The following is a 144,179-nucleotide window of genomic DNA, read 5'->3' as shown; positions in this document are numbered from 1 at the left end:
AAAGCAGTGTCACAGAAATATGAGCTTTGAGGAGACACTCTTAGCCCATAAATTAGGTTCTTGGCTATAAGGTTTCATCTATAGCTTACTAGGTGAGAGTTATTTGGTGTCGCTTTCATTAGTGCAGAATTTAGATCTATTCTGTTTCCTGGTGGGATTATAATTTTTTGCTTTATTCTCTGGTATGTGTGACCCTCTGTAGATGTGATATACAGCTGCAGCTGTTAAGTCTTTGCAGATCAACATGGACTAAAAGTTTGTCTTCCTCAGCACTTGATGCACTTTAGTGTGTAGTGTCATCTTCAGAGAAAGAAATTGCTGAAACTCTAAGCTGCTTTACATTTATTTTGCTTTAAGACATTACCTCGCTCCTTGTCATGTAAATTCAGATGCTTCCTGAATAGTAGAAGTAGTTCAGATGCTTGTGTTTCAGAAAGGATATTCCCTTTAAAGATCAAATCCAAAACAATCTCTTAGAAAATCTCAGAGTTCTGCTTCCCTCCCCTTCAGTTGTTCTAGCTCCCCTACCCCACAACTCTTCCTTCTGCCACTGTTCCCAGGAATATATTGCAAAGGTTGCAAAATGCTGGAATTCAGCCTGTACCATTAAAATCAATATTAATTGTCATTGGTGACATTAATGAAAACTTATGTTTTACTAGTAATGCTGGCTTAGTGACTCCTGTTCCCCATCATTTGCTGTATTTGATGGGAAAAGAAGCCCAGTGGAAGCAGGTAAAATCTGTATACTTATTTATATTTTTCTTCCTATCATTTACCTGTATTTATTCCATGCATCCATTTTTCTTTGTTTTGTTTTGTTTATTTATACATATAATATATAATTTCTTTACTGTGACATTTGAAACCTGGATTAGCTGGTTGATCTCTGTGGCCACGCAGCCTGGCAAGCTGAAAGAGCAGCAAAGAGACAAGTAATTAAAACCTGGGAGGAGGGCTTTTTAAGTACTGCAGCTGGAAGAGCAATGATGCAGTTGTGAATTCAGTGTGTGATTCCATGGTTATATTTTGACTGGGAAGGAGACTAAAGATGGTGCCAGTCCCAGTTTTCCCATAAGCTCCTGCTCTTGGTTGCTGTTTATCTCCTTCTGATAGTTGCCAATAACACTGTGGGACTCTGCTATAAAATGGTCAAGGAAATGAGAGAACATGGGGGTTTTAGAAGCTAATTTTTCACGATGAGTTTACAGTGCAGCCTCCCAGAGAGTTGTATCAGCACAATTCAGGGTGACAGCGAGCTGTGGGTGGGGGATGCACGAGTGTACAGGAGATGATCTTGGAAGGCAGTTTACAGCCAAAGAAAATGCACCCAGACCCACATCCTGTCCCCTGGCCCAGGTGAATTTGAGCCATCATGCACCTTTAATGCATGAAATTCACTGGTATTAAAAAGCATCTGTTTCTGCAAAGCTGTTAATTAAACTAGTCCTATTTAACTGGTTATGTAAAATAGCTAACCCATCATTTAAACTTCTGGTTGCACATTAAAGGCACTCCTTTGTAGGAGACACACAAAATACACTTCAGTGGCACCACTCAGTATTGCTAACGTTTCACAAGGAATTTGAGCTGCAGAATTCCCATTTATTTCCAATGGAATGTAGACCCCAAGTCATGTAGGCTCTTTCGAAAACTTTCACCCTTTATTATTTTCTTTGGGAAAGTTAAAAAGCCCACACGCCACCAGCAGTTGTTTAGAGAGAATGCTTACTGTGTTGGATGCTTAGTCACAAGGATTTAGCATTAGAAGCCTTCCTGTGTCTCTGTGTGTGCGTGTGGCTTTACCACACATAAATTATCCAGCTTTCCTTTTTCCTCCTACGTGCAGAAAAACATACGGATATTCAAAAGACGAGCAAATCACCCGAAACACAAACCCATTCCTTTTATTCCCACTCCAGATTTAGCCTGCAAGATAGCTACAGAACCAGCCCCAGTACAAGAGCTGCTTTACACAAAGCGAAAGGAAAGTACAGTTAAAAACTATTGAGCTGTAAAAGCAGTGGAGCTACAACTCTTTAACATTCAAGCAACTATCTCTGGAAGGGGAGCAGATTATGTGGTATCATATTGCAAAAAGGCTGTTCGACCCCGTTGCACTTACTCAGAGCTACATATTTACTTTTGTCACTGTATAGCAGCGATTGCATTATATCCTTCCTGCCAGGACACTAGGAGAAACAGAAGGTTAAGTGTAAACGGGGGAGGGGAAAAGAAGGAGGGAGCAGCAGCAGGAAAAAGTCTAAAAAGGGAGAAAAGAGCAGCTGAAGAGAAAAGAAAAAAGTTCCTCATCAAGGCAGGAAAAGATCCTAAAGAAACAGAGAGAAACAGATCAAGCACTGCACATATGGGATTACTAATGCAATTGTATTTCATCCCTGATATGACTGGAACCAAGATAGTTTGGTCATAAGAAAAGAGATCCATTTTATTAAGCGTACATAAAAGTGGGAGGCACAGAGTCTGGCACCAGCATAGCCTAAAGGAATTTCCATGATTTGTGCCATGAATGCTGAATGGGAGGCTTGTAAAAAGCACCTTTCTCTTAAGGATAGCTTGCTGGAATTTGTAAATATAGCCAAAAAAACAACAGACCAACCCTGAAGTAAAATGGTCCAAAGTGATGAAAATACCAAGGGCCCTTTCACCAGATATAAAACCTGCAAACAAACACCTTTTCTTGAGTGGAGCTCAAGCAATGCAGAGGTCACTTGGACTTATGGGTTTGGGGTGGGGGGCAGGGGTCTCAAGATGTTGGTGAGTAGTAGAAATGGCAGAAGATAACGAGGTCTGGTCTCATAGTTCAGGGTTTCCAGAAATGAAGCTTTCATGGGTGGGGCTGTTGGGGGAGCAGGTCTGACAGAAGGCATCCAAACTGGGCTCCTTACAGTCACTGCCACTTTGGCCAAGGCAGGTCATGGCATCTTTCTAGTGATTTCAGAATTCATCAGATCAGGCACTGTTGTCAGGTTTGACAACCAGACCTCTCATGTTTCATTCATTTTATGGGGGACCCACCATCCTGTTATTGCCTGGCCATCACTCTCCTCCTGAGGTGCTTTTACAGTGCTGTGCCTCAGCTTCTCTCAGTGTTCCAGTCAAAGGGTCAGCTAACCAGTGGGAGAGGGATTGCCTTGCAGCCAGCATGGTCCCACATGTGGCAGGGCTCCAGCCAAGGGCACCTGGCCCCGTTTCCATCCCCCTGTGAGGCTCAGCTGCTGTGAAGCACTCAGCCATAGCCCAGCACACTGCAGGGCAGAGGAGCTCTCCATCTCCTCACACAGTCCCATGGGCCAGCCCTCTTGCCTCTCCTATTGTGTGAGCCCATGCTAGAGGTCTGGACAATGTAAAAACTATGTTCCTTTTGCTGCAGAAAGAGCTAGAAGGAATATTCAACTCATTAACAGAATGTCTTGGCTTGAGTAGAAGTGGCATTTTTCTCAAAAATGTGTTAGCTAACTCATTTTAACTACTATATTATGTATTCTGGTGCAGGCTTAGCAAGAAGTGCTTTAATATGTCTTATGAAGTGTACATGAGTCCTAGGAGCGAGCCAACTAAGCCATATTAAAGTACAATTTATCCTGCAGATAACAGGAATCTAAAACCTGTTAGTCAACACACCTGAGAAAAGAGAAAGAAAACAAAACTCCTTTTATTCCCATCCACCAGCAGCTCTAGCACTGAAGTAGGTTTGTGGATCTCAAGATGGTTTCAACATGGGAAACAGTGACAGGCAGCCAAATGGGTACATTAAGTTGCAACTGTCTCTAAAAATATTGTTTTATAACAGCACAGAAGCCTTTTGAGTCTGGCTCTTCCAAATTAGCTGTATGAAAGGACTGGGAATTTCCTCTAAGTTGATGGGACATGCTTTAAAAAAACCCTGGGCTCTTCCTAGACTTTGATGGGAAGCATGAGTCCATAATAATCTAGAGGGTGATGAAGAGGAGAGAGACAGAGTGGTACTGCTTTGGCAGTGAAAACAAAAATAACTCCACTGAACCCAGCCAAATTTAGTCCAGGACAATGAAGAGCAGCATCCTGCAGCTGTAGTGCTATAATCAGCTGGATAACCAAAACCGTCTATGCAAGATAAATATTAATTGGAGAAAGAAACTCAGAGAATCATTGAAGTTGGAAAAGGCCTCTAAGACCATTGAGTCCAACCATTGACCCAGCACTGCCAAGCTCACCACTAAACATGTCCATAAGTGCCACTCCTGCACATCTTTTAAATACCTCCAGGGATGGTAACTCAACCTCTTGACTGGGCAGCCTGCTCCAATGCCTGACCACTCTGTCCACAAAGAAGTATTTTCTTATGTAAAATCTCAGCCTCCCCTGGTACAGTTTGAGGACATTTTCTCTTGTCCTGTCTCTTGTTACCTGGCAGAAGCAGCCAACCCCCACCTGTCTAGACCCTCCTTTCATGTAGTTTTAAGGAGCAATACGGTCTCCTAAGCCTTCTTTTCTCCAGGCTAAAGAGCCCCAGATCCACCATCTGCTTCTCATATGACTCGTGCTCCAGCCTTGACCAGCTTAATTTACCTTCTCTGGGCACACTCCAGGGGCCAAAACTGAGCATTGTATTTGAGGGCCAGTCTCACCAGTGCTGAGTACAGGGGACTGTCCCAGCTCTCCCTGATCTGCTGTGCTCTCATTTGCTGCAGGGATAGCACACTTGTTGAGTGTCACAGGGCTGTGGGTATCTCTGTCAGAAGTGCTGTAATCCCTGGGCAGACAGGCTTACTGCCTCCAGCCCTCTGAACCTGTGCTCTTCCACATTGAGTTACTCTTTTCCATCACATTGGGACAGCACCCACTATTGACCAGTGTAAGTCTTCTCCATATATTTGTATACCACACAAAGCATGCATCTTAAGTAACTAAAAGATCTTACAGCACTACCTAGGCTTAGCATAGAAAAGGATGACAATAAACAATGGCAGGAAAGAGGAAGAATGAAGGGAAGAATGAAAAACCATGATGAATATTCTATACACAATATACTTTACTCAATCTTTTCTTCCTTTTATAGCAAGTGCTTTATTTAAACAATAGTCAAGTACCAAAAGCTTGAAAGTTTATGAATATTAAGTTTGCCTATAGAGTATCAGCAGACTAAGGAATTGTCCTAAGGCTGGATATGCAAAGCAAGATCAGTGTGTTGTATAAGAAAGCCTACCTAGTTTCTGGCTTGTAATTGTTACCTGTAAAAAGTCACCTCACTTGCCCCTCCTAAGCAGCAAGCAAGCAGGGATTAAATTTTTTGGCCATATGCCTCCTTGTTCCACATCTCAGATGCTTATTTTTGAGTGGGTAAAACCCTACCCCATGTACCCTCTTTGTATTGGTATGAGAGGACAGTAAAAGATAGTGAGTTTCAGTAAGCAGCTGCCTTAATGCAGCTTAAAGAAAGAAAATCCCAGTTCTTTCTTTGTGTCCATGTATGTGGTTAAAGCACAGCAAGTGGATGGAGAAGCTCAGGCAGAAACAGGTGAGAGAAGAAGAACAGGTAGTGTTGCTGACAGGAAACACCAAATGGGATGCCAAGGAGACATAGAAAAGATGGTCATAGCACAGTGTCCTAATCTACTGAGGGCAGGCACAAAGGGAAAGGTCATGGAAAAACCACTCCAGGAAGAAACTATTGGAAATTGCTTTTATGGTATAGACAAAAACTCTGTATGGATGTTCCCAGATCCAGATCCTTTGACCAGACTGACAAGAAGAGGCCCCTCATGAATGGTGTTTTCAAGATCTTACAATAATCCCACCTTTGCCAATGGGGGATGGTGTGCAGGCCCTTCACTATTGCTTCTTCCTCCTCTGTCCCTGACTTATCAGAATTAACATGCTCTTGGTGCACACCAAGCTGAAAAAATTTTCCAGGAATTTATCTGAAGTGGGAAACTGTTAAGAAACTACTGCAGCAAGGAGCCACAACAAAGTAGAGAAGAGGAGAGATATGGCTGGCAGAGAGGGAAGTGGCAAGCATGCTGTCTCCAATATCAGGGGACTTCCCTGCAGCACAACTGTAGGAAATGACAGGTACTCTGTCCTTGGCTGGATTTGCATCTGCTTTTCTATTTGACTCAAAGATATTCAGTCAAATACCTCAGATATTGGATGGTACAAATGATTTTGATTTGGTTTTTATCTTCACTCAGTATTTAGGACTGAAACCTAGTTTTCCCAGGCCATGGTATATTTGCTTTGTATTTGCCAGGAGGGCAGCAGTTTGACCCTGGTGAGTCATGTGGGGTACATGAACCAGCTGGCCCACAAGTGGAGTTAGACTTCCCGTCCAGTCATACCTGGAGAGCACTTTTGGCTCATTCCATTGCCCACTACTTGATTCAGTTTCACCACCTGCATAGTCAATAACTGCACCCATGGACCTTCCCATCCAAAAGGATAACATTAGGTTTAGGAATTCACCATTTCCATTGTGACTTGGTAAATGCAGGGTTCCATCAGCTCTCCCTGCTTCCCCCTACCCTCTGGAAAGCAGGAGTCCTGAGTGTTGTTAGGATACTGCTGGGAACAAAGAAAGCAGCCTTTCTCAAGGACAAGAAATTACAACAATGATTAAACACCTGCTGGAGACATGATGTTTTTCAGAAAGCATGTTTTCAAAGAGGTGTTGCCTTCTTGGACCAATGAGCCTTTTCTATTCTGTTTTGCATGAACTACCCTATATAACTATAGTGTTTCTTTAAATAAAGCTCTCTCTTCTGCTTCTCCATTGCATGAAGAACTATGTTGCATTGCTCTTTCAGGTGCTCCTATAGCTAAAACACAACACCTGAGAAAGATTTATCCTGAAGAAATGAAGAAATAGAAAATGGGTCACAGTTACCGGTGTACTGACGATTGCACTCAATAATTCTCACAGCACAAATCTCCTGGGCTGCCATTCTAATAGCATCACCCCAGCAGCCAGCAATGTCCACTTTGGCCAGCTGCAAGTTCCCTGGTCCCCTCACACATTCACCCCCTAGTCAGCCCTGCTGCCACCAGGTCCTGGCTCGGTTGTGCCAAAGGATCCCAGGGAAGTGCCAGGCTCCGTGCCTGAGCTGGCTCTGGCTGAAGGGAAAGCAGTGTGCACACAGGGCTGCAGTGGTGGATGGATGGTACTCCTCCACAGGCAGAGACAGTGGTTCTGTACAGACCCTGCACTCTCATCTCCCTCCCCACTCCAGGATGCTGCACACAGTAGGTCCTCCCAGGGGCAGGCAGATACCTCGGGATTGGCTCAGTGTTGTTTGCTTTATCTAATTACCCCCAGCAGCTCAATCAATACAGGGAAAAGATGTAGTCTTACACTAACAGAGTCTTTTCTGGGTAGTATAAATTATCTTGCTTAGCTGTGATTTAATGAAATTCTGAAATTAATCCCTCTGTATAATTAATTTTCAAAAGTAACCCTTATTGTATTGTGTTTGCAAAACTAGGGCTGTTTGAAAATATTTAATAAAGATATTAAAAGAAAGAAAAAAAAAATCTTTCTTCTGTTCAAAAATATTTTCAAATAATGTGACCAGACTGAATCTGTGGGAGGTGCCACCTGGCAATCTATGAAAGAAGGAAGTCAGATTTGGTCTTCTTCCATTACAGAAACTTTTGCCAATGAATACAATTCTAAATGTTTTATAAAACATTGTTTTGTCAGCTTGCTTTGGTAAGCAAAATCTTTCAGTTGATTTAGCATCTGGTACAGCAAAAAAATCTAATCCAATAGCACATCAGGTAGTGCTGACTTTGGTATCTAGTGTTCCTATCTAATACTGCAGAGAGTATACATGCTTAAAATCAGTGTCTGTCACAAGATAATTTGCTCTCATGGCACCTCTGTTATTATCAGCCAATATCACATGAAAATGGCCAAGATAATTACTAATAATCACAAACTTACCTGTCACCAAGGTACCCTTAATGCAGCTGAGAGGGACTGGATCAGAGATGGCTTCAACCATCTTCTCTTTTCCTTTGCATTCTTAGGCTACTCAGAGACCTTTTTTATCCCTTCTTAATTTAAAGTCTTCTTGTCCTTTGGATCAACAGGAAAGAGGAAATGGCTTGAAATTCTTCAGGCCCAAAATGTCTTCTGCTTTCTGGTTGAACAGCTTTAAAACACCTTAGAATCCACACTGCAACACCTACAGAGAGAAACCTGGGCAATGTGTTTCACTGTCTCAGAGACATCCTAGGAGAAACTTAGTTAGATGGAAGTGTTTTGTAAATATCTCATGGCTATTGTAAACAATCATCAGTGTGCACCAGCTTGGCCTGAGTCAATCAAAATGCTACAAAATCCCACCCATGCCTAAGGAGGACCTATCTCTGACCTCATCTCTGGAGAGTGGATGGGAGGTGGCTTTCCTGCAGCTACTGAAGGGCAGCCTGTGGCTGATGCCTCATTCCCAGCACAGAGAGAACATGGGAAGACCTGTGTGACCAGAACAGAAGTCCCAGCTGCCCATGTCTCTCTGAGAGCCAGAGAATGGGTCTGGGTTGAAATGAGGGCAGTAACATCTGTGGCTCAAAAAGGCTTCCTTCCTTATCTCACTCAGCCTTATCCTCAGAATACGGAAAACACATATCTTAGGACTTAGGGCTGGTACTAAGAGGGAGGCTCCTCTTTGGCCTCACGTTCTGTGAGGCCAGAATGAGACTCCAAATGTGGGAGGTAACAAGGGAATCAGCAGAAGTTCATGAAGTGCTCAGACTGAATCATTCCTGTGTGACCCGGGGCCATCATCTCATCAGCAGCAATCTCTCACCCTTAGTTCTGAACCAGCTGGATGCATATAGGTAGAATGTTGTCAACATGTGAAAAATATCTTCAAATAAACTTGGTTTTGGAGGCTCTGGGCACTGGCAGAAGAGTCCATTTCATTAACTTGGTCTGTCAGAGCCTGTATCAGGGCTTCCAAAACTCAGTGCTGGTTAAACTCTCCTTCTGCAGCTTCCTTCCGTTCAGGAGCTGCTGTTTTTGCTGCCATACTCTCTTTGTGAGCACAAGACCTCAGAAGAATTAAGGACAATAAGAAAATTTGCATATAAGTATAAATGTTTAGCTATAAAGCTGCATTGGTGGTGAAGGGTCTGGAGCACAACTGTTCTGAGGAGGGGCAGAGGGAGAAAACGAGAATCAGAAGAGACCTTACTGCTCTCTACAGCCACCTGAAGGGAGGAAATTGCCTCAAGTTGCACCAGAGGAGGTTTAGATTGGATACAAGGGAAAATATCTTCACTGAAAGGGTTGTCAAGCACTGGAACAGGCTGCCCAGGGAAGTGGTTGAGCCACATCCCTGGAGGTGTTTAAAAAATGTGTATATGCAGCACTTGGGGACATGGTTTAGTGGTGGACCTGTCAGTTCTAGGTTAATGGTTGGACTTGATTATCTTAGAAGTCATTTCCAATCTAAATAGTTCTATGATTTGAGCTGAAATAATCAGGCATAACAATTAAAAGCTCTTTCTTCACTTTATTTTTTTTTTTTAATTCACATAGCTTGTCTGAAATATTAGTGGCTAGACCAGCAATTAACACAGTTAACAGAAGTAAGTGGGAGTGATTTTTCCTCCATAATGCAGATGTATTCGAGTTTTATAGATGCCACTTGTCTGCTTCTTGCACTATCCTCCCTTAAAGAGAAAGCATCATCCTCCAGGCTGCATTTACAAAGATGTGTGGCTTGGATGTATCTTACAATATGAAAATTACATAATTACTTTGCTTCTAGCCAAGTCTATGGACAAAGTAACCCAAAGTCTTGTACTTTAAGAAGTAAAAATAGGTTTACATTATTTCTACTGTCCTTGGTTTGACAAAATACCATATGCCTCCAGTCACTGTGAAGGTTACTAGAATAAGGATAAAAATTTAACCCACACATAGTTGACTAACAGTCTCTAACTAGGAAGTTTCCTTTCCAATAAATCCATTGAGATTTTTTCTTTTTTTTTCAAACCAAGTTGAATAATTTTAACAAAAATTTTAAAAATCCTGCATTGCTTTATATTTTTATCTTTCCTTCCATTTTCCAGACACATGAGGAAGGCACCAAGTAAAATCCTGGCCTTGAGTTGATTGCAATGTTGACCTATAACTTAGCCTGCAGTTGTAATACTGGTTTATAACCTGCTAGATCCAATTCATCCCCCTTTACTGTTAAAGACAAATGATGGCTACTGGCTGAGGCACAGAATGAGAGCATCTCCATTTAGTTCTCTGCTTTGCCATGGCCCAGAGAAAGCCACGTGGTCAAAGAGCCTTTGAGGGATTTCATTCCTCTTTTGCAACTCCTAACCTCCATTCATTTCCAAAACACAGGTCAGACATCTCAGAGGATTTCAACACTGAGATTTTAACAGCAGTTCATCCCCTCTTTGGGAGGATTATAACTTCTCCCTCCCTCACAATAAGGAATTCATAAATCTGCAGAACACTAGTGGATTGCAGTGATGGGGTCAGAGTGATCATTCTTCAGCCACAAAAATTAGGCAAAAACAAATAAATAAGGTTGTTTCTCTGTACAAAAAGATGTATACACTTAGCTGGAATCTCAAAAACCTCTTTTCCACAGATGGGGAAATAATCCATAGAAGCATTTTAGTAGTGAGTATTGCTTTGGTGTCCATGTAAAAAAATATCCCTCCTCTGCAACAGCATGTATGCATCTTAAAGGTCCTTTCCAACTGAAGTGATTCTATGAGTTTGGTTTTTTTTTCCAAATGGCTGTCCTAGAGGTAACTACATTTCAGTAATTCCAAGTGGGCAGCACAGGAGGAGCCCTCTGAGCCTGACAGCCAACCATTACAGAAACCCAGCAACCATGCACATGGGTAGATGTCTTCTGTTTAAACCTGCAGGTAATTGCCTCACCCACTTACCCGGGCTCTACCAGCTGTAAGCATTTTTCATTCCTTGGGGTAAAAGGTAGAGCAGGAATTCCAGCTTTAGCCCAGCTCTTGTGGATGGTGCTCTCAGAATTGCACATTGCAGCCCCCACCACGTTGCTGCTGCCAAGCAGCATCAGACATCACACAGAGCTCATTAGTCAGCTTAAAGACAAGTCTTCTAACCTGAAGTGTGGTTTGAAAGAACTGTTCCCCAGTGTTCATGGCTTCAGATGGAGATATTTCATGAGTAAAGTACACTCCAGTAGTAAAGACTGGCTGTTTTCAAAAGAGCTTTACAGAATATAGCAGGAATGATCTGCAGGTATATATATAATTTAATTTTTAAATTATGTATGCCTTTGAAATGGACAGGGACAGGGACTCCCTCCAATAAGAACTTACTGCAATTACTATTTATACTTTTAGCATATTGAAAAGTAAAATCATAATATGATTTAATGCTGCTTGATATAATGATAAACCAGCAAAAAACCCCATAAGAATTCTAAAATTCTCATAAATTCCCTAATAATAAAAAACCTAAAAAAATTCTCATAATAATTTGTTTTGCAAAACTAATTGCATATTGCTGTCTGCTAGATGTTCTTCTGCTTGTATATACACATTTGACATCACAGTGAAATATAAAAAACACATATGTCTTTTCTGTGCTTCTCCAATACTAAAAGTAGTCCTGAGTCCTGTGGGTTGCATTTTGAATCCAAATTTTAAAAAAAACCAACCAATTCATACATCCTTTGTTGGTACACATTGCACAAGTCAGATGTCAAGAGTAGAATTATTCCCTGCCAATATATTTTCACTTTATAAAATTGATGAAGATACAGAAGGGAAATACATAGGCCAATAATTGCATGATATAATTTAGTGTAAATAGTAAAATGAGCTTCTTATTTGTAGCTTCCCATGGGACATGAGTACAGACAGGGAACTTCCTCTTGTTTCTAAAGCAGAAAATGAAAAAGGAGGGATGGAGTGGCACCAGTTACTAATCTGCAGAGCAGCCATTAAGATAAAAGCAGATGGGGACCTGGCTCAGAGGACTGGTAATAGGATATGGCACCTTTGCCTTCTAAGTTACTGACTTTAATCAAATTTGGGTTGTTAGCTACTGAAGAAATGTGGTATTACCATTCAAGGTATGATCAGTGGTTTTCATCACAATGTTTGCTGCAGTCCAGTTTCTTGTAGTTTCAGTCGAGGTGGCACCCCAGGGTTATTCAAGCAGAGACACTAAGCTTTGGGAACAGAAAATAAAATTCCCACCCAAACTAAGTGTCAATCTCCCAGAAAGATGAGGAGATTGAGTGGAGCTGCCACCACTCTGCTGACTTTGCTACACCTGTTTTCTGGCCAGACAGGAGTTATTTTCAGCTACAGACCTTCAGTATCTTTTAGTGACAAATCTTCTACTAGTGTAGCATTCTCTGATGATGATGCTGCATAATTTACTCCCTTCCTAATGTGAGAACTGCTTCCTGGACACTGTGATGTCCCTTCCCTACCCTTTCCTACCCTTCCCTCTATCTTCTTCCCAGTCCTACTTCTTCTCTATGTTGTTCTAGTCTATTGACATGCTTTATTTAAAGAAATTGATAGAGATCATGAATTAACATCGTTGCTTCTGCCATTTAAATTATCTAGGTTTTGTCTTTTTGTCTTTTTGTCTTTGGCTCTTTTCCTTAGTTTCATTTCATCCTGCCATCTTTTCCCCATTGAACTTAAAGCTTTTAGGTTTCATCAGGAGGGCTGTGGGCAGAGGTGAGGGTTCAGAGGCTGCTCTGATGTCTGCAGCTCTCACTGGGATAGGCAGGACTCTACTGAGCCCCACTGGGGGCCTTGGGGACATTGCCCTCTAAAATGGCAAGCCTGAAACATGCAGAGAAATACTTCTATCTGCATGAAAAACATCACAGGAATGAAGAGCTCAATCTGATCATTGCAGTAGTTTATTTTAACTAATAGTGGCTTTGTGTCTGTTGAAATTCCTTATGTGATTCTTCTTCCAACACATTTTGAGGTGTCTTTTTTATTTATTTATTTTTTTCTTCTCAGGTCTTTGGAATAAAGTATATTCACCTCACACCAGGGTGGGGTCTCAAGCCAGATTAGTGGCAACTACCCTAATCTCACCTCAAAGCCCAGCAGGCTGAATAAGTCAGAGAAGGTGCTTGGAATACCTGAGAAATAAATCTCAACTGTTATCCAGTTCAACAAAGATGATTTTTCATTTCCTGAGTGACTTGGTCTTTTGAAGAGATACATCATAAAAGGAGAACAAAGGTAAAACTTTTCAGTCTCCTCTTAGTGATGAATCTATAACTGCCAAGATGCAAACTAGCTGGGAAAGCAGCAAAAACTAGATTCTCCCTCCACCTTTTTATTTTTCAAGTAACTTTAAATTTTAGAATTGAAGAAAAAATTGTTTAATGCCCCACTGTCTCTCTGTCCCATCTCTCACTCGTATCTAATGTTTTTAAACACACTATAAAGTTAATCCAAGAATTCAGTAGTGATTTAAATTCTTATAACAGCCACTAATAATTACAATTCTGCTACTATTCAGGATTTTCATCTATTTATCTCAATGATAGAATAGGCAGAAACACACAAAGTAAACAGAGAGCCAAGTCTGATTAGAGAAGCAGGCACTGAGTTTCATTTCCCAAGGACATTACATTTGTAAAATTAGTATCTGAGAAATGTCTTCAAACTGAGAAACTAATAAGAGATTTTTTTTTCCATATTTTTTGTAGAGTTAATACATCTGGAAATGAATTATTCAACATTTCTTTAATGCTTGAAAAGATAAAGAATATCCTTTTAGCTTTGCAGATATGGGACAGCAGAATATCTTCTCCTATAGAAATAAAAAAATGTACCTACTTTTTAACTGTTTCCACAATCTGTGTGACACCTGCATATCAGATAAAAAATTCCTTCAGATATGCATTTTGATATGCAAAGATTGCTAATTGCCTTAGTAGGAGATATTGCATCATTATACAGGATATAATAGAAAATACAATACTTTCTACAGCATTTTAAAACTAACTGGGAAATGTAAAAATGAACTTAAATACAACTTTACAAAATATTATGTTTTATCCAGACATCAATCAAAACACTAAAACATTTTTCATTGCTTCTTTTAGCTTTTTTACAGTAATATTCTGCAGGCAACTTGTTTCCTGGGAGCTTAATTTTTAAAAATGTTCTTGTGTTTTAATATTGATACAAAAGTCAGGTTAAAAACAATTAATTAATTTCTAATTATCATTGCTCCAGACAGTATGACAGTACAGATTTAGCACTCACACCCTCTGGATTAAGTATGAAACCTTGGATCTCAAAGAATGTATACAGCTGGTAACAGGGAATCAAGAAGGCAATATACTGTAAAGGGAAAAGCAAGAAACAGAAAAAGAACTGCATAATGACTGTGGTTTTACTTAGCAAAGATGTGTGCAAACAGTTGCTGTTGGCTTTTACTTTGAATACCTGTTGTGGGTGTGTTGGAAGCTTTGAATGTTTCTCTAAAAATCAAAGCAAAACAAAGTTTATATTTGGTGCAGTTGGGTTATGGTCTCAGTTTTGCTCTGAGAAGCAAATTATCACACATTATGCATTATGTCAGTGTAAATATATATTGGCTTGGATGAATTTGAGGGAATCTTTTTATGTATCTAGTCTGAATTTCAAGGTTATAATGAAGAAACAAACCAAGGTACTCTGAAGCATTTTGGTGTCTCTGGCCAAGGGATCTGCTTACTATTGACTCTGAATATGCCCTAATAATATATCCAAGCTGTAAACCTTCCTGTACATGTGCAGCAGAGATAGAGATAAATGCAATGCTTTCACCATCTCAGAAACGTGGACCTTACTTGGATGTATATGGAGCTTTCCAGATCAAACTCTCTGCAGACATAAGGAGCAAAAGTCATTGAATGGAAGGCAAGGCACACAAGCCTGGGGTGCTCCCAGCTCTGCCTCTGATTCACCTGCTGACCCCAAATTAGTAGCTCTGCATCCTCAGATTTTTTTTTTTTTTGACTGTTTAATGAGCATTTCTGATATTTGGCTACATATGAAAGGTGCCTAGAGGTCACAGTGCAGAAGTACTAAGTTTTATTGGTGCCAGGTCTTCTCTTGAACACTTAAGTGTTCAATGAACTCCTGGTAGAACAGGCTAGTGAGCAAGGCAGGAATAGGACACCTGGAATACTAAATAGATAAGATGAATTAATGGGAAATTTAGACTAAAACTGAGCTAAAGAAGGAAAACCATAAAAGAGGAACAGAAAGGAACTGAGAAAAAAGGGTCAGTAGAGATGGGAACAGGAAATGAAAGCCACACCTCACATCTTGCAAAGTGTAATCCTTTCAGGATGGCATTATCCATACCCTATTATCATGGACTCACTGCTGGAAATAAGGTACATCCTTGTGGTAGGCACCTACCCAAAGAAAACCACAAGTGCCACATCACTTTACTGATGACTTGCCATTACCTTTATCAGGTGAGATGCAGGAGACACTTCAGGTCAGGCACTGAGGGTGCTGAAATCTCACTTAAAACAACAATGGGAAACCAATATGAAAAAATTCACATTGGCATGGCCCATTTCTGTAGATCACTAAAGGTTTGAATTGTGACTTTTTAAAAATATGGAACAAAAATTTTGGTTTCACAGTACATTTTTGTATAATTTTTAACTTGTGTACTAGTTAATGTTAATTAGGCTCAGATTCTTGCCTACAGGATACTTTCCTTGCAGGTAAAATCAACAACAATTGATGAGAATATAAAAATAAAAAATGTAATATACCAACCCTATAATTTTCTCCAGAGTGAAACAATAATATTATGCTTTGCTACAGCCTAAATCAGATTTTTTTTTCCTATTCCACCAAATTGTATGGTTTATAGAGATAGCTATCATCAAGATGGAGAAGTATATGTAAACTGGCTATCAGGCACAGAATAAACCATATTTTGTCTTCCAGTAAACACCTAAGCCTCAAACCATCCGATTATCACCAACAGAGAAAAATGTGAAGTTCTTGACAAGTTAGTAAAAGCATCTGGCAAAGGATGGAGATTTTTAATTTTCAATTTAAAGACCAACTATCATTCTTACTAAAAATATCTCGAAACAATCAGGTGATCTTCCACACTCCAGATGGGTTAAAATTTTCTGCAGAAAGCTTTTACCAGTCTGCAGTAATCTGTCATGACTCTGCTCGATATGAATAGTGTGGATGAAAAATGTGTGGTTTATTGGTTCACATACAAAATGTGTAAATAAGGAAGCAGAGAAGAATGTGTGGGCATGTGTTTTTATCAAACCTTCCTTGCTCATACACAAAGATTATGGTCTTGAATATGGCATGCAGCCCCAGTGAGTAAAATGTCTAGGGTTCATTTCCTAGGAACTCAGCAATTTACTCATTTGCCTATGTAGGGTCCAGAGCTGCCTCTTTATGTGTTTGAGGACTGCAGTAAGAGGAAATCAATATTTGGTATTTCCAAGTCTTTATTGTACACAAGTCAAGATCTGCTTTTATGTAAATAACAGTGGCTAAACCAAGGTCTTAGTCCTTTTTTTTGTCTCTGTGTCTTCCATTCCTTTTCATAGGAATATCATAGAATACCTCCAGTTGGAAAGGACCCTTCTTCTTCTCTCCCTGAATTTAAAACTGTATGTCCATACACCTAAGGAACACTTTTTATTCAATCCTATCCATCTAGTCACAGTTCATTTCCATTGTTTCATACAATCTTGAAGACAATGCTTGTCTCTGCACTAATTTAATTGACAAATCATTAGAATGACATATGTTAATTTCAAAGTAAGGAATATGAACTAGGTGTATTTTTAACTTAGCTTAGACATCTAGAATGTGCCACACTAAGAAAGGCTTTTTTAGATCTCAGAGAGCATTTTTAAGCCTTAGATGCCAAAACCTGTATTTTGGCCCTGAAACAAAAGACAGCTTTAACTCAAGACAGTGAGGTCGATGCAGGCTAATTCTGTTTGGATGTCCAAAAGCTGGTTTGGGAGGGGAGCATTCAGCACACAGCTGTGTTAGCAAGGTCTGTAAGACAATTGGAGGAGCACTGTGGTGCCCCTTCCAGCTTTGCAGAAAAGCTGGTCCATCACACCTGCAGCAGCCCATGGCACCAAGAAGATGCTGGAGGGCTGTGGCAGCAGCAGAGGCTGAGCTTCAGTGTGTCGAGGAGGAGGATAATGAGCCTGCTGCAGAAGCAGATTTCTGCTGGGTAAAAGGGATGATTTCTGCCTTAATGAGAGCACACCTTCATGGATATCAGGGGAGTTTATAAAGCCTTGATAGCAAGCTAACAAATCCTGGTGTCTTTCCCTTGTGAATCGGGTTCTTAGAAGGGAGAAGACACTTTATCTGCTTAAATACTTCATTCAATACTTCCTGATGTGTTCTCAGGGGTGCTTGTTCCCTTGTCCCTTACTCTGCACACTGGATTTAAGGGCAGGGTGCTTATGGCCTTAGGAGAGCAGGAGTTAAGCACTGAGACACCTGCCAGGGCTTATCCTTCTGTCTCCTCATCACACAGGCACTCAGGGAGCACCACAAACACCCTTCCCTGCCACACATGGAGCAACGCCAGGGAAGGCAGGTGGAATATTTGGAGAAACCTTTAGCCATGGACTTAACATCATTCCAGCACTGGGCAGGCTTTTCCTCCACATGAACTTTTGAATGTCTAGTCTCCTCTTAATGATAAAGGACTAGGGCAGTAATCAAAGCAAGGGGAAGGAAAAGAGTTCAGAGAGAGGTGTTATTAAGGCTTACTTGGATTTGAGATTTAAACTCTCTTTTTAATTTACAAAACCCGAGGCAAAGAGTGTGACAGAGAGTGAAAACAGGCTTGTACCTAAAGCTGCTTGAAGGAGGTACTAGAAAAACAGCCAAAAAAAGGTCTTCCATTTCCTAGCTATGCCTTTCTAAGTGACCTTTACTAAGACCTGTTTGCAGTCCCCAGGTCAAATCCCTGGCACTGGCAGATAGATTTTCATGGTGTACATCAGATGGACACCAGAAAAGCAGGTGGAGGGAGACAGGAAAATCTGTGGTCACTGCCTGTCACTGCAGAAGAAATCTCCACATAAATTATGGCTATAACCTTGGGAAAGTTTTGCTTTTGTTGTCCCAAAGGGTTAGGTATTTTGTTAAATAAACAGGAATTAAGCACATGTATTTTTTAATATCCTAAGAATTCGGTACCTTGCAATGAAAGTGGGAGTATTAGCTTTTTTTTTTTTCATGCTAGAATTCCACCTGCACACAGAGCAGTAGCAAGTCCATATCCTCAAACATCTGCTCAGGACAGGGTGATGATTGTGTGAATCATGATGGGTACTCAGTCTCTGCCAACTCACACTGAAATCCACTTCATCCACAGTTTGAAGAGGTGTCTACATAGTGGATTGTGTAAATTCTGCTATTTCTTGGGTTTATGGGAGCTAGTATACCTTTGGAAATCACCTTTATTATACAATATGCCAATCATAGGAAGGTCTGAAAATGAACACATTATGATCTGGACTGTATTAATATTAAATAGTTATATATTGTTTAATGAATATAAATATCTTAATGTTTTTCTTATCAGAGAAAGAAAACAGATGTATCTTCATTTATGCTTTTCTGTGAAATTTTAGGGAAATGATCAAGGGCGAGAAACTTCAATTTTGTATTTCTTACATAAAAAAAACCACCAACACAACAAACAAACAAATTGCATGAGGTCAGTGAGGATTCTTCCTGTTGCTCCATCCATTCTCTTCACTGTCAGTGATATAACAGAAGGAGTTTGTAGGAATATGCTTTGTAAGTGAGACATTTTTCTAATAGTTGAGGTCATGGAACAAGTTGAAAAGCATGAAATTCTGCTGCATAAATTATCATTAACAATGTGCTTTATTTTTCTTTGGCAGTTGAAATTTTAATGTAATGTTCTGCTAAAATTCTGAGATTCAGTCAAGTTTTAACAAGCTACTGCTAGGAGATTGCATTATTTTTTATGCATTTGTTATTAAAATTCTTGATAAATGTTGCAAAGATTCTACCTGTGAGCTGTTTTTCAGTCTCTAGCTGATATTAAACACTTGCCACCAGAGCTGCATTTTTGATGGTGATTTGTCACATGGTATTATTTCTGCTCCTAGACTGAATGAATGCAACCTTCATCAGGATCCTTGTCTGAGGCCTCACAAGAAACACATTTCAAAATGGAAGTCATCAGTATGTATGTGCATAAAATTTTCCATAAATATATACTAGTACTCTTTTCTTGCATGAATGTTTATGACAAGAGGATGCCACGGCTTTCAGCGTGGGAGAAATTGATACATATTTTAATACTGAGCAAAATTTAATAGAAAAAGTTTGTGTGTTGTTCACCCAACTATCTTTTGTTTTAGTCAGCATTTGTGCAAAGCTTCAGGAGCCTGAGGAAAACCCACATACAAGGTTCCTGTGACTCCTGAGCCTTTGGCCCAGCCACCCAGGCTGGGAAGATGGGAATTCTGCGGGCTCTGGGATGCTCTCCTCAGAGCTTATGGAGGTACAGTTTAAGATCTGAAGGGGAAAAACTGAATTTTTGTAACTTTTCTCTGGATCACTTTCTAACATCTTAAGCTAACAGGTCCCCAGCTTGCTTCCAATCCTGGCTTATAGCTGTTCTTTAGGTGTTAAACAAACTGCAATGCATTTCTTGCATGCAGGGCTGCTTTCCTTAAATCACCAGCAAGTCAGCATGGTGGCAATGGGCAGGCTCCAGGCGTGCCAGCCTGGCCCCAGCCCCTGCAGCCAGCTGCTGCAATGGGAGATGCTTGCACAGCATTTTCTGCTGCAATGGGAGATGCTTGCACAGCAGTGCCTCTGTGCACCCTTTTGCCTCCAATGAGAGCAGAAAGGTGGGTCAGTGGCTCTGTGAACATGGACCATGGTCTCTCTGCTGGTTCTCTGAGCCTTACTGGTGCAGCCAGACCACTGAGCTCAAACCTCAGCAGGGTCTTGCAGGTGTGGATGAAGGTGTTTGGTGGTAAAACTCGTAGAAAGGGAGTAGCACAAAGAGAAATCTCCCCAGTGGTTCTTCCCATGTCACATAAATGGCCATGCAAACCTTAACCAGCCTGGGAGCCCAGGAGGAATGTCATTGGTGCTTTCTGTGACCCCAGCCACCCTTCCACAAGATAGTTTCCATGGAAAATCAGCTTTTACCAAAATGGCTCTTCCCTGGATGGACTCCTGGGAGTGCAGACCACAGCCACAGAGTCATTGAGCCTGTGAGTCATTTCTCCTGCCTGTCATTCCAGGTGGACCCAGGGGGTTTCTGTGTTATTCTGGGAGGGTGGGTGGCTGGCCAGGGGAGCCTGACTGAGAGAGGAGGGTGGAAAAGCCTGCAGCACCCTTCCACATGAGGATCTGCTGCTAGTATCTGACCCATTCCTGTGAATTGTCTTAATATGCAAAAACAATTAGTGCTTCATTTACAGATTTTGTATATGTGGCTGCCAAAAAAGGTTGTGTGCCAGGTTTGAGTTTGATTTGAGGAGGAGTGGGACCTGAAATCTGTAGATGCTGTTAGAAAGCTTTTCTCCAGCACTGATGGTAATGAATGATGTAAGCCGTTCCTTCGGACTGATGATTAATCCTGATGAATATGTTGCATACGTATGTTTCACGGCTGTCATTAAGCTTCCATTTTAACTGCTCTTCCCCTTTTCCCACTCCCACCCATGCCTGCAATCTGCAAACTCTTATTCCCTGTAGGTATTTTGATAGAGAAACAGACAGGTAACGATCCCGATGTCAGACTGTAAGCCATGCAACTGTCAGTTCATATTGTGTCTGACAGCCATTGACAGCTTGCTTCTTCAATTTTACTAAGATTAATATTCTTCACATGTTTTATTTATATTTACTGATCTTGCTGCAGTGAATTTTTAAAGAGACGTTTTCGTATTAAAACCCCCTGTTAAAAATCAAATCTGCAAATTCTCTTCAAAATTTGGGTTTAAATTTCATAATGCTGCTTGTGGAATTCTTGCACATTGCTAATGGCATGATCTCATGTACAATGCTTTATCCATACAGTGGTCAATAAGGCTTATTCCTATAAACCCCCAAGATCATCATCTGGGAAGCTCCTCATCCCTGGAAGCACATCCACACATGGTTAACTTGACACAAGGCAGTAGTTTCACAGAAGACAACTGCTCAGATGCATAAAATTATTCACACGTGCAAGAATTTGAAAGATCCAATTTCTGTAAGAGCAACATTGTGGCCAGAGTAATGCTATTGAGCTTCAAAATATTCACACCAGCAAATGCCTGCAAGATTAGACATTGGGTTCTCTGGTGAAACTCTTGTTCTGATCTGTCCATTTGAGGAGCTCACCATCTCTCTGGATGCTTGAATTGAAATAGAAACACATTGGGATGCTGGAATTGTAAATACAATGGGGGAAATTGCACTTAAACCAAAATAATTTTAAGCAAGACAGAAATACTTAGAAATCTGGAAAAAAAATTCTATTATTATAAACATTTTTGTACAAATAGCAATAGGGTATTTAGCTAATTTAAATGAAAATAATGTTTGAAAAATGTAAAATTTATATCAAGGTATATAAATATATGATTTTACTTTGTGTAAATACAAAGACAAAAGCTTAAACTTCATTTCTATGTATGTCTGCTTTAAAAGGCATTAGTCAAATCTCCCACTCCTTGCTCAAAGATTTTGATCACGTGTCCTACCTGAGTGCAGTCTGACTTGCTTGACCCAATTGAAGGAAATTCAGATCTCCATCTTCACGCATTTATAAATGGGAAAATTTCCACTTCAGGTCTCCTTTTAACCTCTCTGATCTTTCAAACTGCATGTCTCTTAACTTCATAAATTAGCCAATTCTGACCTCATCTAGCCATGAGATTACAGTGGTGGTTTATCTCTTTTTTCCCTTCCTTTCTTTCCAAATCTGTATCATCATGTTTTTCCTATTGCCATGGCAATACAGCTAAGTGTACAGAAAAATGCAACAAGCCAACAGCATGTAAAAAAGTTTGCACAAAGACAGAATTGCTAACTAAACACGGAGCATTGCTGATACGTGGCTCCTGCAGGGGTATTAGTGGTGGGGGAGAATCCCTTTTTATTACCACTCATTACCAGCAAAGGGAAAACACAAAGAAAGACAAGACATATCAGGATTTTCAGAACCGCTACAGGAAGGGATATCAGCATCAAGTAGGACCAGAAAGATGGAAGTGTGATGTGTCCTGCAGATCATACAGAGCTCCAGCAGCTTCTAATGAAAATATGGGTGATTTAGCACTTCACCAAAAATAACCCTGCCCTGGACCTCGGAGAGGGGTGTATTGTTAACTTAGAAACAGTGGCACAAGCAATCAAGGGCACAGAATAATCAATGAATCAATGAAAAGCCCCTCCATTTAGCTCAATAATTCTCTCCATACACTTACATATAAAATTAATAATAATTCGTCCTTCAGTGACAAATCAAGATGACGTTTTAGCCCAAATAATTGTAATAAAGTAGTTAAAACAGAGATGCCTTTGATTTTTCCTAATGTAGGAGGAAAAATTAGATGAACAAGCTGTAGTTTCTTACTTTTTTTTAAATTTCATTTCATTTACATTTGTTAATTGATTATTTTTTACAGAGAAGAGGTTTGTCTTATTTTCAGCAAAAGGAATGCTGATTGTTCTCCTAGGGATATTATAAGATTGTCAAGGAAAGCCATAAATATTTTATAAAGACTGATAATAGAGTTTTCTGTGCTAAGGAAAAGTCAATGATTTTTGAAAAAGGATACATAATGATTTTCTGACTAACTGCAAAAATGAGATGGCAGTAATTTTAGTATTAGCTAATAAATATTGACATATGTATTTCAATGAGTGTAATCAGGCTTTGGTTGGATATGGAAAGTCATGATTTTTTCATTGCTATTATTATAAAAGCTTGACTATTTCCACCAAAAATATTAAACGATCTTTGCAGGAAGCCTCAGTAACTTCTCAGAATAAATCCAGTAAGACTATGCAAGAAATGGCATGTGCATCAAATTGAGAGCTCATCTATTTTGCTCTTTCATTTAAAAACAACATTGTGCAACAGGCATCCTCACACAAAAGCAGTCTGTATGCAAAATAATCTGGTTAAAATGAAGCTTTGGGCATAGAGGTAACCTGATGCCCTCAGCATACTTCACCTTGTTTTATCTCATAGCTATTCAAATTTACCAGTTAGGGAAAAAAAAAGACCTAAAAAACACCCAGGGGTCACTCAGAGTCTGAAATGTCAGCTGTTGTTCATGGTGGAAGCCTATTATTGCAGAGACAGTCAAAAAAAGTCATTATTCTCTGATGACTTCTCAGATTTTCAAAAGCTTTTAGTCCTGAAGTTACCACACTTCCACCAAAGCCAAAATCCCAAACTGGTTTCAGAACTGCTACGTTTCTGGGGAAGGATCCCCCTGGGACACCTGGTATTTGATGAATTAAAAATGACATCATTCTTGTTGGCTTTAGGGCTGGTAATTAGTGTCTGCTGAGAACACACAGCAGTGAATGGTGGCAGAGGGGAGCAAGCTGAAGCCCAGCGCTTCGGTTGCAAGTTCATTAGCAGACACGTCTGAAACAAACAGACCAGGTTTTTAAAGTTGACTTGTTCTTGCAATGCAGACAATTCTCAGCAGAAGATTCTGGAGCAGTGACACTGTTTCCTCACAAAACAGCCCCAGTTTCCATGCAATGTATTTTTCAGGGCAGCACATCTGTCTCCTTGGTTGCCCACTCTTCAAAAGTCTCTTCTACAGAACTGGCAGAAAATAGCCCATTTTGGATAATCTTTAGCTGGATTAATTTCCTGATCCAGGTGAAATTTTTAAAAGTAAGCCATGGGAGTGGGAAAAGTGAAGCTAGCTGGTACAAGAAATGCTGCCTGCTGATGGGGAGCCACGACCCCGTCTCTGTCAGTGCCACTGCACCATCCTCACCTTGGACTTGGTGACGTATTTCCAGACCTTGCCCTTTTGCTGGCCCTGGTGCTCCCCTGACCTCTCTGTGACTCAATTTAAAGTCTGAAATCAACTGAAAACACAGGGAAAAAAAAGGAAAAAAAAAAAAAAAAGAAAAAGAAAAAAGAAAAAGGCTATTTGTTTAAATTGGCTCAATAAAGGGTCAGATAAGCAGCACTGCTACTGCACTTCTGTGCATCAGCAACATGTGGCATGGTCCAGGGAAAAGGGGGGAGGACCCTCACTAGCTTGGCCAATTTAAACTGTCTTGAAACAGCTCCCTGGATATCTTGCCAGGGGCTGTGTAATAGAAAGAAGAGCATTTCTCCATTGCAATGTTTAGTCCTGGCTAATTTTAAAACATAATGTAAAAAGGCTTCCTTCCTTTAAAAGCATGGGACTCGTGACCCTTTATTTTATAAATACACAGGCACACACAGATACACAGAGTATAAATTAATCTGGAAAATGTGTTGATTTATAAGAGGGAGGGAACAGAGGGAAGAGGAAATCTAAACAACCTCAATTAGTCTTGGCAATATCAAGAATGCCAAAGCTAGTTTTCCCGTGCTTGTGGATGAGGAGGTTGGAAGCTTTTGAGGGGGGGCTGGGATTTTATTATGAGCTTTTTCACAGTTTAGATGAACTGAGGGTGATACTGGAATTTTAAGGAAAGGTTTTTTCCTCCTATATGATTTTGTATGCTGAAGTTTAACAGCTGTTGCAAGCAAAAAGAAAACATATTTTTCCCACTACATCTTTTGATTCCACCAGATGAACTGAGTTTCTCTGGCATTATCTCTTTTTAAGAAAATTCAGAAAACCAGGCAGCTAAATTTAACCCAGATATAACTCTGCTGATTCAAAATTACATCAAAACAAGGGTCAGATTTGGCCAAACCTTTTAATTGCTCATGACCCCATTATTTTCTGTCCCCCTTTCCTCCCCCTTAACTGGCTGTCCCATTGTTTCACTAGGGATTGAAGTTAGATTTACTGGCTGGCAAATACAAGGATTGCTCTTTTGCCCCTTTGCCCCATTCTCTGATTTAGAAAATAACAAGAGAGGGGATGGGTGTAGGGAGAAGCCTCAGAGGGGTTGTTTGTTTGTTTGTTTTTTCCCAGCATCCCTGTAGATTGCTCGTGTTATACCATGAGGTTTTAGGAAAAAAAAAATGGGAATACAAGCCAATCAATTCCCTTCAGCTCCACAGGAGTGCACTTTCCTGGGACAATGTAAACACCCAATTGCCCTGTGAACTCTCCCATCTGATTTTATTAGGTTTGTTTTTCCCTGTTTTTCCCTGTTTACCATAATTTATATATATGTTTGTCCTCGTGCTATATTTTGGCTGTCAGCTAGAGCAGCAAACAGATTGTTATTCTCCTGTGAGCCCATGCAGGGCAGTGGGAGGGGGCAGCACCCAGCACACAGCATCCTCTCCTGCCTTACCCGGGCCCCTGAGCCACATGGGATTCACTCCCTAAGGATGTGCAGCTCCCCTGGGTCCTCCTCCCCCTTCAGACTTTGCCCTGGCCTGAGTGCAGGCTTTGCTTTGGTTTGTGGCTGTGAGCAGGGACTGTGGGGGCTGTGCTGGGTCAGCACATCCTGGTGCTGTCACTGCCCTGTCCAGCAGAGCCCACCTTGGGGGCTGCTGCCATGCCCAGCAGCTCCAGGGTTATGGGTATGGTTGGCATGGGTTGGGGGTTATTGTGGCAAATTTTTCTACCAACCGATTTCCCACCTCAGAGGCCCCCTTTGGGGGTTTGTATCACCAAAAGATAGAACTGACTGGGATTGAATCTGACCCCTATTTATGTCCAAACAGCAGTAAAGCTGCAGACAAACATAAATAACACATGCTTGCACCTCCTCTGCTGTGTTGTGATTCCAGAACTGCTGAAACTCGTGTCTGAGCACTTCAAACCCTGCTTTTAGAGAATTTTAAATGCATGCATTAAATTGCAGCTTTTGCTGAACCTGTCAAGAAGAGTTTCTGCCCCAAATGGAAACTGTCCAAAAAATTATGCATGGCCATTTTAAAGTTATGCAAGGTTAGAAAATACAAACAAAACAAGCCAAAACAAAAGAGGGGCAATTGAATGGCTGCAGGACAAAACTGTGAGCTAGGAGAGTCCATCCCCTTCAATTATGCCCACTTAGCCACGTGAAATCAGGGCAGTGGTGAGCTGCACAAGGATGAGGTGGGGGTCATCCCCTTCACAATAGAAATTTGGATTCCAGTTTTCTAAGTGTTCTGAATTTTAGGCTAATAGCTAGAGTTAAAAAAAAAAAAAAGCTTCATTGAATAAGGTGTGTGTGTGGAAGGGTTCTTATCTGCTGCTTGGGGGGAAACAGGAGGACAGTCTGGGATTCAGTGCTCACATCAGTCCCTGCTGCTGTCTGCAGCAGATGAGTGTCCCACTATCAAGGGCCAAACACGAGCCACAACAACTGTGTTGAGAACAAAGAGAAATATTAAGTGTCCTCTGATTAATAGGTGGGTGTTTTTGAGTTTTGTGCCCTGATGAATTCTAGGGGTGCCTGGGAGACAGTTGTGATTCCTAGCTTTGCTGGATCTGTTTTCTGGGACACTTCAAATTAATAAATCTCCAGAGCCATTAGCAGCTCCTCATTCCTTGGAGCCCTCTTTTCTCCACTGCCCCCCAAACTGGCCCTCTGACATACACTGCAGCTCCTGGTTTTTAGTGTTTTTCCCCTTCATTAGCTGAATTCTAAGCTCAGTTAATCTGTGCTTGCTGGATTAGTAAAAACTTTTTTGTCTTCTTGTGAGCTGCACTTTTTCTGATCTCTAATTTTGAGTGCCCAACGAGCGAGTCAAAAAAGAAATATTAAGGTTTCCTGGCTATGACTGTGAAATCAAATCAACCATGAGTGACAAATCGATTTTATCTGTGAAACTTGTTAAATGCAATGACTAATTTTTAATTTTTTTTTTTCATTTAGGTTCTTTCATTTAAGAATTCTGAAAGGGTTTTGCAGAAAGTCTAAAAAAACCTCCCATGTCTCTATATAAAAACATGTCTCCAGAGAAAATTCTCTCAAAATACAGAAAACAGCCATATAATTTAGAACCTGTGGGTTTGACTTCGACAAGGCATGACAACCATTTTGCAAGCTTGAAGGCGTGTTGGAACCATTGTAAACCAAAAACACCAAGATATTGAAAATTAGGGCTCCGAGCCCAAGTACAAACTGTCTCCCTGTGTACCTAAAACATCAACTCCCTCTCTGTCCAGGGAAGACTGGGAAACAGAGATGCAGCAAGGCATGAAAAAGCTGGAGTTTGGCTGTAGCCTCTCACAGAAAGGGGATTCCTGGTTAGGAATTAGAATACTATGGTTTGTCCTGGTATATTTTTGACAAACAACTTTTCAGGAAAACTCCTCTTCCCTGTCACCTGCCACAGCTTCATCTCGGCCTTGGCTCTTAGTGGTTTGTCCTCCCTTACAGTGAAATGGGTGAGAGAGCTAAAACCCTGGGAAAATCATAATTTATTCTTGTATTTTCTATTTGTTTGTCTATTTTATCTTTCCTGGGAGTTTTTTGTTTCCAGGGAATGAGGTCCAACATCCAGCCTCCTACAGAACCAGGAAAAAAGTGCAGGATGGACACGGGAGGCAGAAGTTGGTGGTGAGGGTCAGAAATTGCATAAGGTAGCTAAAGCATCCTCCAGCTCATTGAGTACCAGGTAACACCCTTCCATCTGGTGACCACAGCCTGCTGTGGTTATCAGGCCTATATATTCACCTGAATGTCTGCAACCACTTATTTTCTGCTGAATTGTCCCTAACTTACACCAAAGCAATGTGAATGCAGCCTGTCTGTGGAACACTGCTGCCTGGCTGCTGTTTTGACTTGCTTTGCACAGCTGTGAATACAAGGTAGAAGGCAACAAAAAATTACTAGCAGAGTAGCTAAGAACGTTATAAACAGTGTCTGTGAGGGTAATTTAAATTTAGCTTAAGTTTCTCAAGAGTCATTAGTGATAGATTGCTTTGCATTCTTTGAAATATGGAGTGGGGGTGAGGGGGGGAGAGTATCCATGTAAATTGACACTGTTATCAAAACAACAAAAGAAATCCCTGGAGGCCATTTAGACGCTGTTGAAACCAGATTTCCAAAATAACATTAATGGTATTCTTCCCTGTTTGTGTGTTAAAGCATGTATGCAAAGGTAACAGCAAGAATAATAGAAGACACAAGAGTTGCATGCAAGCAATGTGCTGCACACTCTTCTTGCTCCTCTTCCTCTTCCTTTGCTTCTCCAGATACTTACATGTGTGCTGCTCTGATGTGACTCCTTTCAAAGGAATAATTGCAGACAACAGACTTCACTCTGCTTTATTGGCAGCTTAAGGCATTCAAGCACCGCAAGGATTAAGTCTTATGTCTTGAGGGACACCTTTCTGTTTCATGTGCTTGGGAAAATAGTGGTTTTCAGAGCTGTATGGGCAGGTATGTTACTGCCTCAAATATGAAAGATTTTTTGGAATGACTCAAATTTTATCTTTTCATGCTCTGACTTTCACTTAAGTTACCCTGAAAACCTTTTCCCCCCACAAATACTCCCAGGTGCAAGGTTCTTTAGGTGCCACCTTAACCCAACATCTCCTCCTGTGCTCTGCTCCTTGGACACAGTGCTGCCTATCACTGCAGAACATAATGGACAAATGCTTCTTATTCTTATTATGTTTTAAAGGCATTTTCCAATTATATGAATATATAACATTTTCTAAACAAATAGTCTAATTTTGTACAGATAGGCAGCTTTTTAATAGGATGCCCCAATTGACAATTACCATACAATTCCTAAGGCAAAGAATCACAAACATGTCATTAATCTCATAATGAAAACATCTGATCTCCTCCATGCTTCACTGTAGAAATCCCTGTCTTTTTTCTTTTTTACTTTTTACTAGGTGCAGGTTGCTGATTGTTTTGGACTATTGGAAACAATTAAATCAAAGTCCATGGGGCTTTCTACAGCTGTACTTAATAGAGAGAGGCAGAATCCTTCCTGCTGGTTAAATTGGTTGCTGCAATGCACAGCTATTTTTATTTTTGTGTGAAAGTGAGGTTTTGAAACCTTAAAAATAACTGATGGATTTGGCAGAAGAAAAATACTTGCTTATAAATCAACACAAATGCAGTGCCCTGTATTTACTTTGCTGTGTATATCTAAATTTCTATTTTGATTCAGGGACTTACCCTGATAGATTAGTCTATGTTTAGTGAGAGAAGAAATTCATGCTACCTGTTTCAACAGTGAATTTGCATTAAATAGGATGGGTAAGAGGAAAGCTGAATACCCCATTTGCACATTAAAAGCTGATCATTAATCCTATATTTTAACTCTAGAACTGTCAGGAGCTATTATTTCCCAAAGAGCCTGACAGTTCAAGGGATAAACTGGAGTGGGTCCCATTATAAAGGTCTATGAATAGACGTCAGAATAGTTTGTGCATCAAACCCCAAAGGCTATTAGATGTGATACTTTAAGAATCAATTTGTAGCTAAATTAAAATGAAGGAATGTGAATCCTTGGACCGATTTTAATAAAGCAGAAAATTTAACATATAGAGAGGCATTTAAAATAAAATTAGACAGATGTAAAGATTTTTAAAAATATGTGTTATTAAGCATAAAATAACTCCCAACATTGATTTTCAGCCTACTGCTTGGAAAACTGTGCCACAGCAACGAGATCAAACAAGGAGAGGTGCTGAAATGCTGCTTTCAAAATTATGTTTTCAAGTGACTCTAGAGTAGATCAATAAGAGAGCTGATAGCTTACGAGCTTCTGAGACAAGCCAACAAACACAAGGCAAGAAAAGAGGACCAAAGAGCTGTCTTAGTACAAAAAAATTAGTTTCCAACAGGACATCCTGCTGAGTTTTATCTGAGTTCATTAGGCTTGAAGACTGAGATTTGCTAATTCCACATGAAAAGTTCCAGACATTTGCAAAACCAAATCAAATGTGATGCTGTACTTAAGCTTGTTAAGAAGTTGAAGTTAACACTAAAACCTGCTTAAATAGGCTCTCAGGAAATAACGCTGCACAAGCTCTACCGTACTCATCCTTTCATGAAACCAAAAGAAATCACATAAGCTCTGTGCAGTTCATGTGAAGCTTTTAAGCACCACACTAGACTGGCCCTCCAAAAAACAAATGTTGGGAGAAGAACACGATCCCACAGTATGTTACTTCAGTTTTCCCCCAAGGGGTCTCAAATGAAGTCAGGCAATCAGGCCCAATGCATACAATTACAAGAGCAGGAGTACAGAAAGACTGACAGCCTCACTGTACTGGGAACAACTTTGTTCTCTCCCATTTATTTCTACAATTTCTTGCTCTTAGGTAGTTTAGGTCCTGAAGTCCTTGAAACAGGATGTGCCTTAAAAATTATACATCTTCCCTGTGCTCTGAAAGTTAATTGTCGTTTATTATTCAAAGTAGGCTAGTGAAATTAGATCTCATAAAAATGAAATGGTTCATTTCCATAGCTGAAAACGGAGCTCCTTGCATACTGAAGCTGGAAGAGGTGAAGACAAAGAGAAGTTTATTGTAGACAGTTCCCCCTGGTTGTTCTGTTAAAAGCCTGCTGAGACATGAATGGAAACTCCAGAAAGCCCCTTACTCTGTACTTCACTGATATCACAGATTTTAGTATCCCAGGGAGGATAGCTGAAAGCTCTACACTGTGGGTTGCCCATGATGTCTAGTAAATCATTGTTTCCAATAACTTCAGATAAGCTACTCCTGCCTTTTTCATATTGTTAAATGCAATTAACTATTAACCCCTTGTCCACCATTATTTTATTATTTCAAACTGGAGGCAGGCTAATTATAGACATGTGGATGTGTGAATGTGCAAATTAAAGGAACTAGACTTTTTTCTTAAGTCATGTAGACAAACTAATGTAGAAAGTTCCAACAGTCAGGATTCCTATACTCAGTCTGTTCACTCAGCCCCTTATATGCATGCTTTATGGTATCATCTTTAATTGCACAGCCACATAATAGCTTTATTCAAATGCTTCTCTCAAAAAGAAATAATTAAATTCCTTGTGAGCTTTTCTGTGGTGACCAGTTCTGCAGTATTTGAACGCTTCATGAACATAAATTAATTTATCTCCCTCTTGGCAGCTGCCATTGGAATTCATCCCAACGTTACTGCTCTGAGTTCGTAGTATAGTGAAATTTTGGCTCTGCCCATGTAATCTACCCTAGAATAATATATTCGAGCATGAAATAGTGGGACACTGTAGTCTGTAACTGAGGACGTGGCATATGTGGTTCAGTCGGCGCTACCAGCTGTGAGAAACCTGAGCATCCTCAGTTACAGCAGAATCTTAGAATTTAGCAACTCCAGTTGAAGAGGTAGTGATGGAGCATTGCAAACTGTGATTTTTCACAGACTTATAACACAGCCAAACGTGTAACGAGAATAGCAAAAGGCAAAGCCCTAGCATAGGCAAACTTCAGATTTTTCTGACTCTGGCTTAAAATTGTGAAGGTGCTAGAACAATTCCCAGAGAAAATCCAGACTGTTTATTGATAAGCAAAACAACCTGTTTTCTGTTTCAGAAACAGCTAAACACTTTTGGCTGAAATTGTCATTAGCATTTGGGCCTAAATTGGATGCTGCACAAAATGACAGCAGAAAACTGATAAAATTTAGCTGTCTGTGAAGACAGCCCTATAAAGGTAGAGCATCAGGCAATTCTTCCTTTTCCCAGTGCACCTACACAAACGTGTAATAATCTCATTACACATAATGCCGTGTGTTTGATATGAATGTGTATGTGTCTGTGTTTGCACGGGGGTGCAAATGTGCTTGTGCAAATATACACAGAGAGATCAAATGTTTTGTCATGTTCAAGATCAGCACCTATAGATAGTCACCATGTGTAATTTGGGATCAGTTATGCAAGCACACAAGCCTGCTGCTCGTGAGCCACTCAGCAATAACGCTACCTCCAACTGCAGTCAGAGCAGGGCAGTCAGGATCATAATCTTATTAAAGGAGAATAGATGCAGAAATCATGTCCTACTTTTGTTAAATGCAGCACTGGTGGGTTACACGACTTGAAATGCTCGTTGTGTGCCTGGCTTGCAAAAATGGCTTGATTCATTTGTGAAGTTCTAAATTTTACCATTAACAGAATTTTCTCCCTTAGGCCTATAAATCCAGGTATATATTAAAAAAGAAGGCTCGTGTTTATCATCTGTAAGAAATTCTTGCTGTCTTTTATTGCAGAGACCCAAGTGTAATCACCACAAGAGGAAGCAATCCAGCTCTGCAGCAGCCTCGGCAGGAAAGCTGACTGCCAGGTGCATGAAGTGTAAGGATATCTGTGCTGGCTATGTACGCACCAAGGGCTTGATTTGCATTAAAACAGTGCTGACTTGGAGGGAGAAGAATGGAAGGGAGGACAGGTAGGCACCTACCCCACCACCATCCCTCTGCCTGCTGAAAAGGTTTGGGTTTCACAGCAGAAACACAAATACAGACTGAAGATAAATAATTAAAGCCTGGCATAATGGGCCAAAGTAATTTCTTGTTATCGGGAGAGTATTTTTTTTGTGTGTGCAACAGATGAAGCTCATTTTGAAAAATTTAGATGTGTTAAAGCATTCTAACATTCTTCCAGTATTGGCAGAACTTGTATTACCTTGGGGAAAAAAAAAATTACCCAACACCACTGAGCACATGGGCTTATCTGCAACCTAATACTGTTATTGTAAGGGTTTCTATAGCTCACTTCCTGCCTTTAGGCTTACACAACAGGATATTTAAATTACAAAGACAATGAAGAAATGAGGCAAAATGCTCTTGATATTAAAAATTTTCTAGTTGTTCTAATTCCCATGAAGTGAGTCTCAGAATTAATCAGTAAACACAAGGTCGTTCCTGGAAACAAACTACTTGCAAACTAAAGGCAGCAAGGCAGGTTCAGGGTTTATCAGCTGCCCCACTATGCTGTGAAAAGCGTGTGTGATTATAATGGCAGCTACTACCCTTTACTACTGTTAACTGCCTGTCACTGTTTCCATTGCTAACTTTGTCTTCAGGGTTTAATATCTCACCTATATCAAATTGCATTGAAACTTTGTGTGTGTCTGGATGGTATACTTAAAAAAAAAAAAAAAAAAAAAAAAAAAAAAAAAAAATTTATAAACCAGAACTGGGATCAGGACTATTTAAAAAAAAAAAAAAATCCCAAATCTGAACACAGACATTTAACTTTTCACTGAAAAATCCTCTAAATATAATTCAATTGGTCCATTGAATCTTTTCATTAATATTCAATTTGTGTTGACAGAGAGAATTTTGTCTTGGAGGTCATTTTCTGAGTGGGCTCTTCCTTCTTACACTTTCCTGATCTACCATCTTGGAGCACTGCAAGAAAACCTGCACTGGATGTGCAGCAGACCTTGTTTTTTTTTTTTTCTCTAGTGCATGTTTGGGACAGAGTCTCTGCTCTATTCAAAGTATATTTGTTCTCTTTCAGCTGGGTGACTTGACTCTGGTTGTGCAGCCAACTCAAATGTGCAAAACCACTCTCAGCAGAGATTGCTGGATGGATGTAACCCTTGCTGTGTGAGGTACAAATGCCAAAACACAATTCCAAGCACAGGTACCAAGCATGACTTGTGCCACTGTTTGCTGTGCCAGGGTCAGCAAAGGTCTCAAGGTATTTCATTACAGCAGTAGTGAGCACAGCTCTCAGAAAGTACTGACCCAATTTATAGCTACAAGAAAATGAAGCTCAACTAGAAGAAAAACTGGCTTATGCAGCGAGTGGAGTGTCCTTCCCAAACCCAATATATACAGCTGCAGTGGGGGTCAGACCAGTGTGGTGCTCTGGGAGCAGGGCAGAGATGTGTTATTCCTGCATCCCCTGCAGTGACACCCAGGCAGAGGGGACCATGGCACACCTGCTGACAGGGAGGTGCAGATGCAGCCACAGGCAGCCAGTAATTGCCTGGGATTGAGATCAGCCCCATCAGTTCTGCTCAGGGGTGCAGTCCTTCTCCTCACTCACCTGTGCTGCATGAGGTGGAGAGAGGATGAGTCCTGCAAACCCTTGGTAAGGAGTATCCACTCATGAGCAGTTTGAGTGAAATTCAACTTGGATTAATAGCTGGAGTTTAAACCTGTTTTGCATTAGTGATGGAAAAAAGGCACATGTGGATGAATGTAACTTATTCATGGGTTTATGGGCCCTAATGTCAGGGAGTGAAGGACTCCACAATAGCTTTGATGGTTACATTCTTCCATTCATATCTCTGATTAAGTGTAAAACTCATGGAATTTCCCATTAACTGTACATCTGAGGAAGCTGCTGAATGCACTTAGGCAAATCCAGATAAGAAATTTAAGTTATACAAACTAGTCACACATCCCCTTGCTTCTGATAAAGCAGAAGAAGGACAGAAGGATTGTATGTGTGCTAAATAAATGACATTAGATGAAGTAATGCCTTTTTTGGACATTTTCCACTTTGCATTTGGAAGACAGGAGCATCTGGAAAACCACATTTTTTTGAAATATGGTGGGAAATGATTAAATAAGAATGTTCCTGTCAGTCTATTGCGTGCAAATCTTGCAGGGTCTGGAAATTACCAGTGAACTTTGGAGAGAATTTTACCCTTAATATGGACTAAACACATTTGGTAGTCAAGGAGAAAACACTTGGCTACCAACCAAGCAAATACTTCCTTTTAAAAATGTTCTAGTGAGCAAGTGAAAAATGAGGTCATTCATGCAAATATCCCATTCACCAGCACTTTTTTAATAACCACATTATGGATACTATGCCTGCCCTACAGCAGAATGGCATGAACTTAGTAGAAAAATCCTAAGTTAATGTAGTTATATATTCCTTGCAGAAGCACTTATGAATGAAGTAAGGGGTGTGCAGAGGTACTGTTAATGTTCTGCCAAGTAGCTTTCTCCAAAAAAGCAAAGGTGGGAACACCAGGAGCAGATGTAGAGCCAGGCAGTGGGTAGCCAAAACTACCAGCTTTGTCCCAGGTCCCAGAGCAGAGCTCCTGGCTGTGACCCCAATTCAGTTCCTGCAGCTTGGGGCAGCGGTTCATGTTCAGCTGTTCACACCAGCTTCCAGTTGCTGGCCTCTCACAGGCTTGGCACTGGAACCACAACATTCATGGGGGTTATAAGGCAGGAGAGCACTTCCAGAGGGCTCCTGGCCTTTCCTCACAGCCCAGGGACCCCTTCTTCCCACTTGTGCCTCATGGTGTCTCTCCTGTGGATAAAGATGCAGATGCTTGTGTTGTGTCAGTTTTCTACCTGGTGGAGCTTTCAGGGAGTTTAGCACCAAATGGCGAATCCAACTCTCTAACACAAGTTAACAACTCTCTAACACAAGTAAACAAACAAACCAGCACACACTTTAGCCTTAGTGACACCAAATGGAGCTGACAGCACACACTGACATGCATCCTTGCATTCTCTGGAGAGACAAAACATTGGCTTGGACAATACTAACAGCATCATTCTGCGAGCATTTTTGGCAGCATTGTTACCACAGTTATTTTGCAATCTATTATTTTTATTACCCCAACTTCCATCAAAATATATCGGATCTTGGACTCCTTAGATGATAGAGGGGTTTGGCATGAAATGTTCTTATGTCTCAGGGAAAAATATGTGGAGTATTACACAGCAACATACTTCATAGCAATAAAAGTATGACTAGTGGTATATCTTGCATTGAAAGAACATTGTCATGCTAGTGATGTGAAATGCAGACTTACTGCATTTGACTTTATAAAGCATAACCTTTTTATTATATAAAGCCCCTAGGAGCAAACAGGATGTTTGCACCACTGATATTAATGGGATTCTTTGCAATAAAAACAGTTCTTGGGAGCCTTTTGAACAGCAGAAGGAATCTAAGAGTTGCTGGTGTATGTGATAACTGCTTTATTGAGTGAGTACATCTCTGCTTTTGTCAGAGAAGCAAATGAAAATGTAAATAGAAGGGGAAAAAAACCCAAACAGATAAGGTATTGCTCCACAAGAACGTGTTTCAAAACAAAGAAGCATCTTCCAAATAGCCTGTTCTCTTCAGGAAGCTAGATAAGTGTTTTAGAATAAAAGTGCTGCTTACTCCTGAATGAGGTACCCACATAGGGAGCTGCTTTAGTTTGGTTATTCTGCAAACAATTCCGATAGCAAAAGCTCTGCCAGCCGGCTTCCTTGGAGAGGAGGGGGAGGAGGTCTTCCCTACATTAGGAGCCTTTTGTTGGCCTGATATGGCTATATTCCCCATCACACTGGCGTTCAGCAGGGTTTCCAGGATAAAACAGAAATCCAAACAGAAATCCAAATACCCCTTTCTGTCTGCTTGAAAGTTTTTTTTCTGATTTGAACAGAATTTGTGTACTTACCAGACAATTGAATAGTGTAGTTTAACACTCAGCCTTTTCTGTGCTCGTTTTAAAACACAGAGGGGGGAAAAGCAAAGGGGATTATACTGTAGGAAACAGAGAAGCAAAAGTGCACTGCATATGACTAAAATATCTTCAAATCCTCGCCACAGAAGTTTCTCAAAACCTTGCCGTCTCTAAGTAAGGTCTTTGTTGACATGAGTGCCTTGCTTGTTACTGAATGCTCCGGGTTTATTAGCTTTGGAGTTTAATGGGGGAAAAAAGGCAAATGCCTCACAAATTCTGTAGATCCATAGTAGACAAATTTCCCTAACTCACTTCTGTCTTTCAAACCCTATGAAAGCAACAACTGAGAAGCCGCCTGCAACTTGTTGTTATAAGTCAGGATAATTTTATGCTAATAATTCTATTCTAATTATCCTGAGTGTTTGTTTCAGCCTCTTTCTCTCACTAGAACAAATTCAGTTGGTTGATTTGTGGATCCAAATGTGAAAAAAGGAATCATGAATTTCACGTAATTTATGAGGAAATTAGAAAAGTAGCCAATTTGGCATAAAATTGTGCAGGGAAGAAAAATGGTCTATCAGCAATGAAAGAAATAGTGGGAAGTTTTTGGAAGAGTTCCTGTTCTCAAAATAATTTTCCCCAAAATTCTGTATATTTATTGTGACCTATAATGTTGCAAACTACTGCAGCTTCAGATGTAATCATTGTACTTTTACTCATTTTTAATTTATGCCAGTTCAGAAATACAGGCTGGCACACACAGTTTCAGGAGTAGCAGACACACAGCCACATCTTAGCTACCCACCCCAATCTAGTATTTCCTGATTTTACTTTAGGATGTGGGCAGCAGTATGCTAAAACTAGGCTAATGACACACATTTCTGATTTGAATGAGATCCAGAAGGTAGAAAAAAGGTTTGGGAGCTTCTGAATGCTGAGTTTTTGTCTGGCTCACTGAAAGGTTAGAAGGCTCTGGCAAACTTTTACTCCAGCCTGTGAATGGATCTGTGTGGATGGACCTCGGTGTAAGTTGCAGCATCTCTGCAGTGAGGCAATAAACTCTGGGATTTAGACTCTAAGGCATCTCTATTTCTCATCTGCAAGTTCCTGTGTGCTTTTAGCCAAGTAAATATCTGATGCTGGTTAACTTTTCCTGCTTCTTCTGCTGCTCGTCATTGCAGATCCACATCTGAGTGCTTACGGCATATTATGTTACAGCCAACCAACTAACTTCCTCTCAAACATGTTACTTCTACTCTGTTGCTTGTGATATTGATGGCTATTTTGACCTTTGCAGTTCTCTAATTACTGAAGCCTTAAAATAGTACACGTCAGGTAAAATATTCTCTTTTTGAAGTTCCTTTTTCCTCGCATGCCTGAGCTGAAAGACCATATAAACTAAGATTATTCAACCACTTTAGACCACTGCACAGAATGTCAAGGGGAATTTTGTTAGCGAGGACAAGTGACTGTTTTGTTCCACTTTTACTTTTGAGGTATTTTTTTACTCAGCAGAAGATAGTACAATGATGCATTTGCCATGCCGTTCCACAAATCATTTAAATTCTTCTCCTTGCTAAACTGCAGAAATGAACACTTGTGAAACTATTGTTTTTCTGTAGTCCTTTATTTAAAGTTTGTGTAACAGCCCCAGATAACACATTGTTCAGAGCTGCCAACCAATTTCCCCAGTTTTACCAAGCGGCGCATTCGCTGTAACATCACAGGTCATTTTCAGCTATTGTACGTCTTTGTCTGGTCCAGTTAGAAAAGCGCACAGGCACTCCAGTACTATCAGTTATGCTTGGAGGAACATAAGAAGGGCGAGGGGGAGGGGAGAGGAGCGACACAAACCCAGAAATACCCCGTTTTTCTGCTTTTGGGAGGGCACAGCCCGCTAACAGCCAGGTCCAGCCTGCCAGAAAATCTGTGTACTGCAGTGTCGGTAGACAGAATGGAAAAATGCAAGCCACAGAAATATGCCCTCCCAATGATCTCTGTCTCAAAGAAAAAAAAAAATCTTAAAAGTCGCATCCTTATTGAATTTGTCTTCCTTGAAATTATTTCTACTTTGTGGCCTAGTTATTTTTTATTTCTGAACCTATTATGGGCCACATCTGTGGAAGTCTGTATCAACTATTCTGAAACCAGCTGCTGCTGAGATTCTTTTAGTTAAGCTGAAATTAAGAACAGGTTTGTCGCTCCCTACCTGCTGTGAAGCCATGATGTAGTTTATAAAATTACATATGAGTGAGAAAATCTGACTGCCAGGGCTGGAAAAGTTGGTACATTTAGCATGAACCTAAAATAGCCATGTATGCTGAGGCTGTACTTATTTGCAATATTAACTTTTTCTGCTTTCTTCCTCAGTGTCATTCGAAAAGCAATATTGGATAATGCAGTTTAAAAAAAATGTAGGTCTGAGAGGATCAAAGCACAAAAAAATCAAAATCAGGCTATTTCCTAGCAACTGTGTTGGCGGTAGGGGCAAATATGAAAGACATTAGTGTTAAAAATGTTGATTCTTCAAGAAAGGTCTCCAGATTATTTCTGCCATAAGGAAAAGCTCATTACATGCCATAAATGGGATGATGGAAACAAACACCAGTCATCTTTTATCATTGATGCAATTACATTGATAGCAAGGGGACAACTTGCATGAGTAGAAAGTAAAGAGGTTATGACCACATCCTGACACCTGATACAATTTGTCAACAGATATGACCAAGTTGCTTATTGCTGTTACACATTAATAGACACATCAAATCATGAAATATGTGCATCTCTCCAAATAGAAAAATATTTTCAAATCCATTTGCTTGATTTATGCCTGACTAAATTAACAGGGTGCAAGAGCTCGACCTCAATCCATGCAGACCCAGAGTATGCTGGTGTGCAAAACTTTGATGGGTGGGGGTGTGTTTTTATAGTACAAACTCTGGAAGCAGCCTGACACTGCACAGCTACTGAGGCACAATTAGAGAGGAGAGAAAGATTGTGTGGTGCACATCAGAAGTCAGTGTATTTAATCTAAGTGTATAAGCTTGTTATTATGTGAAACCATTTTTTTTCAGAGTGAAATTTGTGCCACTCTAAGAAACTCTGGAAGCCCACCAGTGTTAGAATGGCCCATTTTAACTGGAGTCAGAAATGAGAGTTTCTTTTTTAAAAGCATTACTGGAAATGCTTCTGTGTAGTGATCTGCACACAGAGATGGGTATCAGAGCTGCCTGTGCCTTCCAGTTGGTAACTTCTGCACATTTTTTGTATCTCCAAGAAAAAGTCTGGTTTAGAACGTAAAGAGTGGTACAAGATTATTTGTCATCAGTTTGTGTGCCCTTTTTTCTGACCAAGCACAGTTTGAGAGCAAAATCCCTGTCTTAGATTTAAATAGAATTTCAGACAGATTTGTAGTAACTGAAAATATTAATTGGCACAAAACCTGAGTAACTCTGAGCAAGCACACAGAAAGAGACTGACTCCCATAGACTACATTTCACAGACCGCATTTGTGTTTGTGACATGTACACGCACACATATGCAGACACATATATATGAAATGTAATCCAAACTTGGCTTGTTTGCCTGTCTTGAAGTATTTATCTGTGCTTTCAGCCTTGCTTTTACAGAGATGGTCTTTTCCCTCACTACTCTACCACAGTGTTTCTTGGGAACCTTTTCTTATCTAAACTTCCACCAATCACTCCTAAGGCTAAGTTATGCAGACAAGTCATTGCACAGAATTTCATCAAACTGCCATTTTCCTTAACTTGAGAAAGCTTGGTCCCAAATGCTGAACAAATAATTTATTAGACCATAGCAAAAGTAAATAAATGCTTTCCTGCTCCAAGTATTTCATTAGCCAGAATTATTATACATGCAAGTCTATAAATAGTAAAACATGTATTGAGCCATTAATATCGCTGACATTCTTGTACAAAATACCGTAATTTAAAGAATTTGAAACTGGAGGACATCTCCTGGAAGATTTCTGGCAAAGATAAAATGAGTAAACTGTCTGCAAACAAATTAGTCACCCATGGCAATGGTACATTACTAACGAATTGAAAATTAAGAATATCATCTCTACTTGAAATTTCTAATGACATCGATGATATTATGCAGATACATCCTCATATCTTTTGAGTCAATAAATTCTTACACTGTTTCAGTTTTGCTTTTAAAATCCAGAAGCGCTGGGCTCAGCAGAAGAAATGTGAGAAAATCTCCTATTTAAAATTACATGGACAGAGGAACTCTGCTGGTGACTTTCCGTGAAATTAATATACCGCTTGATTGTTTTTAAGGTCTCTGCATCTTCTGAATTTTTAATTGCCTTTCCATTAAAGTGGAATACCCCTTGTGCACTAAGCTTCAGATGGGTTCTCCAATCCTTTCACTCCTGTAGCCTCCTATTTTCTTATGAGAACAAGGAGTATAAAATTGGGCCCTAAGGAAACCAAATATGGAAAATATTAAGCATTTTAAGCATTACTCTGTCAAGTAATAGAGCAAACACTGTGTTGTGTATTCTCATGTTTTACTGTCTAAGGAAAAGAATCTGTACAGGCTCCGAGAGAAAGGAGTAGGTCATAAAAATCACATTTTTAGGTAGAGGAGTTGAGAAGTCTCATGCACCTTTCATTGCTCTGACTTGTCAATTTTCGCCATATGGAAATTGTTAGCTTAATACTGTAGTTCTAAATAGTGCCCAGGAATGCTGATTTATAATGGATTTCTTACTCTTTGTGTAAAGAAATGCTAAAGTACTGTATACACTGTGATTAGAGAATCTACACGCTTGTGCTATAGCCGTGTGCCTGGGGTAGATTCTTCAGGCTCGGAGGGGTGACATCTACTCTGGTCCACTCATAGGTAAATCTGGCACCAATGAACTCGGAATTTCCACAAAATGCTGCACTTCTGGAGTAACTGGGAACCCAATTTGGCCTGCAATTGAAAAAGTGTGCAGGAAAGATGCTGATGCATAAGGGACAAAATCCAGACATTCCAGATGCGTTATTTACTATTGAGGCACTTAAAGACACCACATTAATGTAACGAAGCTGCTTTTGAAGAACAGGCAACGTGCATTTTTTAAAGTGCGTCCTCTATATTTTGACCAGCTGCTATGCACATCTAGTTGGTTTTCTTTCTGTAAATTAGAATTAAATTTGATTGTCCCAAATACATCCCGCTCAGGCATTCATGCTGAAAGCAGCAACAATTGTCAATGACCTTTAACACGCCTGCTATACAAATTAGTGCAGATCATTAATCACACATAGCTTACATTTTATGATTCGTGTATCCTTCATTACCAACTTTCCCCTCTCGCTCGCTGCCCCCCACCCCCACCCCTTTCCTTTATTCCGAGGGTTCTTGTAATAGGCACTGGAAAGGGCAGGATTTGAAGCCTCCTCCCGCCCCAATTTTGTTTTCTCCTCATTGCGGGAGCAGTTCGCATCCCAAGTGCAGGACGGAGGGAGGGGAGGGCTGGCCGGGGGCGGGGGGCTCAGAGCCGGGGTGATGATGGGCTTCTGCTGGCCCAGGGCGTCCAGATAACACGTCCCTCCGTCAAAAGTGCTCAATTGTACGTCATCGCACATTGAGAGACAAAGAAAGAAAAAAGGAAAAAAAAAAAAAAAAAAAAGAGAAAGAAATAAAAAAGGCTCCATCCACACCCTTGATGTCTAGTACGGAGCGTTAAATTAGGCTTCCCAGCCATAGACTAAACACACTCCTCTCGCCTGTGGCACACAGATTTGGCGTGATTAAACCGAGCTTCGCAAACAGGCAGGAAAACAAGAATTGAACTTTTCAGCCATAGGAAAGAGGGAGGAGGGCGGGGGGGGGGGGGGGGGGGGGGGGCTTTTTTGTTGCTTGTTTTTTTATTTTTTTTTTCTTTCTAAAGCCATATGGCAGATTGATTTGTTCGGAGGTCTTTCAACTTCCCCAGCGTGGCTGTTGAACAGTATTCCTCTTTGATCTTGATTGAGGACTTTAATGTTGTTGTTTCTGCGCATTTCAATAGATCCATAAATATTTTACCAGCGGAATTCGCCAAAAAAAAAAAAAAAAAAAGAAAAAAAATAAAGTTTCTCATAGAAATGCATCTGGGGCAACTCCAGCCCGCACCTTTCGCGGCGGAGGAGGTAGGTGGGAACCGCGGCGGCGGTGGGCAGAGAGCCCCTCCGCTTTCCGCAGCGCCCGGGGGCGGCGGCACCCGCGCCCCAACTTTGCCCCGCGCAGACAATGGTGCCCGGCGGGCGCTGCGGGCTCGGCACCGGGGGACGCGCGGCCGGCGGCGGCGGCGGCGGGGCGGGCGCGGCGCGGCGGGGGCGGTGCGCGGGGCGCGGCGGGGGCCGGCGGGGCCGGGGCCGCCCCCGCCCGCGCCAGTGGAGCCGCTCGGCGGATCATGTGCAGCGCGGCGCCGCTCGCATGCGGCGCGTGGTTTCACCTTCAGAGCGGCTCGGCGCGCCCTTCCCCGAACGCTGCCGCCGCCGGCCGCGCAGGAGGTGAGGGGCGGCGGGGCGGGGAATGGCCCGGGGGGCGGGGGGTCCTCGGGCTGTGCCCCTGGGGGGAAAAAAAAACCCTCAACTTCGCGCCTCCCCCGGGGTACGGGGACTGTCCCTCCGGTCATCGGAGCGGCTCCAAAATGGTAACTTTGCGCTGTTCCGCGAGGAGGAGGTCGGGTTTGCTGCAGTGGTGGTGCCGGGGGATGGGGGAGCCCTGCGGGCTCCGGCAGCCTTTTGGCTTTGTACGCTCCATCAGGGGCGTTGAGGGGGGGCGGACTGCGATATTAATCCATTAAGAGACAAAGAACAAATTGCCGCACTTTAAAGTAAAGAGCTTCGGCGGTGGAAGGTGGGTGATGGGTCGTCGAGCCGCGAGTAGGCACTTGGGTTATTAGCAGCGGGTTGTTGCCCCCTTTCTCCCCGCACCCCGGCAGTGCGGTCCAGCGGGTGCGGGCAGTGCCCGGTGCGGGGCTGTGTCCGTGCGTGTCCCCCCTTGTTCGCCAGCCGAGCCGGGCGCTGCGCGATCCCCGTTAGAGAAGTACACAGTTTATCAAAGGAAGTTGGGGGTGGGCGGGCAGAGAAAACAATTATTCACGTATAGACAGCGAGGAGGACTCGGAGGACAATGTCTCCGTAGCGATTATTTCCAGAAGAGGAAAAATAGCCCGTTTGATGCGGGTGGGGTGGGGGAGGGAGGCAGGCAGGGAGTTTAATGTACATGCTAAAAAAAAAAAGGTGGGGGGGGGCGAGAGGAGGGAAGGAAGGGGAGAGAGATAGAGAGGGAGGGAGAGAAAAGAAGAATAGAAATAATGCAGTTCCAGACATTTTGTGCTATAAAAGCTTTCCTCCTCCTCGTCCCTCCCTCCCTCCCCCCATTACTATCTTCGGTGATCATTAGCATAGCGCCGAGTCGCGATCCTAATGCGAATTAAGCACTTGGGCAAGTTGAGGAAAGTTTGGATGGGTAAACTTTGCTATGAGGGAAGAAGGTGGGGTGCTGGAGCTGGCAGTACGTGTGGGGAGGCGTGTGGAGCATGACAGCCGCCCGTTGTTTTTCCCCTCAAACCAGCTAACCTCTGCAATTAACTGCTGGAGACAAACCCCGTGTTTTAAGCCGAAAAGTGTCGGTTTGGAGTCAGCACCATTTATTAGGAGCGTTAATAAGCTCCCAGCAGCAGACAGGGATCTTCTGGGGAATGCGCATTGTGTGTGCCCACAGCTTATCCTTTACATTACCCTATAGATACGGAGGCGCTCGGGCACTGGACGTGCGAATATAATTTTGCTCGGACTATTTTCGAAACATTAATTCTGTTCTTTATTTAATCCAGTGCAGGGTTCCCCTCCCCCCCCCCCCCATTCTCCCCATTTGCTGCCTTATTGTTGGTGTACATTTTCTGAAAAGGCGACTGGTGTAACCTGTGGAATTTGAAATGCAAATAAAAGCCTGTGGGAGTTGAGGCAGAACAAATCAGCATTTATAAAGTGAAAAAGATTTAATGTCTTTGAAACCACTGCGAGATTTTTTTTTTTTTTTTTTAATAAGAACTCAATCGTGACGTCAAGTCGTTCGGGCAAGATTTTTTAATTTTTTTTTTAAATGTCTGAAACGCGGGTATGCGAAGTGCTTACAGGAAAAACAGATTACAAGATTAACATCTGTTAACATGATCGTTTATCTCCAGCCAAAAATAGGTCAGTCCTTTCTTAAGGAAACGCGATTGCCGGGCGCATGATTAAATAATGAAATTAGGCTGATGAGTTCATAAATTAGACGCTGTGTCGACGTGCGTTAGGATCCGACCTGTGACAAAAATATGTAATTCGCGGTCCGCCGGAGAGCGGTGCGGGGTCAAAGTCGCTTTTTGGGGAGAGGCGCAACTCTCGCCGCCCCTTCCTCCTCCCCTCGCTCCCATCGCCGGGCGCCCCCCGCTCGCACCCGGCGTCTCCCAGCCTGGGGAGCCGAACTCTGCGGGCGAGCGGAGAAGTTTCCTCGGCGGGGAGGGACGCGGGGGTGCGGCGGTGCGGGGGGGCCGGGGAGCGGGGCCGGACGGGCGCGGAGCCGAGCCCCCGCCCGCCGGCGGCCCCGCCTCGCCGGGGCGGCCCCAGCCCGCGGGCCCGCCCCCGCCGCCGCCCGGCCCGGCCCCGCTCGGCCCCGGGGTGTCGGGGCGCGGCGAGGTGGGGCCAGGAGCCGCCGTGCCGCCGCCTTCCCGCGGCCTTCCTCCTGCCCTGCCCTGCCCTGCCCTGCCCTGAGCGCACCCCGGCCCCGCCTCGCTGCCGCTGTCCCCTCGCCGTCCCTCCCCGCCGCGCTGCGGTCCGGCTCTTTTTTGGAAGTGGGTGCAAAAGCGCCTTGGTGGAAGAGCTCCTCGGGCCTAGCGGGGCCATCGATATTTTGATTTTTGTGGGGTTTACTTCATAATTTTTATTGTTTTGTTATTTTGAGGCGGGTTCGCCGGTTTCTGGAGGGTCTGTCCGCGAAGCTGGCGGTGCTCAGGGCCGGCTCCTGGGCGGCCGGAGGGGTCCCAGAGCCCGCCCGGCAAAGGGCCGCTGCGCTTTGGCCCCGTGCCACGGACCTTATTTCATGCTTGCTGCACTAAATGAGTTAACAGCCAAAGGGTTTTTCATTAACTCGGCTTGGCAACCGTGTATTTCGTTGGCTTCTCCCCCCACCACCCCCAGTAAAAAAACCCAAAAAGCGTAATTTTAAGCAAAAGCTGAGTGGCATAACACGGGTTGATTTTGCTTTGGGAGGGGGAGTCTTTTTCAAAATCGTCTGTCACATTTTGCTTGCGCCCCCATCCCTGGGCATCATGTGTGGGTGGGATGATAGCCGAGAGTTTTATTTTGTGAGATGTGCTGTGTGTCCTGATTTTTGACCATCGCTTTCTAGCGGTGTTTTTTATGGCCCTGCGTGTGCTGGCCAAGCGGGAGGATGCCGACCCTGTGGCGGGCCGTGACCTTCAGCTGCCCCGGGAGGGATGGGTGGATGGGGCTGGGGCAGTGTGTACATGCTGGGGATCTGGGTGCTGCATGCAGGGAGGGCTGTTGCAGCAGGTGGATAGGAGTGTGTGTGCCCAAATGCAGGGACGGGGTATGCTGCACTGCTGCATGGCAGCCAGGTGTGTGTGCCTGTAGGTTCTGCTGGGTGTGTGTGTGCATGTCAGAATGGGGCTCGCATGGCTGTGGGAATGCTTCATTGCGTGTGCGTGCTCCTGTCCCCGTGTTTGGGGCTGTGTCCCGTGGGCAGGTGTGGGTAGTGTAGTGCATTTGGGCTTCTCTAGTGAGGCCTCAGTGGGCTGAAAATAGCTGCATTGTAAGAGGTGTTGGTTTTTTGTGGGGGAGCAGTGCCAGGAAGGGGTGTTGGTGATGGGAGCAAAAGTTTCATCTCGGCAGGGAGTGTGTTGGTAGTTTTGCTCCAGTAGTTTTGTCTGTGGCAGCTGGCCGGGATGAGTTGTCTCTCAGTGAACGTTGCTGCTTTGTTTCTATGCCAAAGTGTCCTTCACTTCTGTCAGAGCAAACCCACAATCAGCAGCCTGGTTGTCTGCTGTCTGTGCACTCCAATTAGTCCCATCAGGGTGGGCACAATGGTTTTTGGAGCTTTCCCCCTGTTGAAACTGGAAGCTGAAGTTGCATAGGAGCAGCTGTGGTGTAATTAGTATCAAGGTGCAGATATTCCAGGAGACATCTTCAGTTTCACAAGAGTAGCTGCCATAGCCATCTTGAGTGAGCTCTGTATAATAAAGTCATTTGCATGGGGCTCTGTGTTACTGGCACAAACACACCTTTACTAGCTCCTGGTGTAAAGTGGCTTTTAGCTATCTCTAGAAATTCTTTCCTGGGGTTTGTTTTCAAGCCTTTAGTTCCTGTAAAACTGAGTGGTGTTGAAGTGACACCTAGTTAGTGATAAGTACTGTGGAGACTGTGTGAACAATAGGGCATTATAGCCCTCCCTCTAAACTATTAGATTAATATGCAAAGATAATGCTTACTGGAAACAAAGAAGAAATAAAGCATCAGTGAGAATAACATTGTCCTAAGGAATGATCCGAAACATGTTTGAGGAGAGGAGTGGTCTCTGTTAGCAGGACACCTATCTAAGCTCAGCACAACCTTTTAAACTCCTGTACCAGACAAACTATGTGTTAATCTCTCCATGAATGTGAACGACTATTTCTCTGTGCATCATAGAAAAGAGTTTACATCACTAGGGTGAAGCCTACATACTGTTAATTGCAAGTGTCCTCAGTAACTCTATCTGCCTGGAATGGAGCAACATTTTGCAGATGAAAGTTTTCCTGTGGCAGTGACTAATAGATTTACTTAAAAAAATAGGTTCATTGTATGATTTTATAATTGGTCATAGTATCATGCTGTCACCAAGATTGAATAATAGCAATTATCAGTACAGAAGTGTTTATTGAAGGGGTTGAAAATGATTGTGCCATTGTTCTGAATCTCTCTCTGTTGAATTGATCCTCATTTTAGCAAAGGAGGATGTTTATGTCTTAACATCTTACAGATCATCTTCAGAAGCTGGGCTGTTGGCTTCAGTTTACTTAAAAAATGCTAACCTTTAAAATGCACCCTGCTGTGGGGCTTAAACCAGAGGGGGCAGCCTGGATGAGTATCCTCATAGAAATGGTGTAGTCAGCAACTCTTGAGAACTTTGAACAGTCTGCTTATTTGAATTTTTTTATTAAGGTCTTTGTGTGCAGGTGACTTCAACAGTTACTTTTACTTACTTATAACTATTATCTTATATAGTTAGTTATAATTACCAATAATTATTATCTGTCTATAGTTACCTGTAACTATAGTTATCTGTCGTTACCTATCTGTAGTTCTCTTGATCAAGATCTAATGAGTTTTATGCTTAGGTCCCATCTAATGAAGGGTATCTATATCTATTATATATATATATATATATATAGTATGATCCAAAACCTGTTGGCTTTGAAAGGCCTAACTTCCATGAAGACTTCAATTAGTGCCAAGAACTTCCAGGACTTCTCTGGGATTGCCTGCAGCATGATCCATGCATTAAGCTTTCATTGACACCAGTGATGAAGTCTATATATGTGTACTTAAACTGGAAATTTGGGTTTTGTATAGTGTTTCTTAAAGTCATCAAGATAGAAAGCTGAAATGCAAAGTGATTGCATTTTGCAGGAAGCAACTTGTCCAAGCTTGAAAATTTCACAAGAAAAGTGCCTGTTTAAGTTTTTGAGACACAAGTATGAGTTTGTAGATACATACCTTTTGAGACTGAATGGGCATTGGATTTCTGCACAGAAAGGAGAAATGGACTTACTATTGTTTTTCACAACCACATGATGTTCTTTAGTTGGATAGGAGCATGTGCAACCATCCTAAAAATTGACTAGTTGTTTGAGAATCCACTACTGCCCCATAATAAGCACCCTTTCCACTCCCATTGACTACTGGGAGTTGCATAAGGGTGATTCTGGGTGGAATTACAGTTTCTATGTGCATATCTGAAATCCTTAGCTATATTGGCAGTTAATCAACTAAAACTTGTTATGGTCATATTTTTCCTCTAGCCATAAACTTAATCCAGATACCTAATCGCAGTTTGGCAAAAAAAGCAGGAAAAAACCTCACATTTATTTGATTAGAATCTGCAATATAAATATTTGAAACTTGGAGCAACATTGCTTTTTCAAAGCAGACATCTTAAATGCTGCAAATATTTACACACTTCAGTGCTAGGATAAAGCTGTTCTGACTCAGACACTGAAGGCAAAATTCTGTTTTTCAGTTACCCACTGTAATTGCACAGAAACTTGGTACAATGCTTGGGAGTTAGAACGACTTAATAGATAGCAATATTTCTTGGTTGTCACTTCTATGTTAAAAGTAAATGAAACTTCCTTTCCTTTTCCAGCAGGAACTATTCTAGTAAGTATTACGTTAGTGAGCCTGCATTAGAACTTGTGAGTGGATTATGGTCCAGGTAGTTAACACTGCTACGGCTTTCATTAGGATGATGACTTCATTACAGATGTTTACTTTCATTACCTAACTGTTAGTCAGCAAATGTTTGGTCTCATGATCTGCTGAACCTGCTTTGCCAATTGAAGCCAGCGAGCTCTCTTTCTTTTTTTTTTTTTTTTTGGTGTGATAGTTACTCAACTCTGGTTGTTCATTTTTTGATGTTGTTTACATCTTGGTTATCTGCAGAGGCCCATCAGCGTTGTTCCACACTTGTTGTTAGCAGTTTTTCCTTGCGTTCCTGAATCTGCACTATGGCAGCAGCGCTTTTGCAGATGAACGCGGGGCATTAAGCGTGTGTTCCAAGATTAAATTGGCCCGCGGATGGGCAGAACTTGCATCTCATAAGTTGCTACCAAACTATTTATTGCCTAATACATTCCAGCAGGTCTCATAACAGTAGCACACATCTGCTGTAAGATAAGTTGTTTGTTTACCACTGCCAAGCTGTGAGCTAACGCTGCACATAGTGTCCATGGCAGGGACACTGGGACAGCGGCTGCTGAAGACTCTGGTCCATAAACTGTTTCAAGTCATGGAAGAACAGAGGCTATTTTCTGTGGATTCAAGACTGCTTTCCTTCTGAGGACTACTTAAAATTCATTTTTGCTAATCTTTCATTTAAGTGATTGCTTATGGAAAAGAATTAAATTTTTATCAGCAGGATATTGTGTCTCTTAATACTTGTTCAACAAAATCCACATTTCATTATGGGCTGTTGCAGAAGCTGTAGGCCTGGCATTGCTGTTGTGCCGTTGTGGTAAGCCCAAGGTAACTTTAGTAGGGTGACTGAATTTACAGCACTGGATGTGGGGATGAATTTAGCACACAGCACTTAGCTCCTAATTAAAGCTTATAGTATTACATCCGTAATCAGGGCACTCTTAGAGTCTCTAAGAAATTACTTTTTCCTTTGTCTGCTCTTCTCCCTTTTCTTTCTTGCCATCTCACTGTGTGATGTTGGGAGCTTGCTTCTTCATGTTGGGGCTGTCATATTTATGTCCCAAAGGAAATACTTTCCAGTAGTGTACTTCAAATTGCAAAGTAGAAGAATTTTGTGGCTCCCTGAATCTTTAAGGCTGGTTTCTAAAATTATCTAGCTTTTAATCTTCTTTTCAAAGTAAAATAAAAACTACAAAGCATATGTAATTACAATTTGTAGCTATTTTTAGACTCTTGACGTGTTTCATTTATAATATAATGATAAAACAAAATAGCATAGATGCTAGGTAGACAATTTTCAAATCAACAGCATCCACTTCAGCTACCCTGTGTGTATTTCATACGTGTTTCCTTTGGTTGTTTTCTTTTTTTTGTTGTTCTTTTTTGGCTGGGAGTGCACAGAAACAGTATGTCTCAGTACATGCTGGGGGTGCAGAGAAAAGGAGAGCTGTGTCTGTCGGGCAGGTCCTGTTGTGAGTGTTTGCTGAAAACCGGATCGTATGTCAGTGAGTTTGAACGTACTGCACACACACACACACAGACACACACGCACGCTTCGCTTTTCCGGCAGGTATAATAAAGGAGGAACGGTGAGTTGGCTTGTCACTATTTTTACACTGCATAGAAATGCTTGTGTTGGCTTATTGTAGGGATAAAGCTGACTGAATAGTAATTTTTCCTTGTCTTTTTAAAAAAGATGGTGAGCAGGGAAGTGGTGTTAGTTTTCAGTAAAGAAGGAGGGAGAGAAGCTGGTAGAAATTGAGGTGTTCTAGTCACAATTGTAGCCTGATTTTAAAATGGTCACGTTTACTTATTTAAAAATAGAATTGGGAATGAAATTAGCCATTTTCTTTGTTTTTAAAAGGGTAACGTGTGTGCATTCACCATATGGTAGCATTTAACCCATATTGTATGAGCTGACAGCAAGTCACATTTATTCTCTGATTTATTTCAGTGTTTCAGAATGTTCTTTTTCTGAAATCTAGTACAATAAAAGATGCATTTAGGATTGTGCAATGTAATTGTCTGTAGCTGTTTTGCCTCATTGTTACAATGATACCAGGTTCATGAGTAAGCAATATTTTCCCCTTCTGAAATAATTTCCTTACGAAATAGTCGTTCTCTGAATGTTGAAATGGTTTGTGGAGAGAGTTATGAACAATAGCCAGTGACACGGTGTGTTGTAAAGGATTGCGGGGCGAGGTGTTACAGTCTCTGCTGGCTGAAACTAGAGCTGCTCCTTTGATGGTAGAGTATGTGCTTGCAAAGTCTTTCTCTCCCCCCCTCGCCCACCAGTCTTTACACGGAGGTTGCTTAGTTGTCTATTTTAATGGATGCATTCTGGCTTCCTTTGTGATAGACTGTGAGGCACCTGTATTGGTGAGCTGGCACAGTATTGCAGCCGCAAGTATGATAAAACTATGAATCAGGCAACTTAAGGACTGACTTAAACTATGCAATTAAGGAAATAAGATATCTTATTTTCCCTTTGGATTTGGATTTCCCTGGGAGTTGTATTTTTAGGCTTTCTTTCCCCTGTGCCATACTATCTATGCACATCTTTGGGGTTTCAGGAGATGAGGCTCCACTGTGAAGTCCCAAAGTGTGCAGTAAATAGGAGTTAGCCCCATACGGTGCGTTGCGTGAGAACTTTCAAAAGTCGTTGGCACTCCTCACTGAGGTACCAGTTGCTCACCATCTGTCTCTTAAAGTAATTTCTTTTAACCTTGGGACTCTAAAATATTTCAACAAGGTTATTCATGTGTTTGTGTGAAGTGTCTATAAGTGTACGGAAAAACTGCTAAGCTTCTAATTTCAATGTGGTGTTTGAATACTAATGTATACCAATTAGGAATGGCTGACGTTGTAATTTATAGAAGTTGAAAGGAGCATTAAACACCACCCTTCCAACACTAAATACAGCTTTTCCTCCTGTGTGTAGCTGCTTACGTGAAACCAAGGGTCTGCCTTCCAGATTGTTGTGCTAGCACGTTGATACATCCTTGGATAAACTACCAGGCTCGTGTATTATCACATCAGTCCCTTTGCAGCATCCTGTGTGTAACTGTACCTTTGGCTGATTAACACAGTGCTTTCTTGGCTCTGTGAATGCTTATTTTAAGACCTTTTTTAAAGGAGTGTTTTCGTCACTAAAGAAAAAAGCTGTATGAAATCTATAAATACTTACTTTAATTGGATTTGCTCTGTTTGTCTCTTTTTTCCTTTCCCTCCAGATACATTTTACCTCAGTAATGAATGTTGTGATCTTCAATGCATAATTTATATTGACATTAATAATGATAGTTGGAGAATATTTTAATGCCAGTTTGAGAAAACATGACAATTTATGTTGGTAACCTTGGTCACATTAAATTAGAACAGATTTTAGTAGAGAGCTGTGACTATCACTGGTATGATGAAATAACCCACTTCTTTTCATTGTGGCAAGCATATTGGAGAGTTCTTCTTATCATGAGTGGTACATACCAGGTGTCAAGTGACATGCCAGAGACACAGCTTTGCTGCTGAATGACTCTTTCCAATTAGAAAGTAATGGCTTTAACGGGATCAACCAAGTAATCGGAGTCTGTCGGTTCTCCAGTGCCAGGAGGTGTATATTTGCAAATGTTATTTATTTATCTGCTTTTTAATGAGTTGCAAAATTGTTGGTAACCTTGAGTAAATTTGGGGGGTGGTGGAAGTACTATGTGGAAATTGCGGGATTAATGGTTTAGCAGTTGGGATTAAAAATAGTCTCGGCAAATTACCCTGTTGATATTGAAGCCAGAATCTGTTAATGGGGTTACAAGCAGATTGGTTTATCGGTCATTTATTTTCTAGGTTGATTAGGGATTATAGGTTGCCATCACAAAAGTACGCAGTGCAAAAAGTGAGGATTGCTAATATTTCGCTTCAAAGTTTCATGCACTTAGAAGGAGGGTGTTTGGAGCTCAAAAGGGGTTTCTAGATTGTGGGCAGCCTTTCCCCTCAGATTTTTATATTCTGAAGTAGATGTCTAAGGAGCCTGGGTATTGTAAAGAGGCGGTTTGTCTTGTTAAAAGTCTGAAAAACGGTACAAAACGGTAAACTGTGAAATTCATGCAAGCCACTTAGAAAATTTTAAATGCCTGCTGCTGAATTGCCTGCTGTTGTGTCTCCTGTTTCAGTGCAGGAGATTGAACTGCCACCTTTTTATTGCAGAACACACATATGACTCTGAGCTAGGGATAGAGTTGCAAACCAGGGCATCCTCTCTTGAGTCCTCGTGAAAAGATGACACCCGTGATGGAACCCTTTAGATATTACTCTTACCTTCTGCTATCTAGTTCAGGAGATGCTGTGACTTTCACACTCTGTGCTACCTTGTCCTGATGTACAGCTTGAGATAACATAGTGACATTTATTTGGCTTTACCAATTCTTGCTAAGTCAAACGCAGTGAAATAGCAGGTGAACATTTCTGCAGCTTTTTAGCTAGATGTGAAGTACTGAACAAGATTGGTGGAGAGACCTGTAATTGTTTTTGTGTCCTTGGCTCTGACAGAAGATGAGGGGTAGAACAAGAAGTTCAAGAAGAGAAATGCTGACTAGGTGGGTTTGAGGAGCGGAAGATACAAACTTAAAAGGAATCCTCTGGGGACTGGCTGATCTGGCAGGCTGGCAAAAGGGGTGGAAATGGGGACCTTGAGATGTAAGAGATCAAGCTAATTCCTTATCCTTCTAGAGACTAGGTCTTCTTATGTCCTTGCAAAAAGCTTGCCCAAGCTTCCTGCAGGTTCTAAGATATCCAAGGATCAAGACTTGTGTCAGCAGACTGGAGAGGAAGACAGTTACCTGCTTAATGTGGCTCTTCAATGAGTTTTGTTCTCCTGGAGGATGGAAGAGTCAGTGTAATGGACTTGGTGAAGGGTGAGCAGCCCAGGACAGTGACTGGGTCAAGAAATTTGTCTGAATTTTGGTTCAAGTCTTTTCTCCTGCAGTTCAGTTTGCACAGCAGCACAGGTTATAGTGGAGTGTGTAGGGAGTGTAAAGCTGTCCTGCTGGCTCAGTGGGATTGGAAGTGCTGCTCTCTGAATTGGTACTCCCTCTGAACAGGAAAAAACCTCATTGCTTGGTACAGTGTCTGTCATCTGTGATCTATGTGGAAGAAGAGCACTGTCTCGTAAATGAAACTCTCTTCAACATGTAAGAAAAAGGACAAGATGATGAGAGTTGAGAGTCTGTCAGCTAAGAAGATGCTAGACATGAGACAGATTTTTGTTTTCTTAAACACCCAGTTTATTCTGCTTTATTCATTGTATTTTACACTTTGAAGAAGCTAGCAGGGGCTAAAATCTCAGTTTCTCATTCTAATATGCAAAATGAAGTTTTGAACTTGAATTTCTGTTTAAAACGAAAATATCTATGTAGGTATAGCAACATGTGAATGCAGAAAAGTTATTTTGCAGACAAATAATAAAAATGCTCTTCACACAGTCCTCCCTATTTTCCTCCCATGCTGTTATGGTCTAATGGATTTTACCTAGCATAACTCAATTCTTGTGGAATCTTGCAGCAGCTCTGTGAAGCTTATTGAAGAGCAGGTGACCAGAGTTACTCCTTGTGGAATTCCACCCACAAGTAAGGTAATTACACCTTGTGCTGGGGATAGCGGAGCTATGCCAGTATGAACTGGTTCACATGTAAAGATCTCTCTCTCAGCTGTTTCACATTTGGCATCAGTGTCGCTCTCTTTGCTCAGAAGTGATGAAGGGCTGGTGCAAGCAGCAGGCACAGCAAAAGCTGGAGAAGAAGAAAACAGGGCGTGATGAGCTGAACACAGCCTTAAAGGAGAAAAAACTGTAGCAAGATCACACAGAAATAAGGAGGAGGAAATAGGTGTTTGGGGGAGCTGTGAGTGTCCAGGAAGATGGTTAAAGGTGGAGAACTATTTTCCCCTGTACCTAGGAGCACTGAGTTTCTGTAGGTGGGTGTCTTTCTTTCATCAGAAATCACCATGGCAGGAATCTGTAGTTACCTTTGTTAAGGTAATAGAAGAGTCATTGCCCTTTGGTGAGGATCAGGTGTTGGCCAGAGCTCCCCTGGTCATCATGTCCCTGTACAGTGTAGCTGAATGTTGCTGTCTTGGATGCATTAATGGGGTCTGACTGAGATTTGTTTAATTTCCTGCCACGCTGATCTGCTGGGTGGTCTCTGCCATCCTGCAGCACCACCAGAATGAGATGGGGTGTGTGCAGAGCTGTGTAGGAGCAGGATATGGGAGATGCCTTGTGTTTTCTCTGGTGCCTAGCATGTGCAGTCCTGCTTCATCACAAGGAGCCCTGAATGAAATTAGAGTGGTGGTGGCTGTGGAGAGGAGATGTTAAATAGAACACGAGGAGGTTGGCCGAGCACATGTGTTTGCATGTGTGTGGGGTAGCTGAATTTTTCTTCTGTGTGGTTTCTTGAAGGGACTTAAGACTTGGTTCTACTGCACAAATCACCTTTTATTGTAGACTTCCTCCCCTGTCTCTTGTCCCCCAGGTGGACTTTGCTCTGCAGTCCCTTTTTCCTGGCTGTTGCTCATTTCTGAACTTGAGCTGGTGTCAGCACTCAAAACTTGAAGGTGGCAGAGGCTTGGGATGAGTGGGTGGATGTGGCATGCTGAGCATGAGAGTTTTTGGAGGAGGAATATGAAGTGGAGCAGGTTTGTGTTCAGAGTGAAAACGGGAGTGATCCAGGTGTTGCAAGGGGCCCGTGAGAAGGATGAAGCTATGCTGAGAAACCAGGCTGTTGGCATAGAATGGTTGGGAGGATGTCAGGCACGAAGCGAACAGCCACCTTAGACTGATTAATTTTTAGCACTGGTAGCAAACTTCCTTAAGAAAGAAATTGCTGTTAATGAATAGAATTTGTTAGGACTAGCTGGGTTTGTGAAAGATGCATGTCAGCAAAATCAGCCATGAAAAGAAAAAGCACCTGGGAAGTCTGTTGTTCATCTCCTGTCTTTTCTGTGAATACTGTCATGAATCTGTCCTGAAAGCACATTTTCTAGACAGGACTTTTATTGCTACAGCCTTAACTCTGATGACTTTTGCAAAGAATGTGCTGGGTATAATGTTTCTGCTCTCTTAAAAAGAGGTAGTAGCTTTATGTTTTTAGCATAATAAAGGAGATAAAATGAGGAGTTGCAACAATTTCCTTTTCCAGGCTTCTGTAGCTCTGATCAGTTCCTTATGCTAACAATCATCCTCTACATCAAACCACAACATGATGGTCAGGTAAAGGTGCGTGGGAACACAGCAGGCATCTGTTTTTATCTGACACAAAGTCAGCGGTTTAGGCTTACAGAAGATTATGATTTATCAAGAGAGTATAATTATAAGCTGTTGTCATATGGTGGCACCCAGTAGCAATGATGATCTGTTGCTGCTGTTCTGGGATGTGTACAAACACACAGTAAGAATAAGTTCCAGGACTTGATTGTATCTCTTCTGTGTACATGTGGTTGTATGGATCCATTAAGGGGTCATTAAAGTTCTCCAAAGCATATCTGCTGTCAAATTAAATGCTAATAAATGTCTGTTAATTATCACAGTCCTCTTCACAATAATAAGTTATTAGAATTGAATTTACTGTGCATTTTATGACAGTGAGGGGAAGCCAACTTTGGTATTTCATCCTCATATGGCATTTGAATGTGCATGCATAATACAAGGCAAAAATTTGGCCACAGTCTTCCTGGTACTGAAGGCTGCCTGTGTGATGATGCTGTGGAAATGTCCTCTCCAAACACATCTGGTTTCTGTGCAGAAACCTGTCCTGCTGCAGGCTTGCAGGAAAACAGCACCATGGGGCTCTGGTTCTGTATCACACCATGGGTGCTTGGAAATGTCCGTGCCAGTGTCCCTAGGTCATTCTAGAAATAAACCTACCTGAAAAATATGAGGATGGTTCATTAGCCCTCTCTCTTTGTGTCCATTACAGAGGGCTAGTAGGAAAAGTCACATAAGAGATCAGTGACCAAGGAGGAAAAGGTTTAGCATGCCATTTATCATGGGTATAATCATGTAAGTACAGCTCTCTTCCCTGGGGAAAAGTACTGTGTATGGAATTCTCTTTCATTGCAAAGATACTTTTCTTTTTCAAACAGCAGCAGCAACTTTCTAGTTTTGGTAATTCAGCCTACTATGCTGTGTGGCATAGTAAATATGCACAGATATGAATATTAGTTTTATGTATTTCTTGAGCAGTGCAACTGGAAGCGAAGTGGTGCCACATCCCATGGACACATAAATAGCATTGCAGTTTCTTCTAGACAGTGGTCAGAAAATGATACGTATTCCATCACTTTTAAACATTGCATCAGCTTGACCCCAGAGGCTAAACCTTGCTCAGTTACTGTGCATTTTGGTGGTGTTTCTCCAGTTACTTTGGCCATGTTAAATTTACACCAGCATACATTGGACTGGAGCTTTGCATTGGGTGTGCTGGACATGCGCTGTGGCATAGAAAGTGGAGCAGGATGGCAGGGAACTGGGCTGGCAGAAGATGTGCTCATGGCATGTTTTGTGCCTCTTGAATACTTTATTTTAGCCCTGTATTCCCTGAGTCATGTTAATCCTGGTATCGGTAGGTGCTGCCTACGCCCAGGTTATTTCTACCTTGAGGTCATGGCATGGGGTCATTATCTCACTTTCTGACTGTGAGCCTTACTGCCTTGTAGGTTGCTGATGAATTCATGGCTTTTAGGGAGTCATGTCTGCTCCTGTGCATGTGCACACGCACACACCCCCCACTACAAAATAGCAACTTCAAAGGCCTCGCTGGGTAATCTTCACTGACATCAGTGAGCAGTTCTTACTCACCTGAGGAGCCTTGCTGACTTGAGAGGCACTTTCTTGTGAGTAGGAGTTCACCAGTGTTAGCAATGGTGGCCCAGCCTGGCCCCAGAGGGTGATGGTGTGACTCAGTTACCCCGAGTTTGGCATTGCCTGGGCAGGGGCATATACACACACATGAACAAAGGAAAAAAAAAAAAAAAAGTGTTTGTGTTACCTGACCAGGATTTGAAAAAAAAAGAAATTGTTTGTTTTATGTCTGTTGTTGATGCTGTTTAAAGTCAGGCAAACAGAATACCTGCAGCCCTTTAGGTACAAGTGCCTCCTTGGCTGCACATAATGATGTGGAACATTTTGTGTTTATGGCAGTGCAGTGTGATGTGCTTCTGTCCTGTTGCCTCCTTCGTGACTCTGTGGGCTGGATTCTCCTCAACTTTGTCATCTCCACCCACTGACATGGAGAGTTCAGGGGTGTAGGCTAGGCCAGTTTGGTTCTCTGTTTAAACAGGACATAGACCTGCATGCTCTGGATATATTTGTTTAAACAACAGGTCAGTTGTTAACAGAGAATGGTACATGCCTTGCTGGGTGATGGGAAAATGAAGGCAATGTTGTCATGATGATGGCTTTAGAAACAAAGATTGTTTTCTGTAGTTCCTCACTAAGACAGAAGACACCTAGTTAGGTATTGTTAAAAGAGGTGCTTGCTAGAATAGCAGTAAGTGTATGAAGAACTTAATGCCTAACAAAACAGTGCAGTTTAATAGAGTGACTCCAGAATCCTGTTGTCATTCAGTATTTCAGCTTCTTTTGTTTTGGTAAAGAGCAGATTTGGTTGGTTTTTTTCCTTTTCATATTTCTAATTTTGCAGAAGTAGGATATCTGTAGTTCTCTATAGTTTTGAGGTTATATATTAGCAAGCATCATATTATTAACCCTTGCAAGTAAGTGTTGATTTGTTGTAGTATAAACATAGTATATGCCTATACATGTGGAAACAAAAGTCAGAGATTTATTTTAAAGCTTTAAAGATGGATATGTGGTGTTGGCAAGAAGGAGTGTACCCTAAGGCATCCTTTCATTGCCAGTTGGGATTTAAGCTTTTATCCTAGTAAATTTTATTGTCTAGGTTAAAAGCCAAATTCATTCAATGAAATTAATCTCTGGTTCTTTTCCAGTGTGTCAGAGTTTAACCAGGGACAAGTGTAGGTTGTTTGGTTAAACATTAGAAGATGCTGTTGATTTGATATTTTTTAAACTAATATTAGAGTGAGGTCAAAATGAAAAGAAGTTTTGAAGTTGCTGCATGGGGCTGCCATGCTGCCAGTGATAAAATGGATATTTATTTATCTATTTATTTATTTATTTAATCAACATGCTTGCCATGAGTACAAAGCTTGCAATTGAACACTCCTTGGTCTGGCAAGCTGATCCCTGTAGGCAGATGCTGGTGGCCGCTTGGAAGGCTATTGAACTGACTGCAAAGATTTGATCATGTGGGTCAGTCTGTACAATTTGGGGTTTAGTTTCAGAGACAGTGATTCACTATTGCCAAATTTTGGAGCTCGAATAATTGCTTTGCTATCAGTGCTTCTTTTTGAAGTGTTTGTAACTAGGGTGTAAAAGCAGGTAGTTTATGTTGGAATGGCAGGAGAAACAGTTTGTCTCCTGCATGAAACCACTGTGTTTGTGTATCAGTGTAATGTGTGCAATCCATCCACAAGTTTATGCATTCAGTGTCCTCCTGGAAGTGTCAGAGATCCACAGTGCCCCTGAGCACTAGATTTAGCAGTTGATGCTCCGATGTAGTTTTCAGATCTATAAAGTGTCTTCATCCTTACAGCTCCCCAGTGGTCGTGTTTTTCAAGATGTTGAGGAGCTTGGTACTCTTCCCAAGTCAGCTGTGATTTATGCTCAGTCAGAGAGGACTGAGGCAGCCCATTGAAGTTACCCTAAGGGAAGCTGTCATCATCAGAATGATTAAAGAGCCTCGTTGGGCATGTGATGCAATACCCGTGTGCAGGATAGCCCTGCTGCAGGTCGAGGGCTCCAGCCCCAGCTGATGCTTCTGCCCAGGTACCTGAAGGATGGCAGAGCTGCAGGTACAAAGTCAGCAGGAACGGTTGTTCCTGTGGATTTTTCTCTGAGCAGTGAGGAGAATGTGGAAGAAGGTTTAGGAGGGCTAAAATACCAACTTGCATAAATGGGAAACAGCTTAATAAATGCAGTGCTGACATAACATAGGTGAGATCTTGTTGCCTGGTTGCTCCACATGCCCCGTTGTGACAGCTGGGTGGTTGAGCAGGGTAGCACCCATCCGCTCCCCTCTGCAAGTTTTCATGTTGCAACTCCTATATGGATGTCTTCTGGCCAAAAACTTCTCTCAGGCATCACTTTAGGAAGCATGTTTTGACACTGCCTGCTTGCATATGTGCTTAGAGGGAGTCACTGCAGGTGTCACTGCGAAGACAACTCTGCTCTCGTGTGTGGTTGAAAGGTTGCAAAGCAAAGAAGTTAGTGAGAATTGCTTAGTTTTCTTTGAAAAAACCAGACCCTAACTCTTGCTCATTAAAATTGCATGAATTTAATAAAAGTGTATATCAACACTGGATTTATCTGGGAGGAGGTGATTAGTTTTGATATGAAATATTTGGTTTAGAACACTCCAGATCAAGGGCATGGGGTATTGCAAGTATAAAAGATTTTGGGTAAACCAAAATGGTATTTTAATTTTTTAAAAATTAATTTAAGTAGCTTCACCTGGGGACAGAGATGGCCCTTCATTGTGATTGTTTGTGAAGGGATGACCTTAACAAGAGATAGTGTCCTGAGTGGGTTCCTCAGCCTGCTATACACCTTACCCCTTCCTTTGGAGGAAAGGTTTGGTATGGAGTGGCTGATTGAATATTGAGAGGTGTGGTTGTGTTTTTATTTTTGTGGTTGTGACACTGACATAGGTGAAAACCAGGTCTGCTGAGAAACATCATTAACACGATGTCCTATGTAACCTTGCCAGGTTGAGGAGGAAGGGATTTGGTTGGGATGTAGCAATCGGCAAGAATGCTGAAGTGTGCTAAGACCAAGTGGATGCAGTCACTGGGGTGCAGTCAGATTTGATTGTCCTGTGCTTAGCTGCTCTTCCTGTGGTTACTGATAGATGAGGCATCCTGCAGTGTAGCAGGCATCTGCATGTTTGAGCTAGGTCATACAGCACCTGATCTTCCAGATTTAATAGTCTGGGGTGGTTACACAGCATAACAAAAAGAGTTTGCATCCTACTTTAGATTAATGAGATCTGTCTCTTAAAGCAGGGGGTTTAAGATGTAATTACTCTGTATTTATATAACAATCACTTGTTGCAGTGTGAGTGAGGTAGCTTATATAAACTCTTCTTTAGGATTGTTTTTGTTACAGTGAATGAAAAGTTGGTTTATTTTTCTTTCAAATAAAATTTGGAGGTAAGATTAAGCTATTTTTCCCCCCTGCACATAGGATGTAACTGCTGCAGTGGTGCAAATTTCAACAAAGTTATTGTTGTCCTATGTAGATTCAACAGCATCAAAGTTCTGCCTTGTGCTGTATGGGTCTCTTCTTCTCTCAAGGCCAATGGGCCAGACTTCTTGAGCAGCCAAATCTCCTAAAAAAGAGCTCCTGTCTCTCGTGTCATGGTGTCTCTTTGTCATAGTGGCCATGCAGTGGACGGCAGAGCCCTGGTGGAGGGGTAGGGATGGAAGAGGTGGAGGCATGAGGGCAGGGATACAGCCTGGAGGAGTTGGCTCACCTCCATGGAATCGTTGAGACATTTTTGTTTGAGTTGGGGAGTGCTTTGAAGTCCTCTGGTGGAAAGCTTGCCTCCTCGCCTGTCTTTGCTTTCAGGTGGGTAGGTTTTCTACCTACACTTTACCAGAAGTGTAGCTGCCTGTGCTTTACAAGAACAGAATGTTTCCTGTGGCAGACAGAAATCACATGCAGAAACCCATGTTTGATTTCTCAGTTCTGGGTCTCTCTGTTCTTACAGAAGAATGCTGCATTTTTTTGTTCGACTTTGTTAAGTTTTAAAGGAAAAGATTCAAACTGTGCTTTTCAAGACTGTGTAAAGTATTTAAGTAATTGTCTTGGCCAGCAGAGAAGACAGGGGGGAACTGGGAGGTAAAAGGAAGAGAAAACAAAAGTACCTGCAGATTAAGGAATCTACAGCATTTTAATGCCAAAACTCAAACAGCAGTTTCAGTTCAAGTGTTGACTGACACAATCATTGCTCCTGTTGCAGCGTCTGAGCGAATGTGAGGAAATACCTGAGCATCCCCTGGTTGCTGGTGGTGTGTTGGTGACCTCATGCAGTGATGTGTTTTCTCCCAGTGATGCCTGAACACACAGTGCTGCTGGGGCTTTCCTTCATCCACAGTGGACAGGAATGAGCACTAGGCTTTGTCTCTGTGCTGCTGCCTATCCTTGACTGAAACTGTTGTTGCCTCCTCTTGGTGCATGGAAGCACATTCCTGAATGTTGAATGCTGCATCTCACTCTTCAGTCAGGAGGGAAGGCAGCCCTCTTGACCTCGGGCTTGCAGAAGTCGCTATCCTAGTGGGTTTTATTGGCTTTCCTTCTTCTGCTTCTGTTTGTTTTTCAGTAATTGAAACTTGCTGCTATTTGAATATTGAGAGTGAAATTTTAATTGCTAAATAAAGCTTCAGTTATTTGTATAAATTACGAGGAAATCAGTTAGCAGCTTTGTGTTTCTTACTGTTCTGGTTATTCCTACTAGGAAACTTTAAGGAAATATATGAAGCTGTCAAGGCTGCAAAAGCAAGAGAGTCTTGTTCTTGAAGAGAAGAGACTTGGATAGCTCATAAAATCGCAGCCTTTGGGTGCTGCGGAGAAGTAAATTGAAGTCATTATGACATTATGGCAGAGAGCGTCTGATCTGCCAAACTGTCAGTGTTTGATGGACGTGGTATCTCCTGACACCATGTTGCACCAGTGCCAGCCAGTTTCTCTTTCTGTCAGCACACTATTGATACTGCCAAGTGCCTGTTACTCCCTCGAACTCCTGCACGTGTAGAAAAAGCTGCTGATCAATAGTATAAAAGGGCAGTTTGTGCTGGGTGATTATCAGATGTGTATTGATCTGTCTTTCGGTTATGGGTGTGTAATGTTAGGAAATTAGTGATTGAGACGGTTAAGTATTGGTAACAGATAATTTCTCTGAATTACAACATAAACATTTGCAACACTTAATAACTTGCCAGATAAATGTAGTTTCCTGACAGCTTTCCAGCATTGGTTTCATTAAGGAGCTGAGTCACTAACGCCCTAAAGTTTAGGAGAAAAAAAGCAATGAAGGTATCAGGAAGTGACTTTTTTTTAAAAATATGTTTGATGTGCTTTTTTTGTTTGTTTGTTTAACATGGCACAAAGTGAGCATCCCAAAGAAATGATCTTACCACCCTGCTATGACTAAGTGCCTCCAATATGAGTCTGGAAGCAAGTTCTGAAAGTGGAGATGCAGCAGAAGCAAAGGTGAAATTTGAAAGACCAAGTGCCAGTGTTACGCAAGATAGCAGATGAGAAATGATTCAATAATGGTTACAAGCATTCATAAAAGGGGAGGAAAACCCACCCAGATTCCCACTTAATAATATTGATTCCATGCTTGAAAAATGAACTGCAGTTTATTGCATCCAAGTTGTAGAGAATGCTCTCCATAGATCCAGGGAGAGGTATGACAGGAGGATTTTTGCTATGTGCTTAGACAACTAAGTAATATGGGAAGGATTAAAGGACTTCTCAGATGAAGTCATCCTCTAGTTAATGCTTATGGAGAAAGCTCTGGCATCTTGTAGTCTTGGCTGAATATATTTTGGAGGATTAAGGATATTTCTGCCACTCTATTAGTGACTGTTGAAAATAAGATCAAAGCTCCAGTCTTTTATTGGCATTCTCTCATTGCAAGGGTGTGTGCTTTGTATTTTACTGTGTCATAATTTCTAGGGGGTTTGTTTTTGTTAGGTTTTTTCCCTCTTGTTTTTGTGTGTGTGATAGTTTTTGTGTGTGTGTCATCTCTAGTACAATGCACAAATTAGTTATTCAGGTAAAAACTGTAAAATCTGGATGACCTAATTATAGATTTCTTAATTTGCACTGTGTCCTGTTACTAAGTATTCCCTTACTCAGAAGAGCTGAGTACTTGGAAATCCCATTGCAGTCAACGGGAAATGCAATAATAAGCACTTTGAAAAGCAGCAAGCTTTCCTTGTTAAGCCCTTAAACATGATGGTTTGTAGAGATACCTGAGCCATGAAAATTCTTTACCTAAATTAGTAACTTACTTAGTATATCCAGAGCCAGTGAAGTGTTTGAAAAATATTTGCACATCATTTGGGAAATTTCAGGTTTAATTTTAAATAGTTCTGAATCTTGTAGGTATTTTACTTGGGGCAGATGAGTAGAATTTGATTATGTATTTTAAGTATTGTCTTTTTTGACCCAGTGAAATATCTGATTTTGTTTTTTATTAGATGTACTGTGTCATGATTCTACTCACATTCAGAAAGTCTGGGTGGTTTTGAAAATAAGAATAGCCCCACTGGACTTAAGCAGATTATTTATGTGTGTGAAGTTACTCAGTTGCATAAGTGTGTGCAGAACTGGGGGTTGTGTAAGTTAATGGCTTAAATTTCTTTTTGTTCCATTCTTAATAACTTTATGATGTCTGAAAAGCCTGTATTTACAGCACAGCTCACTCTCTGCATTTGGTTTCAGAAAGGAAATTCATTCTAGGTCAACTGCTGTTCACGTAGAAGGAAAAAAATTGATGTGGAAATAGAATGGATTTTGGTTTTATGCATGTTTCTTCAGTGATACAATGGATTCATTCATGAACCTTTAGTTAGATGTATTTTGATATTTTTCCTTTCATTGTAAAACATAGGTGCAAGTTTTCCTGGAGAATTAACAACACAAAAGCCTTAATTTAGAATTATAATTACAAAATGATGACTTTACCATTTGGAGCAGTTTAATGGTTTTATATGGAATGAGAAGATGGATGAGGCTTTCTCAAATGCAGGCCTCTTTAGGATGCTGTGAATAATGTGCAACAAATAATTTTGTTCATGGAAATTATAAGACTACATATTTTAGGAAAGTGTATTCATGAATGAGCAGTTTTAAATACATACTGAAATAGTTTCATACAGTATGGACAAGCTATAAAGCTCAGGACATCCTGGGTTTCCTCAGACAATATAAAATACTTCTTGTTATTAAATTTTAAGCAGGATTCACTGTGTCCTTTTATGTAGTTGTTCTGGGTAGTACCTGGGAGTTAATGGTTTCAGATACCTTTTGGTTTGCTCTGCAGACAAATTGGGGCATTTTCAAAGTAGCAGTTAAACACTACTGAACTCCCTAAACTAACTCCCTGAACTACTAAAGGGTAGACCAAAAAGCACTTCCCTCAAAAACATACAGTATAACCTCCCTCCCTCTGTTTTTCCACACTTCCTCATGTGTGCTAGAGACTTTTTTTTTCTTTCTAGCTATGCATTCTTGAGTACTTATCACTAAATTATCTGATTAACTCTTGCCTTAAAAAGCCACTGTGGGGACTTACAAAAATCATAGCTGAAGTTTTCAAAGGAACCTCCATAACACCATTTCTAAGACTCTTCAGCTGCTTTGAAAATTTCAGTTTATGTCTCTTTCATTTTCTGCCTGTATTGTGCACCTGCAAGTATATAAAATGTACTGTATGGTAAAACTGGCTAAAAATCTGTTCAAAATTAAATGTAGTCATTGAGGAAAGATTGCTTTAGGCTCAGGTTATTTCACCAATATTCTATGTTGAACTTCTATTCAAACCTAGTATTGCCTGTTTATAGCCTGTGGAGTTGGAGTGAGGCTTGAGTGAAAAGAAATGTCTTCATGTGGCTGGGTGCCAGAATGAGCTGACCTCTCCAAGACATTTGACCTGTGGAACTCACTATACCAAGATATTATCAGAGTGAAACATTGCAGCTCAGGCTAACTAATGGAGAGGTTATGACACATGACTTTTGGCTTAAGAGGGTGCTCAAAGCATGAGGTCAAGAAGACAGGTTTTCAAAGAAGGATGCTCTTGCCTTCTTCTGAATCACTTTGTGCCCTCTGAAGTTGGGGTACTGGTCTCATCTCTTACTTCTTTTCTTAAGATGAAGGATGGCTCTGGTTTTAGAAAAAGTTTTTTTTTCATCTGAAGTCGCTGCTATAGTGACTCAGGTTTTAGGGAAATGTCCTCATGATTGTGCATGCTGTTATTTTGATACCGAATATGAACAGCATCTTTCACAAAAGGGATTTTATTACAATAAAATTGATTAAAAAAACCCAAACCAAAACAAACCATTGCAGCAGTTAAGCTCAAAGTCAGCCATAATAAAGCCACAGAGTGCTTGCAATGTCACTGAAACGACACTAAATTGTATGACAGGGAATGGTGACCTGGCAGCACTTGCACTTGATTATCCTCAGAAGTTTTGTACAAGAGGTTCCAAATCATGTTAGAAACCAACACTGTAATATTAGGAAAGCTACACACTACTGTGGTCTGTAATTTACAGATGTACTTCACTGAAGATTAGCTTTATTAAATCAGCCACTGCTTGCAGATCTGCTTCAGCAAGACCTAATCTGAGGCTTTTAAAATTGTTTTTCTTTCCCTCATTGATGAAACAAGCAGAACCAGACAGACTTGCTGCATGTTGCTTCTCCATTCATGGAAAAGATGAATTCAGAACTATTAAGCCAGTTTCCTGTTTAAATTGCTGGATTTTTTTGTTGCCCAGAACTGGAATTCAAATGAAGCAAGAACCAACTATTTCTCTCTGACCTTGACGCATATTTGCTTTTCTTGGCCAGCTGGAAAAATGTTAGAACAAACTTCATGGTAAGACACTAAGAGAATAATTAAAACCTTACATATAGTTTTTCAGCTCTTGGTTGTGTTTCTTTAGAGAATTGATTCAGATGTTTACAGATAAAAATCTACCTGTGGATACTGGAATTGAAGGGTGAAAAACTGTGATTTTTTGCACATTTTATGATTGATTATTGATGAATGTGGCAACTCTCCCTTGGAAGGTTTTATTGTGCTGAATGAATATGGCCAACTTTTGACTTCATCATTTGTTCAGTAAGGTACTTTAAATGGGGAGCACCTTTGGTGCTCAGCGGCTGCATTTCTTCCTTTAGTGCTTTCATCAGTGCAGAACAAGAACAATAATGTGGAGATAACATAATTATAAAATGCATACATGTTGTTTCCCTTACTTGCTCAATAGGCCAGAGACTTGGGAATATGAACCAGTGAAGCAATAAGCATTCTTCTAATAAGGATGCATTTACAAATGAAATAGCTCTTAAATTTGATATTTCTGTGCTGTGCTAAAGATATGTTGTGGTTTGATGCCTTGGAGTTTCGTATATTCATATCAGGGGGTTATCAGAGTAGTTTAAGTATTTTGGGTTGCAGATCCCTTATAAGGAAATGCAGCATGATACAAGAGGTGTTGGCTCAGTTGCGCTTTTGGTTTATTTGATGTATACGGAAACATAGTTCTCAGTTCTGTGAAAAATACCCCTCTAATAATATCAATACAAAACGTGGGTCTTTTCTCCAAGCCCCACACTGTGCAGTTAAACCTAAGCTGGGCTATGAATTGCTCTTTTTTGCAATACAAGCACGAGCTCCATATTGGCATAGCTCTCTCCTGTAATTAGCTGCTGCCGCACAGGCGTGGTGGCCAAGGGTACAAACTATTGCAGGCACATCTCTGGATCTGCATGTGTCATTTTCATTTACAATTTCATGTAGATGACAAACATCATTAATATAGGGTAATTAAATCTATAACTTTCTCACATCTCTGCAGTTTGTTTTATTTTAGGCTGCTGGAAGCATTGCAAACTCTTAAAAAACTGTAGAGAGAGATTAATGGAAGTTGCTCAAAAGAATTTGAGATATAAATGTGAAAGCCTGTAAGATTGGCTGCTCTTTCTCTTATTTAGATAATAACATGTATTTCATGATTTCTAAACTGCTTTGGTCAAGGGCTTATATTGATTCTGGATTAGGGGAAATACTCTAAAAGAAATGTTGGGATAAAGGTTGATAATAGATGAGTCCAACTCTTTAATGATTTAAAGTTGGTAAAGTTAAGTTAGACCTTGCTGCACTGATACACATCTGGTTGTTACTTTCTTTTGGCAGGATTTCCCTAACAGTTTGCCTTCATTAATAGCTACCAACTGACTCTTAAATAATTAAAATTTCTTTTTATGGTATTTGTAATATCATGGCCGTATTGTTGCTGAGAAGTGAAATCAAATGCTTGTTAGCTGCAAAATTTCTACAGATGAGCTTCACTGTTTCAAACAGAGAAACTATTGGTTTAGCAGTGAAAGCTGTGAAGTTTGGTGTGTGTGCAAATACACTGATAATTTCCTCTCTTCATAGTAGCATGCCTTTCACTCAAAATGAAAGCCCTTTAAATCTTACTGACATCTTTCTTATATGTCATTGTTTAAGATTCAAAGGATCCTTGTCATTAGTTATCCAAGTTCATTTACTTGGTTTTTGTTCCTTCCTTTTGGCTGCAAGATAATTGCTGTGAGTTGGTCACTCAGGTTCCTTTGGTGGAGGCACAATGAGGATGCCTCTGAACCTCTTGCAGGCAGTGTCTGGTTTGTAGTAAGGGAGGTGTCCGTGTTCCTGACAGCCTGTGCAGTGGGAAGTAGTGACACACAAACAGAGCAGGTAGCAAAATGGTAGATGTGTGTGTTTTTAGAGCTTTGGGTTTTTTTGTTCCAGGGAATCAGCACTATTTGCCTTCCCAGTTTGAAAGCTGTGTTGTCAGCTCTTTTGGACGCTGTTGACCTCTCACATATGTTCATAAAAAGGCAGGGAAGGGAGTCCTCTTTACCTTGCCAAGGCATATTCCTGCCGTGCCAGAGATGGTGGCTGTGCTCTGGGTGGCTGCAGTGCCAGCTCTTTTGCAACTTGCCAGGAAAGATAAGCCTTGCCCTGAAATTCTGCGGCCACATAAAAGCGACTCCCCACCCTTCGACTGGAGGTGGCTGGGCTGTAAGATCTGAATGTGGGAAGGCCTTCGCCCTCTTCTCCTACAGCAGCACGTGGCTTTGGATTTGTTACTGATAGTCATGGGAACATAAGAGGGTCTGAACTGGGTCAGGATGAAGATTCATGTGCTTCATCCCCTATCTTTACTCTGACAGTGCTTGGAGCATCAGAAGCCTCTTGGGGTACTCTCCCAGTTTGACCAGTTTGCAGTTCAGTGACTAAGCTAGAAGTCATATCTGAGTCTTCTTGGTTTTTTAGTCTAGATGTGCTTTTCTTTCTGGAGTTTGTCCATTTGCAAATATTAAGCCTTATATGAATTGGTTAGATAGTGGTGAGGTGTGCTAGGCAAACTGGGAACTTTCTTAAAATTTTGGAAATCTTGATTTCCAGCTGATGAGCGCTTCGTAGTCTCAGGCAGGGTTTAAAAAGAATTACAGTGCAAAAGGAAGTAATTCTAAATGTATAAGGAAGGTAAATGTCAGCCTTGGACTTCAAAACAAAAACTGAAGGACTGGTGTCGCCCTTCTTGTATGGGTATAAATGTGCAGTGAGTGCTAAAGTTGTCGCAGTAAGTCCAGAGGGACACTTGTCTGACCCTCAGTTTGTAACCAAAGCCCTGAGTGGGTGTAAACCTCTTGTAAGCTGGCAGTCTTTCTGCAAGCCCTGAGATGAGAGAAACTTGTTGATTAAATGAGCTGTATCCAGCTGCCATAATGGGGTTCCCAAAGAGCAGTTGCCTTGTGCAGGAGGTATCATGTTGGCAATGGCAGGGCCTGTTGATGGCCAAACACCACTTCAGAGGCTGGACCAGCTTCTCTTGGTCCAGTCATCTAGGTAACAGCATGAGACCCTTTGCACCTTTGGTTTGTTATCATAAAGCATATGAAGGGATGTTGTTTTCACAAGTTTCAAGTTGGTAATATGCTAGAAAATGAGTGATAAAACAGAACCTATTCTGGACTTAATTTTTCAGCACTACTGCTGTATCTCAGAGGGTTGTTCTGTTGATTTCTCCTTTACAGGTTACCTAGCAATTTGGGCTGAAACAATCTCTTACTGGTTTGGGTGTTAACAGATGCTGCAACTGCCTTTAGCTGTACCCAAGACAGACACATTTTTTCAAATGACAAACCCAGTGGGACACCGTGGGGTTTGTCACCTCTTTCTTTTGTATTGTTTTACAATGCTGTTGTCAACATCTGTTCTACTTATATTCAGGGTTATACTAGAAACATTCTGGCAGAAGATCTTTCTATTCCTAATTTTTTAATTACCTCTAAATCCCTGGAGTAAGTGGAGACTATGCATGCTCTGTGCATTTGACCATCCATCTGCTGACTGTGTATGTGGAGGGATTGTTCTGTTTATAGGTAAGCTTTTGGAACCTTCTGAGGAGTATTTTAGGAGTGAAGCAGCAGAGCAAAAGAATACCACATCTGTTTGCTTCAGTTATGGTTTTCCCACTTACAGTTTTGTCCATGGAGAAGGTAGGGATCATTTCCCAAAGCCCCTTTTTCTGCAGGCCAGTGGTTCCAAAAGAGCCTGTGAAAACAGAAAGTTCCTTGACTTCGTGGTTATTGGAAGAAGCTTGAGATAAGACTCAGTGTACTATAAAAGCTCAAAAGACAAATGAGAGAATCCACAGCCAAGTTATGGTCAAAAACCTCACCTAAGCTGGTGGATATACTGTGATATTTGAGCTTGTAAACTTGCCTTGTGGGTCACAAGGTTTAGTGCTGTGAGTTGGCAGTACTATAATAACCATTTTTGTTGTGCTTTCTCTGCAAGTTTTGTCCATATCTGGTTTTGGATACCTTGATTTTAAATGTTAATTGAATGAATCACACTTGAATTGATCAAGTTCAGGAGATACTTGAAAGCCTGTCAAAAAAGAAATGTGACAGAATGAAGGACAATACTTCTAGTTGTAAACCTGTATCTTCAGGGTTGTGTTATTAAAAGGAGTTGTCCTGTTTGAATACAAACCTGATACAAGGGTTTAAGGAAAATGTTTCCTTATTTTTACAAAATACTTGATTATAGATAAGGTGGTGTACTTTTGACCCCATACACGGTAGTAATAATGTGTGTGTTTTTCTTTCAGGATTGTGGTTTTTTTACTGTTGATTAAATTGAGGCTATTTTTTCTTATATACATGGCAATTTTTTTTTTTTTCGTGAGAAAATCATCACTTTAAATTATAAACAGTAGCTTTATGTACCCATTACTTAAGGAAGTGAATACAGGTGTGCTTATCTAAACCCATTTAAAAAAAATCCCAAATCCTCTAAAGTATTAGCAAACGTTCTAGCTGACTGTTGTAAACCTGCCAAAATTAGATTACACCTGCCTAAAAATGTGCTTTTAGTCAGGCATTTTCTACTACTTACGCTTGCTATTTCTGCTGAAATATAAACCTCCCTGGCATAGATGGCTTTTTTTTGTTTGTATGCTCTTTGTTTAGTGCTGCAAGTGGAGTAGCCACGGAGTAATAAAGGTAATATATAGTTACAAATGCTGTGCTTTGGTAGTATGAAGTGTCAGGTAACTGTAGCATAGCTGTTCACATATAGAGCAAATATAATACTGTGCTGTTACTTACATGATTATTTAGCCCTGTCTACGATGTAGAAGTACATTAAATAGGGAGTAAATGAGTAAAAAATGAGTGAGATGCAGAGAAGAGAAAGCGATGGTAAAGATGGATAACCTAAAATAGGAGAACGGTCTTTATGTGTGTGGCCAAGACAAATGGCGTTTGTGTGTTAGGAATAGCATCACAAAACATCCCATAATGAGCCAGCCACGCTGTAATCCATGCTTATTTGTTGTGTAACAGGTTTAAGGATTTAGCAGTGTGGCTCAAATTCTGCTCTTGGAGTTAAAGAGTCACAGTTATGTTGTGCTTCTCTGGTGGAAAATCTACTTGCTTCAGCATTGCCCTGAGGGGTGAAGGAGTATATTTCTATTTGCAGAATGGTAAAATGTGTGATATAAAGCAGCATGCTCATGCTGGAGGAAAGTGAGTTTGAAAAGCTTTCAAATGATACCTAAAGACCCATGTGTAGAAAGAGACTAACTTCTGTAAGAAGAATATGTCACTGAAGTGAGCATCACCTCTAAAGATCTTACCCTTTAATTTGGTGTTCTGCATAGCCTGCTTTTTTCCAGTTCCTTGGTGAAACGGAGAGAGAAGTGCAGCACTTGAATTCTATTTGTCATTATGCTTCTTGTTTGTTATTAAATGCAAATGCATAAGGTTGGCTGGAAGTGTATGTTTCAAAAAGGCAGACAAGCTAGAGGATAGTGACATGTGATTAATGCCTTGTTAGCTTCTTTACTAGCTTAGCTTTACCATTTGTTTGATGGTCCTTTTGGTTAACTTAAGAGATGAACTCTGGGTAGGCAGAAGAAGGGGTTAGTTTACTTTTGGAGCTCATGGGAAAGAGGCTATTTCTCAACTTTTTTCTGTACCTCTGATGAAAAGAAGGATCTTTTCTCTTTGAAAAGGTGAATTTTGACTTTATAATGATAATTTGCTCTTGGAAATTATTTGAAGTTGGAACATTTGGCACTGTTTAAAAGTACATAAAAGAGCACATATAAAAGATCTCAAGTTCCCGCCTTGAGGAATGTTCATACCAATTAGAACATAACAGTATGTAGTACACATATTATGCATTATGGGGAAAAAACTATACAAAACTGAGTGATGGATTTAATTTTAGAAAATAATTTTGAGTAATTTGTGGAAAATGTAATTTGAGAATGAATGAAAGTAAAATGAAAAACCAGTTCTAAATGCAGTGTCAGAACACAAGGTCGTAAGTGGGACACTGATATAAAAGATGTCTTAGGGAGGGTGAGTCACTGGCCACACAAAAGAGAGTAGGGTGGAACTGTGTAGATGCTTGAAGAAGAGTGGTGCTTGAACCTCACACGCGAGGCATTTCACATGGGTGTTGGCATCCTTTGATTTTTGGGACAGCAGCAGTTACTGAACAGACAGAGAGGGACAGGTTACAGGCTTGGAGGCTGGAGATGGTTCTGTTGTAACTGAGGATATGAAATCCTGAAGAGTGGGCATCTTCTGGGGAAGAGGACAGAAGGGGCAAGGAGGAGGCATGTGAATGTGTGCTGGAATGTCCTGGCAAACAACAGGCCAGTGAGCAGGGACTGAGGCTGTAGTAATGAGGGAGAGCCCAAATGGAAGAATTAGTCATGAAGGGCTCAGACAGGTTTGGGAGAGAGAAGGAAGTGAAAGTGCTCCTGGCAGAAGCAGAAGTGTTGGGGACAGCTGAGAAAGGGCTGGAGGGCAGGCAGACAGACGGGAAAGAGTGGGGAAAAGACGTGGCCTTTAAAGTACATCTGTGTACAGGGGGCAGGAAGGGCAGCTGGCCTGAGGTGGTCCAGAAGGAATGTGACAGGCAGGCAGCGTGTGTGGATAGCTGGGGACAGGAGGCATGGTGGTGGCAGCAGCGGGGTGGAGCCGGCTCGGAGGGTAGCAGTGAGCAGATGAGTGCACAGGAGCAGTGTGGGTGGCATGGACAGGGGCATGGCATGGACAGGGGCATGGCATGGACAGGGGCATGGCATGGACAGGGACGTGGCATGGACAGGGACGTGGCATGGACAGGGGCATGGCATGGACAGGGACGTGGGCTGTGGTGGAAGGGGCAGTGACACGTGTGGTGATGGTGGCGTGTTGAGGTCTCCGTTGTGACAGGTGGTGAGAGGAGAGGGTGCTGGTCTGTGCATGTGGTCCATACACTCATTTCTTTGAGAGCAGTAATAAAGTCTGACTAATACTTTGTGATGCAAACAGATCAGTGTTCTTGGTGTACATAGTTCATGTTCTTCTTACCAGTTGATAGATTTGTCTTGCAAGTTGTAGTGTATGGAAAAATAAATAAACCAGCAACAGCCTGGTTTAGCAGACCTTTTCTTCCTTGCAGTCTTGCTTGCTTGCTGTCCTGTGAGTGATAATTTCAGAGGTTTTGTTTGTTTTGAAGTAGTTGCTCAGCATTTGAGTGTTGAGGCTGTAAGGAGGGTACCTAAGTAGGGGTGGGGTTTGTTCCTTTTTTTCTGCTCTTAACTCTGCCTTCATGTACCAAAGGCCAGCAGTGAGCTCAGGAATGGTTTTGGAGATTGATGTCCACCCAGGCCTTTCTTTTTCACAGAGAGTCTAACACAGAATCATTCTCTGCATTTTGGTAAATTTCTGTCTATCTTTGGAGTTCTGGGAAAGTGCATTGTACACTGTAGGTGGAGGACTGGCCCAAAGGTTCCAAGTCTTTGATTAAATTGCAAGGAGAGAAGTACATGTATGGAGTAGTTCTAAACAGAGTTAATCGGGTTCATCTTGTGATTCCACAATGTCCTGACCTGCCAAATTCTGAAGGATGCTTTACATTGTGCTGTTATGAAAGCAAAATTTACAGGGTTGGTAAAATGTGCTTTGAAATTGTATTTATAAGGAGTGGATGGAATGTTTGTCTCTTTTAGGTGATACACTGCAGCGATGTTCCTCAGAGATAATTCAGCACTTCATACCAAAATAAGCCAGACCAACAGACAGCTGAAAGATTTGATTTCAGGTTTAGTTTCTTTTCTCCTGACTGGAAGGTTTGAAATCCAGAAAAAGTCATCTTGTGCTTTGTATTCATTTGACATACAAGACTATTCCTTTCTTCACTTGTGTTTAAAGAAGTAAATGAATGAAAAGAAGAGAAAGGTAGTTACTTCACTGTGCAAATCCACTCATGCTTTATGGTTGTGCCACTTTTATTTTACTGGCTATGAGTAGGAGTTTGCTTTTCTGTGCAGGCAGGGACAGACCAGTACAAGTCTTGGTGTATTTCAAAGTTGGATTTATCACATATATAATGGAAATGGCTTTTAATGATTATAACTGCAGAAAACTGAAATGGACTGTGGGAGTAATGAAGCAACAGATGACATCTCATCTTTAAAACTACTGGTGAACTTAGGAACTTCTGATCCTTCTTTTAAACTACTAGCAGTCACCTGTCTTGCTGATATGTGTAAGATAATCTCATCATCAAAATTACTCTTGTGGATGAATTGATCTTCAGGGGTACTGTGTACTTTAGTGCAAAGAAGGTGAAATGAAGGTATTTCTAAGGCACTGTCTATGCACAGATTGGCCCTCAGAACTGCCAGTTTGGGACTGGTGGTGTCATGGTGCCAAAGCTGTGTGTGCTTTAAGCAGCACAGTGGGTCCTGAGTCTCAGCTGGTGTAGAGCAACCTGCAGCTTGGGTGGTGAGGATCTCTGAAGTGCAGTGTCTTCATCTGGGTCTGGGCATTGTCTGCATGCTTGACATTCAGAAATGTTGCAGAGAATGGAAAAACTGTGATTGAAAGTCTTAATGAATTACCTGCTTAAGTTCTTAAGAAGTTTAAGAAAGCTTCCTAAAATAGAGCTTGTCCATGCTGTTTTGTGCTTTACAAGAGCTTACAGTGAAATACTTTATATACGCACAAACATGCATACATATCTCTACAGGCATGCAGAAAAAAAAGTAGCCCAGCATCTGCAAATGAGGTGTTGCCAGCTGTGTGTTTTGTGAATTTTGTGTTGCTTCTCAGTCTATTTCAGAAGGTAATGTTTAACAGAATGTGTTCATGGTTTATTGCATATCATTATTCCTCCTTGTATTTCAGGGCACAGTTCTTCTCCCTTTCCCCTATGCCCTTTCTGTCCCACTCCTTCTCCCCTCCCCCCAATTTTTTTTTTTGTTGTTTTTTTCAGTGAACTCTTTTTACTTCTGTTTCATTGCTTTACTATTCCTTTATAATACTGTGGAGGGGGAAAAAGTAAGCAAACAACTTGGTGGTGTTACTTAAGAGATAATTTTTGTTACAGTAAGACATTAGTAGTTAATCAAAGCACAATGCTGCAATTCTAAGTCTATTAACAGGTTAATGCTTGGCAACACTTCTATTTGTAAGGTAATGATTTTACTGTTGCAGTTTGAGCAGTGGGATATATTAGGTATAAATGAAATTAATTTATTAGCTTGAATTTCTTAATTCTTCACACAGCTTATCTTGCAGCAGTGGCCCATAGAAATAATATTTACCTTCCTTGGACCTGGTGAGCACATGGCTGTAGCTAGTAAACTTGTTTTTAAACATACAGCTTTTTGCATTTGAGGTCTGCTCTGGACAATTACAATGCTGCATGAATCTACTAAAGCACTGAAGTTTGTTCCTTACTGGTGCAATTGTTCGTTGTGACAAAGTGGAATTTGGGCACTTAGGGCAAGGTTGCTTCGTGTAACTTTCACTGGAGTAGGAAATCAGCAATTCAAAATGTTTACCTTCAATTATGCTCGTGTTTTTCTTGCATTTAGGTCTTGATGTATACAGCACAAAGGCATTCCAGTTTTAGTTAGTGGCGCAGCTTCTGAATTGATACAAATTGATTTCATGGCACTGTGTGCACTTACGGCAGCTGAGGATGTGGTTTGTGTGTAGCTTGCATTGATAAGGCAAACGAAAGAGGCAGCAAGAAGGGGTGGGTATGTGTCTGTGTGTGCCATGTACTGCACTCCTCTGTTTTCTGCCAGCTGATGACCCAGTCCCTGCTCTTCTATACAGATAAGGTAAAAATTGCATAAAACCTAAGTATGTCCTTGTCGTGACACTGCAAATAAAAATAGATACTTCTAAATTTTTTTTACTGTTGTAAGATAGAAACTGAGCTGGGAACAGAGCGTGTTGACAGAAAAATACCCTGCCCATACAGTTTGGAATCAGCCCCCACACTGAAAATGTTTTACCCTCCATGTAAATTGGTCTACAGTAGAAGCCCTAACAAGATCATTAAATATAAAAGCACTATTGGATGCTGGGAAAATCCTGTGCTGCCCATATATATATATGCATCTCCATAGACATGCATGAATAGCCAGCATCAATGCCATTGATTTGAATAAGGAGGAAATACACAGTATTGAGGTGACTTTCCTTGTAAATGACTTATTTTTTTGAAACTATCAAAACTGTAAATGTTTCTTCAACGTTAAAGTCTTATATTTAATAAGGAATTATTAAGGCTTATTAGGAATAATAAGCCACTAAAGTAAATCCCTTGGTGGGTGTGGCCAAATAGGAAAACATTACTGTTACACTGAAGTAAAATGGAGGGGTTTTTTGTTGTTGTTATTGGGGTTTTTTAAAAGGGTTTTTTTCCCCGTATTTTGGAACCTAAGTTGATGCTTATTTTCAGAATTAATGATACTGTTACAGCATGTCAAAATAAGAGCTTTTGACTTGCCAATATATATCATTAATTACCCTAGGAAAAGAAAAATCACATCTGCGCTGGTGCACTTCTTGGCTTTTCTAGGGCTGATCAATAATCACATTGTGCATTCATTCCTCCTAGCCCCACACCCTGCGAGGTCAACTTTAACTACTAGTCCTTACATTTCACAAAAAGGGCATGGACTGCCTTATGCATTAGTAGCATCAGTCTCAGTTTTTCTTTGAGTCTAATTTACTGTTACCCATCAAAAAAATCGGTAACTTTGTTTTTTAAATTTATTTATCTGTAATTTTTCAGGAGAGCTTTTCTCTCCTGCCTTTTGGTGCTATGCTGAGAGGTCTGGGTAGAAACTGGACTCGGGATGCTGAGGTTTGCTACGGTTGTGCTATTTAAATGGATCCTCTCTTGATTGTATTGTAGCATCTGACAATGACAATGGGAGAACAACAGTTTCAGGGCCTCATGTCTGGATGGTAACGCAGCTGCTGCAATAAAGTCTTGTTATGGTTGACCAGTCACATTTGGACAGTTATTTCTAATTAGAAGTTCTTATTTACATTGCATTAGAAAATAGTTTGAAGCAAGCTGGTAGATGTTCGGGTGAAGTTAGTTCATTTTCTCCTTAGTTAGTTCATTTTCTCCTCCTTGCTTAGAAAGATTAATGTTGCTTTTTGTTTTGTCCTGCAGCCAGAATAAGTAGCCTGGAAAAAAAATCTTGCTGTTAAAATAAGCGCCTTTTTTTTTTTTTTTTTTTTAATATAATGTAATGGTCTCCAGCAACTGCTGTAAAATAAAAGATTATTGTGGTTTGTTCTGTCAGTGTTAGACATCACCAATAGTTTTAAGTCTTGTGATGGCATTTTGTGATTTCTGCATTGTTGGGTTTTTTTCCATGAAAGTACTAGTGTTAGTGGTTCCCTTTTATTCATTTCTTCATATTAGGGGAAAATGTAGTTTGTTCATAATGGATTATTGATTGGTCTGCGAACAGCAGAAGCCCCAAGGCCTTGTCATCAATGGTACTTACTCTCCCAATAGTGAATGCATCACTTCATGCAGCCATTCTCAACCTCGGTCTGTAGAATATAAGCCCGTAATTGTTACTCTTGTGCAGCACAGTTTTTAGGGAGAGGAACTCTTCATTGTCATTATGGGATTTTCCCCCTCAATTTGTTCAAAGAATAGTCCCTTTGTTTTGGTAGCAAGATAAAGCTTGTCCTGGATGTTAATGATACATTTCAATTCATTGCTTAGAATACTACAGTGTAACTAGTAAAGTACATTTCTTTGTCTCTCCGAAGACAAACACGCACAGTACACTAAAACACAAAGTATGTACTGAGTGGGTGACAGCTCTGTGTTTCTCAACATACCCTGTAGCAGTGTGAAAACAAACTCCCCCCACTCAGCCTTGCTCCTGAGCTGATTCCTGAGGACCCACAGAAAAATCTGGGTTACAGAGATTTTGCTGACTTCATTTTGAGAGCAATCACCTCGTTGCAAATGCATGCCTCCAGCTTTTTCAGCATTAGTGTTTTTAACCTTTATTTCATGTATTCTTTCCTCTGCTAAGGGTGTGGCATCAGTTGGAAAGGCCTGACTCTGCTTTCCTGGCTGCTGCTTGGAAGCCTGCTGCAAAATGTCATTAGCTCATGGAGGGAGAAAGACACAAAAACACATGATGTGTTTGGAGAAGCTCAAAATAATATCTCAGGGTTCAGACAACAAACTTTGCAAATGGGAAGAGCTTCACCAGCTGCAGGGAAGGCTGGTTGAAAATAATTAAACAAAATGTTTTGCAAAATGCTGCCCAAGGATTTTAAAAGCCTGAGCGGAAATAGATTAATAGAAATTTCTTGTTTGTTTTCCCAGAAGCCTTTTATTTTTCTTTTTCAGTCCTGTGTCAATTTTGGCAGGCTTCAACAGACTTCAGGAGGTCTGTTATCAAGATTGCTACTTCTGATAAGTGAATACATTTGGAAAATGTGCCAGTCTTCTGCAACTGGCTGGGGATTTTTGGATAGGTTTTTACTGGGTTAGTTTGGGTTATTCTCAAAAAATCAATTTAGAATTATGCTGCCTTTACCTTTATAAGCTGCAGAATTCTAGAATTTCCTGCAGATTCAGGTACAGGCTTTCTGTTCAAAGATAAGCTCTTTGTTCTGTGCTCTGATGCAGTCTGTGGTCCATAGTCTGGTGATAGGGTCTGTAAGAGACATTTGGGTAGGGCTGGTGTGTAAATGAGGATGGCAGGATAGATCCTTTACTCAGGGTGATGGACTGATGATCCCCATGGGATGTGGCTGTTGAGAAGCCATGTCCCCTCACTAAGTGAGCAGGAGGATGTGCAGGTAGAGCAAGGCTGGTGTGTGTGGAGGACAGAGTGTAGCCTAGGGAGGAGACACAGAGGGAGAGAAAGGTGTCTGTGGTTCAGTGAGCGTGAAGGCTAGTGGGGCAGCTGTAAAATGTTCTCTCTCTTTTGTTCCCTCTCTTCTTGCACTTTTCTCTTGTCTGGTGTCTTTGCTCTGAATGGCAAAGAGGCAATCTGAGCCTTCTCAAATCTCCAGGTCGCTGTTCTTCAGAAACACAACTTACTCAATTTCATCTAGATATTTACATGCTATTCCTATCATTTCATCATCTAGAAGGAATTCCAGTAAGATACTTTTCCACGAGATCATGCCTCCCATAGGTTTTCTTTTTTTTTTCCAAGTCCTTGTTGCTCTTGGCAGAAGAACATGGTGGAGTGATTGCAGTGTGTGTTCAAACCTCTTGGAGATTAGAAGAGCGATTATTTCTCCAGTGCATTTATCTTTCAGATGGGACTTGAAATACACCCAGATTGAAAGCAGTTTGTTTTAAAAGATACACTGTACTATTTGGATAGGTCTATCCAAATTGTATTTTCTTCTTTAATACTTATTGAAGAGTTTTCCCTTCTTGCCACTATAAACCATGCAATGATGATTTTTAAAATCATGTTTAACTGAGGAAAAATTTAAAAGAAATGTATAGTTTGCTTGTTCTGTGTTGGAACTGGAATAATTTCGTGTGTTTTTCTTTGTCTGCACTGCACAGCATATTTGTATGTAAGAAATGAATTTGTGATTACTTCCACAGCCTCACTGGGAAAGTCATGGATGATGATGGAAAAGATGCTGAGGCTCTGTGGTGACAGCAAGTCATTTTGGTCAAATGCTCTTTCTCTATAAGGAAACAGCTCTATCCAAGTTAGTTTTAAAAACCAGAAGAGTTTTGACACCTAAATGATTGAAATAGAGTGGATTTTGTCAAGTGCTTGCTTTAATAATGTAGGAAAGCTTGTCTTCCCTTTAGGGGAATAAAAAAAAGTTTGTTTGTATTTGTTCCCATGTGGGTCAAGGCAAAGAATCTATGAGGCAATGGTGCAGGAAGAAACCTTATTGCTAAAATATTTGGCTGTGCAAAGGCATTTATTTCTCAGCCCACCACCCCTCCTGGTTTTGGGTCTTTGTCCATGTTTCTCTTCCGTCTTGCTTTATATACCAAACTCACATGTAAACAGTGATAAATGTATTTTAAAGGGCCGAAAATGCCTCATGGATACTGGCCAGCTGTTTCTTACATGAACTACTGATTCCTAGTTCAACAAAATAAACTAAATCTAGTTCCTATGCCCCTTAGAGCCCCCCCAAGTAGCTGGATGGCATTTGGCATCGACTGAAGTGCCGTTACACACACAAAGTATTTTTAAAGACTGCATATCACTTTATGGCTTACATTCACTTGTGTTTTCTTATGGCTGGTGGGGATTTCTGTGCTGTGACAGTCTGGGAGGAATCTGCAGCCTGGTGTGACTTTGCTGTGGATTCTGTGTGATGAGCCAGTGCTGTGGGACTGCAGGGTCAGCTTGGGCCAAAGCACTGAAAGGCTGCTGGTCACCCCCTGAAATTACTGAGAGGTGAAACACTTTCAGTGGCCTGAGGGTAGCTGGTGGTGGCTGCATTCCATGTGTGCTGGTAGAGAATTATTTCAGAATACTGTAGGATTTGGAATTATTTCAAAATACAACTATTTTTATCATCACAGTCAGACAGAAAGAAACAAAGGTAACTACGGAAAAATTTTACTCCTAATGAAAGAGTAAGTGCTACTGTTTGATTTACCAGTTGACATCTTCCATTCCTTGTGCCATCTTTGATATTTAGTAATTAATCACGAGGTAAAAAATTAAGACAGAATATTATTTCCTATTGTTAGGATTCTTTACTGGTATTCTTCCCTTACTTTGTAAGTTCAGTCTTCTAAATTGAAGCTTTTTTTCAAAGTTGTAATTTTATTTATTAGTTTTCAATGAACCAACTATGCTATCCTGCAAAGAGACCCCTTTGGAAGAATTGCTTCTAAGTAGCCACTCAAATGATATGAGGAGGGAGAAGTAAGTTGTTTATATATTTTACCAAAGCCAAAGATTGATCTTTACATACTTTGTAAAGTAAGCTCAGATTGAGTGAACACCCTTCACCCTCCTAGAATTTTGTCTGGAATATCAGATTGAAATTTTGTGAGTCTTATATGTGCATGAATTTGAGTAATTCAAGTCTAGGAATACTTTATTTCAACTTTAAAAGTCACAGATTGCAGTACATTGGGCAAGATAAAGTAATAAAGATGAAAAAAAAAAATATCTCAGAATATTTTTGTGAAGACGATAACACTTCCATTAAGTATTTTAGACTAATAAAATTACTCAGTAATTTTTAAGTCTGACATTTTTCCCCCTCAGGCCTAATTTAATACAGGACTATGGGGATCTCCTGTGAGTGGCTAATACCCTTCTTATAAGTGATGCTTTCTTCATAGCCTCATTTTCATAACTAAGTTTCATTAATGAAAATGCTATAAATAATTAAAGTGAAATATGTCAAGACTAAGCCCAGGGAATCTGTGGCCAAGTAAACAAAGGGACTAAATCTTTGGATCTACATGTGCTTGGACTGCTGTGTACAGCTTTCTTGTCTAAGCTTGGCTCTTAAATCTCTTTTGAACATTCAGACAGGAAACACTGCAGAAAGTTGAGTTAAAATTAACTCTACATTTTAAAATAATAAAAAAGTCATTAGTCTAAAAATCAGCCTGCCAATTGGAGCAGTATTCTCACTGGTGTGAGCTGCAGAAAAATAAGAATGTAGAAAACACTGTATAAAATACATGAAAAAAATTTTTCCTGAAGCTTTATTTATTTTTTATTTTTTTATTTTTGAAACAGTGTGGAACATTTCAGAGGAAGCTGTTGCTTGCATTTAGCGCAGGATACTTGAACAAGAACCTGGTGATTTATGATTTAATCCCTTGTAGGTTAAATTTTTGTTTATAAGGCAATATGGGTTTTTACTTGGTGGTTTTAGATTGTGGGTCAGATAAATAAGAAGTTACTTGAAGTTGTTTCATCCACTGATGGGCAGTATAAACTTGTATTTTCTGTTTTGTGTGTTTGTACCTTCTGGTGCAGCCACAACTTCAGTGGCTGACATTCTTTATTTACCCAAGAAGTCTCTTCTGAGGCTGTCCTTCAGCTTGATTTTAAATGACTAATTTCAAAGATTAGTTTATATTCTGTAGTTTGTGAACTTCCTGCTCATATGGACTTCTGGATGAAATACCTACTTCTTCTAATAACAAAAAAGGGCTTCATTCAAGAAATGAAATTGCTTTTGTAACTCATCCTTTAAATGTTATTGCCAGCTCTCTGAGGAAAAGGCATTTTGGGTTTGATGCTGTTTGAGAACTCCTAACATGCTAAATGGATACTAGATATGCAGAAAATCTAGCCCAGAAATGAATGTCTTGTAGCAAATAAGAGGGCTGGATTAAATTAAATGTAATGAAGTTCTTCTGTAGCCTGTAACTGAGATGGGCATTGCAACAGTCTTGCTTTTTGTTCAGCTTCTACTGGTGATGTGGTTAGACTGCTTATTTACGTATTGAAGAGACTCAGAGGTGAATACAGTGAGAAATTTTTAAATTTACAGCTGTAGGTCTGCAGCTCTTTGTTGAGTCATAGATGTCAGATGATGGATGTGGGAATATATGGTCTTGTTAGTGCTCTGCATATTTTTAGCTACATTTCAAGAAGCTGATGTTTTCTTAATGTGGCAATAGATCAGTTCTCTTCATTAGAGAATGCTGTCTGTGTTCTTTGATCTTAGTCATGTGGTGTTTGTAGTCCTTAATGAGGATAGGAGGGGGGGAAGATTTTGTTTTACAGTGTAGTAATTGGAAGAGAAACAGCCTATGTGGATTTTGATCATTGCTTTTTGCTGTATACAATGTCCTGGAGTGTTTGATCTTGCATTAAGATACTGATCCTTGGATTTATTAATGAAAAAATACAAAACTATTTAAACTTCTATTAATCTGGTTGGTTAATCAGAGTTTTTTCTTGTTTTGTTTGTTTGTTTATGATTAAAATTCTGTTTCATTGAGGTGTGTGGTGGTGCCATTTCCTGTGTGTCATGTTGACATAAATCACTCAGATTTGAGGTAATTTGATAGCTGCGTTATCATTTTGCTTTGTTAGTTAGAGACTAAATTTTTTCTTGGAGGGTTTTTTTCTTTTTTAGTTCACTGTCCAGCAGGAAATAACTTCTAGTTTTCATGAGTGCTTTGTCAGGCTCTGCATTCTTGTTTGCTCTGTAATCAAAGTACTGAGCGTCCCCAGCCTCTGTGCCTTTCTGTGCCTGCCACTTCAAGCACAGCCGAGCTGTCTGAGACACAAAGTAATGCAGTTGCCAGCAGGAATATGATACTTGCTAAAGTCTCTAGGAAAGCCTTTTATCTTTGGCAAGTGTGTATTTTACATGAAATTACACATGATGGTAAAGCCACAGATTTAAAGTGTAATAACCCCCACAAGAAATGTTGTCCTCATTTGTGGTGTATTTTTAGCCACTTCTGCCTGGTTTTAAAACAAAAAGTATTTTTAAAGTTTGCGCTTCATTCAAGGCACTGATGTCAGTGTATGGAAATGAGTGTTTGCTCTTTTATGGATTTTACTTATTTGGTAATTATGCTTGTCATTGAAGTCTAGAATATCAGCAAAAAAGAGAAACTACTGCCTTTTGGTGCAATAAATTGTCATATGGTGTGCTTCTGAGTGCGGGGTGAGTGATGGAAGCTACTGAACTCAAAACATGAATAGGTTTGAATATATTTAAGAATCTGTACATTTGTATGATTTTGTTCTTGTTTCAGGTGATCTATGCCATCTACTTACAGAACACACAGGAATAAATCGGTGCTGCGGAGTCTGCGGAGCAGCTGAAAGGAGGAACGTTACCCTGAGAATGAGGCAATAAAACTCCTCTCCGCAGAGCCGCATGATTGAAAACGCGCTCCAGCCCTCCTCTGCTGCCGGACATGCTTTTGTCCTCCTGCCCCGCTTACCCACTGTTGCAGTGATACAGATGGATCGTAGCAGAGAGGTGGAAATGGAGTTACGGAGATCCTCCAGCCCTGCCAAGCTAAGCAAGAGCGACGTGGATGCTGACAAGACCATGTGCCACAGCTGTTGCATCTGCGGTAAAAGTTTCCCTTTTCAGAGCTCCCTGTCGCAGCACATGAGGAAGCACACAGGTGAGAAGCCCTACAAATGCCCTTACTGCGATCACAGAGCTTCCCAGAAGGGCAACCTGAAGATCCACATCCGCAGTCACAGGACAGGCACTTTAAGTCAGGGGCCCGAGGCAGAGATGGGGGAGGCGCAGCTGGGGGAGATGGGTGTTTCCGAGGGCCTCGGCGGGTGCACCAGCCCCACTAAGAGCACATCTGCCTGCAACAGGATCTTGAACGGCACCGCTCAGGTCGAGAACAGCAAGATCTTGTTGAGAAGCAGCAAGAAGGAGGTCACAGAGATGGCACCAGCTGAGGAGGATGGCAAGCTGACCTCTTACCAGTGCACCTTCTGCAAAAACAAATTTGAAAGGAAGAAGGACCTGGAGCAGCACCTGCAGCAGGTCCACAAACCATTCAAGTGCAGGCTCTGCAGCTACATGACCCTGAGGGAGGAGACGCTGTTAAACCACATAGAGAAAGACCATATAACAGTTCAGGTCCCCAATGGGGAGACCTACACCGAGAACTGCAAGAGCGAGCTGAATGCGGGCGAGTTCCCGTGCGAAGTCTGCGGTCAGACCTTTAGTCAAACCTGGTTCTTGAAAGCTCACATGAAAAAGCACAGGGGCTCATTTGATCACGGGTGCCATATTTGTGGCAGGAGATTCAAAGAGCCCTGGTTTCTCAAAAACCACATGAAGTCGCACGGCCCCAGGTCTGGGAGCAAAAACAAACCAAAAAATGATTTGGAGCTGATTGCCACTATCAATGATGTGATACAAGAGGAGACAATTGTGACAGGCCTATCTCTGTATGAAGTTTGCACCAAGTGTGGAAATCTGTTTACAAATATGGAAAGCCTGAAAGTGCATAATGCTGTTCACTACCGTGTGCAGCCAGGCAGCACCGGGGATAAAGCTGAGGGCTTGACTGATGGGAGCCTGAACTCCTCGGTAACCAAGCAGTTTTTCTTGCAGTGTCTCAATCTACTGCCATCTGTAGGGCTGGACAGAGTTACGAGAGGACAGGCTGGGAAGAGAGTAGCTGAGCTGGATCCGGTCAGTAGCTACCAAGCTTGGCAGCTGGCCACCAAAGGAAAAGTAGTAGAGCCCTCGGAGTATGTGAAGTATGTGGGGTGGGATGAGGCCCTGGCAGACGCAGACGTGACTTACGACAAGGATAAGAGGGAGTATATCCTCGTCAACCAGGAGAAGCGCAAGCGCGACCAGGACTCTCCCAGCCAGCCCAAGAAGAAGAGCTGCGCCGGTGGGCGCCTGGAGAGAGCCGGCGGTGTCCCAGGCGGGGAGAGCTGCCCGCTGCCCCCAGCGGGTCTGGACTATCGCCCCGCCTCGCGGCAGGGCCGGCGGGGCCCCCAGAACAAGTCCACCGAGTGCTTCGAGTGCGGCAAGATCTTCCGCACCTACCACCAAATGGTGCTGCACTCGCGGGTGCACCGCAAGGCGCGCAGGAGCGGCAGCGGGGGCGCGGCCGCCCGGCCCGACCGCGACGGCTCCAGCAGCGAGGAAGGGGACTCGGGCTCCGTCAGCGCGCCCAGCACCCCCGGCTCGGCGTCCGCCCCGGACGACTCGGCCACCTCCGGCCTGGGAGAGGAGGGCGCTGAGGAAAGCTCGGAGGAAGGGGCAGCCAACCCCTTGCTAGGTAAGCTCGCTCCCAGCCTTGGCGTTGCTGCTGGTCCCTGTGTCTCCTGGCCTGGGACACAGCCGTGACCAGAGGGAGAAATACCTGAAAGCACGTGGGAGGTTTTGAAGGGCCCATGCCCTCTGCTTGCCTCAGTGTGGCAGCTCATTTCTGGTGCAGGTAATAAAAGCTAGATGACGTTTTTGTAATGTGCTGGTGAACTTGAATTTTGATGAAGAACACCTGAGAAGTACTTTGGTTGCCTATAGCAACACTGTAGGGTAGAGTAGTGTTTTCCCTGGGTATCTTGGGGGCTGTTTTTCCACCGTTCATGGGTGTCCTGTGCAGTGCTCTGCCTGCAGTGTACAGGTGTAGCCTGCGTAGCGTAGCCCCAAAGCACATAAACTTGTTAAGCGCCAGCGTGAGAGGAGTCTCTGTCCTCTTCTCCGCTTCACTTCCCAAATTGTGTTTATAACTCCAAAGGCTATAATTAATCTCTCTGGATTAAAGCGGTCCTTTGAGCCCAATGCTACTAAATGGAACAAATTATTCTCCAAATAGCAGCAAAGTAAATATTTAAAAGAACACCATTAAGCACTTTTGTATCCTTTTTTTTTAATCCTTTATTTTTGTTGTTCACCATGCTTTGTTTATAATACCCTTTTAGAAATGTGAGATTAACCATTCTTTCCTTACTAGCCCTTTTGCTGGTTTTTGTTTGTTTTCTGTTTGGTGAACAAAAACGGTTTCCTCTCATTTTCATTCCTTTTGTTGTGAAGAACATAGTTATCTATAGAGTTAAACTCATTTTCAGGACCATCGTGGATGAAGTAATCTGCACCATTGTGGAAGAGAGTGGGTTTATTCAATTACCTTGCTCTTTTAGGATAGTATATAATGTTTTCGTTTCTCCTGGTTTCAGATCCCACAGCAACAAAAAAACATTTTCCAGAATTGTGAATTGTTACATGTTCTTCATAAATTTTTGAAGCAATGTTGGATATATTCAAATTAATCCAAGAACACCAATTTTTTTATGCTTTTTCCCCTTTTCATAAATAAACACCTCCAAAAATCTAGTGACAAGCTAGATTCTTGCAGATTTTTGAATATTTGCAGTGTGACTACTTGCACGTTTAAAAGACTCAGAATTTGGCTTTCCCATCTGCTGTTGTATTCTTGAACACTTAAATTTCTTTATGGATACATCCCTGCTTTGGTGGAAGTACATCAGCTGCCACCTGCAACACCTAGGTACAGCTGACACAAAGTGTGGTGATAAAATTGCAGCTTTGTCTAGAGTGAAATGGAGCTGCTGTGTTTCACCAGTGTAATGTACAGTGCTGTGATGGAAAACTGTCTCTCTGGAGGTGGGTTGAAAACATTGCAACTCTTCTTTGTATGATGTTCAAATAGGAAAACTGTTCTTACATGCTCTCCATGTTTCATTTCTAACAAAAGGAGTTGTCTCATATCTTTGCCTGTTCTACTTCTTGCCTCAACTCAGGCATTGAGCCCTCCTTGCAGGAGTGAAAGGGGAGAGTTAGAGTCACACAGCACTTTGGTCTCACAGGAATTAAAGTTACTGGCTTAACTGATGCCAGCAACTGGAAACTCACTTCTTGGGGGGTACCAAATCGATCCTTGTTTGCATTAACTGTAAAGACGCAGCAAATTGATGGGCCTGTATAAAGGAACATTTTGGAAAAGGGATATATTTGCAGTGATGGGCTGGGATGTTTGCTAACATCACAGCTGAAGAGCTAATCAAGTATTTAATTGGCTAATGGGAAATGTTTCACTGCAAGAGAAGTGTTGCCTATTAATCGAGGTTATTTAACTCAAATCACTGTCTCAGTGAAGGGAACAATTTTTACAAGTGACAGGGTTTTTTTAATTTGAAAGAAAGTTTTAGGTTTTTTAGCTTATTTCTTTTGTTATGTTTAAAAGGAGTTTTCATAGGTAAATGTTCAGGACTAAAGTTTCCCATTTGTCTCTCTTTTGGTATGCAGGTTTATCAGCACTGCCCTGGTATTGTGTTCTAAGTAACAATGTCCTTCTGTCCGACGAGCTGTAGGATTAATTTTACTGTTTTGCAGATTCTGCTCTAACTCAAAGAGGGTTTTTTCCCCCCTTCCCTATGAACAAGAACTTAAGGTGTATGGAATATAGGCCAGATTCTGCCCTCATGTATGTGCCTGCAGGAATGAGGTGTTCTGGTATGGCCTTGAAGCACATTTTGTCCTAGAGCTAATGTAGTTTGGTATACTTTGCTGCAGCGTTTTAGTTACTCTTCCAGGTGAAGATTTTCTGTCAAGAATAGAGCTCCAAGCCCTTGGATAGGCTTCCTCCCCAGCAGAGGCAGACAAGCAGGGCTCTCAGTTCCTGTTCCTGAAATTATTTTTACTCAGGCTGTAATTAGGAAAATCTTGTGCTACTCATAATTTTATATAAAATCTGTTGGGTTTTGTTGTTTTTTTACTTTCCTATCTTTACTCTTTCTTTCCCGCTTTGATGCATTTCTGTGTTATCCTGTGTCAGAAAATGGCCTTGAGACAGCCAAGTATTGAATGTTGTGGCCTTGACTCAGCTGAAAGTATTTCTTTGTGCATTTAATTTTTAATAATCTGAGGAGTGTCTTGCAGCAGGGAAGCTGGCAGGGCACCTCTGTGGTCACTTTGGGCCAGCAGGTGTAGGGGCTGAGGGTGGCAGGAGCAGGGAAGTATTGACTGGGCTCACTGGGAAAAGAGCAAGAATTGGGGTTGAGAGCTTCCAGGGCAGGACCTCCTTTTTCTTCTGAAATTTGCCCTTGCTGCCTTTGTTGAGTAACATCATGATTTCTCAGGCACTGGGGTGTCGTGTTGCAAACCCAGTTTATCAGCTCTTGGGGTAAAGTGGCTGCCTGCAAAGTGTCCTTCATCTCGTTGGAGGGAGGGTAAAAATGAGTTTTCTGGAGTTACACATAGTGTACTGTGTGATACCTGTCATGCAGAGATCAGGCATGAAGTATTTGTGCTTTGTGTGACAGCCATGTGGGAAGAGGTGGCTCAGAGTGTGTTGGCTTTGTGGAGACCAGACTCAATATTTTTGAGGTGTTCCTGCCCCAGATGATGCTTCATGTTTATTTATCATTTGAGCCAATTGCAGAACTGTTCACCAAATTGCCACCAAAGCTGTGTGAATTATCTGTAGGTCGTTGCTCACTTCTCCAAACTGAAGGTTTTGGTTGGGATCTTTGCATTACTTTCATTTTTCCCTGAAAAGAACCCCAGAGATATGGCTGAGAGAGGAGAGGGATTATATATGTGTTGATAAAAGTGAAAGAAAAACATTATTTTTTTTAATCTTTCAGCTTCTCATCTAAAAGGTAGTTTTAGATATATCAAGGTAATTTTAATGGTTAGTATTTTTAAGGCATGATCCCCTTCATTGCCATGGTGGTTTTAGCAGCAAAGGTGTTTGGGTTTGTTACATAGACTCTATGTCAGTCCTGAAATAAAGAAGGAAGAATAATTTTTGAGGCTGTGACTGCTGTTGGCAGGTGGAAAGATGAGGAAAAGAAGTGAAAAGAATTTAAATACCTCTTGGTTCTTGTCAAGCACTGAGTAAAAGCCCAGACCTGCGATAGCCCAGCCAGTGAGGAAGTGCCATAAAGGTGGTACTTCTTCTTGCAAGTAAGTGCCATAGGAAGTAAAGCTCCAAAACTGTTAGAAGAATATGGCCAGAGACTGATTTAATATAGTAATCTGGAGACAGCTGCCTATGAAAGTTTATACAGTCTTTGGGATGTAACACGTACCATTTATCCCAGGCCCCTTATATGAAAATCCTGTATGTAAACTGGAATGCTTGAATAGAAACATAACATTAGCAAGTCCTGAGGAAGAAGAGTAGGGGAGATCTATGGAGCATAAATTTGGATTTTGTTTTGCTAATATATAAATTATAACAAGTCCAAGAGCTGGAACCTTATTGAAAAGTGTATCTTTTCAGAAGTCTTTTGATGTAAAATAATTCAAAAGTAGAAGTTAGCTAGAGTTGCTTTAATATTTTAGTAAAGCAGCAAGGCTGTAATTTTTGAGAGGAAAGCAGCAGTAAGAATAAAACAGCTAAGTAAATGAAATTAGAAAAATAAAAATGTATAGTAATTCCAGAGAACAGAGCCAGTTCTACTAGATGTTTTCTGTTGCTAGCATGAGTTTATGGAACAGCTGCCAGTATCCAGTACCAGGACTTCATTGTTCTTACATGAGAGTGTTTCTCTGTGTGCAGGGGGAGATCTCTCCACTACATAAAAATCAAACATTTTTACTACATATCTTGATTAATTACACTTCAGATGCTTCTCATGCCAGACTCTCACTTGATGTAAATCCCACAGTATCGTGCTGCTAAAGGCTGTGCTCTTGGGGCATTTTACACTAAATGATATCTTGTTCTATATGTACAGTCTTAAGTATGTTTAAGTTATTTAGCATATTTAGTTTGCTGAAGGAGTATGTAACAAACTGGAGAATGTTTCACTGCTGGACAATTTGTAGCTATTGCCCCAGGCTTCCAAGAAATAAGGCAGTTTCAAGAAGGAGCAGTGAAGATATGAGTGTTATGCTGTGATTACACCTTCACCAGTTAATTTGGGCATTGCTGAGGGATGGTTGTTGGAATATAAACCCTTTCAGCTTTACAACTCAAACTAATTGTTTGGATTCTTAACTCCAGTGAGACCAACGATACTCTGGGACTTGGAATTACAAGCAAATTGATGATTCAAATGATAGGGGAAGTTAGGCAGAGGCAAGGACCCTGTGCCAGCAGTAAGAGATCCATTGAATGTTGGTTGGGGCTTAGCAGAGTTCAGCTGTTCCTTAAAGCAGATTTGGACTAGATCTGTTACCTAGTTTGTTATCTACACATCTAATAATACCCTTTAGAAATTTCTCTTTCATATCTGCCTTGCTGTAATGCACATAGTCCAATCCTGATGCATGTTAGCAAAGCCATGTGCAGTGTGGTACTTTCTCATGATCAGAGGTTTCTCTGCAAAACACTGCAGGTTGAACCATCCTTTTTTACAAAGACAGGCCTGTGTGTATCTCCACAGCAGCACTTTGCTACCTTTTTTCTCCCATTTGGACTCTTGTACTCTCCTCAGGACTGTGGATGATATCTCCTGTGTGAATATATGTGTATATATATATTCATTCCTGTGGTGTTGCCCTCAGCAGTAGGTTTTGCTTCTATTTCTCTTTAACTGTGGGTTGATCTTAATGGGGAGAACTACTGAGCAAATAGAGCAAAATAGAAATCGTGCTGATTGTCCCAAGAAAATTGATAGCAAGAAGAGTTCTGGCAGCCAGGATCAATTCAGTGTGTTCTGAGAGGAGAGGAAGAGAGAAAAGCCTAAAAAGTGTTTAAAACCTCCCCTGGCAGGTGCACCTCACACACATGAAGTTGCTTGCCCCTTCTGCATTTTAGGCTGATGGTGGGAGCTATGCTTCAAGAAACCCATGCAGAAAGTGTTTGATTGGAACAGGGCAGCAATGCTGTGGCATCAAGTCTGTATCCTTTAGTGCTATCTATTAACCTGACACCATACCAGCTAAGGAACATGCCACAGTTGCCCTGTAGGAATCATAGGTAAATAGGCCACTGTGTTCCTGATTACCACTCTTGTCTCTGCATTACCAAGGGCTGTTTTACTCAGTCCCATGTAATGTGGGTGGCCAGCAAGAGTGTTAAACAGCATTTCAGGTTCCTCTTGAAATGGGGCATGGTGATGAGGAACAGATAACACACAGTCAGCTCAAGTCAGAACTAAGGATTGCTGGCTGAGCAATACTTCTTGGAATACTTGGGATACTTCAGTAGATTAATGACTTCTCGTGACAGAGATTGTTTTTTATTGCTCAGAGACAATTTCTTATGCAGCATTTTGAAGTCATTAGACCAACTGTAGCACTACTTTAATTCCTTGTAAACATTTCAGGGAGAGTGTTAAGTGCAGAAGAACTTCATGCATGTCAAAGCTACTTATATTGTATTTAGCTTTAATTGTTAGTGTTCCTTTTTTGCAGGTTACCATATGCAATAACAAGTGGCACAGTGAGATAGAGCTATTATTTAAGCAGTTTATTTTACTGTACTTCTGTGATATGACCGACCAAAACACAGATCAGCTTGGAAGAAAAATTGTACAAGATGCTAAGAGAGAGATAGGTTTACCCAGCCTTTATTTTATCTCTTAGGAAGCAAGGAAGCAATTGTGGTTTCTTAAAGGGAGGTGATCCTAGGATAAGCTTTGCCCTGAAGCTTATAGAAAATGCCTAAGATTATTTCTTCATACTTTCACAGTTTTGGAAATGCTGTCCCAAGAGTTTCAGAGGATTGCTCGTGTCTTTGTTTAGTCCTTCCTGAGCTGTCAGTCACCATTCCACATTTACCATCCATATTTCCAAGGGTGCAGGAAGCTGTTGGTCATCTTGGTTTCAGTTTGTGCATTCAAAATACCGCTTTATGTTTAGGTCAGTTGCACAGGGATTCCAGTGTTCATACTAGGCTTTGAGCTCTTCTTCACTAAATATGATAAATGTATGCATATGGGGATGTGCACTTGGGGATCCAGCTGCATAGAACCTTAGTTTTAACAAACCATTCACTTCTTGGCACCTGCTCTGGCTGTGCTGCCTTGTAAAAGTCAGTTTAGCATCACTGGTAGTTCTTTGTACTGGATGTTTCTATTATATCATGCTATAGCATGTGAAATACTGCTTTGTGACATTTATAGTCAGAAGATCACATTGTGTAGTGCTTTTATTTTCAAGCAGTTTCTGATCAGTGAGCGAGGACTGCCTCCCCCCAGGTAGTAAAACAAGATTCAGGCAATGAAAATTCTGATGGCGTTGTTTTAATCTGATTCCCAAATACTTCTGTAGCTCCATGACTGTGCTTAGTGAGATTCTGCTGATCTGTAAATGATTGCTAACGAGGGGCTTATATAAATGTCTTTAATGTTAAATCTTTTTGTTGTTCTTAACATTATGGTTCGCAGTTTGCCCCTGATCGACAGTCAGATTTTCTTTTTTAGTGGATTAGGTTTGGCAGTAGGCACTCTGAGTGGATAGGGTGGGCTGAATTCTGCAGGAGCTGAAACTTGTGGGAGTCCCAGGGCTGCACAGGGTATACAACTAATGTGTGGTTGGGCCTAGCGCTGGTAGATAATTTGTTTTCTGCAGGTGTGTTTTACAAATACAAGTTTTACTAGGTCTCACTTGACTTCACTTTATTACTTTTCAACCCAGTAGTCTCATTCAGGCACTGGATTACTTTACTGTGAAAGGACCTGATTGTGTTACCAGTCTTACCAGTAAAAGTCAAGAGCAACTTTGCTGCAGTTAAGGGAACTCTTTATGATGGGAGCATCGATAGCTTTTCTTATTCTGTTTTCTTTTGATTGCCTACAAGATTTATTGTCTGCAAGCCTGTATTTTTTAGGGACAGGAAAAGCATATAGTGAATTTTTTGAAACTGTGGAGGAAAACTTTGATTTTTGCATTATAATTTTCAGTGCCTTAGGCCTTGAATGAGACTCTTGGATCCTTGTACTTGGTGAGTGATTGCTACTGTCCCATATTTTGTAACTGACAGATAGACATTATTTTCAATGCCCTGAATGGACTTGTAAATGTGTAGGGAACTTACTTTCATGGTGAATTTGTTTTTCTTGCTTATAGACAGCATGGGTTTGGACTGGAAAATTGCAGAATACGTTTGCCCTGGTACAGCAATAGTTATAACTGCTGGCTTGATTTTAAGCATACGAGCAGTCAGATTGGAATCATTGTTAACTGCTTTGTTGAACCACTTGGCACCTAATGGCCTGAGATTAGAGAAGAATAGGGAAATCTTTCTTTTCTGTAATCAATGCCAGTGCAAATTGCATATCCTGAAATGTACCGTAGCATACAAACTTTACAGGGGATAAGACTAGGGGAGGAGCAAGTCTCAGAATTGTCTTTTGTGGATAATGTGTTGATGGATTTGGTTACGCTTTAGCAACGCTGAGGGCAAAAATCCAACCCTTCATCCTTTTAAAGTGCAAAAATTCTATTGAGGAAGTGTCCATGTGAAAGACAAAAGTACTTGCTCAGTTGATGATTATTGTAACTTTGATACGGGTGCTTACTTAACATGGAATTAGAGGATGAGATACTCATCCTTGTACAGGACCCATGGGGGAAGATCTGCCTTCCTGCTTTCAGAATTTTGTTTTCCAGGTTGGTAATCTCAAACCTCAGTTATTACTTCATTTTCTCTGCTACTTCAAATAGCAGAAAAACAAATAGCCATTAAAATGATTGTCTTATCAGAGATCACACATATAAAGCTAAAAAGTTTAGTTTTGTTTGGAAGCCAGAAGTTAGAATTTACTCCAAGTCAGATCTCTTTTTTTTTTTTTTAAAGGATGCAAAATCACAGATTTTATTTATCTATTTAAAGACTAAATTTAGGGTTAGTTTGTAATATAAGGCACTCCCAAACCTTGTGTTTCTTTGAGATAACAAATTCATCAGTCAGTTGAAGGCATCAGCTACACGTAACAACACTTCAGAGGTGTATGTTATCTTAGGATAGCATATGTCTTGTGATGTCTTACTGCTTAAATAGCATTTGAGGCAAGCTGTTGTCAGCAAAAGCTAAATATTTGGTGGGGAGAAAAAGCATAACCACAAGGGAAATATATGGGTTCTTTGGGAAATGCGAACCTCAGGTCTAAAGAGCGCTTTTTTTTTTTTTTTTTTTTTTTTTTTTTTTTTTTTTTTTTTCCCCTCTTGCTCACCTCTCTCCTCCTGTGAAACATTTTCTGGGTGTTTTGACAGTAGAGGTCTTTCACCAGTGTCATGATGGTGAAAGACTGAATGCAATGATGCAGAATGATAATGGGTTTTAAAAGACCTCATCTCTTCCTGTGCCTGCTGTACCCCAAGGTGGTGGAGCAGATGCTGTGTTTGCCTTTTGCACGTTTTGGTAGGTGTGTAGCATTATTGAACCAAGGGTGTGATCAGTTTTCTGTGATTTAGCCTTTATTCAGTAGGTAGTAAAGCCTTTTTTTACTAGATAATGAAGCAGACAGATCTGTCTCGTCCCTTAAAAGAGAATTCAGGAAGTACAGCTTACACTGCACATGGAACATATTAATCCTAAACTCCTTATAATACTTTGCAGAAGTTTCTTGTCCTTGCACATGTCTGTATCCACATGCACAGTAATTTCCCAAAAATGACTTGACCTTAAGTACTGCTGAAGCCTGGAGAAGACTTAAAAAATAGCCAAACACAGAATGACAAGTAAAGTTGTAACAGGAAAAAATTAATTTTTACTTGGATTGTTCTGGGACAAAAAAATGGGTGCACATAAGTGAGGATCACTTACTTGCTACTGTAATGCTAAATATATTTGACAAGGAAGCCTCCATGCTGTTATTTGTGTGGAAGTAGGGAGTGTTGTGCTTTTTTTAGTTTATTACATATGGACATGACACATCAGTTATCATTCAAACATAATAATACAATTTTGCACGTTTTTAGGATTTTTTATCTTAGGTGTTATCAGCATGCAATTGTCTAATACTAAGACTTATAATGAAATGAAGTGCTATTGATTCATAATGATGATTTTATGTGCCAAGTAAGGTTTTCTGCTATACTGACCTTTCTTGGTTAATTATATTAGAGCAAGATTGTGTTTTTTTAAAAAAAAGTATCTTAGAATATATTCAATAAATTGAAATAAGTTACTTCATTCAACCAAGGCATCATGGAAAGTACTCTTGATAAAGTATTTACTCAAATTCCAGTTTTGCAGCTTTCTTTGAGGCCTTTAAAAATCAAAAGGAAAGAAATCTGATACCTAGGGAGGAGAGGAAAGTTGGAAAGGGCCAAAACCATAATGTAATTAAAAAGTCCATCAAGCAGAAAAAGGTTTGATAAAGGAAAGACAAAAATTCAGAAAGTGAGTTTATGTAACAAGCATAGATAAATAGATCTAAATGGTAAAGGGATGATGTTTTACTATTAGAGGTGCATCCAGATGATGTAAACAACTTCTGGAAGCTCATTAATAGTTCCAAGCAGATCTCTGCTGCTGACAGCTCTCCAGAGGTCCGTGTTGTAGTGGGGAGTGGGAGCCATGCTAAAGCACAAGCCAGAAATGTGGTTTTCTGCAGTAACTGCCCTATCTGTGGATTTGCTTTCTGACATGCTCATGTTTGATCTGAGGCACAGTATAAAGATCACCCCACAGCATATACACTGTAGGATAGCCAATCTGCATTTCTTCTGTTGAGGGTCCAGCTGGGAGTGAGCCCCAGTGCCATTTCAGGTATCCCGGTGTTGCTGTGGGCGAGCTGGTGATGGATGGCACCTGCCTGGGGGTGTCTTCCTTCGAGGCAACCATCATGTGTCGAGCTGAAGGAAGGGATAGAAGAGTTTGTCTTGAAGGGTCTGGATTTCAGGCTTTTGTCAGCTGCAAACCATGAGTGGTTTATGTAGGAATGGGGAGCCTTAGGAGCAGCCTCGGAAAAAAGCTGAATCAATGGCACCAGGAAATATGCTGGAGGTAAAAGAGTGCTGTGTTTGTGTAAATGGTGTCACAGTGTTGGCTGGCTAGTGGGAGAAGGTCCATGAGGATAGCCAAGGCCTGGAGCAGCACGTGCCAGGGAGGTTGGCACACTGTGGGAGCTCACCCTATGTGGGCACAGCTGGCATTTGGGAGCAGAGTTGTTTAAAGGAAGGAAATGAGTGACCACTGAGAAAAAGTGGAGCACCCAAGAAGGTGCTGTAGCTTAGTGTCATCCTGCTCATGTTAGGAGGTGGGAATGAAAGAGGTCACACTGTCCCTGCTACAACCCTGCATGAGCAGTCCTAGCATCTGAAGCTGTGCACAGCAGCAGAGGAGGTGAAAGAAGAGCAGGTAAAAGCTTATTTCAGGTCCTGAGAAGAGTGGAAATGGAAAAGGGAAGGAGAAGTGATAGGGAGACATACTAATGAGGGATTCTATTTTGATATGTTGCATGTCTTAGTGTTTCACCTGGCAAATCACAAGGATAACGGTCCTTGTACCTTTTAATCTGAATGCTTGAGTGGCAGGAGATAATTGCTATATTTGGAGAAATACTTAGAAAAAAAATTGTACCTCTATCTGTTCCACTTGCCTGGTGTGTGGGGAAAAGGATTAAATATATTTTTATCAAGTGTTTTTGAGTGAAAGATTCAAAATGATAAAGTGCTGGACTATGAAAACATGATTATTTGAAACTGGTGTGACTGGACCTCTTAGCTTAAATGTAGCATGTCATTTCAAAGGCACTAAAGCCAGATGGGTAACTTGCCCCAGATGTTGATTCAGTGGAGCAATCACACATGGTGTTTTGAACAAAGTTGCCTGCACCCTAATGGTGGTATTTTGTGAATAAAACTGTAATTTCAGACACCTTTCTTTGTCTGTATTTTTCACACAAATAAATTGGCACCCATGGCAAGCACAGTGTTTGTCAGACTAGCTTCAAAATCTTAATGTGTTGCTTTCTTGTTACAGTGACTTGAAAGTACTGCCTCTGTTTCTTTAATGAAATTAACAGCTTGTTGAGAGCTAAGGTTGCATGTTGGATTCCTAATCAGTTTTGTTTATACAGAATATTTTATTCTCTGCCTTTCTTTCATTTTGGGGGGCATTTATATATTAACAGAGCTTCCATTAATTCCTGCTGTTTATTCTTTACCCTTAAGTTACAGCCCTTTGTTGTAGCATCATAGTGTTGACCCTGGAACCAATTACTGTGTAACATCCAGAGGATGATGAGGATTATTCCGCAGCTATTGTTTTCCAGTAGTCCTGGTGTACATAATTCTTGTTGTGCAGTATCATAACTCTGTTTAAGAACTTTGTGACCTACCTGGCCAAAACCAATAGTATAAGCAATAGGAAATAGGCTTCTTTGCAGATCTCTTCTTTTACAGTCCCAAGAGTACAGCTGGGAAAGCTGCAGCGTTCTTCCTGCATTTGGAGAGTTGGGATGTTCTCCATTAGTTTTGATGTCTGTCGCTTCCCTGGAAGTGAGTGCATGTGTAAATGTGATACAGATGTTGTATGAAAGCTTAATTGTGCCTCTCTTTACTTTAGGCTTTGGCGCTGTTCTGTTTTGATGCCCACCCTCCCACCCCAAAAGACTTTTCCTGAGAAGAGAAGGGAAACAGTTTTCCCATTGCTCTCTTCCTCAAGAGTTAATTATATTCTGCACTATGACTACACCTCAGCAAAAGCTGAATGGGAAAACAAGACTCTGACTAAAATGCGGAACTTTTTAGGCGAGCTTAGATTTTCTGTTCTTCCTTAGGACTTGGAAGTCCTTACTGATTTCAGCCAAAGGAAGAAATCCCACCCTGAGGTTACCTTTTATCCATGTGCTTTGTTTCTGAGAGAACTTAAATCCTCGTGTTTGGTTGCAGGTCGTTGACAGCCAACTTGGTTAAGTTGTCACAGGTGCAACTGTAAGCAGCCAGCAGGAACTGAAGAAACAGGGGTAATCCCACTTAGGAAATCCCCTTGTAGCTTGGTGCTCCTTTGAAGCAGAACACCAGAAATACAGTTAGTGGCAGTTAGAGAGAAAAAAGGAAGAAAAGAAATCCTCGCTCATGAATCAAAATTAAAGCGATATACACTTCTCTAATTTCTAGGGTTACCATGTTATCACTGCTCCTCTTACAGTGTTCCTCTCTCTGGACTCCTGAAACCAAAGAAGAAATTGCTTGATCATTGTCTTTAACTAATGTCTTTAACTAATACTGTGCTCTGGTTCTGGGATATGCAGTCAGACTGGATGAACCCGTTTAATTTGCTTTTTGCTGTATTTATTTCTGTGTCTGCCTTTGTGCCGGCTGAGTTTTCATGCTTTCACAATCACCAGTGTAATCTCTTCCCTCTTTATTTGCAACCCTCCCAGTACAACAAAGTAAAACAAGCCATTTTTTCAAGATGTCTGAGACTCAGCTTGTTTATATTTTCAGATAAGCAATAACAAGAATAGTCTCATAATTTTGGTGAATAACTGTAGCATAGATTTTTTTTTAGCTACCTGAGTAATGAGGAAATGAGATTGTTTATAACCAGATTTTGACATGGCTTGTAACCTTTGTTTGTGAAAGAAAATTAATTGAGCAGATCTGAGACGATTTTGGTGTTTGTTGTTTTTAGCAGTTTTTTCCCAGAAGAGGAGCTTCCTGTCTTTTTCTAAAAAAATGGTCAGCTTTTCTGGGGAGGAAGAAGTATGTGAAATGCATTATTTCATATGTCATTTAATAGAAAAAAAACAGCAACCTCATCTTGTCCATCAACTTCTGTTGGTTAAAAATATTTTTTTTTTCATTTTTCCTTGTATCTTTTAAGGACATGGATTCCATTTTTATAGAATTATATGTATGATTTTTTTTCTGTTAGAAAGAGGCAGAGTCACAGTGTCACAGAATCATTTTCAAGTGGAAAGCTTGGTTAAATCTCCAAGGGAAAAGTAAAAGAAAACTTTAAACAGGGATCAAAACAGAGAATTAAGGAGTAGATAATGGTATGTCTGAGAACTGTGAAAGTGTTAATGACCAAAATCTTCCAGAAGGATTTCCCACTGTGTGTTAGCATTTTCAAGCATACAGCTGTGTCTAATAACCTAAAACTGATGTACAGTGCAATTAATGCTGCATCTGAAGAGCCAGGTAACAGGGCAGCTGACCACCTCCCTATGTGAGCAAATAACCTCCAATATCTGTGCAATCTGAGCATTCAAATGCATGAGGAGCATATTCAGATGTTCTTGCAGACCCAACTTCTAGTCAGTGCCATTCCCTGCCCCCAGACTGGACACAGATGCATGGAAGTCAAGTGAAAAAAGAGCAGAGAGAAAGCTGGTCAGTCAGGAGCATAGTGCCTAAAGTTCAGGGAAAACATCTCTAGATTCTGTTTCAAGCCATAAATAAAAATAATCCAGCAAATAGTTACTGCAAAAATAGAAGCAATCTGACTTTTTAAAATTTCTGAACAGCTGATACCATGACCCTGTATTCTTTGTTATTTATGGAAATCTGTTACTTGCCAGACTGTGAAAATGGCTGCCTGCTTGTATATATATTATTTTTGAATTGCTTATAAGCCAGCAGCCACATTTTCACTAAAAGCTTAATAAAAATATGAAAGATGGAAAAGACAACATTTCTTTATTAATACCTAGATATGAAATTATTTCAGTACTTTAAACATTCAAATCATTTGTGTGAAACAAAAAGGCTGGAAAAGCTTTCCCAAATAAATGACTGTCATCAAAGCTTCTTTCCATATAAGGCTCATATTTCAGCTCCAGGCCTAGCTAAAAAGAACAGAAATACAAGATCATCACATAATTAATAAATTACTCCCTTCTGATGGTGTAGTAATTTTACTAGGCTTTCTTTAAAGTGCAGTTAGTTATTTTCCTACATTATAAAGTCTGTTTGAGCTTAATATATCTTGTATTTTGCTCAGCTGTTCTAAGGCAAAGCTAATCTTAATAACTGATTTACTAAATGCTGCTGTTCGTATTTTCCTGTCCATGTCAAGTATCTTATGGGCATTTTAACTAGCTGAGGAATTGTGTGAAAGCAAGAGAGTTAAGTGAGTGATAAATTACCTGTTTGCTATCAAATCTGTTTCCCTCTGTCTTGTTTTCACCTCACCTTGCTGCCATACCACCCGCTCAGCCAGTTCAGCTGTAAATTTCTTAGTGGAAACTGTTCAGTCTCTTCAACTGCCCTGTCTCCAAACCTGTGTTTCAAACCAAATTCCAGACTTGCCTGGAAGTCTGTGTTCATAAGCCTTGGGAATGGAATAGCTGAGAGTGTGACCCATCAAAAGCAACCACTGACTGGACAGGTGCAAGGTATCTACAGCCTGACCACTACACCCAAGCTGTTGAACAAGAGCTTGGTGTGAGAAAAATATTTTAAAGTGAAGATGGGAGTGGGATTGGGTTTTTTTTACAGGAAGCATGAGAGAAGAGGCTCTACTGGTGTATTCAGGCAGGATGTTAATTAGTTTCTGGTCAAAATGTGGCTCCACTGAGTTGGTGGAAAAGATGAGTAGCAGGCTGTAAAAAGTCAAGTATAAAACCTGTATTACTGACCTTGGAGTCTGTGAGTCCCAAGTATTCAGGTTCCAAATCTCATTCAAAATAAACAAAATTTATCTCTGGGTAAGAAAAGGTAGAGATTTGCCTTTTTCCAGCTGATTTCTTAAGAGGAGATTTGCCTTCTTCAGGCTGAGCTGGGGAGAGGATGGCTTTTGGCAAGGAAAGTTTGACTTTATCAAAAATACTGAAGCATTTTTTTCTTCTGTCAGACAGAAGCCTAAGAGCTGTGCTGTCTACAGAATATGTACTACTACTTTGCCAAAGCCCAAACAGGTTTTTTGACAATCCTTATGCTTCCAGTATACCCTGACCTGCCTTATATGCAAAGAGAGTGCCTTAAGGCTGGTGTCTAGACAGAGACTTGTATTTCAGCAAAGGGAATTAAAAGTAGGCTCTGATATCCCTAAATTTTCAGAGAAAGCTGTTTTTTGGCTACCTGCCTCTCATATTTATTGGAAAAAATGTTACATTTTTTGTTGATTCCTGGGAAGTGCAAAGATAGGGAAGGCATTTCAGTTGTTGCTCGTCAGGATGTAACTATATCATGGCTGTTTCAAATGCCACTGCTGAACCGCTGTTGTAAAGATTAAAAAGTGGGGCTGCTGTTTGTAGACAATCCTATTCCATGTCTCAGGCATCATTGTTGTAAAGGATTATTCTGCCCTTATAAACCATACAAAGGCAGCTCAGTGAGCTTGACCTTAAATCTAAAATGAAATTATGATCTGTTCTGCACCCTGCAGTATGGACTAAGATAGTCAGGATGGTGATTCTTCAGTCATGGTGAATTATAAGTAAATAAACAAGCCACTAGTTAGTAGACTGTTTGTAGTTAGAAGGTGCTTATTTGGTGTATTAGCCTTGCTCCAAATTTCAAAGGTATGCTGCCATTTGCTACCCTTAGAATTAATACCTTCATGGAGTAAGTTACTTGGGTAATGTCTGTGTCAGGGTTAATAAAGTGTAGGTCATGTTGCAAGCCTTAGTTCCTCAAACACCCAGTTTATTCATAAATATAGCTATTCCTGGTTTATTATTTGCTCATTTTAAAAATAGCATCAAAACTTTGGTCTATCACACAAAGGCTTTTTATTCTTTGATTTTAGTTCAAAGTCACTTTATCAGGATGAGACGTAGTAGATGCTCAGTGCAAAATATCTGAGGGAGTGTGAGGCAAATGCACTTCCCAGCCTTCAACTCAAACACACTTAAAGCTTCTCAAGCTTTCAAGAGATTTAAGACTGAAACCTCAAGTTCAAATTTGCAGTACGGATTGTATTCTTTCTTGACAATGAATTGTACAAAATAGGTATAAGTGAAGTGCTGTTTTGCTGATTCACAAAGAGTAGTGTCTTAGGTCTCAGAAAAATTCAGCTTTTGTTTTCAGATCATCTGCATTCCCTTATAACTGCTTGCATCGCTGAAAATAGTTCCCTGTAAGTGCCCATCTATCCTTCATCTGCAGTGCTCCAGTGTTGGTGAGCAGCAGGTTTAGAGTTTTGACTAATAGGCTGGGACTCAGATGGATGACCTCTATCAATTATTCATGATAGATCTGAGTAGCCACTGTATAACACTGACAACATTCATACCTTTCTACTGTAATACGAACTGTAAACGATACAGTGATTGATAGACTACAGATGACCCTTGGTCATTTTTATTAATTCCTGTTGCTGAGTTCTGCAACCTGTTTTTCATTTCTTAAGCTGTGGAGCTACTCTCTTTAAAAACTCCAGCTGTCCAGAGCTAGGAGAGGCTCTGAATTTATGAGTTTTTATCTATTTATGTTCTTCAGACTAGTTCTCTCCCTTGTAGGGTTACTAGTTGTATCCTTGAGAATTTCAGTGGTCACAGCAGGCTTCTTGTACATATTTAAAATAGTATTAGATTAATTAAATAAAATATGGTTGTGGTATTCTGTGCTGTGCCTGATGGTGAGTAGAAGTGAGGAGAGCTGTGGGGAGTTCTCAACAAAAGCAGAGAAAGAAGTGTTGCTTGCCCTTTGATCATGGACTTCTTCTATTTGACTTGCAGGTTAAATGCAAAAAGAAAGTTGAAACAATATAATGGTTGAGGTGTTTTTCTTCTTAACTGCTGCATGAGGGAGTTCCATTGTATAATCCCGCATTACACATACTGTGCTGTGAAGAGCCTTGGATGCAAATTTAGTGTTAAGAATAAGCTGAAGTTTTAAGAGCATTTAAATCAGTTTACTCAGGGCCCTACTGAAGAAGTGTTTTCAGAAATCCAGAATGAGAACAGGCTCTTGAATTTTTAATTTATTTTGCTTATGGAGTGTATTGCATATAAGCACAGTAATTTGTGTTTTTGCAAATTTGTTTGAGAAGAGCTGTAGGTAGAGCTCTGTAAAAACTGAGTTCTGCATTTAAACGTGCTGCTTACCAGGAGTTCATAGAAAGGGCCTGTTTAGAAGGTAAAAAACCAATTGAGTCTGACTTGTGCTGAAACACAGAAGAGGATGGAGTCCTAGTTTGTGGCAACATCCGAAAGGAACCCAGAATTGGAAGATCAGCAAGAAATACCTGTTTCACAGGAGACTTAGATGCACTCTGTGTTGCAGGTTCTGCCAGCAGAGTTGTGTGTGTGTTAGGCTTAGAGCAGTGTTACCCCTGAGCCCTGTAGGTCTGGTGAAGGGGGACCCCAGGTGCAGATGCAGCAGTGCCAGCCAAGTGACGCTTCCAGCTGGCTTTTGTGTAGAGGAAGGGCTTTGGAGGAAGGGCTGCAACAACACGAACAGCAGCCTTGCCATGGTATCCCCATCCATGCTGCCAGTGCTGTGGGTGCCTGGTTTTGGCTGCTGGCACGGATGTAAGCTTGGTACTCTTGGTGTGAGGATGCATGCATTGACCCCTAAGATCTGTGAGCCAGGGCTTCTTAGTGAGGGGTTACAGGGATGGGGGTGCCTTGCTCTGTAGTAGCAGCTATGCCACTATTCCCTTGCAGGTGAGGGTGCTGTGGTACTGGGGTTTGAGCAAGTGGGGAGCAAGAAGCGTTTGGAAATCCTGGTGTCTGTGCTCATAAATTTGCTTCAGATACAGGCATTAAACGAGGAAATCTCTTCCCTTCAGGTTCATTCCAAGGAAAGGGCTGTGGCAGGCTGTTGCTTTATGCATTGCAGGCATTCAGGAGACTGTACCTGTTGTGTTAGGTTACGGAGCAGAGCTGCTGGCACACCTGAATCCTGATCTGTCTGGCCTCCCCCAGCAGCCCTAGAGTGTCAGGCACCTTCCCTAGGGAACACCAATCCTCATGCTCTGCTCCCTTGTATTTGCTGTGGGTCTTGAGTGTAGCTGAAAGCAGGACTGTTCTCCACTCATCAGTCCACCTTAACAGAGCATTACTAGCCAACATATTTTGTTGATCAGTGTGATTCCAACTCTGCAGCAATATGTAGACTAACCAGATGGAGGCTTGTACCTCTTGTGATTGTAAAATTAACCAGAATCATTGATAGTTAGGAGAGTGATGACGGAGACCCAGGCGCTGTCAGAACAATGTGCTTTGAGGCATGCTTAAATCTGTTAGGACAATATTTCATGTTGCTGCGTGCTCGGGACACAATTCTACAGCACAGCAAGGCGAGTACGCCTCACTCAGCTTGGAGGGTGGATAAAGCACGGAGATTATTCACTGCTGAAATTGACTCAGCAAAGAAGGCACAGGTTCCACTCTGTTCAGAGGCATAGACAAGAAATTTTAGTCAAAGGTCTGTGGGACTGGATTTTTGGGTTTTGTTTATTTTTTAATAGGTCTAATTAGGATTTTTCTGTCTGAATGAAACAAAGTTTTTTAATTGGAACCTAGTGTGAGAACCTCCAGGGAATCAGTGAGAAATTTGTAAGAAATAGCTGGAAGTAACAGTGGAGAAGGCAGTGCCATCTCTATTCTCTTCCTGCCACACAGCCCACAGGCGTACTGTAGTTCCCTGTTCATTTACATCAGTGACTAAAGGACCTATTTAAATGAATGAAGTTAATGAATTAATAAATGCAGAATGGGGGAGAAACCTGCATTACAAAAGGTACTTTGTTCTTAGATGCTGAGAGTAAGAGTTGGGTTTGATATTTCACAACATAGCTCTGACTGCTGTTTGCTGTATTTCCTAATACACCCCTGGTAACACGAGGTCGCACCACAGATTCCTCCTATTAAATGGTTATTCAGATGTGCTGCGCTACCAGCAGCTTTTTGCTTGCATATGAATTATTAGGTGTTTGAATTAGCAAAATGTGGATTAGCAGAGTTTTTGCTTCACTTTAGCCATTTGGTTGTCAGATACAGTCGTTCTGTGTTTGAGCTTCTCAAAATAATGCCTGCTAGTGCCTCTGTAATTAAACATCTGTCAGGGTTTTAGAAATGCCCTATGGGTTTTCTTTTTTGGGGGGAGGGGGAGACAAACCCCTGCTTTTAGGGGGAGGAATGCTGTGTGCAACAGCAAAATATATTTTGTTTTAGCATGAGGGCAAACTTAGGAGATCAGCAGCTTTCTTCTCCATTTTGGCTGATGTAAATAAGCAGTGAATTTATTGAGACATCCGGCACAAAACTGGTGTGAGAACAGAACTTTGGGCCTCATGTGGCAGCTTGAGCAGATGGGTGCTTCTTACTATTTCTTAAAAACTGAAATGACAGGGAGATTAGGGTTTAAAAATCACAGCTTCTGTCGCATGCATTAATTAAAGGGTTTTAGTATAATAATTCTATCTTATTGTTCTAGAGCATACGCTCAGCTACTTTCAATTTTTAAAAGTACTCGGCCTTTCTCTGGGAGCCACGGCTGTTTGTTCAGTTAAATTCCTTCTGATTAAAGCTCCCTGAATAGTCATTGCCTTCATATAGCAAGAGCAGCCCTGTTTTCTCTATGCTACGCTGATAATGGGGTCACTGGGAGATTTCTGAATTGCGAGTTCTAACTGAAGTTACAGCGCTCCGGGGACGCTTCACTGCTCAGCACAGTGATGTGCCTCAGAGTGCTGTTGGAGCACTTGGGGCAGTGGCTCATACATTTCTATTCCTGGCTTGTGTGGCTCACAAGGGGAAGCACTGAATAAATTTTGGTTATTTCCTATCAAGTCCAAAATATCATCATACTTTTTAATATGGAAAGAAGTTTGAACCCAATGACTGCAGTGATCCAGTGGTGTTAGTATTTTTCTTTTTTTTCTTGGATATGCATGCAGTAGCCTCTCCTTTATTACTTCTTCCCTGCAAAATACAGGCCTGCAGATTTTTCAAATCTGAAAGTGGCATGTTGGTCGCAGCAATGTAGTGGTCCTTCTCTGGAGTCCCAAACTGATGAGTTGTGACAAGCTTGCTTAAAGAAAAAGGCCCTTAAAGTAACTACCATGCAAGTTTTATTTTAAAATGTCAGTCCTATGTATACTCTGGATTTCTTACAGGTTTTGCTTCTTCCAGCAAAGCTTGACATTCCCTGGAAGAGCAGATGTTTGTGGAATGAACTCCTTCTGGGGAATTAACTAATTAAGAAGGTCGAGCTTCTGTGTTCTTCCAAACGGTGTATCCTGGGGCTGCAGTGTAGTGTCAGGGCTCTTTCTTGGCAGTGCCTGATAGAACACGTAGGTTGGGAATGGGAGAAGACCTGCAGCCGTCTGCCCGGCTGCTAATCTGGAGTTCAGCAAGGGAAAAGGAAAGAGCTGCCAGTCCAACAGCTTTCCTGTTTTCCCTTTAAACTGGCCATCAAATGTGGAGGTGGCATCCTTTTCCAGCAGTTTGCTGGAGAGCCTGTCTTGATACCAGTTCAGTGAGTGAGTAGGAAGACTTGATTTATGTTATCTCTGGCCAGCATCACCTGCTAGACACAGGCTTTGCATCTGGGATGTGCAGATATTGTCATCAGCTCTCAGATGAACTTAGTGATGAGTAGTACAATGATGATTTTTCTCTTACTCTCTTTCCATCTGGAATTTTTTTTCTGGTTTGGTTTTGTTTTGTTTTTGTATTGTAGTTTTTAATTTTTTGGCCAAGTTGGCAAGTGCACTCCCAGCAGTTGGGAACAGAACCTCGAAGGAGCAGAGTTGTTGTTCTTTGCCTCATTAAGTGCTGCAGCTGCCTGTAACGAGCTATTAAGCTGTTAGAGCAAGCTGATCTATCTTTAGACTTTACTGACCCATTATCACCCTGAGTCTTCATGTCTTAGAGGACAGGCCACATCAAGTGAGGGATTTCTTAGATCCTCTTACATGCAGGAAGGAGCTTGGTTAGAAGAGGTAGGATGGCACCCACCTGCAACAAGAATGGTAAAAAAGGGGCTGTTGTTCGTCTGTTTCCAGCTCTGGGGTAATGGAAAACCTCCTCAGAGGGAGTTTCAAAGGAAAGGTGAGACTTGTTCAGTGGTGGTTCTCCATTTCGAGGCTGCAGCCATCTCCTGCAGAGAGTCTGTGGAATGGAGAAGACTAAATTGGCAAGGATTTGAGTTTGAGGAGACCGGCAGAAGGATAGAGAAACCCCTCACTACCCCTCCTTGTGCCTTTCAACTTGGATTATAGAACTTGTCAGCCCAGAATTTGGAGGCACCTTTAACTGAGCTCATTTGGATACATTAAATTTCTCATACCTTCTTTTAAAGTGAAGGTTAGAAAAATTTCACAAAAACTACTTACAGTGAATCTGAGATGTAAATATGCTTATTTTGAAAGTATTGTTTGTAGCAGTGTGATACTATAATACTAACCCACTGCTTTCCACAGAAAATAATTCATTTCTTGTGATTCAGTAATGTTAGACAAAGTATTGCTTTGTTTTCCCGGTTTTTTTTTTTTTTTTTTCAGCCTAGTAACAAGATGACTCAGATAGTAACCTGGATAATTAGGTTACATAGAAACAATTTTATTAAAAATATAGGTTTATGTTCTTAACATTACAGCTTAAATTTACTATCAGTAGCAGTAGGTCAATTTTGAACAAAAATAGGATATGCATAAAAAATTCAGCTCATTTTAAAGGCACTTCTCATTGTCAGTACAAGAGTATGACACTGCAATAACATTTTTTAGATAAATCAAATGAAGAGATTTTTAGAAGAGCTGCCGTGGCACTTACACTCTTGATTTGTTTGAAAATGAGGATTGTACTTTACCACAATATTGAAAGTACTTCATAGTCTTAAAAGTTTTATGTTTCGTCTGTTGAGAGGATTTCCAGGGTAAAACTGTCCTTCATGTTGAAGTCCAACACTAAGCAGCAAGCAAACATTTAGCACAGTGCGGGTGCCAGTAGTACTCTGCTGTATGAAATTCATAGTAGTTCAGTTGAAGTATGAATTTTATGTGTAGGTTAAGGGAGCATGAATTTCTTGGGCAAGAGTTTCTGCCTAAAGGAAGTTTTATGGCTTTGTCTGAGTGCAAATACAGCACACTGAAAGTATAAAGAAAACTGAGAAGAACTTAAGAGTGGGGTTCAGAGATGTTGAGACAAGGAAAAAGGCAACGAGAATCTAAAGGGCTGTTTGTTTATATTAAATTTACTTTTTTTTTTCCCTAATAACTGGGACTTTTCTTTCCTTACTTAGCTTCACTGCAACTATCTAACTAGAGTCAAAAGAAGGAATGACCTAAAGAAGGAGTAAGAGTTTAAGAACTCTGGTGTAAATGCTCAGTTGTTGTAAATGATGAAGACTAGATGTGGTGAGGAGTTAGGATCAGCAAGGCTGTTTCAGTGCATTGCATCTTCAAAAGTGGAAGTGTACCAGCTCATTAAGTTCTCTGTCCTGACCAGGGCAGGTGATAAAGGAACCACAGCTGAAATTAACACAGAGGCTTCTGTGTGCAGAGCTGAGTTGGGTAGAGGACAGATCTTCTCAATTAGTTGGAGCTGAGAGACACTCTCACTTCTGAGCAGCAGAGCTCCTCCTCCAGAGGATAGAGAACTTTAATCTCAGAGGGATTGAACAACTTTCTCATGGTTGTTTATGGGACTAAAGTATGTAGTAAACCCAAAAACTGTAGCTTGGAATGTCTTTTGTTGTCTTTAACTACAAAACCATCTGAGATAAGTTTGCTTTTCTGTTGAAGCAGAGAATGGAGCAAGACAAAAAGAGAGAGAAAGAATACTGATGATTAGCAAGAAGGGTGTGTTCAGAAGATACTGGAAGGGTGTGGGGAAAAGAGGTGCAGAAGATATTACAACTATCTTTATAGTTGTAATAAAGGGTAAAAGGCATTACACCTAAGTAAGGAGCTTTTCCAGAGACTAAAAAATACAGAAAGACAGCCATGAAGATTGAGATGGGAAGGGCAAAGGAGAAGAAAACTCTTGGGGTAAAGTCCTGTAGTGGAGGAGGTTGAAAGGTTGACTCAGCTTCACAGCTGGCAGAAAGTGCTTTCTGCTGAGCTCTACACGCTGCTAAAAAGGGTGGATTTCACACCTGTGACCCTAAATACAGACCTGGCTTATCTAGAAACTGTGCCAAGGATTCCCCTCTCATGGGAAGCCTTTTGCACAGCGCAAAAAAGATGAAAAGAGGTATCTCATAGTGCAGATTTTCTTAATTATAGACAAAAGAAAACTTTAAAGGCTCTTGAAGAAAGAGGGATTGTTAGTAGAGAGCTTGGGAAAGCCAGTATCATCAACAAGTACACAAAATTATGACAGAGCCTTGGAAAGTCCCTGGTGAACTCAGCGCTCATTTATACTCTTATATTTTTCAGGGAACTTTCATTCTGAAATAATGAAGGAATTATGTGAATTAACCCTGAATCTTAAAACCAAGACAATTTTTGGGAGAATTTACTTTCGAAGTGCTGCTTTTTATAAAACTTTTTATAAAACTTTGCTAACATCCTTAAACTGCATGTTCTGACTTGGCTACTGTTGCTTTCCACTCCCAGGTAGTAAAATAGAAAAGGGAGGCATCAGGGAAGAGTCAGTGGTTTGCTCTAATTTCTTCATAAGCTGGAAGTGAAAACAAGTGCCAGAGAACTCAGTGCACTTGGGTGCCCAGTGGCAGAAAGTTTCCACATTCTGCAGAACATGATGAAATGTGCTTGTGTTCTGGAAGCTGTGCCTTGTGAATGAAAGCATATGAAATAAGTTTTATTGCCAGAAAATAGGAGTACCCCAAAATCTTTCATTGCTTCAAAAAACCCCCAGGCCTTCATTTCAGGACTCCTTCCTCTAAAGAATTGATTTTCTTTTTCCTGAGAATAGAGTTGGCTCCATTTATCCTTCTCCTGGTCTTTGTCTTAAGTTGAATTCAGAACACAATATTGTACTTCTTTTACTTCCTTGCTACATTTGGCAAAATTTGAAATTTTTATTCACGTGCATGCTCCAAACATTTTGAATTTAATAATGTGTTGTTGCAACATCCTAATTTGCCTTCCTGTAACCACAAACCAGCAGTCTGGAGTAGTTTAAAACTGACCTGGTTGCAAATGTCTGCCACCATCTCCTCAACTACCTGTTTTCTTGTGCAAGTTTCTGCTTATTAGTTTACTTTCCTGTTAGCTCTAAGTGAGGCTTCTCCCACTAGCAGGGCACTTTTTTAATTGGCAAGAATGTTCTCTCAATTAGCACTTGGCAGGCAGAGGTTTTTGCATTTGTGAGGTCTTTGTCTTCTCTTCTCCCGTGTTTCTGTGTTTTCCCCAGTGGCTGCGCTAGGAAAGTTCAAGCCATCCTTTCCTGTGGAGAGGAACATGTGGGCTAAGTGATTACCCTGCATCAAGAAGGACACTCTGTAAAGGAAGACAGAGGTTGGCATTACCTCATCCTGCTGCTGACCACCCAAACTTTGGCCTGTTTTGACAGGGATTTTCTTCTACGTAAGGGGCAGTGACCAAAAGTCAGAATGTCTTGATAGAGGTTTTGTCTCCTTTAAAATGGATGCCTTTCCACCATCTGCAAACAGTGTAAAGTGATCTGTATCAACCTGTTAGGAACTATTTAAATAAAGAGAATTTTGGTTAAAGAAATCATTATATAATACAGTTCATTATATAGAAAACCCTTGGTCTTTCTGTAATTACACCCCAAGTTGCTGGACAATACAGCACAGCTGTATTTCTCGATGGCGGCAAGCACTTTGTCCTGGGGTGAGCTGGGTGTCATCATCAACCACATCAGCACTCCCCAGTCCGCAGGGAGCGTGTGCCACACGGTGGAGCCTCTGACAGGAGCGCTGTCCCCAGCACACCAGGACACAGAGGTGGAATGACGCGCGTCAGTTTGGTTACGGGTGGCGGCGGAAGTTTGGTGGGGATTTATTATTTTTTAATTATTTTTGTTTTTAATTTTTTTTCCATGTTTTTGTTCGTTGGCTTCTTCTGTGTATGGGGCGGCTGGGCCGTGGGTAGGGCTTGGGGCGGGAGGCTCGGGCGGCATCTCCCGATGGACACGGCGCTGCCTTGGGAAGCGGCGCCGCCATCATCCGCTGGGCGGCGGCGCCACCTGGCGGCCACGGCCGGCGCCGCGCTCCCCTCCCCGCTCCTCCTCCCCTTGCCCGGCCTGCTCCCCTGCTCAGCGCCCGAACCCCGGGAGTGGGTAGCGCCATGTGCCGTGGAACCTCCCTCACAGCGCCCCAGAGCCCCTTCGGAGCTGTGTGTGTGTTCTGGTTGAGGAGCTAAAGCTGAAGTTGGCTCGGCGTGGTCGGTGTCTGTACGTAAGGACCGGTTATCACCTGGATCTTGTGGGCAGTCAGGTGTGCGCCTGGATTAAATTGCGGATTAAATGCCTCTTAGTCAATAGATTTAAAATGACTCTGACTTTGAGAAGGATTTTCAAAAGAGTTTTATTTTTGTTGGCCTGATCTGTCTCTTTGCCGGAGCAGTTGTGGTACTAAGTACTTCTTTATGAGGTGATACTGGGGAGAAACACACACACACTTAGTAAATATCTGGGCAAACATCTGTTTTTCTGTATGATTTTCTACTATTTAAGAATCTGAATCATCCCATTCTTCTGTAGACAAGTTTTATTTCTGTCTGGAAGCAGTCTAAAGGGACCAACTGTGGTTGGGATGGGTGGTGTCCTGCCATTTGTAAAGAAGGGTGTGGATAAGTTAAAGGAAGTGACGTCGGAGAGCTGAAGAACTCTTTCTTTATTAGTAACTTAATTTTTTTTTTTTTTCTTCTTTTCTTTCTCCATGGAGTGTTGTGTGCATAAAAACAGGCCCTGCAATTGATACGTGTGGCAGTGGGGTTTGGTTACCTTAGTTCCCCTCATCCCTCCCCAGTGCATCCACTCCCCAGCAGAGTTGTTCTCACCTATTCTATTGAGTGCTGCTGGGAAAGCAGATGGCCTTCCTGAGCTTCCAAAAAAATCAGGTCTCTGTGAGTCCTTAGCACCGGGGAATCATTAACACTTAAATTCCTCAAGAGGAGAGGTGTCAGTACTGTTTGCTACAAAAATACACCAAACACAGCCCTTGCCCAAGAGGTGGTGCAGCTTGTTCCTTGTTCCCAGTGAGATGCTCTTCCATCCTGCCAGGTCTGCATGTCTGAGCAGACAAGCTTTGCACTGAAACAGACATCTCTTCTGTTTAAGGACACCTCATAAATAACTGATCATCGGCATTTTAAAGTTTTCCTTTGTCAATCCCATGGCATGCCAAGGGATTTTTGATGGGGCTTGCTCTCAGTATGGAGGTGAGAGATGCCAGCGAGGTTAACAGAGCCTCTCACCCAAAGTGGTGTTTGCAAAATGCTGCAGGTACACGCGAAGTTCTTTTCTATCAAACCAAGTTTTGTAAGTTGCCCTTAAATACACTTACCTGCTCACTTGTAAGGAATGCAATAAAATAAGTGTTGGGGGAAGGAAATAAATCTGAAGTACTTTCCTGCCCTTCTGGAAGTGTGTATTTGGTTGTTTGGTTTTCTGTTTTTAATCCTTTTGAAAAGGAGAAATTCCAAATTAAGCCAGCCTGTGGCAGTGTTTTTCAGCATTTCTTTTGCTTCTGCTGCTTTTAACGCTTAATCTTTGGTGCTAATTGGAAAGTGGAGAAGCTCCCTATATGCTACATGCAGTAGTTAGTTTCAGATCTAATAATGTTCTACCATTTCACACAGCTGTTATTAAAATGAGGTGGTGGTATAAATAATCATGGCTCACAGGTACAGAGTTACTGTTTCATTGTCTCTGAAGCTTATTTTAAGTGATGTGTTTCTGTTGCCTTTTTTCAAATGGATTTGATTTATCTTCCCCATCCTCCTTTAGCATAACAAAGTTTTTGTTATTTGAAAGATTCATTGAAACAAGTTTTCAGCTGGTTCTTCTTTTTTTCAAGACATCTTTGTGACCTTTGTCTCCTGACCTTTCTGAGTTACATCACGCACCCTGGGATGATTCTCATCTGACTTCTTTCCCAAACAGAGGACTTCCTCTGTGTCTTCCACCACAGCTTAATAGATGTTGGCATTTATTTATTTTATCTTTTAAATTATATCCTAAAAGTTTTTTTTTTTTCTTTTTCTCCTTTACTCATTTTTCAGAGTAGTAAGACTTTAAAAGGAAGAATATAAGTGAACCCAGAACTCTGGTGTTCTCATGAGTTCTCAAACTTTCCTCTCAGTATAAGAGGAGCAGTGTCAGGAAAAATGCTGGAGTTCCAAATCCCTTTTAGAGCACATTTTGCCTGCAGACAGCTACCCTTTCTGCTGCTGTGCTGGTGGTGCTAGGTTCCAGCCTGCTTTGTCTATCAGCTCTCCAGGGGGATTATGGAAGTTGCCAGTAAGTGGCTGATGCCTTCAGTGATCTGCATAAGCTGTCATGGGATTGTTTCAAGCCAGGTCTGAAAGACCATTTAGTTTCTGGAAGTGCCTTCCATTGTCATTGTTTCCTAAAGGAGGTTAGTGGAGGGAACAGGAAAGCGAAGGTTCTTTCCTAGCAATTAACCTCAAAAGGGGCAAACGCTGACAGTGGCGAGCCAGAGGTGGCTATAGGGGAGCTGGGTCTAGCACATCCAGACTCTTCTCTTGAGGCCTTTGGCTCTGGGCTGCAGTTTGTGTCACATGGACAGTGCCTTTGGTGCAGTTCTGCTGCGTTGGGTACTGAGTGGCCAAAGGCTGCCCTTGTGCCTGCAGTCACATCCTCTTCAGAGCCCTGGTTCACTTTGGTCCATCCACAGCAGAGCTGTTCAAATCAACCTTTGATCTTTCAGTAGCATAGGTCTTTCTTCTACCTTGAGAAAACTGTGGGGCTTGGTCCCTCATCTCTCCTGCCATGTGCTTGCAGCACCATATAATGTTGCTAATTATGATCCAGCAATGTAACCCCTCACCAAGGGCATCCAGTTCCCATTCAGTTTCCAGCAGTGGTCAAAGAATCATAGTTCTGTCCAGCCTATGTTTTGGGTTTGATGGTGTATATTTCTTTCCCTAGTCTGACCCTATTTTCTTCCATTCTCTTTTCAGAGTCCTCTCTCCCCTGAAAGCCAGAAAAACAGTAAGCCCAAGAAAGCATATTTTCTGTCCAAGCACTATATAACTACCAAATCTTTAAATCTTTAGATACTTACAATCTAAGCTCCCCTTTCTGTCATGTGCTCCTGTATTTTATATGATGGACATGCACAGCAGAGATTCTCCACTGCCTTGAGTCTGTCTGTCTCAGCTGTGGTGGTGTGGCCTTCAGCAGCAGAAACAAGGTAAATGAGGTCATGCAGAGCTCCTTATTTCTGTGACTGCTGCCTCTGTTACCACGCTGGCTTGCCGGCTGTAGCTGAGGTATTTCTGCAGAATGCTGGCTGACAGCACAGCTGTACCCTCTGTTTTTAGATTGAGTAGCTGTAGTAGAGGGCTTTATGATGTATGGCAGTATGCTACCCATGCTTAACAAATGATGGGAGAAATGAAATATTGCACCAGGAATGTTAAGCTGTATGGGATGGCTGCCAGTCCGCAGTCCTGGCCTGGAAAGCCTTCTTAATGCACTTGAAGGAAGATGAACAGGTGGTGGTCAAGAAGATGCTGTGGAGCAGACATTGTGGCAATCTGACTGTTGGAATGAAGGGGAAAATCTCCAGGAAGATTTACAACTGTTCGGATCTGTGTTTGGAGGCATTGTATAGGCAAGCTGCCACTTGCTTAAAAAAAATCTGAGTCATAATTTTCCATCTCCCCTGCAAGTATTTTTGATGCATCAAAGGCAATTGAGCTTCTTTTCTTGTGCCTTAAACTAAAAGAAAAGAACCAATACCAAAAAAACTCACAACAGCCGTTGCCCAAATCCAACCCTCTCAAATTTAATTATGTATCCTGCTGTGTTAATGGTCTTAGACCCTTTCTTTTTCCCCCATCTACCTGCACCAAACTTCACAGGCAGGGCCACACACAGAGAAACATGCAGCAGCTACAGAGCATACTGCCTAGGTTTTGGACCAGGTCTACTATACTGCTGTTAACTCTGAAATTACAACAAAGCTGTGTTAAGAGTCAAATTGGTATCATCTGGCCTAATCACTTCCTAATTTTGCAGAACATTCCAGGAGTTTTATATCCAATATTTTTCTTTAAGTATATTATGAGCAGCAACATTTAAGGCAATGCCAAATTGTACAATTTCATTTTGGCAAGCAGTCCCTTCAGCTCCTGTTTGTATTGGTTTTGTACACATATTTCTCTGGCCCTTTATTTTAACCACAATTTTAGGTGAGTACTTACCATTCCTCCACCTTTCTCCAGGGTTAGACTGTAGCTAAAATGGTTCTCTGTGAGGTAGGAAGACATCAGGATGCTCTTGAAGCTCAGAGGACAAAGAGGGGTTGTGGCCATGACCAGGAAGTCCAGTCCCAAGTCCCAGAAGGGGCTGTGCTGGGGATGTGAGCAAGATGTGGCATCAGGACGGGGATCTGATGCATTAGTTGCAGCCTTGCTTTGTAGAACTGGTCAGCCCAGTGTCACCTGCCCTCGGCTCTAGGTAAAAGACAGAATTTATTCTCAAAGAGTGAAAGCTCTGGTGAAGTCTTCACTACCCTTGGGTTGATATAATATGGATGAAGAGTGAAAAAGGCACTTAGGCTGTGATAACAGGAGCTACAGCTTCACCTGCAGATAAGTACACATTGTTTGGTGGGGCTTTTTGCCTGCTGCTGGGCAGAGAATACACTCACAGACCTCTGTGAGAAATACACAGGTGAAAGGACAGGTAAGTCACAATGCTCTGCCACTGCCCAGAATTCCTGTGTACCATGTATAGAATGACTTACCAAAAATGCCATTGAGGAGGTACAGAGAAATGTGATGAACACTAAAAATGTCGTGTCTGTGGCATGCTGCCTGCAGCAGCCATTTTACCCACATTTGCACTTTCCCTTCATTACATGCCCTCTGTGCATGCTTTCCTTCCATAAGCCCCATATCTGTGTTGCCTCTGGAAGGGCTGGTACCTGGGAGACAGATCCCAAAGCATCTGCCCTGGAAGAAGGATTGTTTTTTGGGTTCTCTACAAAGCTTTTTGAACCTGATGTGCACTGGTCCAAAGCTGAGAGTGGTGAAAAGATACTGTGCAAGAGGATATTGGAGTGATTTGCACATGAAGCTGCTGTTTCAGCCAGTTGACTTTTGGGAGGCTTGTAGCATCAGAACCCTAGGTGACAACAAAGCCAGATATTCTTAAAGGAAACATTGTAGGGAAGTAGTTGGAGAGAAAAAGTTAATGTGAACTTTCAGGCTTGTTTTTCCAGTACCTAACAATGTGCACTTCACTCTGAGAGATTTTGGACCTGATAACCTTTTCAGCCTAGTTTCTTGGTTACTTTGTTGGTGCCTATTCTCTTGATTATGCTTGAAATTACTGGCATTTGCATCTGTAGCTGTGCTGAGGTGATTTCAGATCTCCCTTTTCTGTTGGAAAACAAAAGTGATCTTGAAGTGTGACATAACTCTAAAGCATTTCTGCTGTGCAGATGAATTTGTAATTTTACTGAGCTGGGGAATACTTTGTAGAGAGGGATCTTTTGTGTGCTGTAGTGTTACTGTTCTCAGACTCAGATTTCAGTCATCTTGAAAGGTTTAGTTTCAAATGTAATCAACTAAAACTGTTGTACCTTTTTACACTCACTTTGGTGACATTCCAGATCTGAAGTTCAAAACTAATGTAACTGATGATAACTTCAATAATCTAAAATAATTCATAAATATCAACATACGCATTCCAGAACTGAGCAATCTTTATTAAGTCTGATGGTCACCTATTCATGTTTTTTGCTGTCTGGATTGTTAGAGCTCTGTGGGTTTTGTTTTCATAAGCAGCAGGTCTCCTACTGTACAGTGCTGGAGAGATTAGTCAGATGGAGACTGAGAAGCATTGGAAGTGTTTGGCTTGGCTGTCCTGTCCTGTTTTTGTCCCCTGCAATATCCCCCAGTTCTGCAGGGGGAAGGAGATGAGCAATGCAACGGGGCCCTTCAGCTGTTTGTACTCTCTGGGCTTGGAAGGATGATGCATTTGACAGTGAGGGTAAAAAGTAGCTTGCAGGTAAAGTGAGAAATTGCAGAGGGTAAAGTTAATGAAATAAAGGAAATGGGACTTTGAAATAAAGGGAAGCCAGAAAAAAAAGTAATAAAAACTTGAATTAAAGACACCAACATTAGTCATATAATCATTGTGGCAACAGCAGTGGTACTGTTTGGGAAGTAAATAGTGTAAAAGATGTTAAATTTCGTTACTCTAGGGTGTCTGTTGTGCTTTAGGAATATCATTCTCCAGTTTGGAACTCCCACTAACATCATGCTGCTTCTGGTCACTTCCTCCTCCCCCTCCTATTTGGAAGCACAAAAAGCAGAAATCATAGATTGAGATGAGAAATTTATTGGAAACAGAAATGAGAAAAAAAGCCAAACAGAAACAGTATTAATAATAAGAGGTATAAGACAAAGAAACTATTTACACTGGGGGAAAAAAACCAACAAAAAACAGCAACAAACAAATATAGCACTTGTCTGGTCTCCAGGTTTATTTCTTCTAAGTAGTGAGAAAGTGTCCCTTTCCCCTCCACCCAGCAATGACCTGAGGTGGTATCGAATAATGGGTCCCAGCTATGTCCTCTCCCAGATTTTTCAAAAAATTAACCCTTTCCTGACCAAAAACTAGGACAGTGCTTAAAAATAGTTAAAATTTTTTCATCAGATAATTGTTTTCCCCCTCTCCTACCCCCCCAAGAAAGCCAGAACAAATCAGCAGTTCTTATTTCTCTACTTGTGAGATCATGAATTTTCATAGTCATCATCCTTCCCCAGTAAATACTTGGTAGAAAGTAAAGAGTTCCCATCAGGATGCTTTGCTTGAACTTACTGGCTATGAGTTTAAAAAGTCAGTGGGAAATCATTTTAGGAGCTACAAAAATTTAGATGTAGAAAAGAGAGAATGGGGAGACAGTGAATGCAAAGGGCTGCTACTTCTGGGTTTATTTGTGAAGAATGCATAATGTTGCTAGGAATGTGTAGCTGATTGTATGAAAGTGTAAAACTAACTCCCCAACAACTAACTAGCCACGACAAAAATAAGAGAAAAAAAAAATTACTCAAAAGTAATAAGAAAAGAGCAGTGTAATACAAACCAGAAGCATCTTGCTCGTGACCAGATGAAGTCAGGACTTCTTGGGGCACCTGGGACTTGCTTTCCATGTGCTCCTGGCTTGTGGTGTGGCACAGCATTCTCTTCTTTCCCTCTTGTGTAGCTGAAGGGAAACCTCTGTGGGACAGGGTGACTGACAAGCCATCTGTATCAGCCAGCATCAAGAGCTGTGCTGGGTTTCTGCCCTGTTAAAAACCTCAAACCTCAGCCAGAACCACTCACCGTCAATTCTAAAATTAGTTGGAGAGAAAGCAGGGACATTAATTGATGATATGCTTTCTACCCTCAGTATCACCTTCTTACCTGCTAACCTTCCCCATCCTGTGGTGCTGAGTCCTCCAGTCTGGTGCTTGATCTTTCTCTGAAACATCAAAACATCTAACAATGTGTAAAGCAAGAGGAGCTTTGCAGATGAGAGGCTGTATCTCATATCAAAACAGCATAACTTTTTCTTCCCAATATCTCATGGCATGTGCCTTGTGCTGTAAGAAAACCTGAGAGGGTTTGTAGGAGTTGTCTCTCGCCTCATGCCCACGTTGGCACCACGTGGGATCCTCTGACTGACAAAACTGGATCAGAAAGCAGAGGAAGTGGTGGACAGCGTGTGGAGTATAAAAACTTGACTCACAGGCAGCTAGAACAGGGGGTATGGCTTGGCTAAGACAAATCCTCCTCTGAATAGCAGATACCAGATCTCTTTGAACAGCCTGAGCTATGCTCAGAGGATAAACCTGCTGTGAAGGAGTGTCATGGGCTCACTGTTGAATGCTCCAAGAGTCCTTTCTTGAACTAAGTGTGTCTGGAATTAATATGAAAAGAAGGCTAATTTTTTGGCATATATCTGTGAAGCACAGTGTGTGGATACTGGGCTAATGCAGGGTTTTGCTTTGCTGTGCTGATAGAGCAAAGGGGAGGAGTAACTCATACTTTCCTCTTCCTCATGAAAAAGATGGATTTTTATTGTGTTGATAGTCAATGTTTTTGTCCATACAGGTTTTATAATCCAAGTGTGTTTTGCCTCTTCCCTTGACATTTATTCCTCAAGCTGCAAATACATATTATCTTTTTCTTTCTGTTAATCATGAGTTTTTCTGTGTGCATGTGTATCTGATTGTTGTTGATAAGACTCCAGTGCTTAGGATGACATAATTCTTCTGGAGCTTGAACTCCTAGGGAGACTTGGGCCTGTCACCCTTCTGTCTTCCCTCAGCCATGTGGGGGAACTCTTTGTCTTTGTTTTCTGGTGGGCTGCCTTCCTGTGGCAGTTCTCTGAACACCTTCTGATTTACCTGTATTTGGAGATCTGCACAGATATTCTGGGAGCATGGGCTGTTTTTGTTGAACTTTCCTTTCACAGAATAAAAGATCTGCTTTTCTGCTGCAAAACTGCTTTTTGCCTTTTTTCCCCTGCTGGGTTCCATTGTATTGTGCTTACTGTGGGCTTTACATAGGGCCCATTATTATGTTGTGTATGTATTTCTATTGATATATTTTTGATACATGTTTTTTATATATTTTGTATATTCAAAACCCAGTGTGACCAGCATGGCCACTGAGTCTTCTTCAGAGGGGTAGTTTTATTTTTGTTTTGATAATGTGTGCTTGTATTTCTGAAAGCTAAGCTGAATAACTTAATGTGGTACACTCCTATTTAACTTGCTGTCTATTGTAACATCAGTTATTTTCAACATTGCTTCTTCCCAGATTTTGCCTTCCCACTGCATGGATGTTTTTGGATCGTTTCCCTTCACTTGTCTTAGCCTCCTTTTCTTCCCCAGAATGAATCTCATTTGATTATTTTCAGACTGCTTTTCTATTCTCTCGCAGTCCCTGTGCATTATTTCCTTGTCCCCATTATTTTTGCAGCTCCTCCAAATGTGCTATTTCCTGGAGATTTAAGTTAGCATGCTGTCTAGAATCTCTTCTGGAACATTAAAGAAAATACCAAGTGAAATAGGACCTAATACAGGTCTTTGCAATATTGCACCTTCTTCCCTTGTTATCCTTTGCTTTTATCATGATTTATTTGCAGTCGGTTTTCAAATCAAGCCACAGTATTCATCTCAAAGTGCAAATCACTATCAAATGTTTACTGAAAATCAAACACACCACATCTGCTCCTTTTCCTTAGACTCCTAGTGCTGTAACACTAGCCAGAAAAGGGGCCAATTTCTAGCCAGTTCTGCTCTTCTGAATAGAAATCACGATTTCATTGTCCTCAGCCTTGTAGCCTGGTTTACTTTATAGGAAGCCTCATGAATCAAAACAGCTGTGCAGCCCATGCTGAAATTCGGTTTTGTGGAGAAACAGTGCTGGGTGCTGGGAAGAAAACAAATGGAGTTTGTGCATGTGAGGGGGAGAAAGAGAGAAGAGGGGTATATGTGTGTGGGGAGGAGGGAAGTTGCTTTTATCTGTGTTTGAGTAACTGGGTGATGGCATTAGGTGTATTTCTGAGGAACTGCTCAAATCCCTGAATATTCTTGTGTTTCTAGGCCGTGGTTTTCATATAGTTAAGTGTTTTGCACTCTCCTGCTTTGCTTTCCCTGTGGCCTGTGATGCTGTTGATACTTGGAAGCTGCAGCCAGGCTGAAGTCCTGAGATGGCATCAGCAGCCACCTCCTAGCTAGACACCTTGGAAAATTCCCCTGCTTTAGCTGTTGCCCAGGTATCTGTGATACAGAAAAACTGAAACACTTTACCTGTAGTAAAAGGACCTTTCTCACTCTAAAGTACAACAAGTAAAAACAGCTGCTTGGGGTAAGAAACAAAGGAATTGAGACAAAAATAAGGAGATAATGGAGACTGTAGGATAAAGGCAAGAGCATGCTTAGCCAAGAACTCTTTCAATGGGGAGTATGAGTTATAGTCCCTGGAGATCAAGCAGAAAGCATCTCATTCATGGCTTCTTGCTTTGACCTGGTTATAATAAAATTTCAAAAGTTTCTGGTGGCAGTAATGCCTGCACTGGGCTGGTTAGAACAATATTTTACACAAGTGATTTAAAAGGATTATTAGTACCCCCTTTCAGCTCGGGCAAGTAGCTGGAAGCAGGCAGAAATAAATTTAATCTATTTTTCTGAAAAGACTTTCCCTATATTTTTAAGTATGCTTAACATCTTCTCGTGCTCTTTCCTGCATCTTCTACTTGGCTTTTGTTACCTGCACACTGCCCAGCCTGGACCACCTGCCATGATAGGAGGGGTGGCACAAGGCAGTCTGGATGTTGAGATCTGTAGTTTTGGATCCCTACAGAGGGCAGGATGGGACTAGGGAAGAGCACAGGCTGTGCTTTGTACTGATAAAGAAGTCTGAGTTGGCCTGCAGATGAAATTTTTTTCTGTCCAAATCTTGGGAAGTAGAGGTAGGGATGTGGGGGTTTTTTTTGTTTGTTTGAGGTTTTGTTTGTTTGTTCGTTTGTTGTTGTTGTTTTGTCTTTTTTTTTTCAAGTACAACTTGAGCAATTAACACAAATAATGCTATTGAACCTTCTGATCTAAGCTTTAAAATTACTGCTGATATGTTCATTACTGTTATTGTGAGGCATCAGAGGAATTGAAGAGGTGTTAGAAGCTTATGGTTGTGTTTTGTAATAGTCTTACAAATTTTCATCTAATGCACTGACAGCATTGGGGAAACTGCAGGCCTATAACCTCAGAAACGCCTTCATCATTTTTCTGCACTGTATTGCATTTTCCATCTGAAAAATCCCTTTTTCATAGGTGGATGCACTAGGAAATAGGGCAAAAAGGACTGCATCCACCTCAAAATTTGTAGCCCCAGGCTTTATGGGGGCACATGGGACTTTGGCTGTCTCTCTGCATTCTCCTCCTCCTCCTCTCCCCAAGTAGAGACCTAAACTGAGCAGTCCAGACTGAAAGACCAAGCCCAGGTCTGATGTGTGCCATCTCTCACAGTCTGACCTTGCCCTCCTTGCTGAAGCAGCTTGGTACTTAGATTTTGGCCAAGCAAGAAAGTGTGCAGGAATATCTGTGATACACAGAGCAACCTGGGAGTTGCAGGTTTCTGCTGATGCCCCCCTTCATCACAGGTGAACCAAGAGCCTCCAGCTCTATAGTCCCTGGAAGGGGCTGGCAGTGGTCTCCCACCTCCCTCCTGTGCCCAGTACAGCCAGTCAGTTCTCTCTCCACTGAGCACTGCTGCAACCAAAGGATTTGTTTTTACTTTGCTTTATTATTTACTACAATGATCAAAGCAGCCACTCCTTGTGATCATAAAGAGAAGCCTTAAAGTCTTATTTAAGAGCACAAGTGTTTTGGGCTTTGACAGATATGCTTTGAAAACAACGCAGATGTGCAGTGTCAGATTTCACTGCTGCATGCAGTGTCTTTGTTTCAAACTGTAAATTTGGCTAGTAGTGCTGGGCATGTGCTTTCCCAAAACCTTGTCGCCTGCAACATGGGAAAATCAAGTTTCTGGGTTGAGAGGTTTTTTTTCCCCCTGGAATATCAGGGAGTTTGAAAGGAAAATGATCTTAGTAGAGTGAGCATTCAGCCCTGCGAGGCTGCAAACCTATGGGATATTTTTAACCTAATTACCTCGAATTAAACAAAAGCTTAAGAATGTTTTTGCTTGAGTTGAAGGAGAGGCTAAGTAGACTTTATGTGCAGAGCAACTCCAGCCAACAGCATGGCTCTTCCATTGCACTGTGCAGAATGATGCCCGTGGCACTGCCCTGCGCTAACGAACGGCGCTCGATTTTCTGAAGGGCTGCCTTTTCTGAGCTGATGTGAGAGGATATGCAGCTCTAGAGCAGTTCACTCCTTTCCCCTTCTCACCCCTCCTCTGGATGCAGTGATCACTTTGGACTGGTGACGTTTTAGATGGAGCCCGGTCTCCTTACACTTGCCTGGCAGTGGCTCATTAACTGCGTGTTAATTGAAACTGAAAGTTTGTCAGATGATTCAATTCAGTTACGTGCTAAATGGATTCAGTGCTGTAAGCATTGCTGCTGTGATGAAATTCTTTGTGGAATTGATCTGTGAACTGATTTAAAGGGATTCATTGGCTTCATCAGTGGCTCTCAGAGGTCAGCATTGGGAGAGCAGGCAGATGTAGCCACGCTCCTAGCAAAACAAATCCTACTCTTCTCTTTCACCCTAAATAGTTTTAATTACTGGCCAGTATGTCCCCTTCCAGGACATAGGTTAGGTGGATAAATTTACTCTGGAGAGCTGAGAAGTGAAAAAGAAAATGAGAAAACTTAAAAGTGTGTTTTGAGTTCTGTAATATAAATGGCTGAAATGTTGAATTCTTACATTCCTGTGGATTGAACAGTCAAAAAATTTTCTTAAAGTTTGACTCAAACATAAGTTACAAAAAAAAAAAAAGAAACCAATGAAAAATACCTGCTTTAAACTAAAGGACAGAAAATTCAAAATTTACACCCTCTATAACTCATCTTTTATACTTTGCCATTGCAAAAGTCCCCCTTAAGTGGGCAGTTTATTCTGTATGCTGTATCTGCTTATATGGTTGGTTTCCGTGTGAAGCCAGTTTTTATTGCTGAGTTATAAACCCTTTGGAAATAGGGGCTTGTAATGGAAGCACTGACAGACCTTTAACTAGGTCAGTTTTATCTGGCTCCATTATCTTTGCTTTTGTTAAAGTGTTAAATGGTTGCAGATTTGTTTTATTTTTCTTATAGTCCCAGAATTTTAACATGGGTATGTTATTGAATTGTTTTTTCTTCAAAATGTCATGAACATGCAGTATTAGAGAGTTTATCCAGATCCCCACAGTCACCTTTAAAAGTAAATTGAACTGTTGTGTCTTATTTCAAGATTTTCTTGCTCATACATACATTTGGTCTGTAGCACATCATTACCATAGTAATACCAAAGTTTCCTTTTTCTCCTGCTATCCTATTCTAATCTTGAGTTCTGCTTTGTCCTTTGGGCTCCTTTCCGTGTAAAATGACAATGATGTTTTCTTGTTTCTCCATTCAGATGGAAAGCCATACCACTGCAACTTCCCTGAAGAGGAAACCCCAATGATAACATCTCAGTTGGATGAACTCTCAAACCTGGGAGGCCACAACATCAGAGAAAATGAGGTCAGGGAATCTAAACCAGAGATTCCTGCTCTGGTGTCAGCACTGGAGAGTGTCATCAAGGAACCCTTTTCGAAATACCAAGGCCCTGCAGATATGAAGATGCCAGTATTTCATCACAGCCAGGGGCTTCCTTGCTCCAGTCATATTGCTAGCTTTGCTTCGAGTATGGGCCAGACATCTTCAGATATGGTCATGGACTTGAAAACGTCACTTGAAATGCAGGCTAGTCGTGCTAGAGAAAATTTTGTAGACTTGCACAGGGAGCGTCCTCTGATAGAAAAAGGTGCTGAAGCTCTAGAGGTAGCTCCACTCGATTTGAGTGAAAAATCAACAAGGGATACTTCATGCAATAAATATCTGAATACATCCTTGCAGGCTGCTTTAATTGTCTACCCGTGTCCTTTCTGCAGTCACAAGACCTACTACCCTGAAGTCCTGTGGATGCACAAAAGAATTTTGCACAAAATCAGCTGTAACTTGATGGTACCCCCGTGGGTCCAGCAGAACGGATTCAAGAGTATTAAAAACAACCTGGTCTTTCTGGCGAGGAGTGGGCGCACCGGCCCCCCTCCTGTGCTCGGTGGTAAGGAGTGCCAGCCTTTGCCCATTGCCAGATTTACACGTACTCAAGTGCCAAGCGCGTCGCCGGGTTCCAAACCCAGCTCCCTTTCTGTCGGGAAGTGCGGGAGCACGCATCCCTCGAAGGACGGTTCGCGCGTGTCGGGTCTGGATGGGTGCAGACAGCCCAAGTTAAACCATTCCCAGGAGCAGTACAGCGTGGCAGCACAACAAAAAAGCAAATATGAAGCAAATCCCAAACTTATGCAGATGGGAAGCTATGGCAGAAGCATAACACCTACTCAGACAGTCATATCCAGGCCTTGCACGCAGCCCACCAACAGCAAGCAAGTGGAAAAGTACGTGGCTCCCCAAGGGAGTGCTGGTTTTGGCTCTCCAGGTAAGCACTGTGCATCTGACCCCATGAAGGCCAAATACACCCCCCCGCTGCAGTACCACCCTCTGTGCAAAGGTGAGCAGTACCCTAAGCACGAGGAGCCGTCGGTGCCTCCCAGGGAGCCTCACGCCAAGGCTGGGAATGAGATGAGGACATTGGCAAACTGCACAGCGCTAGCACGAGCCAGTCCAGTGCTGCAGCCCCAGCCTGGCGCCGTGGGAGTTCCTCCGGCTTTACACTCCAGCAAACAGGATCTGGGATCAGATGGGCACGAGAAACATTTGGACATTTTAAATATCTTTAAAACGTACATTCCAAAGGACCTTGCTTCACTGTACCAAACCTGTGGTGCCAACAGCCCTGTCCTAGATCACACAGGTAAGATTTTCACAAGTTGCTTTCATAGCTGAGGATGTAGCTTGTTCCATCTGTCTTTGTTCAGAGCCATGACATCCTGTTTCCCAGTTTTTTCCTTCTCTGCCTTTAAGAGTTAGGATTACAAGTTCACTGTTTTTATCGTTGCTAGATAGGCTTGAATAGGTTTGTTTACTTCTCTGTTAACATTGCAGCATCCCCCCTTGTGCACTGTGTGACATTTCTGTCGCAGGTTAAATGTATCTGGTTCCACCTGGAGTACTGCTGTTTCTTTGTCCTCTTGCTTCAAGCAGGCTAGAGTTACACAGATGTGCTGTCACAGGAAGATCCCCTCTGATATGCTGGTGCTGGCACACATCATCATCTTTTTGCTTCAGGCAAAATAAACATCCTCCGGGGCTTATCTGTGATGTTATTTTGGAGGTTTTGTTCAATTTTGTCTGCAAACAAGTCTTCCAGCAACACAGAGGGATAATCGCTTGTCAATGTCCTTTGTCTTACTTGACAAAAATCTTAAGATCTTCCTTGTCCATATCAAAAGCTACTAGGTATTTTTCAAATGAGTCTTTTGATCTGTTTATATGTTTATAATTAAAAAGAAGTAGAGCTGAACATGTGCCTGCTGATTCACATATACAGGAAAATCAGTTGTGCAAATAGCCAGTTTAAAAGTTTGGTGACTAAAAAGTTCAGCGGCCATATAAATAAAAATACACCTACATGTTTGTATTTGAAACCACACTCTTCTGATCACCTTCCAGAATTAGTTTGTCTCAGTGGAAACTGAAAATCACACTGATTGATTACACAACAGATATGTATGTGTAGGAGAGGATAATTGGAGCCGTAGTCTCACCTCTCACCACTTGTTAACCGTACTATTTTTTATACCCTTCTTCTCTCTATAGAAGTCGTGCAAATCAAGTCCAGATGAAAAGTGCACACATTCCAGGCTGGTGTTCCAGTGTCCTCACTGGACATAATATGCTCTGTTTTGTCAAAAGCGTGTGTGAAATGGAGCATTTGCAGGTGGTACAGAATCCAGGACACTTGGAAGCTGGTAGTCTTAAGGACAGCTGTGGTCTAGTGCCCAGAAGGTGTGTGCAAGTGGAGGCAAGGAGGGAGCCCAGAGTGTTAGGTCAGGTCTTGGTGGAAGGGCCTTTTGGAGGAGACAGGAGGGCAGAATCTGCCTGACACAGTCCATGAGTTGTACCTTTCAGCCACTTCATTGTCACTTCTGCTTAGTCACTTTGAGGCTGGTGCTGTGTAGGAGCCTGTTATTTACTGAGCAGATAATTTCGGAGGAGCTTATGGCCTGTGTGTTATGATTGCAGCCAACATCAGGCTCCTTGGTTTTGTTAAGGAAGCAGAGGAAGACCTGCTTAGTTTCTAAAACTACAGTTTCAGTGTTCCTTAGGGTTATTTTGTCCAGCCAACTTTGCTTTCGCGATCCCAGTGGATTGTTGATCAAAGTTTCTCCCTTCCCATTTCCTGCTCTAAGTACCAGTTAATTGTTCCACCCCCAACTTGGGATACCTTCATGTGGGTGCTCTCCTTGATGTTATTTAATAGTACATTGTGTCAGCCTGCTCAGAGAAATTTTGCTGATCCAGTGAGCTGCCAGCCATGTTAGCAGGGATAAGAGAAATCTGTAAAAGCTGGGAAATAGAAGATGACTTAGTGAAGGCAAGGACCAGAAAATTCATGATGACTTTCGGAACAAAGTAAAATAGGAGCAAGATTTCTAAAGAGGTCTCTATTTACCTGCTTTTTAAAGAGGGATTTTATTGCCAAAATGTTTTTGCTGGGCAGTGATTTCTAGAGACACTTTAACTGGAAGTTATTTAGTGCCCATCTCTGCTTTGAAACCTCTTCATTCATTCCAAGTGTTTTACAGCAATCAAGTTTTCAGAATTTGAAACCTCTTTTTTTTTTTTTTTAATGTAGCTTGTCTTCGTTTTATATACAACTTCCAGGGTGCTGATGTTTCTCCAAACCAATTGGCATGATGGCTGTTTTTCATAGCACTCAAATAAAAAGCTGCTTCAGGCAAAAGGAATGAGATCCTACCAACTGCAAACAGAGGAGGGTAATTGAACTTCATCTGAAATAACATATGGCTCTAGATAGGCTGAGTCCTCTGAGTCACTATGCATCATCCCATTTAGCCTTAATACTGTAATGTGAATATGGCAATCATGACATAAAGGACATCCAAAAATCCCGCTTAGGTGTACTGTTTGTCATGTTTTTTTTCCCTCAGCTGAATATTCCCAATAGATTTTCCTTGGGGATTTTTGGTATATGATGTCATCTTGGATCACACTAGATTATTTTAGTGTGTGGTAGTACAGTGTTCAGTTTCCTTTCAAGTGGCTGCATTTGTTTTTGGGATCCTTTCTTTGACATTTGTGTTTGTTCCAGTGTGTCCTTGGAAGAGAGTTGTTGTGTGTGCTGTTGTGATACAGCTGCAAACATGAAGCTTGCTGTGCTTAGGCTAGGCTTGTTTCACACTGCCCAGTCTCCCCAAATGCCTGTAGAAAAAACCTTGTTGTTACATTTAGTAGAGGTTACCTATTTTATCCATGAAATTTATAAATTAGGTAAGGGTGGGTTATGGCAGCAGATGCAGTCTTTCTTGGGGGCTCCTTTGAGATCAGCTTTGAGCATGGATTTCACAGGAACTCCCATTCACACAGTGATGTTCATTTACCTTAACTTGTGAACACCTGTAGTCATCCACCCACTTTTGTTTATCTAGAGGATAACCTGAATGATGACTCACGGGGGTATTGCCTTGTGGCAGCCACAGCTGAAAGCTTTGAGCTATCAAGAGCCTTATGGTGCTACCTGGGAAGTGCAACAATGGCAAATACACCTGGAAGCAATCCATTTTTTCCATTTTTTGGTTAACTCCAGTAAAGTGAGTGCTAGGGAGGGGTTAGGTGCAAGTTTTAAGCCACTCACCCTTGGTGTTTATATACTGGTTTACCAACAGCATCCTCAACCTTTAGTCATGGGTGGGAGCGGTGCTTGCATGAAGACTCTTGGATCAGGTTGGTGATGGCTGCTGAGATAAGTGTATTCCCCTTCAGCAGAAGGAAACGTGGGTTATAGAGGGATTAAATGTCTTTCCAGAGGTGTCAGAACGTGACCTGAGGAACCCAGCTCTCCTGGGCCTCACAAAGCTGCTCTGCTGGTCGCTGCCTGTCCAGCACTCAGCATGGCACTCCTGCAAAGGCCACACACTTCCCTCAGCCTTGCTTTCCAGCTTGCAGCTACAGTCCTGGGCAGTGAGGGGTAAATGCTCATAACAGCTCAGAAATCCTGCTTTAATCTTGACTGCCTTACAAGGCAAACCCATCCTGTTAGAGTTCAGTAAGGTTCTCATCGGTATTTAGAACACTTACATGTTTTTTTGTTTGTTTTTGTTTTGTTTTCTTGTTTTGTTTTGGGTTTTTTTTTCTGGTTTTTTTTTTTGTGTATATCTGATCTGGATTTTTCCCCAAATCATGATCTTGTATTTGACTGTTAGAAACTTAATTTTGTGAGTGAGTGTTCCAGGTGCATTATGCAGACTGTGCTGCCATCTGCAGGAGGTGCTATTAAAAAAAGATAAAATAATCTATGAGTGGGGTGTTTGGAGTTTTTTTTGCAGCAAGACTTCTCTTTGCAGTATATGGTCTGGTGAAAATCATCCCAGGATGCTTGGTGTCATACGAGCAGAGTAGATGGCAGCTGTCTTCTTCTCCATTCATTTTCAGATACAGCATCCATATTTTGCATGAGTCTTGTGGCATCCTGCAGTTGATCTTTCAGTTGTGTTGAGGTTTTTTGTTGCCAATGTTTTGGTTACAGTTTTATTCTTTTTAAATGCTGTAACTGGGCAGTGGGTATATGAAGAAAAGCTGAAACTTCACTTCTGTTGACATCCCTCTCAGAATTTCTTTAAAAGCCGAAGTATTCCAGTGACAAATGGAAACATCAACTCTTTTCTTCCAAAGAGAGTGTTTTACCAAAATAGAAAAGATGATGTTCAAACATTTTTTTTTAAATAATAAAAAAGCCCAATAAAAGTCAAATGTGTCTTTTTTGATCAGCAGCAAAAAGACAAAGACCAGCCCTTTAAGTCAGATGCTGTAAACTGACCTTTGGAGAAAAAGGAGAGGTTTGAGTGGTTTTCCACAAATGCTAATGGCCTAGAAAACATGTTTACCCAGGGCTGGGGGAAGGCTGCTGTGCTGCTACCAGCTCCAAATGTCCGGAATGACACTTTCATTCACAGATGTCTTTGGTCTGTGCCTCAGAGGTCCGGGGTCAAAGCAGCACCGGCAGGCAGGTAGGCAGGGGCGAAAGGTTTGATCTGTGCGCGATGGCTCCGCTCGCTCTGCATTTGTCTCTGAGGTATTGCCGCCTGCGGGGGACAGTCGGGCTCTGGTCCTACTCACTTCCTATTATCCATGTGACTTGTCTCCGCCACGCTGGAGTCACTTTGATTTGCCTGATGTACTGCTTGACAAAGCTGGGTGATGGCTGAGAAGTGGATCCAGCTGCTCTGAAAAGCGCACACCTGACATGCCAGTCCTGGTGCGGGCACATCATGGGGAGCATTTTTTAATTCAATGTAATTTATGCATTCTTGCAGTCCTGTGTGTGCCTGGCCTGTCAGCCAGTGCCTAGATGAAGGCTGACAGTTGTCATCCAGGGCCTGAAGGTAGCCTCACATAATGACACATTAGACATACTAATGATGTTTTCTTCTGGCATAATGTTTTCTTCTCAACTTTCCTCTCTCCTCTCTCCCCCACCCCCCCTCCCTCCTCCCTCCCTCTCTCCTGACTACAGGGATGCTCAGGACACAAACACGCCAAGGAGACTGTGTCTGCAGAGAATGTGGAAAATGCTTTACCCAGCCCAGCCACCTCAGGACTCATCAGAGGTCCCATGCAGGTATCTTTTCACACTTGCTTTTGCTTTCTCCCTTTCCCACTCGCCTGCTTTCACATTCAACTAACAAAATGCCAAGAATTGCATTTCACATACCGTGTTAACCTAAGTAATTCCAGTACCTAAATCTAATAGACAGGTTTTTTATTTTTATGACTATTGCTCTTGTTCTCCAAATATTGCTTACCTGATCCCTGCCCGAACTCCATAAAATTGCAATGCATTTAAGATAAGTCTGTTTGCAAATGTTTTATTTTAATTAGAGAGTAGGGTACTCAGAAATGAATATGCTAATGAATTCTGTTGCCACCAGCACAAATTGAAATCAAAGTACCCCTTTCAGCACAACATAAGGCTTTGTTTTGCCTCATCGTTGCTGTTGACAGGAACATTTTTGTGGGAAACGAGATTTTTCCTCAGACTGGTCAGCCCTAAAATGGGAAATCCCTACCAGCCTTTTTTAACCTGATGTGGTCTGTGGTCGAGGCTGGAGGAGGCTGAAGCCACCAGTGCCACGAGCCCTCCTGAGCATTGCATGAGACAGTGAGAGTAGCAGGTTCCTCCTCAAAAGTGTGAATGATGCATACATAAGCCAGTCTGATTCAAAATGACAGAAGCCAAATGGTAAGTAATGCAAGAAGAGGGTCCCTTTACACATACACTGATAATTAATGTTGTCAGTGATTGCTTTCTTCAGCGCTGAAGTCTGAATTAAAAAGGGCAGTGGCCCTAGGCTGCCATTAGCACACTCTCTTACAGTAAGTGTTACAGTAAATTGGTATTTTCCGGCCACAGGCTAGTAGCTGGTGTCTTTTTTTGAACGTGGTTAATCTGTAATGGTCTCAAATAATGTACACACACTAACGAAGCTTGAATGTTCATCTGTTAACAAGCCCCCTTGTTCCCACAGTGGTATTTGAGTCTAATGGACTCCGAGGTACTGAAGTTCACACCACCTCCGCAGATGCCCCAAAACAAGTATGTTTTACAATTAATTGGGTGTTTGGTTTTTAATGTGGTAGCTGGGAAAAATTGCAGAGTGATACTCATCACTAAAGCACTGACTGTTTTATGACATGTATAAATAATAATGGTATTGCTTGATTTTTAGCTCTTAAATTTTTTAAGCGTTTTATCAGAATCTGTTATATAGACAGTCAGTTAATTGTAAAGCAGGTAGTTAGTGTTTAAATAAACATGTTATTGGCTTGCTGGGGACTGGTGGAATAGGTAACTCTGTAATGTGCACTGACGTGTAATAGTGAGATAGCACATACAGAATTCCTGGAAATTTGCTTTTACAATTAACACCTTTTCTGCTGCAACAAGACGACTAATGTTTAGTCTGTATTTTTCTGAGGAGTATTTGTACCCTGATATCCTGGCCTTTGAAAAGCTCTCATCCATCAGTTTCCATGGACTCTGTTAGTGTGCTTTCCTGTTTCTAGTATACAGTTTCCTGTCTTAAAAACACTTCTCAGAGCTCTGAATTATACATGACAAAGACATTACATAGAAAATAATTAAACGGAATTTGTTCTGTGTATCTTAACATTGTTGGAGAATAGTGTTGTAGCCTGGGCCTTCCCATTCCATTTACAGCTTGGCAGGTTTGTTTCTGAGCACACCTTCTCAGGGGCACTTCTCTTCCATTGTGGAACTGCCTCCAGCATCACTCACTTTTTCTTTCATCTTCATTTTTAGTTTAATTTTTAGTATAGCAGCCCTGTTGTCCTGTATCTTACCAAGCTATTGCAGATATTTTTAGTCATGCTTAGAGAATGCATTTCCATGCTAGTCCCAACATTATGAAGTTAAGGAATTGGTTCCTACTTGCTCAGTGAACATTCTCACTGGGCACCACTACTCTGCCTAGTTCATATGCTGCACCCTTCATGAAGATCTTGGCACCTTCTCTATGCCCTTCCATCTTTCTGGCCGAAACACTGTATGGAGAACCTAGCCTCTGTCACTGGAGCATCTGAATTGACACCAAGCCAGAGGAGTGGCCAGCAATCCTCATAAAGTTTCCAAGATGGCATAGCACTTCAGTTGTTGTTGTGGGCAATGTTTGCTTTGCTTTTGTGGAACAGTAGCTACAAAGTTATGCTGCAGTGTCCCCTTTATGATCCTTATCTGATAAAGTTGTGCAGGGACTCATCTCTGAATAACAGAGACACAGACACAGTCAACGTAGCAGAGTGAAATACTGCAGCTCTGCCAACTCGCTCAGCTAGTCTTTGGTTCTCATCAGTTTAGTAACACAGATTTAGCAAACCTAAGCATCTTCTAAAACACTCTTTTGTCTTTTCATGCTCATGGTTTTCTCTCATGTGTAATTGACATCACATTCTGAAGGCATCTGGGCTTTCTCCTAGAAGACAATATAAGGTCAAAGTTGGAAATACATTTCCAAAAAATTCTGGAATGGCTGTATATGTCCAAAAGGAAATGTGGCAGCTCAGGCCACATTTGGACTCTTTTTGAGAGACATCATTGCAATTTGAGTTATATTTCTGCACAATAAATGGACCCATAATTTTGTCTTTGTAAACAGTTGTCATGCCAGGATTTATTGACTAACTTCTTCCATGGTGAAGGTAGTTTGCTCTCTCTATCTGCCAGTCTGCCTTGGAAGCGTTTGATTAAATTGCAGCATCTCTCAGCACAGCAGAATGCCGAGCAGGGACTAGCTTCTTGAATGGCTTCATCTCGTGCCAGTCAGTATTTCTTCCATAGAAGATGTGATCACTTCTGCAGGAGATGGTTCCCTTTCTCTTGTCTTGTTTGCTGCTCAGCAGCAGCCTTTGTCTCAATTTGTCAGCGTCTGTGTCGGGTGGGATTATTCCGTTGCCTGCTGTGTGGCTGGCTCTCGTGGCAGGCAGGCACTGTGCTGCCCCAGAAGGCTCCACCTGCACAGTCCCTGGGCGTTACAGGGCTGTGCTGCACGCTCTCATCTCCACTGGCAGCTGTAGAGCCTTCAGAAATGAGCTCTCTCTGAGAACGGTGCCTGCAGCGTTCCGCTAACATTACCATTTCCCACTTTAAACGTTGTCACTGCATGTCTTCATTTCATTTCTTAATTGGGGACAGATCTGTTCGTGAGAGTTTATGGTGTAAAGTCAGCGCAAGTTACAGAAGTGCCGTGCTCATGCTCCGAGCAAGAAACAATGGTTACCTATACAGTAGTTTGAGGAGGAAAGAGGGGGTTTTTTGATGTCAAGTGGAAATGATTCACTTTGCATAATGTTTCCACCTCACAGGTAAAATATCTTCCCCTGAGTAGTCTGCTAAAGAGTAAAAATATTAACATTAGTATTTCGCGGTTCCCTCATTCCCTTCTCTAGTCAGCCAGATCATCTCTAAAGGTTTCCTTTAGGAAGCAATGTTAAGCAGGGCTTCTAAAATCCCCCAGCACTGTAGCTTACAGTAGTGCTACATTGAATAGCAGTTTTATCACAGAATAATTCTAATTCTGCATGTTAAAAATAGGCTCTACAGCCAGGCTTTTTCAAAAATCTAAACCAGCTAAATCTATATTTAGGTGCCTAAATAAGAGCCCTATTTTAGGGCAGTGAACCACCAAGAAGAGGTGCAGGTGTTTAGCATCCCTGAAAAAGAGATCACTTATAGGAGTGTGTAAAAAAGATCAAACACACAGAGTTTTGCTGCTGTTAGCACTGGGCTGTGTTTCACGCTTTGTTATCAGCACCAGTGAAATATAAATAAAATGTGGGAAATAAGATGTTCATTCATAACGTTATTTATTGTGGTTTCCTATTTCTACCTGGATGCTTTAAAAAAAAACCAACAAAATGACATTTTTACATAAAATTAATTTCCCATGAACTTAGGAATATTTCCTACTCTTTATGTAAAGGACAAAAAATGCACATTACATACTCCAAGTCAATACAATCTGTGTTCAGTCATGTAGTTTCTCTTGAAAAGCTGCCATATTCAACATACTGAATATTCTGAATATTTTTATAAATGCTAAATATCCCAGTATATACATAATTAAACTTGCTTATCCACAATGAATATGTATCTTAATTTGGAATACTCTTAAGCAACATCCAGAGACATGAATCCAGGGAGCACACTCCATCCAATTGCATATACATGGCAAGACAAAAGCTGGCTCCCCTTCAGAAGGGGCCCTGCAAGCACGTGTGTCTCAAAGCAAGGCTCTCCAAAAGCGTGGGGTCATTTCAGAGGCACTGCCTGATGCTGCAGCCAGAAGCCCAGTTCCCAGTGGTACAGGAGTCAGTCTGGAGCCTGCTTTTTCACAGTGGTGACAGAAGTGGTAGCAGTTTCTAGCATGTACTCAGTACGTTTGACTTCTCCTTCTTCGTTTCTAAAGCCATATAAAAGCTCGGCCCACTTTAGGAATACAGTTTATGCTCTACCAGTGTCAATCGATACACTCTAAAGACTTTAAGGGACGAGAAATTGAGTGTTCAAAAGGCATGATTTCCTGGTTAGCCATGAGGGAGAGCTCTCTCTAATTGAGTGTATGTGCACATGAACCATATTTGCAGCACCGCAGCCAGAGACACAAAGTTCTCCATCTTCTGTGTGAGTGAAACAGGGAAAATCCCCTAAACTCCAGCCTTTGTCCTCTGTAGAAAAACAGCCTTTTATTTACAGAAAATCAATTAGAAGCTGCAGCCCAGGGAAAAAACCCAAACTGGTGGTATCCTGAATTCTCTGGCTGAAGGTCTCCCCGTGCCAGAAGGCAGTGGTCGGCCTTTTTTGTGAAACAGCTCTGGACACCACAGTTTTTGGGCCTCATTCACTGAAAAGACAGGTGTGCAGTAGGTTGTGTACCTACTGTGTGACAAGAGTACTGTGTGACCCTTCATTAAGGGGTCCATAAACCTTTATTTTCTCCACTATAGTATTTTAAAATAGGTATTGCAGCATTCAATACTTGAAATGGCATAAACGTGAATAGCCCGAACTTGGGGGATAGCAAGTTTGGAAAGAGCCATCAAGAAAACACTATATACATGACTATATGTGTGTGTTGTAAAGGAGCTTGGGGGAAAAGCTGGGGACATCTGTTACCTGTAATGTTTTTATAGTCCAGCAACACTATAGCTCTGCTTGTCATAAAGCGACTTTACAGAGAAGGGAAGGAGGCAAAAAAAACATAACCCAGAATTAAAAAATGATTTAAAATAATTTTTAAACCAAAACTATTGGTTTAAATAGTTTGGCTGGTTTGGGCTTTCTTGCACTCAAAATTATAGTACTGTCTGTTAGAAGTACTGTTTATGACATTTGTTCATATGAAATGTCTTGCCCCAGTTCCTTGCAGAGTTTCTTCCAAAGATCATGATTAATAGTTCAGTCCTCATTATTGCAAATGTTATTTTTAAATAGTTATTCTGAGAACAAGAATTCCATTAATCAAAATAATAGATAATGAACAAATAAATGGCAACCTAATTTGTCTCGTTCATACATATGGAGATTATAATGCAAACAATCAAGGAACCATGGAGGCTGCTGTACTGGCATCTGAGTAATATGCATGTACTGTATGTCTGTTACTTTATAAGCATTAGAGACAGGATTAGGAGCTGTAGTTCTTGTCCCAACTTGTCCCTTGCTAGTAAACTGCAGTGGTATCTGTGTTCCTTGCAATTTACTTCAATGTCATGCAGTGATCTCTCTCCAGCATATTAACATGCACACAAACTGGGTTTTTCCTGTGAACTGGGGAAAAGCCCTGGAAGTTGCTATGAGAGCAGCTTTTTGGCATGGAAGCTGTAGGTTTCACATAAAGATCTGCTGCTTTTCACTGGAAGTGAAGAAAGCCTACTTTTTAAAAGGGAAAACATGTTTATTTCAGGAAGAATTCAGTCCATCAGCTGGTTCAAAATCCAACCATACCTGTGGGTTTTGGCACACGTGAAGCTCAGGTCCTGTGTGCCAGTGAAACTGGGAGCCCAGCTGTGCCTGAGAGGGGCCCACCAGCTCCAGCCCCACTGCGCTATCCTTGCGGTGTGGGGAGGATGGATTGTCCTTTTCCTGGATCCCTTGTGCAGTGTGGTCCATGACATGCAGGGCGCGCCTTCACCACCTCGCAGGCTGTCCATCCCAGAAGAGCACCCCTAATTACACCCCATTTTTCAGCTCCCACCTGGGGAGAGTGGGGCAAGGTGCCTGCCCTCCCCTGCCTCCTGCCCAGCCCCGAAGCTGTGCCGCGCTCCCCCGTGTGCGTGGAGCCGGTTCCATGCGAGGCGTTCCAGTGATGAATGCCTCCTCCTGGAATTGTGGCTGTGTCTCTCAGGCATGATGCAGCCGCGCAAAAATGTAAAGCATCTTTCTTAGTTTACTGCAGGAAATTCAGCATCCAACTAAGGAAGTTTTATCACATCTCTCATTCAGTTACTGTTTCCTACATTTCAAATATACTGCGGTCTGTACAGCAGCTTTTTTTTTCTTTAATTTTGTTGCAAATCTTTCCGACTTAAAACCAAACTTTGACTGGTAAATGTCATGAATCTTGGGCCAGGTTTAATTAGGAATTTTCTAAATCTATTAACAAAAGAGATGCACTTAATACATTATGTCAACCAAAGCTGGGCTTTCTTTAGCTATTTCGAGGGCTGCCATAGGCACAGCTTGAAACTTGCTTGGATTTTACATGGGTGCCGTATTTTATGTTGCATTAATTTAAAATGGTCTGTTTCACTTCATCAAGACTTTAGCTTAAGGATAATGCATTTATGTAAGATTAATCTTGCCATGTTGTTTTAGGATCAGGATTGTAAACTGCATTGTTCCGACAGTGATGTTCTAAATGTCATTTTAAAGCTTTTCTTGGGAGCTGCAGGCTCCCACTTATTCATGATGTTATCTTTAATTTCACTTGATTTTAGAATATCCCTGCTATTTTTTTTTTCAAAGTGGTAATTATTCATGAAAATTGTCTAAGAAAATAAAAGGAAGATGACAAGGGGGGAAAAAAGCCGCCTTAGCATTTGACAGACCTGCACAAGAATTCAGTTTTTCTTCATTTAGCTGCCTCTGTGACCTCAAACTTCAGCCTTTTTAAAGCGCTGATCTAGTTGTGAATCCCTTTTGGCTAGCACATAATTTCCACTTTTTGGAGGCCTCTTCTTTCCCTCCTTGTTTTCAGCCTTCTCTGTACTGCTTCGCCAGATTCTGTTACTTCTTGTTCTAGTCCATCAGGGCCTTTATATGGGCCTGACACGCTTTAAAAAAGCCCCAAACCCCAAAGTGTTCTGACGTGGTGGGTCAAGATGAGTGTACACGATGCTGATAAAGGGTAACTAATGCAGAACTTGCTGGAGGGTGGTGCCTGGGAGCAGGAGCCAGAATGAGCTTTGCCCATGTTGTCCTTGCAGGGCAGAGAGCACGGCGGCGCGGAGGTGACGGCGCACACGCTGCAGCTGCGGAAGGGCACCTAGATCCTGGGTGGTCATCCAGAGCATCCATCCCCCTGGCAGCCAGCACCGAGGCTGGGAGCAGGCTCTGCCAGGAGCGGGCTGCCTCCGCGCTCCTCGTCATCCCCAAACAAATGAAGATGCTACACCAGATATAGATAAATTGACGTCCTAATCAGTCCCATGGTTCCTTATTTCCTTTATAATAAACAGTGGAGTTGGCAAGCACTGTGGCGGCACTAGGCATCTATATTAATCAAGAGAAGTTTGAGACACTGGAAAAATTAAACTTTATGTGATTTGGACAGCATGAAGAAGTTAAGCACTGTGACAAAAACCTCCCTGATGCTCACAATGACTATTTGATACGTTTGAAAAACAGCAGTGGATTCGAGGGCTGGAGAAGTATTAATTAATGAAACTGCCACTGCCTGTCATGCTGAAAAGCAAATTAAAAAAAACAAAAAACAACAAAACAGCAGCAGAGAGGAAGAATGGAGGGTGCAGGGAAAAGGTGGCATTCGGTGCTGAGAAGGCAATGCTTGATGAAGGATTAAAGGGACTAAAGAGAAAGACCGTCATTCTGCAATGGTTTGTTTCATTGCAGTTTGGGGACCACTTGCATTTCTAGTGCTCTTGCTCTTGACTGTGCACCGTTAATAGTATGTGAATATGGAAATTGAAACACTTCCAGAGAAAAGCTTCTATTCTGCTTTGAAAAGAAAAGCTAGTTGAACACTAAAAAAAAACAAAACAGGCTTCTGTGTTTTACTCTCAGGACCTTTTTTTTTGTAACAGGGCTACTTTCTTCAACCTGGTCACAAAGGAAGTCTTCACTTAACGAGAAATAAAAAGGAAGAAATAGAACATTCAGCTGTCTAACACCGCTGATCTGTCTGTTTGGAAGAGAAGAGGTGTCACTGAAGGGATTCAGGGGGCCCTGGGGCCATAAGGTGCTCTCTGCTCCTGCCTTTGGTTCAGCAGACCAGCTGCCGCTCCTCCTTGGGCCCGCTGACAAAGACAAGGAACTTTTTTGTGGTGGCAGGTTAATGTTCATATAAATGTGTCATGTCTTGTACTTGGTGATCACTGGTGGTGTTAGGAAAAAAAAAAAAAAAAAAAAAGAAAAAAAAAGCTTTATATACCTCTTCTACAGTAACTCTTTAACTGCAAGTTTTCAAGGTGGGGTTGTGGCACATAACAGGTTGTTAAACCATGCAGTGTAAGCAATTAAAAATGTATTCCACAGATATAAATATTTTCTTTTCTTATTGCTGTGACACTATGTGTGATGGTAATATTTCTGAAAGTTTCAGATTTTGCACATATAATTTTATGCATTATCAAAAGTTACTGCTGCCTTGAAAGAAAATGTTCTGTGAAAATTTTTGCAAAAGCTTTACTAGTTTTTTTTTTTTTTAATTGTAACATTTTGTAAAGGCAGGAAATGGAGTTAAAAAACAACTAGCATGCTAAATATATTTTTCAAAAAAGCAATAATTTTACATGTACAGAAATGATGCTAACCTTTAATACAGGTGAGACCACAGTTTACTTAATACAGTAATGGAATAGTGCTGTTTTTGTAGAAATGGGCTTCTGACAAAAGGTTTGTTTAAAAAAAAAAAAAAGCAGAAAAAACCTTAAAACATTATCTTTCTGTTCTAACAGTTCTAACAGGTGGGCAGGGGGTGGGGGGGGGGTTGCTTTTTTAAAAAAAAATCTAGTCAGTAATTTGGGCTGGATACTACTTGTTACTTGTTTTAAATTACTTGACAGATTTTGTTACTTTGCAACACTTGCAACAATGCAAATTAACTTTCTTATTTTTTTTTAAACTAGATTTTCCTTACCCTATTACACGAGATGTAAACCAGAATTCTCTGTAAATCTCGGTGTAGTTAGGAATGTCTGTGCAAGTACTTAAAAGTGACTGTAATTAACTGTTCTGTGAAGTTATTTTGAGGGAGGTCACATAGACACATTCCATTGTACACCAAAAAAAAAAAAAAAAAAAAGAAAGAAAAGAAAAAAATTGAATATTTTGCTGTGTTGCTTAATGATTATCATTTTGGGTTTGCACTAGCGTTCTCTTTGTTTTTGATTTTTTTGTTGATTTCTTTTTTTTTTTTTTTTTTTTTTTTTTTTTTCATTGCTTTTCTGAGACATATTTTCCATGAGAAAAAGTAATGGTGACAATTCAGGAATACACAAAAGCTAGTTGCTTAACCTATTTGTTTGTGGTTTAGTTATTAAAAATTCTTCTATACCCAAAATGGCACAAAAGTGTAGTGTACATTTGTAATTTCTCTCTTTTTTTAATTGTATTTTTTTTTGGCAAGCTGAACTAGAAAATCTGAGTTAATATTTAGAGCCCAAACCTTCTTTCTGGATTTTTCTTCCCGAATCCTGGCCAGAGAAGCTAGTGCTTGTCACTGCCATTACCAGGGTACTGATCAGCAAAGTTTACAATCATAATTTAGCTTCATGAGGAACAACAGTAGAGGAAATCAGTTTAAATAATTGTATGCTGTGTATAGCACAGAAGTGAGATTTTCACTTTAATTAAACAAGAAATAAGAGTGGGTGGGGGAAAACCAACCTTAAGGACCATCTGTTTTTGAAAGTGAATCCCACGGTTTCTGTTTTTTTTTTTTCTTTATCATTGTATTGTATTGATTTGTTATTTTAGTTAGACCATAGTATTTAAAATGAGTTGTGTTCTTATTTATTTAGTCAAATGGGCTTTGATCAGCTCTTTTAAGCAACATGATAAGTTTTTTTGGCATGACACACTCCTGTAAAGCCCTTTTATGACTGTTACAGGGACTTTCTACTACCTCTACCAATCTACTGTTTCTTCTCCTTAACAGGTTTTTATGGTGTTGCAAGTCTAATGTAACTTAGACAATAAAGGGTTTGATTATCTACGCTGCAGATTCTCAGTGTATCTGCCATCTCTCTCTCTCTCCCTCTCTCTCTGGTTTGTGTGTGGTTTATTTTAGCTAAAGGGTAGGAGATCTCTTTTATTATGGCTGAAGTGGAAGACCACCAGAGTATTTTTGTATCCTGAATGTTGTACGCTGACCAAAAGTCCAGCTTGTGGAAACTTTCTGCACAGGGCTGATCAGCTACAGTGCCACCATGCTGCATTCTTGAAATTCCTTCTGTCAGAAATGCTTGTATAAATGGGTGCATTCTACAAAACATTAAGCCAGTTGGAAAGCCAAGGCAGTTTTTAGGTTTGCATTTTAAAACCTCTTAAAAGTCCTTAGTGATAAACCTTATCATAAATTGCTGTCTCTGTCCTATTGAAGACCAAGTTTTAATGAAAACAACTGGGTATTATCCTTTAGAAAACAGCATCTGGTGGTAGGTGTAAAAAGTGCTTTGGTGTTGACTGTAGGATACAAATTTCTCACTTGGGTGGATTTCCAGGCACTGGTATCCTGCAGGTTTCATGGTAATCCCTGTAAATGTGTTGCTGCATTCTCGTGCTGTGGGGAGCTGTGTGGCATCAGAGTGTGTGTGATGTTTGGATCCATCTTACAAAATCCTCTTATTCTAGTAGGAGTGCATCCCCACTGTTCACTCCTTCTCATGCCCCAAGAGTTTCTGACCAGGCCTGTGCTTGGTTTTGTTCTTCCTTGACATATTCCCATGCTGAGTTACCCCAGGTGTATCTCAGCAGCTCCACCAGGAATGCTGGAATTCATTGACATAGGTGAGGATTTGACCTTGAAAAACCAATTTGTCACAAGATCTGGAACAAAGCAAGAGGTAACTTCTTTATTAGATTCTTTCTGTGTAGAATGTGTTGGAGTATTGGGGAAAGGTTGCATTTTATGACAAGTGAAATTTCCCAGCAGCTCCAAGCAAGCCAGTATTTTTAAGGCAGCAGTTCAGCACCAAACTGCAGAGTCTGCTCCACTTGTGCTCTCTCCTTTCTCTCTTGCTGTGTTTGAGAACCCCATACTTGAGAGCAGTCCAGTGTTCAGAGACAAAGCACAAGTGGATTCACTGAGAGCTTGCAGGTAAGGAACACCAGCCCAGTCCTGCTGTTCAGAGGGTAACACAAAGGAAATTGAATGCATTGATACATAAAACAACCTCCCCTTCCGTTTTTTATTGCAAATTATGAGATGATTGTTTCTGGAGAAGCAAGTGGTGTAAAGCAGTTGAAGATAATTGAAAGCATAGGCATGGTCCCCTATTAGCTGCTTTCTATGGGATTCTGGGAATGCTGGCATTTTCAAGAGGGACTGTACCCATGTGATGACATCATTAGCTATCTCCAAGTATACAGGAGCTGTTACAAAGATACTGTTGTTTGTTTTGTCTTTTTTTTCCTTGGGTTCATTAATACTGCATTTGGGAGGAAGGAAACTACAACCACCGCAAAACAGTAGGAAAAAATGTCTTTTTGTTTTGTTTGAGGCTGGTGGTCACAGAGTAAATAGTATATGAGAAAAAAGTCCATATATGTTAGGTATAAGCAAGTGTTTCCAAACTGGTCAAAGTAAGGGGTGCTTTTGCTAGTGACAGAGCAAGGGGTATATTGTGAGTAGGAAGCAGGCACAGACCAGGGGTTGGTTTTGTTCCCAGCTCTGTGGGTTGGAACACTGCTCACAGGGCCAAAGAGGAAGAAAGCCCATGAAAGATCAGGAAGGGGCTAAGTTTTGACCCTCTGAAATTGAAGCAGATGGAAAGCAGTCTCTGAGGAAGACTGAAGCTGAGAACGGGACCAAGGAGAGGCCAGAAGTGGAGTGAGAAGTTGAGAGGAGAATCACCATTGAGTGAAAAAGTTGCCAGAAAGGGCAAAGTCAAAAATTTGAGAGATGATAAGAATTTGGAGATGGAGCAGAAACTCTGAAACCTAAGCAGAAGAGTTGTATGCCTGTATCAGAGGGATTCTGTTCAAATGAAAGAGAGGAGGAATGTGCAGACAGCTTCTGGGAAGATGGATTAGAAACTTCTGAAAATAAGCACATAATTTAGTGTTGGTGAATCATTCTGCAAAAATGTTCCTAGGCTGAATGATGTTCTGACAGAAAATAAGGGAATGCCTTTTTTGATATCTGCTTTCTTGACTGATGAGTGAATCAGAGGTAGAACTGTAATTATGAGTAGCTGAGGGTGGACTGAAGGGTCTCTCCAATACCTGAGGCATTCTGAGAAGCATATTGCTCTTCTAGAGAAACAAGTAGA

At 41.3% G+C, this 144,179-nt stretch overlaps 1 protein-coding gene across 2 annotated transcripts; it reads left to right on the top strand.

The window, feature by feature from the left end:
• The first annotated feature begins 42,897 nt into the window (after positions 1-42,897).
• Positions 42,898-141,902, top strand: ZNF516 (zinc finger protein 516). Of its 2 annotated transcripts, XM_056484778.1 has the most exons (6): positions 42,898-43,027; positions 84,448-86,466; positions 125,164-126,603; positions 131,446-131,550; positions 132,458-132,525; positions 138,933-141,902. In XM_056484778.1, exons 2-6 carry the CDS (start codon positions 84,573-84,575, stop codon positions 138,993-138,995), a joined length of 3,570 nt encoding a protein of 1,189 aa, XP_056340753.1. In that variant the 5' UTR covers positions 42,898-43,027; positions 84,448-84,572; the 3' UTR covers positions 138,996-141,902. The 2 variants fall into 2 exon arrangements, with proteins under 2 accessions (XP_056340753.1, XP_056340752.1); XM_056484777.1 differs by lacking the exon at positions 132,458-132,525.
• Positions 141,903-144,179: the final 2,277 nt, after the last annotated feature.

This window comes from Oenanthe melanoleuca, chromosome 2 (genome assembly GCF_029582105.1).
Source record: "Oenanthe melanoleuca isolate GR-GAL-2019-014 chromosome 2, OMel1.0, whole genome shotgun sequence".
In the NCBI taxonomy this organism is placed as follows: domain Eukaryota; kingdom Metazoa; phylum Chordata; class Aves; order Passeriformes; family Muscicapidae; genus Oenanthe; species Oenanthe melanoleuca.
This window is presented reverse-complemented; position numbering and strand designations above follow the sequence as displayed.

Excerpts from the sequence above, each read along its gene's own strand:
- ZNF516 (XM_056484777.1), top strand. The coding sequence starts at position 84,573 with ATGATTGAAAACGCGCTCCAGCCCTCCTCTGCTGCCGGACATGCTTTT. Across the intron at positions 86,467-125,163 it reads GGCAGCCAACCCCTTGCTAG|ATGGAAAGCCATACCACTGC; the intron begins GTAAGCTCGCTC and ends TTCTCCATTCAG. Across the intron at positions 126,604-131,445 it reads CCCTGTCCTAGATCACACAG|GGATGCTCAGGACACAAACA; the intron begins GTAAGATTTTCA and ends TCCTGACTACAG.